This window comes from Oncorhynchus gorbuscha, linkage group LG02, assembly GCF_021184085.1.
Source record: "Oncorhynchus gorbuscha isolate QuinsamMale2020 ecotype Even-year linkage group LG02, OgorEven_v1.0, whole genome shotgun sequence".
Classification (NCBI taxonomy): Eukaryota; Metazoa; Chordata; class Actinopteri; order Salmoniformes; family Salmonidae; genus Oncorhynchus; species Oncorhynchus gorbuscha.
Window position 1 is genome coordinate 63,905,803 of NC_060174.1, and position 123,458 is coordinate 64,029,260.

The 123,458-nt window shown below is 44.3% G+C and overlaps 3 protein-coding genes across 4 annotated transcripts; 1 reads left to right on the forward strand and 2 right to left on the reverse strand.

The window, feature by feature from the left end:
• Positions 1-29,642: 29,642 nt before the first annotated feature.
• Positions 29,643-47,840, reverse strand: LOC123993681. Its single transcript, XM_046296080.1, has 7 exons — positions 47,398-47,840; positions 44,970-45,281; positions 44,368-44,634; positions 31,887-32,225; positions 31,625-31,756; positions 31,350-31,412; positions 29,643-29,969 (listed from the first exon to the last, which is right to left on the reverse strand). Exons 1-7 carry the CDS (start codon positions 47,474-47,476, stop codon positions 29,899-29,901), a joined length of 1,263 nt encoding a protein of 420 aa, XP_046152036.1. The 5' UTR covers positions 47,477-47,840; the 3' UTR covers positions 29,643-29,898.
• Positions 47,841-57,259: 9,419 nt separating this feature from the next.
• LOC124006920 (gamma-aminobutyric acid receptor subunit rho-3-like) lies at positions 57,260-70,657 on the forward strand. Its single transcript, XM_046317112.1, has 9 exons — positions 57,260-57,824; positions 59,085-59,197; positions 61,159-61,226; positions 62,101-62,324; positions 62,561-62,643; positions 63,244-63,381; positions 63,795-63,947; positions 68,421-68,614; positions 68,841-70,657. The coding sequence occupies exons 1-9, from the start codon at positions 57,682-57,684 to the stop codon at positions 69,150-69,152; spliced, it is 1,428 nt and encodes a 475-aa protein (XP_046173068.1). The 5' UTR covers positions 57,260-57,681; the 3' UTR covers positions 69,153-70,657.
• Positions 70,658-70,905: 248 nt separating this feature from the next.
• On the reverse strand, positions 70,906-119,111 carry LOC124006931 (adhesion G-protein coupled receptor G2-like). 2 transcript variants are annotated; one of them, XM_046317129.1, is made up of 34 exons: positions 118,759-119,111; positions 98,421-98,521; positions 93,626-94,225; positions 93,438-93,512; positions 91,057-91,104; positions 89,917-89,990; positions 89,401-89,807; positions 89,161-89,206; positions 89,007-89,044; positions 88,797-88,921; positions 88,576-88,702; positions 88,390-88,469; positions 88,216-88,260; positions 88,038-88,105; positions 85,442-85,491; positions 85,230-85,269; positions 85,040-85,074; positions 84,784-84,911; positions 84,550-84,673; positions 83,705-84,354; positions 83,267-83,620; positions 82,925-83,150; positions 82,348-82,501; positions 81,937-82,104; positions 81,681-81,803; positions 81,480-81,525; positions 80,526-80,629; positions 80,294-80,418; positions 79,896-80,167; positions 79,668-79,770; positions 79,157-79,440; positions 78,919-79,020; positions 78,686-78,841; positions 70,906-71,835 (listed from the first exon to the last, which is right to left on the reverse strand). In XM_046317129.1, exons 1-34 carry the CDS (start codon positions 118,875-118,877, stop codon positions 71,726-71,728), a joined length of 5,307 nt encoding a protein of 1,768 aa, XP_046173085.1. In that variant the 5' UTR covers positions 118,878-119,111; the 3' UTR covers positions 70,906-71,725. The 2 variants fall into 2 exon arrangements, with proteins under 2 accessions (XP_046173085.1, XP_046173079.1); XM_046317123.1 differs by having other exon boundaries at positions 83,267-84,354.
• Between the last annotated feature and the right edge of the window lie 4,347 nt (positions 119,112-123,458).

The window sequence follows — 123,458 nt, forward strand, 5'->3', positions numbered from 1 at the left end:
CCTAGCCAAGCCAAAAAAGAGTTGACCTGAAAGTCTATCTGCAAATCGGTGGGTCAAAACAACCAGATATATGCCCATTTTAAAGTCAATGTTATTAAAAAAAATGATTTTAAAAAGCACCATAAAGAAACAGAAACAAAAGTATAAATGCAACATGTAAAGTGTTGGTCCCATGTTTCCCAAAATTGCAGAAATGTTCCATACGTACAAAAAGCTTTTTCTCTCAAATTTTGTGCACAAATTTGTTTACATCCCCTCAAAAGGCTGATTAAACAGCATTGCTGAGGAGTATTTTTTGTCTGTAATAAAGCCCCTTTGTTTGAAAAAACTCACTCTGATTAGCTGGGCCTGGCTCCCAAGTGGGCGTGCTTGGCTGCCATGTGAGTGGGCCAATGCCCTCCCAGGCCCACCCATGGCTGCCCCCCTGCCCTGTCATGTGAAATCCATAGATTAGAGCATAAGGAATTTATTTCAATTGACTGATTTACTTATCTGAACTGTAACTCAGTAAACTCTTCGAAATTGTTGAACGCTGAGTTGATATTTTTGTTCAGTATATTTACAGGAGCTCTCTGTTTAGGCAACTATCAGTTTATAAACTGAAACTTTGCTATATCAGTTTCAACCTTTCAATGTCACCGACTAGCTAGCTAGCTAGTGGCAGATGCTTAACTAGCTAGATAGCTAACTTTAGCTATCATGTTTTTGCATATTTAATGTGATCGCTATCACACCCTGATCTGTTTCACCTGTCATTGTGCTCGTCTCCACCCCCCTCCAGGTGTCGCCTATCTTCTCCCAGTGTATTTATACCTGTGTTGTCTGTTTGGTCTGTTGCCAGTTAGTTTTGTTCATCAAGCCTACCAGCGTTTTTCCCCTTGCTCCTGTTTGTCACCATTCTGCCAGCCCTGACCCTGACCCTGAGCCTGCCTGATGTTCTGTACCTTGTCACACCATCCTTGATTATTGACCCCTGCCTACCCTGACCCCGAGACTGCCTGCCGTTCTGTACCTTTTGAACTCTGATCTGGATTACTGATCTCTGCCTGCCCCCCGTTCTAGTAATAAACCTTTGCTACTTCGACACTGTCTGCAACTGGGTTTTCTCCTGAACCGTGATAATAGCTAATGATTTGCTGGATATTTTAATCACATCATTTTGAATGATGATATTGCTGTCTTTTAATTCCATGCATGTCAATATGCTAGCGTCACTGTTGAGTTGCACGTGTAAGTTAATACGCACAATAGCTAAGGTAGCAACAATATGACTTGACATCAAAGCAAAACATCACTTTTGCAGATGAATACAATTTCCTTACCGGTGGTGTTGGAAGAGGCTTCATTGGGAAGATGCAGCAACATCCTGGAAAGATGTTTGTGGTGCACTCACTCATAACACTTTTTTTCAGTGATACATGAGCGTATCGTCTTTGTTTCCCCCCTCATCAATCTACACACAATACCCCATAATGACAAAGAAAAAAACAGGTTTTTAGAAGTTAAGTATTCAGACCCTTTACTCAGTAATTTCTTGAAGCACCCTTGGCATCAAGTACAGCCTTGAGTCTTCTTTGGATATGACGCTACAAGCTTGGCACACCTGTATTTGGGGAGTTTCTCCCATGCTTCTCTGCAGATCCTCTCAAGCTTTGTCAGGTTGGATGGGGAGGGTCACTGCACAGCTATTTTCAGGTCTCTCCATAGATGTTTTATCGGGTTCAAGTCCAGGCCCTGGCTGGGCCACTCAAGGACATGCAGAGACTTGTCGCAAAGACAGTCCTGCGTTGTCTTGAATGTGTCCTTAGGGTCGTTGTCCTGTTGGAAGGTGAACCTTCGCCCCAGTCTGAGGTCCTGAGGTCTCTGGAGCAGGTTTTCATCAAGGATCTCTCTATACTTTGCTCCATTCATCTTCCCCTCAAACCTGACTAGTCTCTCAGTTCCTGCCACTGAAAAACATACCCAGAGCATGATGCTGCCACCACCATGCTTCACTGTAGGGATGGTGCCTGGTTTCCTCCAGATGTGACACTTGGCATTTAGGCCAAAGTGTTCAATCTTGGTTTCATCAGACCAGAGAATCTTGTTTCTCATGGTCTGAGAGTCCTTTAGGTGCCTTTTGGCAAACTCCAAGCGGGCTGTCATGTGTGTTTTACTGAGGAGTGATTTTTTTAATACATTTTCATAAATGTCTAAATGTCTGTTTTCACTTTGTCATTGTAAGGTATTGTGTGTAGATTGATGAGGAAAAAATGTTATTTAATCAATTTTAGAATAAGGCTGTAATGTAACAAAATGTGGAAAAGGGGAAGGGGTCTGAATACTTTCCGAATGCACTGTATATGTCATTGGATGTATAGACAATATGAACAGTATATGGATAGAATATGTAGTATGTCTGAAGAATAGTGTATGTACAGCAATAGTTAAATAGGATAGCCCTGGACTATAATACAGTATATACAAATGAAGTGGGTAAAACAGTATGTAAACATTATTAAAGTGACCAGTGTTCCATGACTATGTACATAGGGCAGCAGCTTCTAAGGTGTATGATAGAGTAACCGGGTGGTAGCCGGCTAGTGACAGTGACTAAAGTTCAGTGCATGGTACTGGGATGAGGCAGGCTATTGGTGACTTTAACAGTCCGATGGCCTTGAGATAGAAGCTGTTTTTCAGTGTCTTGGTCCCAGTTTTGATGCACCTGTACTGACCTCGCCTTCTGGATGATAGTGGAGTGAACAGGCCGTGGCTCGGGTGGCTGAGGTCGTTGATGATCATTTTGGCCATCCTGTGAAACTGGATGCTGTAGGTATTGTCGTGTCTTTGGCTATGCCGGATTAAGTGATATGACATGCTATTCTATGAAATCCTTTCTCTGTAATTAATATTACCTGATTGAGCTAATCATGTAAATGTAATTAACTAGAAAGTTGTGGCATCATGAAAGAGTGTTTATAGAGCTGTTATCTTCCGAATAAACTCTTAAAGACCTAGTAATATTTGACATCAATAGCAGTCAATATTAGTCACCTTATTTCAGTCTCATCTGAAAGTTGTAAATTCTTGGTTACCTTCACGAACCCCGGCTACAAGTTGAATCAGCAATACAAAATTTGGGTTTAATTATTTATTTACTAAATACCTAACTAATCACACAGAATTACATATACACAGAATGCAAATTATGTCATACAGAAAACATCCCTGGTGGACGGAGCCGACATGACTGCTGGTTACACAAAGGAAAGGGGGTTGGGTTTGAGTGAAGGAGTGGGAAGACTGAGGAACAAAGGGAAAAGCCATGCTATCATAACTACAGTATCTCATGCATTCTAAATGACCGCCCATTTGGAAAAGGAAAATGCAATACATATTTACTCTGAGCTGCGCTTCGGTAGGTTCGTCGTAGATGCTGGCCATGTTGGCCAACAGAGATCTTCCTGGCCTCGGAAGAATGTCTCTGATGGTAAATTGGATACATTGCAGTATCGTCGTTGTGTGTTAGACTGGTTACGTCATCTGTCCTTTCCTAGCCCACGTTTACAGGGGCCGCTGCTAACTCAACGGCTAGGAGGTATCACTTCTGTAGTGAATAAGAGTTCAAAGTTCATACCATTCGCAATCAAAGCTCACGCTGAGGTTGGCTTCGTTCTGTAGTTATTATCTGAATCCTTCTGACATTGGACCTTAACCTGAACAGGAGTTTACATTTTCGTCAAGGGCTTATATAGTGGAGGGAGAGAATGGTGTGTTTCATAGTTTATAACCCATGTCTCTTCACAGGGGCGGGCCAGTGATTGAGCAGAGCTCTAACCTTATGAAACACAATTCTCTCATTTGGAAGCTAAAATTACATGTAATCTTTTCACAAATAGTTTCATAATTAAACATTTAAATTGCACAACAATTCCATGTGAATCTGATAACTAGAATGTGTAGACTTTCCCAGATACAGTTTATGTTGTCCTGTCATCAGTCATAATGTCTCAGATGACAACCGAACTGACATCATATTCATTAAGTACCATTAAGTACCAACACATTTTATAGGGGGGTCATAAACCTTACCCACAGGCCAACGTCATGACAGTATCCTGGAGGGCAGGCAGTGTGGCCCTGGTAATGCATAGGGCAGTCCGTACCACCCTCCGGACAGCCTTGGATGGTGAAGTTTCTGTACCAGGCAGTCATACAGCCTGACAGGTTGCTCTCAATGGTGAGGGTCTTAGGGGCCAAGCCAATTTTCATCAGCCTCCTGAGGTTGAAGAGGCGATGTTGTGCCTTCTTCACCACACTGTCTGTGTGGGTGGACCATTTCAGATGGTCAGTTATGTGTACGCAGAGGAACGTGAAGCTTTTCACCTTCTCCACTGTGGCTTTGTCAATGTGGATGGGGGCATGCTCCCTCTGCTGTCTCCTGAAGTCCATGATCAGCTCCTTCATTTCGTTGACGTTGATAGATAGGTCATTTTCCTGACACCACTCCACCAGGGCCCTCACCTCCTCCCTGTAGGCTGTCTCGTCATTGTTGGTAATCAGGCCTACCACTGTTGTATCGTCTGCAAACTTGATGATTGAGTTGAAGACATGCGTGGCCACGCAGTCATGGGTGAGTACAGGAAGGAGCTGAGCGTAGTGGAGATGTTGTTGCCTAACTTCCCCACCTGGGGGGTCAATCCATCAGGAAGTCCCAGTTGCACAGGGCGGGGTTCAGGCCCAGGGCCCAGAGATTATTGATGAGCTTAGAGGGTACTATGGAGTTGAAGGCTGAGCTGAAGTCAATGAACAGCATTCTTACATAGGTATTCCTCTTGTCCAGATAGGTTAGGGCAGTGTACAGTGCGATGGCAATCGCATCATCCGTGGATCTATTGGGGCAGTATGCAAATTGCAGCCTAGGGTGTCGCGTAAGGTGAAGGTGCTATGATATTTAACTAGCCTCTTGAAGCTCTTCGTGGTGAAAGAAGGGCAATAGTCATTTAGCTCAGTTACCTTCACTTTCCTGGGTACAGGAACAATGGTGAACATTGTGAAGCAAGTGGGGACAATACACTGGGATATGGAGAGATTGAATATGTCCGTAAACACTCCAGACAGCTAGTCTGTGCATGCTCTGAGGGGGTGGCAGGTAGCCTAGTGGTTAGAGCGTTGGGCCAGTAACCGAAAGTTTGCTGGATTGAATCCCCGAGCTGAGAAGCTAAAAATCTGTCATTCTGCACCTGAGAAAGGCAGTTAACCCACCAGGCACCATGGATGTCGATTATGGCAACCCCTCACACCTCTCTGATTCAGTGGGCTGATTTCAGTTTAATGCATTCAGTCATAAAACTGACTAGGTATCTTTCCCCCCTTAATACGCTTAAATGTCTCGTAGAGAACAAGAGCTCATAGTCCACGGGAGCGGTGATGGCCTACATCAGCGGCACTGTGTGTTTTCCTCGAAGCGGGCAAAGAAGCTGTTTAGCTTATACGGGGAGCAAGATGTCGGGTTCTGTCTCGGGAGGAAATGCGGTCTGCATTTGGTTGTGATGGTCGGGTGAATAAAAGGATTTGAGTTCCTGTACGTTAATCACGAACACTTACACCTCTGCATTTCTTTTTCCTGGAGAGTACTTTATTCCTGTCTGCGCAGCGTACTGAGAACCCAGCTGAGAGAGCCATGATGTCCGACACAGTTTTTGTGTAATTCTATGATTTCATGTCTATTGGCTGGAAATTTCGTCTCTGCAACGTTTTCAAGTCAGGTTCCTTTCCAAATAGCCTATATTTTCGTATTGCATTACTTGTTATCTTCATACATTTTATTAGTTACAATATACCTCCAGTGTTGTTGAATGGTTGCTTGGACAGTTGCTGAGGCTGTGTTTTTTGTCTGTTATCGTTGAAAACACTTAGTGGTTAGAGCGTTGGACTAATAACCGGAAGGTTGCATGTTCAAATCCCCGAGCTGACAAGGTACAAATCTGTCGTTTTGCCCCTGAACAGGCAGTTAACCTAGGCCGTCAGTGAAAATAAGAATTTGTTCTTAACTGACTTGCCTAGTTAAATAAAGGTCAAATAAAATGTCCGATGCAGCAGTCTTAGCTACTTAGCCAACTAGCATTGCTAGTGTTAGCACCAATGATACAGGCAGAGAGACAGAGGATTCTGTAATGATTTGCCTGTACATTTCATAATAAATATTTTGCTCTTCTAACATGCCTACATATTGTTTGGACTGTTGTTTAAGATGATAACATGAAACTTGGCTATTATTGTTGCAAGCACTATTATTTCTGATGTAGCAATCAGGCTAGCTAGCATGCTAACTAGATACAGTAACTCTGTTATAGCATTTCTAGTTAGCGTCTAATTATTTGTTTGTGTACTGCAGGTGATTGGTGACAAACATATATGAACATATATTCAGCATGACACTCTTGCAAGCATTATAATATATTTACAACCCAAAATGAATGTGAAATGGATTTATAACTTACGACACAAGCAATATATTTAGGCTAAGATTAATCTGGGCTTGATAGCCAGCTAGCTAAACTAACTGAGAAATGCACCCTGGAAATTGTAATATGTTGTAGACGAGGGCAATACAGAAGCTTTCAAATGTCAAAAGCGAGGAATCGTGCAGTATGATTAACAAAACCGATAAAACATCAAAATGTTTTTCAAATCTTACAGCAGTGCATATACTCAGCATAATAACTGGTTATGAAGTGGCGGATGTGTTCTTTCATTTAAGAGTTCTCCCTGTGGAACTGTCTGAAGCTGTGCAGTAGACAGGAGAAGCTAGATAATCCCGACAAGGAGTTCTGCAGTCACTGCAAAGCTCGCAGAGATGCCATGAGGAAATTGGAGATCTGAAAAGTTCCAACCATAGCGGTGTACTTAATAGAATGATCCTACATTGGCGGACAAGGGTAGAAGCTCCAGACTAATGTTGACTTTCCTCAGGAGAACTCGGACCTGACCCAGTATGTCATCGGCCCAAAACAGAGGCTCAAGATGTACAACCTCTAATCACAATGAGGGTCTGGATGGTGGTCACGACATAGCCTTCAGTAAGAACGCCATCAAACAGGGCTGGTACAAGTTTGGCAAAAAGGAGGTGTCAGACATCTCCACCTCCTCTGTCCTCTGCCGCCTGCATCTTATTCTACTCCTCTCTGTGAGGAGTGGCAGGACTCAAGAGGAAATGTGTGTGTGAGCTTCCCAAAAATATATTTGTCTACAGATTTGTATTTTAGATTTTGTTTGAAATGTCTACAGCCTATAAATTATCCACGAGTTGCAAGCTCATATTTAACCTACTTTCCCTTTTGTAATTCTGTTTCATTAAGTCAGATATAAATTAAGCTAGTATAAAGAACATGATTTAACCACTTAAATGTGTTGCCATCCTAGATTGTATTAGTGTTACCCTATAAACAGTGACCTCAACTGTTTCCATGTACAGTACCAGTCAACATTTTGGACACCCTTACTCATTTCAAGGGTTTTTCTTTATTTTTACTATTTTCTACTTTGTAGAATAATAGTGAAGACATCAAAACTATGAAACAACACATATGGAATCATGTAAAAACAAAAAAGTGCTAAAAAAAATCAAAATATATTTTATATTTGAGATTCTTCAAAGTAGCCACCCTTTTTCTTGATGACAACTTTGCACACTCTTGGCATTCTCTCAACCAGCTTCATGAGTAAATGGAATAAATTTCAATTAACAGGTGTGCCTTGTTAAAAGTGAATTTGTGGAATTTCTTTCCTTCTTAATGCGTTTGAGCCAATCATTTGTGTTGTGACAATGTAGGGGTGGTGAACAGAAGATAGACCAAGTCCATATTATGGCAAGAACAGCTCAAATAAGCAAAGAGAAACAATAGTCCATCATTAAATCAAATCAAATCTAATTCTATTTGTAACATGCTCCTAATACAACAGGTTAAATGCTTACTTACAAGCCAACAATGCAGTTTTAAGAAAAATACAAATAAATAAATAAAAGAGCAGCAGTAAAATAACAATAGCGAGGCTATATACAGGGGGTACCGGTACAGAGTCAATGTGCGGGGGGTAATTAGTCAGCGAGTCTTATGGCTTGAGGGTAGAAGCTGTTTAGAAGCCTCTTGGACCTAGACTTGTCACTCCTGTACTGCTTACCGTGCAGAAGCAGAGAGAACAGTCTATGACTAGGGTGGCTGGAGTCTTTGACCATTTTTAGGGCCTTCCTCTAGAGGTCCTGGATGGCAGGATGCTTGGCCCCAATGATGTACTGGGCTGTACAAACTATCCTCTGTATGGCGTTGCAGTCAGAGGCCGAGCAGTTGCCATACCAGGCAGTGATGCAAAGAGTAAGGATGTTCTCGATGGTGCAGCTGAACCTTTTGAGGATCTGAGGACCCATGACAAATATTTTCAGTCTCCTGAGGGGAAATAGGTTTTGTCGTGCCCTCTTCACGACTGTCTTGGTGTGCTTGGACCTTGTTAGCTTGTTGATGATGTGGACACCAAGGAACTTGAAGCTCTCAACCCCTTCAATGAGAATGGCCCCTTCAATGAGAATGGGGGCCGTGCCTGGTCCTCTTTTTCCTGTAGTCCACAAACATCTCATTTGTCTTGACCACAAAGAGGGAGAGGTTGTTGTTCTGGCACCACACGGCCAGGTCTCTGACCTCCTCCCTATAAGCTGTCTCATCGTTGTCGGTGTTCAGGCCTACCACTGTTGTGTCATCGGCAAACTTAATGATGGTGTTGGAGTTGTGCCTGGCCATGCAGTCATGAGTGAAAAGAGAGTACAGGAGGGGACTGAGCATGCACGCCTGAGGGGCCCCCGTGTTGAGGATCAGCGTGACTGATGTGTTGTTACCCACCCTTACCCCCTGGGAGCGGCCTGTCAGGAAGTACAGGATCCAGTTGCAGAGGGAGGTGTTTAGTCCCAGGGTCCTTAGCTTAGTGATAAGCTTTGAGGGCAGTATGGTGTTGGAGGCTGAGATGTAGTCAATGAATAGCATTCTCACATAGGTGTTCCTTATGTCCAGGTGTGAAATGGCAGTGTGGAGTGCAATAGAGATTGCATCATCTGTGGATCTTTTGGGGCGGTATGCAAATTGGAGTGACCAGCCTTTCAAACACTTCATGGCTACAGACATGAGTGCTATGGGTCAGTAGTCATTTATAATAATAATAATATATGCCATTTAGCAGACGCTTTTATCCAAAGCGACTTACAGTCATGTGTGCATACATTCTACGTATGGGTGGTCCCGGGAATCGAACCCACTACCCTGGCGTTACAAGCGCCATGCTCTACCAACTGAGCTACAGAAGGACCACGCACCCATTTAGGCAGGTTACCTTCGTGTTCTTGGTCACAGGGACTATGGTGGTCTGCTTGACACATGTTGGTATTACAGACTCAGACAGGGAGAGGTTGAAAATGTCAGTGAAGACAGTTGCCAATTGGCCAGCGCATGCTTGGAGTACACGTCCTGGTAATCCGTCTGGCCCTGCGGCCTTGTGAATGTTGACGTGTTTAAAGATGTTACTCACATCGGCAAGTATAGAAGTAATTTAGCTCATCTAGTAGGCTTGTGTCACTGAGCAGCTCATGGCTGTGCTTCCCTTTGTAGTCTGTAATAGTTTGCAAGCCCTACCACATCCAACGAGCATTGGAGCCGGTGTAGTGCAATTCAATTGTAGTCCTGTATTGACGCTTTGCCTGTTTGATGGTTCATCGGAGGGCATAGCAGGATTTATTACAAGCTTCCGGGTTAGAGTCCCTCTTCTTGAATACGGCAACTCTACTCATTTCCTGCTTTAGTTTTTGCGTGTAAGCAGGAATCAGGAGAATAGAATTATGGTCAGATTTGCTAAATGGAGAACGAGGGAGAGCTTTGTACGTATCTCCGTGTGTGGAGTGAAGGGGGTCTATAGTTTTTTTCCCCTCTGGATGAGCATTTCTCTCTTTGCTTATGGCCGTATACAGCTCATTCATTGAGTGCGGTCTTAGTGCCAGCATTGGTTTGTGGTGGTAAATAGACAGCTATGAAGAATATAGATGAAAACTCTCTAGGTAGATAGAGTGGTCTACAGCTTATCATGAGATACTCTACCTCAGGCGAGACTTCCTTAGATATCATGCACCAGCTGTTGTTTACCAATATACATAGACTGCCACCCCTTGTCTTACCAGAGGCTGCTGTTCTATCCTACTGATACAGTGTATAACAGCTGTATGTTATTCATGTCGTCGTTCAGGCACTTCTCGGTGAAATATAAGATATTACAGTTTTTAATGTCCCGTTGGTAGAATATACGTGCTTGTAGTTCGAACACTTTATTATCCAGTGATTGTATGTATGTATGCGAAAAAACAAACAAAATAGTGTTATTAATTAAAAACCCATACAATGGCAGGCATCCACTCCGGCACCATCTTCATTACTTTAATTAAGATATGAAGGTCAGTCAATACGGATAATTTAAAGAAGCCATCAAGCGCTATGATGAAACTGGTGCTAGTGAGGACCGCCACAGGAAAGGAAGACCCAGAGTTACCTCTGCTGCAGAGAATATGGTCATTAGTTACCAGCTTCAGAAATTGCAGCCCAAATAAATGTTTCACAGAGTTCAAGTAACAAACACATCTCAACATCAACTGTTCAGAGGAGACTATGTGAATCAGACCTTCATGTGCAAATTGCTGCAAAGAAACCACTATACAAAAGGACACATATTAATAAGAAAGACTTGCTTGGGCCAAGAAACACAAGCAATGGACATTAGACCGGTAGGAATCTGTCCTTTAGTCTGATGATTCCAAATTTGAGATTTTTGGTTCCAACCTCTGTGTCTTTGTGAGGCGAAGAGTAGGTGAACGGATTAATACAAACTTTGAGAAATAACGAGGAGCAACCACAATGTGTTTTGTGCGGGGAAGTACTTAGTAATGAGTCTCTCAAAATGGAACCAATTAAAATGACATGTCCTGACCAAACATCCACAGTATGATGGTAAATCCAGAGAGTTATTTCAGAACAGGGCAGAATGCTTCAGGAAACATTGCTTCGACAGTGGAAGAGTAAGTCAGCTAGCAAGGCATTGTCGTCATTTTATAACATAAGCAGAAATAAGGGAGTACTATTCAATTCAAGGGGATTTATTGGCATGGGAAACATATGTTTACATTGCCAAAGCAAGTGAAATAGATAATAAACATAAGTGAAATAAACAAAAAATGTACAGTAAACATTACACACAAAAGTTCCAAAAGAATAAAGACATTTGAAATGTCATGTTATGTCTATATACAGTGTTGTAACGATGTGCAAATAGTTCAACTACAAAAGGGAAAATAAATAAACATAAATATGGGTTGTATTTACAATTGTTTGTTCTTCACTGGTTGCACTTTTCTTGTGGCAACAGGTCACAAATATTGATGCTGTGATTGCACAATGTGGTATTTCACCCAAAACATATGGGAGTTGATAAAAAAATTGATTTTCTTTTCAAATTCTTTGTGGATCTGTGTAATCTGAGGGAAATATGTGTCTCTAATATGGTCATACATTTGGGCAGGAGGTTAGGAAGTGCAGCTCAGTTTCCACCTCATTTTGTGGGCAGTGTGCACATAGCCTGTCCTCTCTTGAGAGCCAGGTCTGCCTTCGGCGGCCTTTCTCAACAGCAAGGCTATGCTCACTGAGTCTGTACATAGTCGAGGCTTTTCTTATTTTTTCGTCAGTCATAGTGGTCAGGTATTTTGCCACTGTGAACTCTCTGCTTAAGGCCAAACACCATTCTAGTTGGCTCTGTTTAGTGTTAATTCTTACTATCTCTTGTAGTAGTCGATGTGAGTTTCTCTTTCAAACAATCCCCTTGTACACAGCTAATAGCCAGCTAGCTAACGTTAGCCAAAGCAAGCTAGCTAGCTACTGATAGTGCAACCATAAGTAACAGTACATATGAAGATGAAACATGATCAGCTCTACTGTGCATCTTGCTGTAGAAATTATTGTTGAACTGTTGCTGTTAAAATACAAGTAATATGTTTTATTCTGAACTGGAATAAACTGATTGAAGCGAGATGCTTTTTGAGGCTAACACTCACACAGTTCTGGGTTGCTCATCTACAGCAGGAAGCGGTCTCCTGTCTGACTGAGAAAGCAGTAGATGTTCTGATCCAGTTTGGCACCACATACCTATGTGAGTCAGGGTTCTCAACTCTGACATACTTTTAAAAAACAAGTACAGACACAAACTCAATGCTGAGCATGACTTCAGGGTTGCACTGTCAAAAACCCAGAATAGAGCCCAGAATAGCCCTGCTTGTTGAAGATTTCAACCGGTCACACACCTCTCATTAGGACTGTGTGCATGTGTGTGTTTTCTGGTATACATCTGTGTTAGATGATCAATCAGTTTATTCCAGTTCAGAAATGTTTTAACAGCAACAGTTCCAACCTAGACAGATATGTGTGTTTTTAATGGGGAAAAATAAATATGAATAGGGTATTTCATTGTCTATATTGCATTTGTTTGAGGTATAAGGGCAATGAAATGTACCCAGGAAAACACAGAATTTCTAATTCGGGTCCCAGGATGAAAAGGTTTAAGAACCCCTGGTCTACAATATAAAATATATTTTGATTTGTTGAACACTTTTTTGGTTACTACATGATTCCATATGTGTTATTTCATAGTTTTGATGTCTTCATTATTATTCTACAATGTAGAAAATAGTAAAAATGTGTGATGGGGTGGACGTTCTGTTTTTGTTTTTCTATGATTTTGTATTTCTATGTTTTGGCCGGGTATGGTTCTCAATCAGGGACAGCTGTCTATCGTTGTCTCTGATTGGGAACCATACTTAGGTAGCCCTTTTCCCTCCTTTCTGTGTGGGAGGTTGTCTTTGTTTGTAGCACTATGGTCGTTTTGTATGGTTTATTGGGTTTTTTTTTGTTGGCGGCATCTGAAATAGGAATATGTATGCTCACCACGCTGCGCTTTGGTCCTCTTCATTCAACGGCCGTGACAAAAAAATAAAGAAAAACCCTTGAATGAGTAGGTGTGTCGACACTTCCTGTGTATACACAGGGATAACCCACTGGGCACAGATGCCATTTTGATGTCTAGTTTTAATTTACATTTGGTTTAGTTGTCAACTAATGTGAATGTCAATGTGAAATCAACAAAAAAATTGCACCATGTCATTAGATTTAGGTCCAAAGTTGATTCAACATCATCACATTGAAGAAAAATATGACTTGCAAAACAATTCAACCTGTTTTTGCCCAGTGGGAAGGGTTGTCCTGGCACAATTTAGCCTGACCATCCTTTTGGAATCATGGCCACAATGTCCAGAAAGGCCAGTTTACTCACTTTAATTGCAGAAGTCTTTCTGTGAAAACCCAGTAGGGTCAAAAGGACAACAGAGTCACTTGATTTGAAGCTAAAAAAAGTCACCGCTGCATTCAAAACCCCCACAAAGGATCAATTGGGCTGTGCTCTGTTGGAGAGCACATAACTACGTAGTGTCGCAAGGATGAGTTTGTGTCTGTTTTGCTTGAGGGTGCATGTGATTAGGTGCCTTTAAGGAAAAATGGATGTGGCTGTGTGTGTTGTGAAGATATAAGTAAGAAGTGAAACTGATAATTCAACTCATGTGATTTCGATCACAATTTCCTGTATCTTCTGTGCGCTAATGTCCTGATGCTTTCAAGCAATTCTCTCCGACTCCTTCATGTGTTGTTTCTGTTCATGGTCACAGAGTACATGTGATCACTATACCCCTGAGCCACACACACACAGTGCTTATTCCTTACTGCCCAGTGCAGTTAGAACAAAAGCAGGAGATTGTATGTTCTGTAGGGAGATCAAATGTCCCCTTTCTGCTGACCCAAGGGTCACACACGCATCTTTCATTACTTCTTCCTCCAGACGGCTTGTCATCTCCTTACATTAACTTTGGGGTTTCAGTTATCAATAGATATGACAGGGTCAATGCAAGATACGTGTTTTGTGGGTCAAGTTGCAACCAATGGGATGTGTTACCTCCACAGTGTGAGGCCAGGATAAACATGCACACCTTGACCTCATTTAACACAGGGCAGCCTGCAGTCTCATTTCCTGTGACTCTGCCCAAGCAATGAACAAGGAGTCTGGAAAATACACAACTTGACCCAGATATCTTTAATAAATGTATTAAAATGTTAGTCAGAATATGTCTGTAGGTTACCGTAACTCAAGGCAAATATCAAACGGGGCAAGGAATTTGTGCTACTTTCCAACATTATTCCAACCCATCCCAAACTTTTCTCAGGCAACTATAGTAGCTTTGTTCATGGGTCTGGACACATTGGTCTGCATTAGACATGGACTCTGTGAGGATATTGATGTAGCCATGTATCCAGACCTGCTCCATTTTGTTGGTGTATGTGAAGGCTACAAAGGCTGCTGTTCCCCACAATGACCTCTCACTGTCGTACTCATCCTCCACTGTGAAACAGATTGTGTTTTTTCATTAACTATCTGTTTGTCTTTGTTTGTTTGTAGCGATGTACATGAATAATTGTAGAAAACCTATACATTTAACGAGTATGCTACCTACCTATTGGAGTAACTGTAATGTTGACCTGGGTCTGGACCACGTATCTGCTCTGAAAGCCTGAGAATATACAGTTATAGGTTCCTGATTCTCTGGGTTGCGAAGAAGGAGGGATCCGTTGCCCATCAGAACCTGGTCCTGCTCCAGTCTAGCCCGGTCCTCCAGAGGTTGGAAGTCCGTCTGGTTCTGCTGTCGTAGTTTAGGATGACTGTGGGCTCATTAGTCCTGGTGAAGGTCCATGTGAGGGAGAAGTTCTGGAGGTTCTGTGGAGCCATGCAAGGAATGGACAGCTCTTGACTGTCCAATCAATTTCTCTGCAAGTTTAAACATCACAAATCCTGTGTCAATGATACCTTTCTCCTTTGTCAACAACCTTCATGACCCCTAAAAAGCACAATATTTAACCATAAGTATCACACTTTTATGAGGCACATATTTAAAGTGCCTTTCAATGTCACTATATCTCTGGACAGGTTGAAGGTTTTCTCTAAAGACACTAAATAGACTGACCAATAATTCCTAGTTCCTGTTCCAAGGAGCATATCAAATACAAGCTTCGTCAGTTCTTGGTCAAATGCCTTTTCAGGCTAAATCTAGGAGAGAACAACTTGCTCACTGAATTTTCGTGAGACTTGGTTTTATAAACGTAACACTGCATTCCAAGGATGTTGATCCATACCTTGCTGCCTCATAGAGACTGTCCACACCTGGGCCTTGTCTGTAGAGATGGCAGAGCAGAAGTAGGTGTGGTCAGAGACATGACCCACGATCCTTACTGTGCTCTCCACTGTGTACAGACCTTTGGAGTCTGGGGTTTTGCTGGTGGAGTTCTGTGTTTCTGGGGCAGACACTGGGTCTGTTGTCCATGCCACCTGAGGGACAGGATAGACGTTCTGAGATTAACAGGAGATGACCTCCCAAGTCATCTCTATTCTCACTGACTGAATGAGAGCTGCAAAATAGAAATAAAGTGTTATTGATAGTGTTGAATAAAGTATGAACCATGAGTGTTTTTTTAATTAGTTCACTAGCCCTCTAGAGTTTCCATGGCCAATCATGGCATATTATTGTAAATCAGTCATGTTTTTTGTTTTATCGAGTGGATGCTTGCATTGTTAGTCTGACAACTTCGGCTTTCATGGAAATATGACCACGGTCCCTATGGAAACATTGTGTGCCCTGTAAACTACTGCCGGCAGGGCCCAGTTAAGTGTTACAGTGGAAAAAGAGTGTTTTATTCCACTCTGCAGTCACGACCATGAGGGTAGACTAATTCATTATGGAACACTAACAAACACTGTCCCAATTTTCAATACTAGGCTCAAGCTTTTATTAAACCCTATAGATCATCACACTCCGCTTGGCTCTCCTAAAGAGGTTTGAAGAACAAATATTACAAAACAAATAAACAGACAAATTTAACAGAGGGATATTGGAACAGATGTAGACATGGCTTACAAAGCCTGTCCACTGTGAAATAACAGGTTGAATCAACGTTGTTTCCACGTCATTTCAACCCCAAAATTGTCATGTGATATTGAAAAAAGTAATCAACTTTGAACCTAAATCCAATGACAAGGTGATATTTTTTGTTGATTTCACGTTGAAATTGTGTTAGTTGTCAACTCAACCAAATGTAAATCAAAACGGTGTCCAGTGGGTGCCAGCTTTTTAATGCTTTACACGTCTGGAGAGAATTTGAAATGTGGAATCATACCGAAGGCAGAAAGAAGGTGGTGAACTGTCTATTGAGAAATGCTGCATGAAGGAGGAATAAACTAGTAGTAGTTATAGACAGGGATCTGCTGTTTGTACCAGTGGATAACTACAGCACCGGTGGGTTTAAACAGGGCAGCATGCAGTCCTTATGGAATAGACAGGTCACAAAGGCCTCTGAAAAGCAATGTTTGAAAATTCGAGCCTGCAATTGTCCAATCACTGTGTGTACGCATCTGATCAAGGGGAATAAATGCCATCTACTGGCCTTTTTTTGTAAAACCACAGCATTTGTCATTTGTGTTTTAACTTGATGAACAAGTGCATTCAGAAAGTAATGAGACCCCTTGACTTTTTTCAAATGTTGTTACATTACAGCCTTATTCTGAAATTAATTCAATAAAAAATGTTCCTCAATAGTATACACACAATACCACATAATGACGAAGTGAATGCAAATGTATTAAAAATAAAAATAAAAGTATTCAGACCCTTTGCTATGAAACTTAAAATTGAGCTCATCCTGTTTCCATCTGTGGGAAAATAAATTGATTGGACATGATTTGGAAAGGCATACACATGTCTCGATATGGTCCCACAGTTGACAGTGCATGTCAAGGCAAAAGCCAAGCAATGAGGTCAATGGAATTGTACTGCGAGCTCCGAGACAGGATTGTGTCGGGGCACAGAACTGGTAAAGGGTAACAAAAAATGTATGTAGTGTTGAAGGTCCCCAAGAACACAGTGGCCTCCAACATTCTTAAATGGAAGAAGTTTGGAACCACCAAGACTCTTCCTAGAGCTGGCCGCCTAACCAAACTCAGCAATCGGGGGAGAAGGGCCTTGGTCAGGGAGGTGACCAAGAACCCGATGGCTCCAGAATTCATCTGTGGAGATTGGAGATCCTTCGAGAAGGACAACCATCTCTGCAGCACTCCACCAATCAGGCCTTTATGGTAGAGTGGCCAGGCGGAAACAACTCCTCAGAAAAAGGCACATGACAGCCTGCTTGGAGTTTGCCAAAAGGTACCTAAAGGACTCTCAGACCATGAGAAACAAGTTTCTCTTGTCTGATGAAACCAATATTGAATTCTTTGGCCTGAATGCCAAGCATCATGTCTGGAGGAAACCTGGCACCATCCCTACAGTGAGGCATGGTGTTGGCAGCATCATGCTGTGGGGAGGCTTTTCAGTGGCAGGGACTGGGAGACTAGTCAGGATCGAGGGAAAGATGGACGGAGGAAAGTACAGAGAGATCTTTGATGAAAGCGCTTCAGAGCGCTCGGGACCTCAGACTGGGGCGAAGGTTCACCTTCCAACAGGACAACGACCCAAAGCAAACAGCCAAGAAAATGCAGGAGTGGCTTCGGGACAAGTCTCTGAATGTCATTGAGTGGCCCAGCCAGAACCCAGACTTGAACACAGTCAAAAATCTCTGGAGAGACCTGTAAATAGCTGTGCAGTGACGCTCCTAAGCCAACCTGACAGAGCCTGAGAGGATCTGCAGAGAAAATGGAAGAAACTCCCCAAATACAAGTGTGCCAAGCTTGTAGCATCATATCCAAAAAGACTCAAGGCTGTAATCGCTGCCAAAGGTGCTTCAACCAAGTACTGAGTAAAGGGTCTCAATACTTACAGCACCAGTCAAAAGTTTGGACACACCTTCTCATTCAAGGGGTTTTCTTTATTATTTTTACATTGTAGAATAATAGTGAAGACATCAAAACTATGAAATAACACATATGGAATAATGTAGTAGCCGAAAAAGTGTTATACAAATCCAAATATATTTTAGATTTTAGATTCTTCAATGTTGCCACCCTTTGCCTTGATGACAGCTTTGCATACTCTTGGCATTCTCTCAACCAGCTTCATGAGGAATGCTTTTCCAACAGTCTTGAAGGAGTTCCCACATATGCTGAACAGTTGTTGACTGCAACTCATCCCAAACCATCACAATTGGGTTGAGGTTGGGTGATTGTGGAGGCCAGGTCATCTGATGTAGCACTCCATCACTCTCCTTCTTGGTCAACTAGCCCTTACACAGCCTGGAGGTGTGTTGGGTCATTGTCCTGTTGAAAAACAAATGATAGTCCCACTAAGCACAAACCAGATGGGATGGCGTATCACTGCAGAGTGTGCCTTGAATTCTAAATAAATCACCGACAGGGTCACCAGCAAAGCACCCCCACACCATCACACCTCGTCCTCCATGCTTCATGGTGGAAACCATACATGCAGAGATCATCCGTTCACCTACTCTGCGTCTCACAAAGACGCTGTGTCTTTGGACCAAAAATGTCCCATTTGGACTCATCAGACCAAAAGTGAGATTTCAACCGGTAAGTCTCTTCTTCTTATTGGTGTCCTTTGGTAGTGGTTTCTTTTCAGCAATTCCACCATGAAGGCCTAATTCACACAGTCTCCTCTGAGCAGTTGATGTTGAGATGTGTATGTTACTTTACCTCTGTGAAGCATTTATTTGGGTTGCAATCTGGGGTGCAGTTAACTCTATTGAACTTAGCCTTTGCAGCAGCAGGTGTAACTCTGGGTCTTCCTTTCCTGTGACGGTCCTCAATGAGAGCCAGTTTCATCATAGCGCATTGCGACTGCAAAGTTCTTGAAATTTTCCGTATTGACTTATCTTCATGTCTTAAAGTAATGATGGACTGTTGTTTTTCTTTGCTTATTTGAGCTGTTCTTGCCATAGCCTAATTTGGTAAAAGACCAAGTCCATACTATCTTCTGTATACCAGCCCTACCTTGTCACAACACAACTGATTGGCTCAAACGCATTGAGGAAAGAAATTCCACAAATGAACTTTTAACAAGGCACACCTGTTAATTGGATTGCATTCCAGGTGACTACCTCATGAAGCTGGTTGAGAGAATGTCAAGAGTGTGCAAAGCTGTCAAGGCAAATGGTGGCTGCATTGAGGAATTTAAAATATAAAATAGATTTTTATTTATTCACTACTTTTTTTGGTTGCTACATGATTACACATGTTATTTCATAGTTGTGATGTCTTCAATATTATTCTACAATGTAGAAAGTAGTAAAAATAAAGAAAACATTATGAGTAGGTGTGTCCAAACTTTTGACTGGTACTGTATATACATCTAATATTTCAGCTTTTTATTTGTAATGCATTTGCAAAAAATGTCTAAAAACATGTTTTTGCTTTGTGGTATTATGTGGTATTGTGTGTAGACTGAAGACGGAAAAAAACTATTTAATCCATTTTAGAATAAGCTGTAACGTAATAAAATGGCAAAAAAGTCAAGGGGTCTGAAAACTTTCCGCATGTACTGTGTTACATCTTCAGTTGATCTCTTTTTCCTTATTGAAATCAATGGCCAACAGCAAATCCCCATAGAGGTTTTCCTCCCACACAAAAATAAGACTGTTGTGCACTAATATAATGAAAAAAAAGTAAACATTTTCGATGTCATCTGATTGAGACTATGTACATATACAATCAAATGTAAAATAAAAGTACGAGCCAACATATTGGCATTGATATGTAATCTGCTGATGTTCAATGAAACGATTGAATAAATTTGTTGAATAAGTTGAATAAATGCAGTTCCTTTCCTGCCATTACCTGAGACATTATTCCCAAAGAAATGTCTCTTATCTTCGCTTTGGAAAGTTTCACTGCAGTTCTATCCACTCAACACTATGTACTGGACACTAAATTAAGACACCAATACACAGATACTTGTACATAAATTATTTTATGGGCATTCAAACTTTTTCCTAATAGAGATGTCGCCTATAATGTCCCAATAGAATACAATGAATCATGATTTGAACTGCTATTATAGCATTTTGTGTCGATATGGATCATTAAAATGTTTTACGTCAGGAGATTCACAGGGCCCCAGTAAGATACCTACTGTGATAAGGTGCATCTAGGTGGTAGGTGTAGGAGTCAGGCTCAGGAGAGCAGGGATGTCTGAGAAGCATGTTTTAATCCGACAGTCCACCAACACAGGAATGGCATAATCGAAACGGAGGAACAAACAAAGTTCCGACACTCGTACACTTTACGTAACTGTGAAAACAAATAACTGTAAATCCAACCGAACAAACTTAGGCAGGCAACAGGTTACAATTATACACACAGAAAATAACGCAAATGAAACCAGGTGTGAAAAAGAACCAAAGACAAAACAAACAGAAAAGGAAAAAGGGATCGGTGATGGCGAGTAAACCGGCGACGCCGACCGCCGAGCGCCGCCCGAACAGGGAGAGGAGCCACCTTCGGTAGAAGTCGTGACACCCACTTATTTTATTTGATTGTATGTAACCTCTATTTAACTAGGCAACTCATTTAAGAACAAATTCTTATTTACAATGACGGCCTACCGAAAGGCAGGGGACAGCTTAGCAATGGCTCTTCCCTGAAATATATCCATAGAGTTTGTTCCGCATACAAACAGAGAGATAGAGAGAGAGAGAAGCGGTTTAGTCATACTGTACCTTTAGAGTCAGTCATAGACAATATCCTCAGATAGATCAGGTACACAGTGGCAGGTCCGTGTGTCTTAGAGAGTCTGTTTCCAGATCTTGAATCCATGTCTCATTGGCTCTTGCTTTGATAAAACAAGGTCTTATTAACCAAGCGAGTAAAACTTTAACCCGCCTACCCATGATTGGACATGACGTGTACACCACAGTGGTTGCACACATAATTACATGAAATAAAACTGTTTTTCAAGAGAGATAGCAGAACATGCCATCTCAAATTGTGTAAAATATAAAGGACAACGTGCCTTTGAGAGTGTGTGTGCATGTGTGCGCGCATGCTTGTGTGTGTGTTATGTTTGAGAGCGCTCCTGAGTATGCACTTTGTTCAACCAATCAAGCTGTTGTTCCATTAACCTGTGCACACTGTAAAAAGTGGGACTGCACTGTTGTTAATATCAAGTGTTTTTAATGATTGGAATGACCAAAAATTACATTTTGGTTCGTCCAGCCAATTCTAATCAATTTGTCTGAAATCAAATAACAAAAAAATCGTCATACAGTATCAATGTAATTTTTTCCGTTGAATGAAAGCTTCTCAATTTCTTTCAGCACCTCATGCTCATGCGCATTGAATAGTGGTGAGGACAATGTAGCAGTGGCAGCTTATCAGAAGAGTTGGAGGCGTGGCTTATTGGGGGCATGGATTTTTGCCCAGCAGTGAGTGTAAATGTCATTCCAGTTATTGTGGTCTACTCTATTTATTAGCAAAACATAAGCACTGCCAGCAGCTGTAATGACAAGTGGTGACCTGTCATTCAGGGCAGCTGTTGAGCTCACCTGTTTAGCAAAATATACAGTTGTTGTTTCCTGTTTTGCATGTTATTTTGGCATTAATACGTGTCACATATCAGTTTTCTAACAATGTAAAACAAATCATTGAGTTAATAAAGCCACATACAAACATGGTCTCTGCTTTGCTTTCTTGAGTAAGTCAACTCCAAAATGCAGGTGTTTCAGCCTTGCTCAGTGCTTTCTATGGTGATGGGGCAGCCTTCAGAAAAAACAGAGCGTAGGGATTGGTAATGTTCTCTTGATGTGCCGTGATTGGCTCAGTGTTCTGTCACTCATGGAGACACTAAGTCGCCTCAAAATCTACAGGGAGAGCCAGAAAGTGCAAGCCCCTTTGGGCTTGCACTTTCTGCCATAGATTTATATTGGAAATGTCCTTCCAAGAAGGCTCAAGGTCATTGGCCACATGTAAAATGACGTAAAATCACATTATATCACAAAACTTTGATTGGACTGTTCATGTCAACATCATACTTTCAAAATCTTAGTTATGAATACATTTTTTATTAGATCTTTTATTTAACCTTTATTTAACTAGGCAGGTCAGTTAAGAACAAATCCTTATTTAATCAAGTCAACAACCTATTGGCAAATTATTTTCAAACCTTGTCATATGAAGAGAAATTATAGATAAAACGTATCGGTGCTCTTTGGACATAAACATTACAAAACAAGTTGGAAATCACAAATTCAACAACGAGTGGTTTGGAAGGAATCAGTGGCTAACTGCAAGCATTGCAAAGCAATCACTACCCTGCTACAGTTTTTGTTGGAGAGGGTGTGTGGTCCAAGTCTGGGTTTAAAAGTATTTTTTACAAGCTTAAAGGATAAACATTCGCTTGTAAACACAATGGGCCAGAAAACGTTGAATACATTGGCCATGCTGTCAATCCAGCATGACTTCTGCTAAGTTCAAAACAACTGGAAACTCCAAACTGGGAAATCTCAGACTTCAGTAAAGTCAAGGCAACTGGTCATCTGTCGGGCCTCTTTCTAGAGCTCCGACCTGAAGATCACTGATGTCATGATTCAACTTTGTTTTTTTTCGAGTTCCCAGTTGTCTTGAAAGCACCATAAATCCAGAGAATGCCAAACTTTGATGACAAAGTTTGATGACAACATTTGCCTGCAAGAAGGACTGCTGTGCCATCTTCCTGTTCAAGTGAGCACAAAATGTGTTATTGCGTGCTGCTGCATAAATGATGTAATATGCCAGGAAGATATGCATACTGTAGCTAAGAAAGTATTACTAAGTGTGTATTGTGTAGTAAGCTGTTAGTAGCCCATTTGCCTCACTCTAATAATTTGGTCCCTTTCTCTCTCATAACTTAGCCTACTGTTCTGTCTTGGTGGTGCACATGTAGTCTATAGCCTGTTTTAGAGAAATGTCATCATTGAATATTGTAAGAGCTTTCAATTTCTGCTTTTAGTGTCCCCTTTATTTATCCTACGGTTCTGACTTGGTGTACAGGGAGAATACTATAAGAATGGCTCATGTTCTGAATTTTGTCACTGTACATTTCAAAAGAGCTGAACAAATAGTTATATTGACTACGTCCATCTTAGCTCGATGTTTAATGTCTTTATCGAAATTACGGATTGCCTCTTATCCGCTCATCTTTCCCTTATGCCATATTTTGTACAACTCAATTGTCAGTAGAAACCACATTTGTTTATGTAAATCAATCATATCAGCTATGTTTTTTTGGCTGAATTTTTGGCTGAATTAACTGTTTCACTGCCAGACAAGGCTCTGCTGACAGCCAGGTGTAGCAGTGGTAAGGATTCACTACATGGTGCTGGAAAAAAAGCTCTGCTGTTGGGACAGTTTATTTAGCGCTAACAGTTTGTGGGCACCGTTTGTGACCGTTATAGTGTAATTCATGTTTTGTATAGGGTTGCTTTATGTTGTGGCTTTGCTGGCATACAATAAATAAATAAATAATGCATTTGCCCCACAAAGATTTACATGCTAAAATCACCACTGGTAATGCATGTGACATTAGAGAGTCAGATAAGGTTTCTGTAATAAGGTAGCAATGCTTAGTTATTATGTTGTGATTACTACATTGGAAAGTCTTCTATAAAGAATATGTTTGAAAACATAATTTTAAGATATTGAAAAAAATGTTATTTCTTCATTTACAAGGAATTGATTCAATTGCTTGTAACCCAGTTGAAGAAATCTGGATCGGTAATTCCTAAGTAAAAAGTGACTTGGAACAAGATTAAAGAAGGAGTTGTATTTACATGAAATATTTGTTTGTATTTGTTATTCATTAATTAAATAGGTTACAATTTGAAATATATGTTTATTAATAATCAAATATAACAGTTGACATTGAATCATATATTTGTTTTCAACAAATGTCGTTTTTGTTTTATAGAGAAAATCTAACTCATTTACTTGTAACCAGTTTAGCCATTTTATTTTTTAGGTTGACCTAAGGTGTCCTTTGTTACAGTGCACCTCCCAAACCACTGTCTGCTTCAGTACACATTACACACTACTTCATTAAACCAGGCTACAGTAATTGAGTTCACAGACCTATCAACCATGCAGCGTGTGCCATAAAAACTGCTGGCATTTAACCTCTTTGCCAAATTGTGAATTCCTCCATGTGAAATCACACCACATAAGGAAAAGTACAAAAATATATGATTTATTTACATTAATATATATGGTACCATAAGCACTGCCACAGAAGTGCTGACACTGCAGGAATCATTCACAGCATGTTACACCAGTAATTGGAAATATCATGGTAATTTTACTTTTAATATACATCCTATATTACCTGCAGTGGCTCATCTGGCTGTGAACCATGTGTCTGTTCTGGAAGCCTGTGGATGTACAGGTGTAGGCTCCTGTGTGTTCCTGACTCTCTGGGTTGTTAAGAAGGAGGGCTCCATTTCACATCAGAACCTGGTCTTGCTCCAGTCCACCCCTCCCAGGAGTTAGAGGTTAGTCTGGTTCTGCTGTGGTAGGTTCATTGGTTCTGGTGAAGGTCCACGTGAGGGAGAAGTTCTGGAGGTTATGTGGAGTAATGCAGGGGATGGACAGCACTTAGTCTGCCACTCCAATACATTCCTCTGAAATAGAGACACATTCACCCAAAGTGTCACAGGCTGGTTTTGTCCAACTTTTGGGGCCTTAATATTGTTATGGTGGAAAAATGGGTGAAGGATCGGAATACCTGTCTGCTTTATGGAGGTGCTCCACATCTGGGCCTTGTCTGCAAAGATGACCAAACAGAAGTAGGGGTAGTCAGAGACATTACCCAGGATCCTCACTCTGCTCTCCAATGTGTACAGACCTTTGGAGTCGAGGGTTTTGATGGTGTTTTTGTTCTGTAGTGTTTTTGGGGCAGATTAAACGTTTGGGGTCACTTAGAAATATCCTTGTTTTCCATGCAAACATACATGAAAAAAGTTGCAAAATTAATAGGAAATTTAGTCAAGACGTTGACAAGGTTAAAAATAATGATTTTTAATTGAAATAAAAATTGTGTCCTTCAAACTTTTCTTTCGTCATAGAATCCTCCATTTGCAGAAATTACAGCCTATTCTAGTTGTCAGTTTGTTGAGGTAATCTGGAGAGATTTCACCCCATGCTTCCTGAAGCACCTCCCACAAGTTGGATTGGTTTGATGAGCACTTCTTACGTACCATACGGTCAAGCTGCTCCCACAACAGCTCAAAGGGGTGAGATCCGGTGACTGTGTCATGTTTTGTCATTGATTATCATGCCTTGTCCTTGTTCTTCTCCTTCTATTCGTTTCCCTCTGCTGGTCTTATTAGGTTCTTTCCCTCTTTCTATCCCTCTCTCTCCCCCTCCCTCTCTCACTCTCCCGCTCTCTCTTCTCTCTATCGTTCCGTTCCTGCTCCCAGCTGTTCCTATTCCCCTAATCAATCATTTAGTCTTCCCACACCTGTTCCCGATCCTTTTCCCTGATTAGAGTCCCTATTTCTCTCCTTGTTATTCGTTTCTGCCCTGTCGGTTCCTTGTCTAGAATTCACCGTGCTGTGTTTGTGTATCGCCCCGTCGTGTCGTGTTTTCCTCAGATGCTGCGTGGTGAGCAGGTGTCTGAGTCGGTTTGGTTCAAGTGCCTTCCCGAGGCAACCTGCTGTTCACCTGCTGTTCAAGATCGAGTCTCCAGTTTGTCCTCGTCATTTCGAGTGAAAGTTGTGTTTTTTGATTGTATTTACTTTACTGGATTAAAGACTCTGTTTTCGCTCGCTTTTGGGTCCTCTTTCACCTGCATGACAGACTGTGCTGGCCACTCCATTATAGACAGAATACCAGCTGACTGCTTCTTCCATAAATACATAGTTTGGAGCTGCGCTTTGGGTCATTGTCCTGTTGTAGGAAGAAATTGGCTTCAATTAAGCGCCGGCCACAGGGTATGGAATGGCATTGCAAAATGGAGTGATAGTCTTCCTTCTTCAAGATCCCTTTTACCCTGTACAAATGTCCCACTTTACCACCACCAAAGCACCCCCCAGACCACCACATTGCCTCCACCATGCTTGACAGAGGTCGTCAAGCACTCCTCCAGCGTCATTTAATTTTTTTCTGCGTCTCACGAATGTTCTTCTTTGTGATCCGAACACCTCAAACTTAGATTAACCTGTCCAGTGTCTGTTTTCTTTTGCCCATGTTAATCTTTTTATTTTTATTGGCCAGTCTGAGATATCGTTTTTTCTTTGCAACTCTGCCTAGAAGGCCAGCATCCCGGAGTCGCCTCTTCACTGTTGACGTTGAGACTGGTGTTTTGCGGGTACTACACTCAGCCAAAAAAAGAAATGTCCCTTTTTCAAAGATAATTCTTAAAAATCCAAATAACTTCACAGATCTTCACTGTAAAGGGTTTAAACACTGTTTCCCATGCTTGTTCAATGAACCATAAACAATGAATGTACATGCACCTGTGGAACGGATGTTAAGACACTAACAGCTTACAGACTGTAGGCAATTAAGGTCAGTTATGAAAACTAAGGCCTTTCTACTGACATTGAAAACTTTGAAAACACCAAAAGAAAGATGCCCAGTGTCCCTGCTCATCTGCGTGAACGTGCCTTAGGCATGCTTCAAGGAGGCATGAGGACTGCAAATGTGGCCAGGGCAATAAATTACAATGCCCGTACTGTGAGACGCCGAAGACAGGGAGACAGGACGGACAGCTTATCGTCCTTGCACTGGTAGACCACGTGTAACACCTGCACAGGATCGGTACATCCGAACATCACACCTGCGGGACAGGTACAGGATGGCAACAACAACTGCCCGAGTTACACCAGGAATGCACAATCCCTCCATCAGTGCTCAAACTGTCCGTAATAGGCTGAGAGAGGCTGGACTGAGGGCTTGTAGGCCTGTTAGGCAGATCCTCACCAGGCATCACCGGCAACAACGTCCCCTATGGGCACAAACCCACCATCTCTGGACCAGACAGGGCTGGCATAAAGTGCTCTTCACTGACGAGTCACGGTTTTGTCTCACCAGGGGTGATGGTCAGATTCGCGTTTATCGTCAAAGGAATGAGTGTTCCACCGATGCCTGTATGTACACTGGAGCGGGAACGATTTGGAGGTGGAGGGTCCATCATGGCCTGGGGCGGTGTGTCACAGCATCATCAGACTGAGCTTGTTGTCATTGCAGGCAATCTCGACGCTGTGCATTACAAGGAAGACATCCTCCTCCCTCATGTGTTACCCTTCCTGCAAGCTCATCCTGACATGACCCTCCAGCATGACAATGCCACCAGCTATACTGCTCGTTCTGAGCGTGATTTCCTGCAAGACAGGAATGTCAGTGTTCTGCCATGGCCAGCGAAGAGCCCGGACCTCAATCCCATTGAGCACATCTGGGACCTGTTGGATCAGAGGATGAAGGCTAGAGCCATTCCCCCCAGAAACTTGCAGGTGCCATGGTGGAAGAGTGTGGTAACATCTCACAGCAAGAATTGGCAAATCTTGTGCAGTCCATGAGGAGGAGATGCACTGCAGTAATTAATGCAGCTGGTGGCCACACCAGATACTGACTGAAACTTTTGATTTTGACATCCCCTTTGTTCAGGGACACATTATTCCATTTCTGTTAGTCACATGTCTGTGGAACTTGTTAAGTTTAAGATGAAAATAAATGCAGTTGACAGTGAGAGAACATTTCTTTTTTTGTTTATTTAATGAAGCTGCCAGTTGAGGACTTGTGAGGTGTCTGTTTCTCAAACTAGACACTCTAATGTACTTGTCCTCTTGCTCAGTTGTGCACAGGGGCCTCCCACCCCTCTTTCTATTCTAGTTAGAGCCAGTTTGCGCTGTTCTGTGAAGGTAGTAGTACACAGCGTTGTACGAGATCTTCAGTTTCTTGGCAATTTCTCGCATGGAATAGCCTTCATTTCTCAGAACAAGAATAGACTGATGAGCTTCAGAAGAGTTCTTTTTCTTTGTTGTTGGCCATTTTGAGCCTGTAATCGAACCCACAAATGCTGATGTTCCAGATACTCAACTAGTCTAAAGAATGCCAGTTTTATTGCTTCTTTAATCAGCACAACAGTTTTCAGCTATGCTAACATAATTGCAAAAGGGTTTTCTAATGATCAATTAGCCTTTTAAAATTATAAACTTGGATTGGCTAACACAACTTTCCATTGGAACACAGGAGTGATGGTTGCTGATAATGGGCCTATGTAGATATTCCATTTTACAAATCTGCCGTTTCCAGCTACATTAGTCAGTTATAACATTAACCATGTCTACACTGCATTTCTGATCAATTGTATGATATTTCAATGAACAGAAAATGTGCTTTTCTTTAAAAAACAAGGGAATTTCTAAGTGACCCCAAACTTTGGAACAGTAGTGTTAGATATTCCATTAAATATCTGCCGTTTCCAACTACAATAGGCATTTACCACTTTAACAATGTCTACACTGCATTTCTGATTTATTTTTATTTTTTTTAATGGGCAAAATAATTAGCTTTTCTTTCAAAAACAAGGACATTTCTAAGTGACCCCAAACTTTTGAACGGTAGTGTACATACCCTCATCTGAAACATCTACACTCCTGAGTAGGACTGATTTATTTACATGAAAAGGCTGGTCTTTAAACAAAGATGTATTTCCACTGAAATGTTCAGTCTGAAATTGTAACTAGTTAATGTCATCGTAGTAGCTATGGACGGGTGTTTGCTGTCTGTACCAATGAATCACCTTGTCTTCATTTCGTTTGAAGCTACATGGCAGCACACAGTCCTCAGAGTAGAGACAGGTCACCAGAGAGACAAGACATGGCCTTTTTAAAAATAATGCCTACATATTCTTTAATAGAAGTTTAGATTCCAGAGGATAATGTTATATAATTGCAATCAAACATTTCTGATAATCAAAATTTGTAGTATTCTTACCTACTAGTATACTTCTACTCACACATCTCGGTGTACACTCTTAGAAAAATCTATGCTATGTTCTATGCTATGTTCTATGCTATCTAGAACCTAAAGGGGTTCTTCGGCTGTTCCCATAGAATAACCCTTTGAATAACTATTTTTGCTTCCAGGTAGAACCCTTTAGGATTCCAGGTTAGAACCCTTTTGGTTCCATGTAGAACCCTTTCCACAGAGGGTTCTACATGGAACCCAAAAATAGGGTTCTACCAGGAACCAAAAAGTGTTCTCCTATGGGGACAGCTGAAGAACCCTTTTGGAACCCTTTTTTCTAAGAGGGAATGACTACAACATTTTCTTAAATCTTAAATATCAAAATATGCCTGCAACACGCATTTTGTCCTATATAGAATTCCAAAGTTGTGTGGTCATGTTGTTAAAACGAAAGCTCAAATTCAGGACGAAAATGTTACGTTCCATTACGAACAGCATGGCAATGTCTATTTCTGTCTCGGTAGCCTGCTGTAGCTAGCTAGATACCTTAGAAGGGTAAGGTATCTCAGAGTTGACAACTGTTCAGACACTCACAGATGACTGCTACAATGAATACTTAATTCAAAACTTTAATGTAAATTATGAAGACGGTACAGTTATTCAATTGTTTAGAACACAGATGTGCTCCACTGTAGAACAGTACTCTCCAATGATATAATTTCCCCCCTTGAGCAAAACATGTGGGTTGTTGTCCATGGGCACATTTTCTAACTATCAGTCAAGCTACAAATACATGGTTGATTGATGATGTCAGGTCTGTGATTAGGAACAGTATGACTGTCATCTAGTACGTCTTGTCAGTCAGAGCTATGTATGGCCGTTGTTTTGTCCTGCTCTCAGCTGGCAGTTATCCATTGGCAAATCATCAGATGTTTTAACTGTGAGGGAGAAATGGAAAGGCCAATTAGTAAGGCAGGGCAATAGGTATGAGCCAATTAAAAAATAACTAAAGCCTTTTAGTATAACAGATACATTTATTCAAATGATAGAACAGTTTAAGTTTTATGAATGTTGTTAAGGCTAAAGGTATCTGGGCTGAAGGCTACACAAGTCACTTTTGTTTTGGCCTTGCAGAATGGGATAAAATCAGATACACTACATGGCCATAAGTATGTGGACACCTGCTCTTCTGTTCTGGGAAGGCTGTTCTGTTCTGGGAAGGCTCCACTGTTCTGGGAAGGCTTTTCCCTAGATGTTGGAACATTGCTCTGGGGACTTGCTTCCATTCAGCCACAAGAGCATTAGTGAGGTCAGGCGATTAGGCCTGACTCGGAGTCGGCTTTACAATTCATCCCAAATGTGTTCGATGGAGTTGAAGTCAGTGCTCTGTGCAGGCCAGTCAAGTTCTTCCACATCGATCTCGACAAACCATTTCTGTATGGACCTCGCTTAGTGCACTGTCATGGGGAAACAGGAAAGGGCCTTCTCCAAACTATTACCACAAAGTTGGAAACACAAAATCGTCTAGCATATCATTATATGCTGTAGCATTAATATTTCCCTTCACTGGAACTAAGGCCCGAACCATGAAAACAGCCACTGCCCATTATTCCTCCTCCACCAAACTTTACAGTTGCCACTAGGCATTGGGACAGGTAGCATTCTCCTGGCATCTGCCAAACCAAGTTTTGTCCGTTGGACTGCCAGATGGTGAAGCGTGATTAATAACTCCAGAGAACACATTTCCACTGCTCCAGAGTCCAATGGCGGCAAGCTGTACAGCACTCCTGACGAACAGTTATTTCCAGAGGCAGTTTGGAACTCCGTAGTGAATGTTACAACCGAGGAGAGGTGATTTTTATGCACTACACACTTCCGCACTTGGCGGTCCCGTTCTGTGAGCATGTGTGGCCTACCACTTCGCGGCTGAACTGTTGTTGCACCTAGGTGTTTCCACTTCACAATAACAGCACTTACAATTGACTGGGGCAGTTCTAGCAGGGCAGAAATTTGACAAACTGACTTGCTGGAAATGTGACATCCTATTCAGGTGCCACGTTGAAAGTCACTGAGCTCTTCAGTACGGGCCATTCCACTGCCAATATTTGTCTATGGAGATTGCATGGATTTGTGCTTGATTTTATAAACACCTGTCAGCAACGGTTGTGGCTGAAATAGCCGAATCCACTCATTTGAAGGGGTGTCCACATACTTTTGTATATATAGTGTAAGATTTCTGGATTGGATTATAATAGGACAAAGGCCATACTGTATAATGATGAGTCCCGACAACTACTAAAATAGACATTTACACTTACTAGTTTTCATTGGCTGCATCTCTGTGTCCTCCAGAGTGGTCCTATCAGCCTTCCCTTGGTTGGCTAGGGAGTTCATAAATCATATGAGTCATTACTTCCTTCATTGCCATGTGAGTATGAGTACAGAATGCATGGTGTTCAGAAGTGATGAATTTACTCTCAGGTATTCCATCACATTAGTTATAGTAGATTGAACAGTAGGATAGCAGACATCTCTTTGATACGCTAATATACTCCCACTGCAGGCCCGGGTCAAGACCTGTCTTTATACTTACCTCTTTGTTTTCTATACAGTAGTATAGCTGTTGTTACTAGTGCAACCACTGCAACTATTACAGCAATAACCCACATCTTGGAGTGACTTTCCCCTGTACGCCCAACCTGGTCTTCAGCATTTGGCATATTGTCTAGACGTTTGGACAATGTAAATGTGTTAAGAATTCAGCATTATTGAAAGATGTGAACACTTAGCATCAATAACCTTGCATGCATAATAAGCACATAGGGTGTAAATCATTTAAAGGTATAATTGTGTACCTGTCAACGACCGCCGTGATGTTGACCTGATGGTGACCTGGGTTTGAACTATGTGTCTGCTCTGGAAGCCTGAGAATGTACAGGTGTAGGTTCCTGTGTGTTCCTGACTCTCTGGGTTGTGAAGAAGGAGGGATCCATCTCCCATCAAAACTCGGTCCTGCTCCAGTTCAACCCGGCCCTCCCAAAGGTTGGAGGTCCGTCTGGTTTGGCTGACATAGCTGAGGATGACCTTGGAGTTCTCATTGGTTCTAGTGAAGGTCCAGGTGAGGGAAAAGTTCTGGAAGTTCTGTGGAGCCATGCAAGGGATGGACAGCTCTCGCCCTGCCTCTCCAATCAACTCTGTTGATGAAATAAGTTTATGAATTGTGAGCCAGGGAAAGCATGTTATTTGTGGCTCAGTTGGTAGAGCATGGCACTTTCAATGCCAGGTTTGTGGGTTTCGATTCCCACGGGGGACCAGTTTACAAAAAAATACAAAAATGAATGCACTGACTTCTGTAAGCTGCTCTTGATAAGAGTGTCTGCTAAATGTAAAAGGTATATATCACTGTCCCTTAGCAGACTTCCAGCTGTAGTCACTCTCTTACACTAGAGGGCGTTGTTACGTAGAGGGCGTTGTTTCATAAACCCTCAAAGTTCCAGAACGGTGGGAAAATGGCAGCCATATTGGTCAGGGCGAAATGCAAACCACTCTAATTGGAACGAATGGCAATAGAGACATATAATCCAGATTTGACTCAAAACACACCTGCAGGAAAATTAAAGTAAGACATGGGATATATCAGAAATGGTGTAATATAATTATTGCCAACATAAAATATTGTCAAATAATTGTAAATACAGTTTATACAGGTTTTACACCAATTGTCTGTATAAATAGCCTCTAAAATATACAGTACCAGTCAAAATTATCATTATTATTATTTATTATTAAAAGTTTGGACACACCTACTCATTTAAGGGTTTTTCTTTATTTTTAAAACTATTTTCTACATTGTTGGTCATCAAAACTATTAAACAAATCAAAATATATTTTAGACTCTTCAAAGTAGCCACCCTTTGGCCTCCCGGGTGGCGCAGTGGTCTAAGGCACTGCATTGCAGTGCTAGCTGTGCCACCAGAAATTCTGGGTTTGAGCCCAGGCTCTGTTGCAGCTGGCTGTGACCGTGAGTTCCATGAAGCGATGTACAATTGGCCTAGTGTCATCCGGGTTTGGGTAGGGATATCATGTCTCATCATGCACTAGTGACTCCTGTGCCGGGCTCAGTGCATGCTAACCAGGTCGCCAGGTGCACAGTGGTTCCTCCGACACATTGGTGCGGCTAGCTTCCGGGTTGGATGTGTGCTGTGTTAAGAAGCAGTGCGGCTTGGTTGGGTTGTGTTTCAGAGGACGCATGGCTTTCGACCTTTGTCTCTCCTGAGCCCGTACGGGAGTTGTAGTGATGAGACAAGATAGTAACTACTAAAACAATTGGATTTGAAAAGGGGGAAAAAATGTAATGACAAAATGACTTGTTGACAGCTTTGCACACTCTTGGCATTCTCTCAAACAGCTTCATGAGGAATGCTTTTCCAACAGTCTTGAAAGAGTTCCCACATATGCTGATTACTTTGTTGCCTGCTTTTCCTACACTCTGCGGTCCAACTCATCCCAAACCATCTCAATTGGGTTGAGGTCTGGTGATTGTGGAGGCCAGGTCATCTGATGCAGCCCTTCATCACTCTCCTTGGTCAAATAGCCCTTACACAGCCTGGAGGTGTGTTTTGGGTCATTGTCCTGTTGAAAAATAAATTATAGTCTTATTTAGCACAAACCAGATGGGATGGCATATCGCTGCAGAATGCTGTGGTAGCCATGCTGGTTAAATAAATCACAGACAGTGTCACCAGCAAAGCAACCCACACCATCACACCTCCTCCTCCATGCTTCACGGTGGGAACCACAAATGCGGAAATCATCCGTTCACCTACTCTGCATCTCACAAAGACACGGCAGTTGGAATTAAAAGGCTCAAATTTGGACGCATCATACCAAAGGAAAATTTCCATCGGTCTAATGTCCACTGCTCGTATTTCTTGGCCCAAGCAAGTCTCTTCTTATTTTTGGTATCCTTTAGTAGTGGTTTCTTTGCAGGATTTCGACCACGAAGGCCTGATTCACACAGTCTCTTCTGAACAGTTGAAGTTGAGATGTTGAGATATTTGAACTCTGTAAAGCATTATGTGGGTTGCAATCTGAGGTGCAGTTAACTCAAATAAACTTATCCTCTGCAGCAGCGGTAACTCTGGGTCTTCCTTTCCTGTGGCGGTCCTCATGAGAGCCAGTTTCATCATAGTGCTTGATGGTTTTTGCAACTGCAAGTGGAAGAAACTTTCTAAGTTATTGTCATTTTCCGGATTGACTGACGTTCATGTCTTAAAGTAATGATGGACTGTCATTTCTCTTTGCTTATGACTATCTCTTTGCTTAAGGCTATCTTCTGTATACCACCCCTACCTTGTCACAACACAACTGATTGGCTCAAAAGCATTAAGAAGGAAAGAAATTCCACAAATGAACTTTTAACAAGGCACACCTGTTAATTGAAATGCATTCCAGGTGACTACATCATGAAGCTGGTTGAGAGAATGCCAAGAGTGTGCAAAGCTGTCATTGTCACACCCTGATCTGCTTGCCTCCACCCCCTCCAGGTGTCACCCATTTCCCCCATTATCCCCTGTGCACTTATACCTGTGTTTTCTGTTTGTCTGTTGCCAGTTCGTCTTGTCTCGTCAAGCCTACTGGCATTTTTCCTGTACTCTTGTTTTTCTCTCTTGTCCTCGTTTTCTAGCTTTCCCAGTTTTGACCATTCTGCCTGCCCCGACCCTGAGCCTGCCTGCTATTCCATACCCTGTGACACTGCCCTGGATTACTGACCTCTGCCTGCCCTGACCCTGAGGCTGCTGTTCTGTACCTTCAGACTCTGCTCTGGATTACTGACCTCTGCCTGCCTGTCGTTTGCCTGCCACCTGTTTTTGTAATAAACTTTGTTGCTTCGAACTGTCTGCATCTGGGTCTTCTCCTGAGGTCCGATTGTACGACCTGGCCATGACTGATGCAGTAGACTTGGACCAACTCCGCAACACCATCTCCTCCCAAGGAGCCACCATTGGGAGACACAAGGAGTTACTCCCAGGTCTTATGGACGGATTCCAGACCTTGGCAGAACGCCATGACTGTGCCTTGAATACATTGCTGGAACAATTCCGCAGATTATCTGTGAGTCCACCGGCCACGACAGTAGCCTCCCAGCCCCCCAGTAACACCTCTGTCAGCAGTGCGTCTCTCCAGGCCACCCTGGCTTCCCAATAACCTTGCTTACCTCCCCCGGAACACTTCGCTGGACGGTCAGGAACCTGTCGGGTGTTTCTCTCCCAGTGTTCCCTCATCTTTGAGCTGCTGCCCTCGTCCTTCCCCCGCTAATGTCCGGGAGGGATCTTGCCTGGGCAACTGCGGTGTGGGAACAACAATCTACTGAGTGTTTCAGCCTGAAGGAGTTTGTGGATGAGGTGAAAAAGGTTTCAATTCTCCATTTTCTGGGAGAGATGCTGCCCAGAAGTTACTCCAGCTTCGCCAAGACTTCCGCATTTCGGTGGACTATGCGGTTGATTTCTGCACATTGGCTGCCGAGAGTGCCTGGAACTCAGAATCCCCGTTTGACACATTCCTTCATGGATTATCAGAGGACGTTAAGGATGAGCTTGCAGCCCGGGAACTGCCTACGGATCTCGATTCTCTGTTCGCCTTGACCATCCGGATCGATGGGCGGCTACAGGAACATAGGAGAGAGAGGAGGTCTGATTCCGGTCCCAATCTCTTGCCCTAAGGATCCCAACTTTCCTCCGAGGAACTCCAGAAGATTCCGGTGTCTATGTCCCCGAGAGAATCCAAGCTTACGAGAGTTCCCCCGAGAGCCTCTGAGGTCTGCCGACTCCCCTTTTCCGTAGCCGATGCAACTTGGCAGAGCTAGGCTGAACACTTATGCAGACTTAACACCCAGAGTTGTCTATATTGCGGAACTGCCGGTCATTATGTGTCAACCTGTCTTTTAAGAAGACCAGGCTCATCAGTAGGTACGAGTACTCTGGTGGGCCATACAGAGAGTTTTTATTCTCCCCTTACTCACACCCCTCTCAATGCCATCCTGCTGTGGGGTGACCAATCTAAATCTCCCTGGTTTCTCATTGACCCTGGGGCCGATGAGAGTTTCATGGACGCCACCCTGGTGTCTGAGCTGGGCATCCCCACTCAGCCCCTCTCCAGTCACGTGGATGTTAGAGCACTGGATGGGCACTCTATAGGCAGGGTTACCCACAATACTTCGCTTCCTCTGCATTGACCCTATGACTGCGGAAATGACATTCTCACGGGCACTACCACCCCGGGGATGGCTGTATTCACTGTCGGGTCCCTGGCTGCAGGGGGTATCTGTCCTTCTAACTCCCCCGCCAGCGCAGGGTTCTTCTTTGTGGAGAAGAAGGACGAAACTCTGCGCCCGTACATCGACTACCGGGGCCTCAATGACATCACGGTTAAGAACCGCTACCCACTACCACTCATCGCCTTGGTTTTGAGCCGCTCCAAGGGGCTACTATGTTCTCTAAGTTAGGGGAACGTTTACCACCTGGTACGGATATGGGAAGGTGACGAGTGGAAGACAGCCTTCAACACTGCTAGTGGACACTATAAATACCTGGTGATGCCATTCGGTTTGACCAATGCTCTTGCTGTGTTCCAGGCCCTGGTTAATGACGTTCTCCGAGATATGTTGAACCAGTTCACTTTCGTCTACCTCGATGACATCCTCGTCTTTTCCCGCTTAGCTCAAGAACACATTCTCCACATCCAACAAGTCCTCCAGCATCTCCTGGAGAACCAGCTGTTTGTCAAATGCGAGTTCCATCGCTCCATCATCTCCTTCCTTGGATACATCACTTCTGGGAATGTGCAGATGGATCTGGGTAAGGTGAGAGCGGTAGTAGATTGCAATGTTTCTTAGGATTCGCCAATTCCTATCACGGTTTAATCCACCCTGGCCTCTCCCTTGTCAGCACTCACATCTCCGAAGGTCCCGTTCATGTGGTCCCCAGCTGTTGACAGGGCATTCCTGGACCTTAACCTCTTCAGTCGACCCTCTACTTTTTTTAACATTCTGTTGAAAATCGCGCAACATTTCAGCGCCCTGCTACTCATGCCAGGAATATAGTATATGCATATGATTAGTATGTGTGGATAGAAAACACTCAGACGTTTATAAAACTGGTTAAATCACGGCTGTGACTTTTACAGAATGTGCGTTTCATTGAAAAGTGCAGGAAAATCTGATCACTGAAAGTGGAAAAATATATCCATCCGCCGCTTCAACCCATTGTTATGGGCGAAAGACATTAAATATGGCTGAGGTTGCAGTACCTACAGCTTCCACACGATGTCAACAGTCTTGTCATTTGCCAATTGTTTGTTTCTTGGTCAAACAAACAAGAGACAGGCTTTTTCTTCAGGTCTCCGACCGGATATTTTGGTTGAGAAATACACGGACAGTATTTCAAGACGGACCCCTATAGAAAACACTTCGTCTCGTGATTAATTTGATCGCTTATTAACGTTTACTAATACCTAAAGTTGCATTACAAAAGTATTTCGAAGTGTTTTGTGAAAGTTTATCGTCGACTTTTTGAATTTAAAAAAAATGACGTTACGTTATGAAACGCTATTTTTTTCCGTTTATCACACAGTCTTCATAGATCGATATCTAGGACCGATTTAATCGGAAAAAAAGACCCACTAGTGATTATGGGACATCTAGGAGTGCCAACAAAGAAGATGGTCAAAGGTAATGAATGTTTTATATTTTATTTGTGCGGTTTGTGTAGCGCCGACTATGCTAATTATTTTGTTTACGTCCCCTGCGGGTCTTTTGGGGTGTTACATGCTATCAGATAATAGCTTCTCATGCTTTCGCCGAAAAGCATTTTAAAAATCTGACTTGTTGCCTGGATTCACAACGAGTGTAGCTTTAATTCAATACCCTGCATGTGTATTTTAATGAACGTTTGAGTTTTAACTAATACTATTAGCATTTAGCGTAGCGCATTTGCATTTCCAGAGCTTTAGATGGGACGCCTGCGTGCCAGGTAGGAGCAAGTGGTTAAGCACCGCTTCACCACAGCTCCCATATGGATCCATCCGGACCCATCCCGTCAGTTCATGGTGGAGGTAGACGCTTCGGATGTCAGAGTGGGGGCTGTCCTGTCCCAGCGTTCTGCCCTGGAACTTAAGCTGCATCCCTGCGCCTTCTTCTCCTATCGTCTTAACGCCACAGAGAGGAATTATGATGTGGGGAATCGAGAACTACTCACGGTGAAGATGGCCTTGGAGGAGTGGAGACAATGGTTAGATGGCGGCGGAACTTCTATTCATAGTGTGGACGGATCACAAGAACCTGGAATATCTCCGCACCACCAAGTATCTCAACTCCAGGCAAGCTCGATGGGCACTGTTGTTCACCCGGTTCAACTTCACCATCTCCTACCACCCGGGGTCTAAGAATGTTAAGCCAGACGCGCTTTCACGCCGTTATTGCCCCCATTGGAGCCAGGGTGGCAGGTAGCCCACCATAGTTCCGGACATCTCCGCGTTCGTCGCTGCCTGCACTGTCTGTGCTCAGAACAAGACTCCTCGGTAAGCTCTGGCTGGCCTCCTTCAACCTCTTCCTGTCCTTCACCGTCCCTGGTCACATATTTCCCTGGACTTCGTCACTGGTCCCACTCCGTCTGGCAACACCACTATCCTCAAGGTGGTGGGCAGGTTTTCCAAAGCTGCCCATTTCATTACCCTCCCCAAGCTACGTCAGCCAAGGAGCCGGCCCAGCTCATGGTGCAGCACTTCTTCCGGATCCATGGACTTCTAGTGGACATGGTTTTCGACCGTGGTCCTCAATTCTCGTCCCGGTTCTGGAAGGCGTTCTGCACACTCATTGGGTCGTCGGCCAGCCTGTCCTCCGGTTTTCATCCCCAATCCAAAGGGCAGTCGGAGCGTGCCAATCAGGACCTGGATACAACTTTTCGGTGCATCGTCTCGGCCAACCCCACCACCTGGAGCCAGAAACTTGTGTGGCTGGAGTACGCCTGGAACACCCTTCCCTGCTCGGCCACTGGGCTCTCGCCCTTCGAATGCTCCATGGGTTATCAGCCCAAGCTCTTCCCTGAGCAAGAGGAAGAGGTCATCATACCCTCTGCCCAGATGTTCGTCTGCACCTGGAAGAGAGCTTGGTCTGCTCTTCTCACGACTACCTCCAGGTACCGTCGACAGGCGGACTGCCACCGGACCCTGGTTTCCCGCTATCTTCTTGGAGAGAAGGTATGGCTGTCTACTCGGAATCTGCCCCTCCGGGTAGAGTCCCGCAAACTTTCCCCCCGTTTTATCGGCCCTTTTTCCAAGATCCTTAGCCACTCTGCTGTTCATCTTCTTTTGCCCCACACTCCGTACACATCCCACGTTTCATGTATCAAGGATTAATCCTCTGTCTTACAGCCCTCTGTCTCCTTTTTCCGGTTTTGACCATTCTGCCTGCCCTTTCCCTGAGCCTGTCTGCGGTTCTGTATCCTGAGGTCTGATAGTCAACAAGGCAAAGGGTGGCTACTTTGAAGAATCTAAAATAAAAAATACATGTATTTATTTGTTTAACACTTTTTTGCCTCCTAAATGATTCCATATGTGTTATTTCATAGTTTGATGACTTCTCTATTATTCTACAATGTAGAAAATAGTAAAAATATGGAAAAACCCTTGAATGAGTAGGTGTGTCCAAACTTTGGACTGGTACTGTATGTAAACAGATCAGAAATGTCTCAAATGTTTTTCTTGGAAAGCTGTGAGTACTATTATGATCCATTTACAACTTGTCTAAGTCCGTTTGTCATGTTTCTGTTGATATTATGGAGCTAATTTGGAATATTTTTCGGCGTTTTCATGACTGCAATTCCCCGGGCGATTTCTCAACCAAACGTGAAGAACAAACCGGAGCTATTTCGCCTACAAAAATAATATTTTTGGAAAAAATGAACATTTGCTATCTAACTGGGAGTCTCGTGAGTGAAAACATCCGAAGCTCATCAAAGGTAAACGATTTAATTTGATTGCTTTTCTGATTTCCGTGACCAAGTTACCTGCTGCTAGCTGGACAAAATGCTATGATAGGCTATCGATAAACTTACACAAATGCTTGTCTAGCTTTGGCTGTAAAGCATATTTTGAAAATCTGAGATGACAAGGTGATTAACAAAAGGCTAAGCTGTGTCTCAATACATTTCACTTGTGATTTTCATGAATAGGAATATTTTCTAGGAATATTTATGTCCGTTGCGTTATGCTAATTAGTGTCAGTCGATGATTACGCTCCCGGACCCGGGATGGGGAGTTACTATTAACTACCTCTCTCAAAGAGTGCGGTGTATAAAGTCAGAACATCTGCTGTCTTAGCCATTTCCTGTCACCAAGGATGTACCCAGGGCTTAATCCTTGGCCTCACGCTCTTCTCAATTTACATCAACAACATAGCTCAGGCAGTAGGAAGCTCTCGCATCCATTTATATGCAGATGATACAGTCTTATACTCAGCTGGCCCCTCCCCAGATTTTCTGTTAAACGCTCGACAACAAAGTTTTCTTAGTGTCCAACAAGCTTTCTCTACCCTTAACCTTGTTCTGAACACCTCCAAAACAAAGGTCATGTGGTTTCGTAAGAAGAATGTCCCTCTCCCTACTGGTGTGATTACTACCTCTTCGGGTTTAGAGCTTGAGGTAGTCACCTCATACAAGTACTTGAGAGTATGGCTAGACGGTGCACTGTCCTTCTCTCAGCACATATCAAAGCTGCAGGCTAAAGTTAAATCTAGACTTGGTTTCCTCTATCGTAATCGCTCCTCTTTCACCCCAGCTGCCAAACTAACCCTGATTCAAATTACTAGATGTTAGATGTTCTTACCATTCGGCTAGATGTTCTTTACCATTCGGCCATCAGATTTGCCACCAATGCCACCAATGTCCTTATAGGACACATCACCGCACTCTATACTCCTCTGTAAACTGGTCATCTCTGTATACCCGTCGCTAGACCCACTGGTTGATGCTTATTAATAAAACCCTCTTAGGCCTCACTCCCCCATTTGAGATATCTACTGCAGCCATCATCCTTCACATAAAACACCCGTTCTGCCAGTCACATTCTGTTAAAGGTCCCCAAAGCACAAACATCCTTGGGTCGCTCGTCTTTTCAGTTCACAGCAGCTCTTAATTCAAAGACTCAATCAGACTCAATCATGGACACTCACACTGACAAATCAAATTTTATTTGTCACATACACATGGTTAGAAGATGTTCATGTGAGTGTAGCGAAATGCTTGTGCTTCTGGTTCCGACAGTGCAAGTGACTAGTGATCTATTTGTTAAAGAGGCCAGTGTTTGGCTCTCCATGTTGGCAGCAGCCTTTCTGAGTTTGTGATTGCTGTTTACCAGTCTGATGGCCTTGAAATAGAGACTGAAGAACAGCTTCTCAGTCCCCGCTTTGATGCACCTGTACTGACCTCGCCTTCTGGATGGTAGTGGTGTGAACAGGCAGTGGCTCGGGTGGTTGTTGTCTTTGATGATCTTCTTTTGCCTTCCTGTGACACCGGGTGCTATAGGTAATTTCCCCAGGGATACATTGTGCAGACCGCAGCACCCTCTGGAGAGCTTTGCGGTTGAGGGCAGAGCAGTTGCCATACTAGGCTGTGATACAGCCCGACATGATGCTCTCGATTGTGGATCTGTAAAAGTTAGTCAGGGTTTTGGGTGACAAGCCAAATTTCTTCAGCCTCCTGAGATTGTCTCGTTGTTGTTGGTAATTAAGCCCACTACTGTTGTGTCGTCTGCAAACATGATGATTGAGTTGGAGGCATGTATGGCCACACAGTCATGGGTGAACAGGGAGTACAGGAGGGGGCTGAGCACGCACCCCGAGCACGCACCCTCCACCTCGCTGTTGAGGGCCAGCGAGGTGGAGATGTTGTTTCCTACCTTCACTTCCTGGGGGCGGTCCATCAGAAAGTCCAGGACCCAATTGAACAGGGTGGGATTGAGGTCCAGGGCCTCCAGCTTGATGATGAGCTTGGAGTGTACTATGGTGTTGAATGCTGAGCTGAAGACAATGAATGGCATTCTTACATAGGTATTCCTCTGCTCCAGATAGGATAGGGCAGTGTGCAGTATGATGGCGATTGCATCGTCTGTGGACCTGTTAGGGCTGTATGCAAACTGAAGAGGGTCTAGGGTGGCTGGTGTCGTGTCTTTACTATCATTAAATGTGAAGACTGTTATTTTATCAAATCAGTTCTCTATTTGTAACTATTATTACCTGATTAAACCAATCGTGTAATCTTTAATCAACTAGGAAGTCGGGGCACCACGGGAAAATGCTATAGTCTCTATTTCCCGAATCGACTCTTCAGATATTTTCATATCTTATCTAGTCTTCTATTAATGATTATTAATCTTTACCTTCCGTCAGTCTCATTCGAAACATCGTAAAAGTCTTGGTTCTCTGCACAATCCCTATCGTAAATTATGAATCAGCGATATACAAATTGGCTTGGGTATTTATTTACTAACTAACTAATCATAGAAATAAATGAAAACACACACAATTAGTTCATACATTGGGTTGCTACATAATACAAAGAAAAGGTCTCTAGCGGACGAAACCGATATGACGGCTTGGTAGACAAAGAAAAGGGGTGTGGCAGTTCAAGAGCGGGAAACTCATAGAGGATTACTACACTCATATAAATTGCTAATACTTTACGTGAACGACCACTCATCCGAAAAGAAATTGCAATTTACATATTTCCGGGTGTATTTCTTGCTGTCTCTCTCTGTGGTCGCAGGTCCATCTGCTGGAGAGAGTCAACAGAAAAGTCTCTGGTTGTGTTTCCCGGAAGATCAAAGTCGTAGGTGGTTGTAGGTGGTTAGAATGGAAACTTCATAGTACCATTCAGAAATCTTCTCATAGAATAGATGCTTCAGCAGTTCTCTTTATTCACGTTCAAGGTTTACGTCATTTTTAGCTGCAGACTAGTAATTAGTGTTGTCTAGAATTTGCTCCTTCTGTAGTGAATCGATAGTCCCAGAGTTGAACCATTTTCAGAGTTGAATCATTTCCAGCCGTGTAGCCAATGCTCCACGTTGGTATAGTCTTGTCCTTTGATAGAGTTGTAGTTTAAACCACTTCCAGCGTCACCTGGCATGATATGATCATGTGTGAATTTCTTCAGGAGCAGGTTTAATCCTTTGTCGATGCCTAATGTGATGTCTGGGCTCACGGGGGTGTGGTCAATGACTAGTTAATCTTCATATGAAAATCCAAACTCTCATTTAGAATGTTTATATCACATTACATCTTTTCACAAATAGGTTAATGTTTAATCACATACCTTTCACAATATTTAGATGTAAACCTGACAGCTGGGAAATGTACACTTAAGAGATACCGTTATGTGTGTTTCCTGTCATTCATGAGATCACCAAATGAAACACACTTGTCATAACTGTCCCTTAAGTGTCCACGGACCATTTACACATTCTCAAAAGTAGAAATATTGTTTAATTCTCCCATTTTGGGGATTTAGGAGTTTTGCCAAGTGAAGTCCTTTGTTCTCTCCCTATGCTCTCTCCCTCTCTTTCGGCATGACCAGGGGGAGAGAGTCTCTGCCAGGAATTTATGACCTGAGATAACAAAACCTGGGTTTAGGAGAGAGAGGGAGAGCGAGGGGGGAGCCACGATCTACACCCAGAAAGGGCCACGTCATGACACTGGTAAGGTGGAGGTGATATGATCCTTGACTAGTCTCTCAAAGCGCTTCATGATGACAGAAGTGAGTGCTACGGAGCGGTAGTCATTTAGTTCTGTTATCTTTACCTTCTTGGTTATAGGAACAATGGTGGCCATCTTGACAGGTGTGGCTGCTTTGCGGGATGTATTGTTGTCCCTACTTTCTTACCCTTTGTGCTGTTGTCTGTGCCCAATAATGTTTGTACCCTGTTTTGTGAGGCTACCAAGTTTTGCTGCTGCCATGTTGTGTTGCTACCATGTTGTTGTCATGTTGTGTTGCTCCCATGCTGTGTTGTTGTCTTAGGTCTCTCTTTATGTAGTGTTTCATTTTAATCCCAGCCCCCGTCCCCGCAGGAGGCCTGTAGCCTTTTGGTAGACCGTCATTGTAAATAAGAATTTGTTCTTAACTGACTTGCCTAGTTAAATAAAGGTTAAATAATCGTTTTATTGTTGTAATAACAGTCACTCCCAGCAGTGTATTACTGTTTGAATGATAATTTATCAACCATAAACTATGCATCTGCAAAATGAGAGAGAAAGAGAGAAAGAGAAAGACAATGCTGATTATGCCGTACCTCCTTTTTGTAGTGAGCTCTTCCATGACTGTGATCCATATGTGGAATTAACGGTGCAGACGTAAGTGGGGGTATTTCCAAACATTCTCAGTTTGCTCTGAACAGAGTAGAGGCCCTCAGTGTTGGGCGCCATATGTGTGGTGGATCTCAGGTTGGCTTTAGGTGGCAGAGTGGACCATTGCACACGGGGAGCAGGGAAGATATCCTTAGACAGGCACTGAATCTCTGTGTTCTTACTTATCTCCATAGTAACCATCTTGATGGGAGCTGGAATAACAGTGACAGAGAGCCAAGGTTAGAGAGTAATAGCCTTGAGTGGTTTCACTACAAACAGCGAATTTGAGAGCAAAAACCATTCAAAAGGTTTTTGTACAGCAAGGTTACAAAACCAATAACAAAAGCAAATACTCGACTCTTGGCTTGGCATCAGTTTAGCAATTTGGCTCTAGCTCCAATACAGCGGTAGCTGGTGGACAAACAATGATTCATGTCTCTTAACAGAGGGTATTTTACCACAAGCTATGCTGAAAGAATTTGATATGTGAAGTGGATACTTAGCAGCATACTCTAGCCTCGATAGTAGCGCCAGCGGTACTACTAACCCTCCACTTTCATGATGATAAAGGACTCCTGTTGTCCCAGAGTGCTGTTGACCAGACACCTGTAGCGACCTCGGTCCTTGATGCCACACTGGCTGAGGTGGAGCGAGGCGTTGCCCCGGGAGAGCTGGTCCTGAAGCAGGTACATCCTGGTACGGTGGCCCTTGGGAGGCTGGTCCGACTGGTCTCCACCCTGATGGGAGTGGCTGAGGAGGAGTAACTCCTGGCGGTACCAGCTGATGATCTCATTTCCGCTGGGTTTGAAGCTGCAGGGTAGCACACAGTCTTCTGAGAACAGGCATGTCAAATGGGCATCTAAGGGAGAAGTAGAGAGAGAACAGTTTGGGAAAATGTGACCTTCATTTAATAATTAATTAACATCCTTTTTTTTAACGCAAAAAATCCGGTTTTGTTATATTTTATATTTCAGTCTTCTGTGACGTATATAAAGTGCAATATTTCGATGCAAACTCAAAATGTAATACATTTCAACTCCATATCTGATATGGTACAGGTGTATTCTTTTTTAAAGCCCATAACTATGTGTTTAAGGTATATAATTTTGTTTCAAAGTAGATTTAAGACCACCAAGAAACACTGTGTGTGACCCCCTATTTAGCCTACTGCAGTAGAAGGCGGAATGAACTAAATGTTCTCTCCATTCCTATCTTTTTCTTTCAGCCCACAACACCTACTCACAGTGTGTCCTTTCCATACCGGTATATCACGTATGACGTGTACTGAATCCTCATGGTAACGAGTGAACTTTTCTCCCCCTCTTACCATCTTGCTATAGGTTGTGTTACTCTCACGGTTCTGAAACATTCACTATGTTTCGTCTTACCCAACTGTAACATGCAGTCCCAGCATTTCAGCCACCACACAACTCACAGTGAGCGCCGGCACCTATGGTTATGGTGGCACTTCTAAAGCCAAACATTACATACATACATTACAATTTTTGAGTTAAATGCAGAGACTGGATAACACTGGATAAGTACTAGATAATAACCTTGAAACTGGTAATCACACAGTCTATTCTCAACATCCGTTCTTTTCAGTCGTTTGTTTTGCACTAAATGTGGTTGCGACAAGACATTGCACTGTGAATGAGTACATGTAACATCCATGTTCACAGGTGAATGTATGGGCTTTTTACTGCCAAAATAACAGTGGTAACACCAGTGAAGTCCTTCACAGACAGGGCACCCACTCAGAGTCAAATAGAGTGCATGACTATATAGAATTAGCATGTGTGCAAATGTGTGAAGAGTCAAGGGCGTCCCTGTGAGACTGTGAGCTTCTCCTCAGAATAGATGTCTTTCATCTCCTCAGCAACATTCCAAACCGAAGAGACAGCTGACCTGGGTCCCAGCGTGGTCTGGCCAGTCTAAATACTGAACAGGGCAGTGGGGCCCGGCCTCCCTAGTCTCCCAACCAGAACAAACAGAGGCATGCCGAGGGCCAGAGGGCCAGCTATCCCAGACGCCATGGGCGACTGGATTCCTCAGAGAGAACACATCTCGACTCCTGCTCACTGCCCACTGACTGACCACCTCTCAAGGATTTACAGGGATGTGGACAACGTATTTCCACATGCACAGCAATAGAGGCTCAGCATGGCCTTGAAGGATGTTTTTCCTTCATACATTCTCAGATTTGCTGAGGATGGATAGAGACTTCATCGACAAGTTACAGGAACAGTGCAGTGAATGGTTGTTTTGTATTCATAAAACTCCTGGTCAAAACATCATCTTTAAACTAATACCTTACACTGGATTTGTCTTATGGAAAATCCCTCTCCTTCTAGGACCACATGTTAAAGTAGTTCTTGTTCTTTTTTTCAGATGTCTGTCTCGTTTTAGTTTTGCCCAGAAGAACTGTGATTTCTTGTGCAGTGAAAGGGACACAATGCAAAAAGCATCTGTTCCATGAACAAGAGATGTAGAGAGAAAAACACTCTTCAGCCCCGCTTGAACAAAAAGGGAAACATTCCTTAACCCAGGACACTTCAAACTGGTGACTATGATTCCTTACCCCAGGACACTTCAAACTGGTGACTATCCAGGAAAATAAAGAAAATGGAGTACATTGTTTCTGCATAGATCTGATGATTTATTGACGGGACACATCATGCAAGCAGGTTTATATTTTGGCGTAATCACCTCCATCAGAACCAGGTAAGTCAAGTTTGCTTGTCTTTATTTTCCTGGACACTCACCCATTGAAGTGTCCTGGGGTAAGAAATGTTTTTAGATATAGATGTATTTTAAGATTAGATCAAATGTAAGTGTTTAAAGGCACACAGTAGTCAGATTATTTGTTTCCTTACACTAAAGACATCCCGTGCCTTTAACCTTGACCCATGAGCCTATCCTGACAATTCTTGCACTACTACCTTTAAAAGAGGATAGAGAGGTCTTATCCTTACCTGGGATCTTACACTTTGCCAAGGTGAGAATCCACAGCAACCTCAAAAAAGCTTGAGCAAGTGCCTTTACCATTCTCATTCATTCACAAAGACACAAAGTTGCTGTTGACTCCCGTCCTGATTCCAATCAGTAGTAATCTTAAAGCAATTAGGAGCTCTGAATCACAATTAGTGTCTTGGTCTCTCTTAGATCTCACATTTCAGCCTCTGGGATGGTGTAGATCAAAAGCACTTGCTGTCACTTTAAAGGTTAACGGATCCAGATGGAAAATATCCTTGTAAACACAAATGAGAGCCAATGAGTCTGAAACTCACTGCCACAGACATACGAAAGGGCCCACCTGGAACCACTTGTGTCAGAGAAGAAAAGCAGTTTCCCTGTCAGAGAAACTAGCTCCTCTCACAGTGAGAAGAGAGGGACTGTAAGAGGAAGGGAGAGCGAGAAGGAGGGAGCGGCAGGGCAGACAGGCTGGTTTGAAATACACCCCCTTCTACAGAGGCAGAGGCACGGTGGAATCATTGGTTACAATGTGTTACTTGGAAACGCCTCTTTGCTTCTTACCTGCCTGTCACTTTGCTTTGCTGTCACTTTAAAGGATCCAGATGGGAAATATCCTTGTTAACACAAATGAGAGCCAATGCGTCTGAAACCCACTGCCACAGACATACGAAAGGGCCCACCTGGAACCACTTGTGTCAGAGCAGAAAAGCAGTTTCCCTGTCAGAGAAACTAGCTCCTCTCACAGTGAGAAAAGAGGGTGTGTAACAGGAAGAGAGAGCGAGAAGGAGGGAGCGGCAGGGCAGACAGGCTTTTCTGAAATACAAACCCATGGAGACCCACGGAGACATCGAGGCACGGTGGAATCAATGGTTACACTGTGTTACTTGGAAATGTCTCTTTCCCTCTTATCTCCCTGTCAAACCTCCCCACCCCTTCTCCACCCCTCACACTCAGTGCCTCATAGAACCTCTTGTCATCTGATTGATTTCTTTCCATGTCACTCTGTATGTCACCATTTTACATCTCACACCTTCTCTGAGTAATAACTGTGCACACAGTAGACTAGGTATACTGTTCTTTTCATATTGTAGTTTCCACTGAAACAGTATATTTTCTTGTATCTTCTAGTTCCATGAAAGGCATGTTCTTTACCTCTCAAGCCTTCAATACCTTCATTAATCATGGAGAACTGGTTTGGACAAGAAAAGTGGGATGTCAAAGTGCCCTGCCACTAGCAGCCAGGCATGAGGTTAACCACAAGGCCAATTATAGTTCATTGTGGAACGTATTCAGTCATTGTTTCTGTCTGCCTCCCACTGGGCACTGCTGCCACTGTGTTATACACACACGATCACAGACCACACTAAACCTGAATCCTAATCTATTTATTGCTGTGGCTGAAGGCACCTAACGTTCAGGAACCTTTCAGGAAGTTTGCCCTCACGTTGGATGACGCAACGTGTTTTCTCACGTTAGTTCCTTGTGTTCAGTGTCATTGGCCTCCAAGGGGTGAAATAAAACCATAACAATGCCACACTATGATGAGTCACTAATGATAAGTGTCATATTTATCCCATAGTAGCTGATAAACAGAGATGAGCACAGAAAAGAAACACAATCATTTCAAAGCAGAATTGTGTGTCAATAATGAGTGGTTGGGGTTTTAATGCACCATCATAGCAAACATGTTTTAGTGTGGAGGCCTCACTCTGTTGCCATGATTAACCAACAGCGAGTGATTGAGAGATGATCATGTATTTACTCCGTGATGTGTAGCTACACCTCTCCTTTGCGGTCCTTAGGAGGCGCGTGTGAGGGGAAACCCCAGCTCCACGTCAATGCCTCTTAAAGATGGCGGCACTCATCTCTGCCCTCAATCAACGCTAATCCCAGATTAAAGGAGCATGCCACTGGACTGGGATTATGCTGTGGGCGCTTTCATTTGATCATTGATTCTCTACCAGTCTCTTCCTGACTCACTTTTATACTTCCTCTGGTGTATTCCTTTTTACATTTTCCAATAATGTGTGTTTAGTCATCACTATAATGTATTTTCTTTTCTCTCTGTGTAATGTGGTTTAATTCTGGTTATATTCCAGTGACTAAACCTCGTTTCCACCCATTCCCAGGCAATTATACCTATGCATATTACCAGCAGTAATCCGAAACCCCTTGTGGTGACATTAGTAGACTCTCTGGTTGATAAGAGCCAACATTTAACTGGCCTGACATTCATGACTGGCCTACATTAGTCAGTAAATGAAATCATTGTTGTAAATAACTGGAAAACATGCACTGATAGCCTTGAACTATAGACTTCGCATAGCCAAATATCTAATCATATAAAAGCAGCTATGAGACCACTATTTTAGTTCAACTTTATAATCCACACAACCAGCACAGAAACATGGAGAGTACATGTACATTTCTGTTCCCTTCGTGGATATATTCACGGGTGTATTCTATGAATGATCATGATCATGGAAGAGTACTATTACTATACTATTCAGTGGCATGGGCAGAAATTTATTGATGGCAGGGCCAGCAGGGCCATCATTTAATTAGGCTACCCTATACCACAAGCCCTCGTCTGGAAGTCGGAGAATTGTGCATTTTTCAAAAGCAAAGCTTTCCCCTGCAATTTAGTGCCATTATCATTATGCTTAATTAAAAATAAATGTATAATATATACTACCTTTCAAAAGTTTGGGGTCACTTAGAAATGTCCTTGTAAGGCCTCCCGGGTGGCGCAGTGGTTAAGGGCGCTGCAGTACAGCGCCCAGGCTCTGTCGTAACCGGCTGCGACCGGGAGGTCCGTGGGGCGACGCACAATTGGCCTAGCGTCGTGCAGGTTAGGGAGGGTTTGCCCGGTAGGGAAATCCTTGTCTCATCGCGCACCAGCGACTCCTGTGGCAGACTGAGCACAGTGCGTGCTAACCAAGGTTGCCAGGTGCACAGTGTTTCCTCTGACACATTGGTGCGGCTGGCTTCCGGGTTGAATGGCGTTGTGATAAGAAGGACGCATGACTTTCAACCTTCGTCTCTCCCGAGCCTGTACGGGAGTTGTAGCTACTAAATGATAACATGGATAGGGGTCCATTAAAATAACATCAAATTGATCAGAAGTATAGTGTCGACATTGTTAATGTTGGAAATGACTATTGTAGCTGGAAACGGCACATTTTTTATGGAATATCAACATAGGCGTTTGGAGGCCAGTTATCCGCAACCATGTTCCAATGGCAATTTGTGTTAGTTAATCCAAGTTATCATTTTAAAAGGCTGATTGATTTGTGGGTACTATTTAATGAAGCTGCCAGTTGAGGATTGACAAGTTTCAGAAGAACGGTCTTTGTTTGTGGCCATTTTTAGCCTGTCGAACCCACAAATGCTGATGATCCAGATACTCAACTGGTCTAAAGAATGCCAGTTTTATTGCTTCTTTAATCAGCACAACTGTTTTCAGCTGTGCTAACATAATTGCAAAAGGGTTTTCTAATGATCAATTAGCCTTTTAAAATGATAACTAACACAACGTGCCATTGGAATATAGGAGTGATGGTTGCTGATAATGGGCCTCCGAACGCCTATGTTGATATTCCATTAAAAAAACCTGCCGTTTCCAGCTACAGTAGTCATTTATAAATGTCTGCACTGTATTTCTGATCAATTTGATGTTATTGTAATGGACATAAAATGTGATTTTCTTTCAAAAACAAGCACATTTCTAAGTGACTCCAAACTTTTGAGCGGTAGTGTATATACAGTGCATTCGGAAAGTATTCAGACCCCTTGATTTGTCACATCTGCTCCTGCTTCGCCCTCTTGTGTTCATCCGGTGTCTTCTTGACCTGCAGTTACTCCCCCAGTACACACTCTCTCTCCCTCTCTGTGTGATTGTGTGGTTGGAGACAGGTGTGCTGGAGTCAGAGTAGATCGCTACCAGCTGCAACACGTTCCATAATCAAGACCTCTACAAATACTCAGTCCTACCACTTCCACTCTGCCAGATCGTAATCTCTGCTCAGTCAGTTCGTGCTTCTAGCTATTTATGATTATTCAAGATCCTGTTACTCTGCTGTGCCTGTTTCCCTGCCTGACACTGTTTATCCTCTCATTGCAGTTTACTGCTCTGTCTCTGGCTCCTGTCTCCCGTTCCACATCTCACCACCCTTCTACCCTGTTCTGGATTTAGCTCACCACCACTACCTTGGATTCCCCTCCGTACCTGGTTACCCGGTTCTACCCAGCTCATTTCAACCTCAGTCTCCACATCTGTTTTTTTACAACTCATCCGAGCTTCCCTGGATCTGCACTCCATAACTCCCTGTGTTACAATAAATATCTTGGTTCATTCATCCCTGTTTCCTCATCTGAGTCTGCTCTTGGGTTCCCCTGTGTCACTCCGCCTAACATGACTTTTTCAACATTTTCTTACATTACAGCCGTATTCATAACTTGGGTGCATCCTGTTTCCATTAGTCATCCTTGAGATGTTTCTACAACTTGATTGGAGTCCACCTGTGGTAAATTCAATCGATTGGACATGATTTCAAAAGGCACACACCTATCTATATAAGGTCCCACAGTTGACAGTGCATGTCAGAGCAAAAACCAAGCCATGATGTCGAAGGAATTGTCTGTAGAGCTTCGAGACAGGATTGTGTTGAGGCACAGATCAGGGGAAGGGCACCAAAAAATGTCTTCAGAATTGAAGGTCCCCAAGAACACAGTGGCCTCCATCATTCTTAAATGAAGAAGTTTGGAACCACCAAGACTACTCCTAGAGCTGGCCGCCAAACTGAGCAATCGAGGAAGAAGGGCCTTCGTCAGGGAGGTGACCAAGACCCAGATGGTCACTCTGACAGAGCTCCAGAGTTCCTCTGTGGAGATGGGAGAACCTTCCAGAAGGACAACCATCACTGCAGCACTCCACCAATCAGGCCTTTATGGTAGAGTGGCCAGACGGAAGCCACTCCTCAGTAAAAGGCACATGACAGCCTGCTGGAGTTTGCCAAAAAGAACCTAAAGGACTCCCAGACCATGAGAAACAAGATTCTCTGGTCTGATAAAACCAATATTGAACTCTTTGACCTGAATGCAAAGCATCACATCTGGAGGAAACCTGGCACCATCCCTACGGTAAAGCATGGTGGTGGCAGCATCAAATCAAAAAAATATCTAATCGCATCTAATGTATTTGTCAAATGCGCCGAATATAACAGGTGTAGTAGACCTTACAGTGAAATGCTTACATACAAGCCCTTAACCAACAATGCTTTAAGTTTTAAGTAAAAAATAGATAAGCAAAAAATTAAATTAACAAATAATTAAACAGCAGCAGTAAAATAACAATAACGATGCTATATACAGGGGCTACCAGTTTGTCGAGGTAATTGAGGTAATATGTATATGTAGGTAGAGTTAAAGTGACTATGCATAGATAGTAAACAGAGAGTAACAGCAGTGTAAAAGAGGGGTCAGGGTAACCCTATGATTAGCTGTTCAGGAGTCTTATGGCTTGAGGTAGAATCTGTTAAGAAGCATTTTGGACCAAGACATGGCGCGCCGGTACCGTTTGCCGTAAAGTAGTAGAGAGAACAGTCCATGGACTAGGGTGGCTGGAGTCTTTGACAATTTCTAGGGCCTTTCTCTGACACTGCATGGTATATTTATTTACCTTTATTTTACTAGGCAAGTCAGTTAAGAACAAATTCTTATTTTCAATGACGGCCTAGCAACAGTGGGTTAACTGCCTGTTCAGGGGCAGAACGACAGATTTGTACCTTGTCAGCTAGGGGTTCCGGTTACTAGTATAACGCTCTAACCACTAGGCTACCCTGCCGCCCCATAAAAGGTCCTGGTTGGCAGGAAGCTGGGCCCCAGTGATGTACTTGGCCGTACACACTACCCTCTGTAGTGACTTGTGGTCAGCGGCCGAGCAGTCAGGATGCTCTCGATGGTGCAGCTGTATAAACTGAGGACCTATGCCAAATCATTTCAGTCTCCTGGGGGGGAATTGGCTTTGTCGTGCCCTCTTCACGACTGTCTTAGTTTGTGTCACGAACATCGTCTTGAAAATGACGACCCCGGACTGGGGACCCTCGCCGCAGGCTCCAGACTGGGGACACTCGTTGCAGGCCCCGGACTGGGGACCGTCGCTAGAGGCTCCGGACCACGCATCAACGCTGGAGACTTCGTGCCATGGATCCTCACTGCAGGCTCCGTGCCATGGATCATCACCGGAGGCTTCGTGCCATGGATCATCACCGGAGGCTTCGTGCCTTGGATCATCACTAGAGGCTTCATGACATGGATCATCACTGGAGGTTTCGTGCCATGGATCATCACTGGAGGCTTTGTGCCATGGATCATCACTGGAGGCTTCGAACGTGGAGCTGGAACAGGTCTCACTGGACTGAGGAGACATCTTGGAAGCCTGGTGCGTGGAGCTGCCACAGGGCGTACCAAGCTGGGGAGACATACTGGAGGCCTGGTACGTGGAACATGAACAGGTCTCACCGGACTGGGGAGATGCACTGGAAGCCTGGTGCGTGGAGCAGGCACCGGATACACTGGGCCGTAGAGACACACTGGAGGTCTCAAGCGTAGAGCTGGCACAACCCGTCCTGGCTGGATGGTTACTTTCGACCGGCAAATGCGGGGCGCTAGCACAGGACGCACTGGGCTGTGCAGACGCACCTGAGAGACAGTGCGCAGAGCCAGCGCAGGATATCCTGGGCCGAAGAGACGCACTGGAGGCCAGGAGCGCTGAGCCGGCACCATCCGTCCTGGCTGGATGCCCACTCTAGCCCGGCCAATGCGAGGAGCTGGAATATAGCGAGCTGTGAACACACACTGGAGACACTGTGCGCTTCACCACATAACACGGTGCTTAACCAGTACCACGCTCCCTACCGTGAGCACGGGGCGTTAGTTCCGCCAACCTCCCCGTGTGGCCACCCAAATTCCTTTTTTGGAGTGGCCTCCCGGTCTTCCTTGCCAGCCGTGACCCTGTGTAACGCTGGGCCCCTTTACTAGCTGCCTCCGCCTTCCTCGCTGCTTCCACCTGCTTCCACGGCAGGTGATCCTTTCCAGCCAGGATCTCCTCCCACGTCCAGGATCCCTTTCCTTCCAGAATGTCTTCCCATGTCCACTCTTTCTGCTCCTCCCGACCACGCCGCTTTGTCCGTTTGTGGTGGGTTGTTCTGTCACGAACGTCGTCTTGAAAATGACCGGACCAAGGTGCAGCGATAGACCGTTGTCCCTGATTGAGAATCATACCGGGCCGAAAACAAAGAACCAGAAAGCATAGACTCTCCCACCCGAGTCACACCCTGACCAAACAAACACAGAGAATAAAAGTATCTCTATGGTCAGGGCATGACAGTGTGTTTGGACCATGCTAGTTTGTTTGTGATGTGGACACCAAGGAACTTGAAGCTCTCAACCTGCTCCATTGCAGCCCCATCGATGAGAATGGGGGCGTGCTCCTTTTCCTGTAGTCCACAATCATCTCCTTTTTCTTGATCACATTAAGGCAGATGTTTTTGTCCTGGCACCACACGGCCAGGTATCTGACCTCCTCCCTATATAGGCTGTCTCATCGTTGTTGATGATCAGGCCTACCACCCTTGTGTCATCGGCAAACTTGATGATGGTGTTGGAGTCGTGCCTGGCCATGCAATCATGACTGAACAGGGAGTACAGGAGGGGACTGAGCACTCACCCCTGAGAGGTGAGGGGCCCCCGTGTTGAAGATCAGCGTGGCAGATGTGTTGTTACCTACCCTTACCACCTGGGGGGTGGCCCGTCAGGAAGTCTATGATCCAGTTGCAGAGGGAGGTGTTTAGCCCCAGGGTCCTTAGCTTAGTGATGAGCTTTGAGGGCACTATGGTGTTGAACGCTGAGCTGTAGTCAATGAACAACATTCTCACGTAGGTGGAGTGAGGTTGACATTGTGTCATCTGTGGATCTGTTTGGGCAGTTTGTGAATTTTAGTGGATCTAGGGTTTCCAGAATGATGGTGTTGATTTTAGCCATGACCAGCCTTTCAAAGCACTTCATGGCTACAGACGTGAGTGCTCCGGGACAGTAGTCATTTAGGCAGGTTACCTTGGCGTTCTTGGGCACAGGGACTCCTCAATACCTTTGAGCTAGTATTCTAAAGGAGGTGCAGGAACTCAAGCAGAAGTATATTTTAGGTGCTGGTAATCAGCTCCAGTGAGCTCCTGCCCAAGTAAAGTACTGTGTTTAAGTAAAAATACTAATTATGTCCCATTTGGAACACTGTCAAGTAGAGAAAAAAAATCTGATTGGGTGGGCCTGGCACCCCAGTGGGCCCAGGCCCACCCGTGCCTATGCCCCTGTAAACACTATTACTTATTACTATTAATATTCCTGTAATAATCCACCAATTTAGAGGTCTCTGTTCCTCTTTCATTATCCGTGCTCATTATCTCAAAAATAGCTCCTCTATCTCTCCCTCACCTCATTTTGGCTCACAGATGCTCAACATTCGATGGTTGGCATTTGGCAATCTATCCCCATTCTTCCAGATTAGCTGGATGTTGATGCTTTGCAGATGTTAAGAGGAGGATCTAGGAGGATGAAGTGATATGATGTAAATATTTGGAGTTAGCAGATTGCATGACAGTGAGGTTAAAACCACTGGCATTTGGGAGACACTGGAAAATAGGATAGGTTTACAGGAGTACAATAAATAGTTTTGTTGTGCAGACAGGAAAGCAACTGAAAATATTGGCATATTTTAACCTCTTTTATGATCAATGGTTTAAATAAATCCATAGAAGCTATCCAAAAAAGCATAGCAGCTTCTATAGAAATCAGTTCAGAATAAGCATGTGGAACAGACATACAGTGAACTCCAAAAGTATTGGGACAGTGACACATTTTGTGTTGTTTTCTCGCTTTATTCCAGCACTTTGGACTATGGGGTTAAAGTGCAGACTGTGAGTTTTAATTTGAGGGTATTTGTATCCATATCGGGTGAACCGTTTATAAATTACAGCACTTTTTATACATCGTCCACCCATTTTTAGGAGCAAAAGTATTGGGACAAATTCACTTCTAGGTGTATTTAAGTAGTCAAAAGTGTAGTATTTGGTCCCATATTCCTAGCACGTAATGATTACATCAAGATTGTGACTCTACACACTTGTTGGATGCATTTGCTGTTTGTTTTGGTTGTGTTACAGATGTTTTTCTATTGTGCCCAATAGAAATGTATGGTAAATAATGTATTGTGTCATTTTGGAATCACCTTTATTGTAAATAACAAAATAATATATTTCTAAACATGGTATGATATTTGTGCGTCTGCAACTTTCTCACTCATCGTTATTCATAATTAATTCAGGACTATCAGTAATCATTGTAGAGTCAACATTTAACATAGAAACGTTTAGAAACAAGTTTGTAGAGTCACAAGCTTGATGTAATCATTACATGCTAGGAATATGGGACCAAATGCTAAACTTTTGGCTAGTTTAATACACTTATAAGTGAATTTGTCCCAATACTTTTGGTATCAGTTAAAATCCAAACTGCTGGAGTACAGAGCCAAAACAACAACACAACTGTGTCGCTGTCCCAATACTTCTGAAGATCACTGCGTGTTGAAATCTATTCCTGTTGCCGTCACAATCTCTGTGCAATTCCATGGAAACACTTGATGCATACACTGAATGTGGGCTACAAGCTTTTTATTTTTATCTGGGAGGGGGGGGGAATCATGTTTAGAAACTGTTGGTTTTATTATCCACACCCCGCCCTCCCCTGGCTCCAGTTTGTAGGTTACTGAAAGATTTCAGCGACCACAGATAAGAAGATTACAGAGGAATTAACGTCATTCCTTTGTCATTATATGAATATATTGATATTTGATTTTAATCAGAGGGAGTGGAGAGAGGAGGGCAGGAACAACAGGATGTGCCCTGAGTAGCATAGAAACACGAGTCAGGGGAACTGTCACTAGGGCACGGGCAGGCGAAAACACAAGCTGGGGGAACAGTTTGTGGCACTGGAGCCGATCATTGGATGCTTGGATCAACGTGCAGCATGTAACAGACGGTTGGATAACACCGATCTTTCAGAGCTCTGCATGTGTTTTTGGTGAGGTGTATGTGGTTGATGCTGGGATATGGATGGGCCGCCGGATGGGGACAGTAGTGGTGTCCCACTGACCTGGAGGATTTCTGTGAGATAGACTCAAGACGCAGTGGGAGCACCTCCTGGTTGCTTCTGCTCTTCCAGCCTCAGACATGAACCTGGTGCTCCTGGCCTTCAGGCTGATGTGCCTGGCCTGGCTGTGGCCTGTCACTCTGCACAACGGCAGCCACCAACCCAACAAGAGGAGGCATAAGGACGTGTACCTTGGGGAGAACAGCAAGAACCAACACGGAGGGTGAGCCAGAGTTTAGGGGTGCGGTCCCACTGGAGTTGTGTTATGTTCTTGTCAAGGGTTCAGTTTGCTTGTCTGTTCTGTTTGGTTTGAAACCGGATTGTGTTTAGTTCTGGTAGAAAGTTACATTTGGTAATACACACACCACAGGATGTTACTGTTCTGTTGATCTGTTTTCTGATTGATATGGTTAAAAGGTTCTTTTGGGGAGATGTATTGTTCATCACATAGTGCTATTCGTGGATTGTTGGTATTAATCTAATCTTTATGAATTCAAGAAAAAAATAGAATATTGATGGTGAATTTACCATGGTGGCATGCGCGATCTCCAATGTGTGCTGGGACGGATGACATTACAGCAGTGCATTGTGGATAAAGGGCAGGTGAGGTGACCACAGGGGCTTAGAGGTAATGTCAGGGAAGCTGTGTTTTGGTGGGGGCACCACGTAAGAGAAAAGCAGTAGTTTGTGTGTAATGATAGGGGGGAGTTGTGTTAATAAGGGGTTGGACTGTACACTTGAGTATCATTTGAAATAATAGGGGAGATGATTGTGTTTGGGTGGTATGGGAATGATTTGTTGGAGCAGATATGTTTATGTATTATGAAAATGAAAGTATCAGTTTACGGAAGTTTATCGTATGATGCTATTTAGAAACTTTGCGAGTGATGAGTGTGTTGTCAACCAAATTGGAGATATTCATTATGTCCTTTGACCCAGACTAACTGTTCTATGAGAGCTTTGGGAAGTCTATATAATCTCCCAGGACCAATTATTGTGCCGTCATAACACTGACTCAGTGTGCTGCTAAATCATTAGTGAAGAGCGTCACGTATACTCTTACTTTTGGTTTTAATCAGATGGTTAATTAAAGTTCAGTTAATTATTCTCAACAGCAAAAAAACCAGAGCAGATGTTGCTTCCTTTAGTGTGTGTGTGTGTGTGCTTGTGTGTGTGTGTGTGTGTGTGTGTGTGTGTGTGTGTGTGTGTGTGTGTGTGTGTGTGTGTGTGTGTGTGTGTGTGTGTGTGTGTGTGTGTGTGTGTGTGTGTGTGTGTGTGTGTGTGTGTGTGTGTGTGTGTGTGTGTGTGTGTGTGTGTGTGTGTGTGTGTGTGTGTGTGTGTGTGTGTGTGTGTGTGTGTGTGTGTGTGTGTGTGTGTGTGTGTGTGTGTGTGTGTGTACATGCGCTTGCCATTTGGTGTGAGTGTGTATTTCTTAGGAAATAAAGCATCTGATATGCTGATCTGTGTCCTCTTTGCTCCGCAGACGAATAGACTTTAAGATGAAAAAGTCTGACAGCACCAAGTCCCTGCTAATTAAATCTGAACAGCTGCTCCGTATCGAGGACCATGACTTTGCAATGCGGCCTGGCTTTGGAGGTAATAGAGCTCTACCTACCGTCATTTGTTACAGATATAAAATTATAGATAGTCCATAACGTGCCACAGAGTTTAGGTTCTGTAATAGGCAGCATTTGACGCTAGCTTGTATTCTCTCTCCTGGAACAGAATGTAGGTTATAGTGTCATCTTCGATAATACCCCATCCCCCAAAAAAGTCACTGACCCAAATTGTCTGCAGAGCCTAGCAGACAATGACAGCCTGCGGCCGAGTACACAGATGTTTTTAGAACTAGAGTAATCTGGATTATAAGCCACGCTTTCTGAAACAATACCAAATGCTGCATCTTATTGGAAAGTCCAGGACAGCAAAGAGTTCCATGCATACAGTACTACAGCAGTGTGTTCATTGTGTGATGATAAGACAATGTTAGATTTAAGCAATAAGGCCAATATAACACGGCTAAGGGCTGTTCTTTGCTCGATGCAACCTGGAGTGCCTGGATTTTGTATTTGTATTTATTAAGGATCCCCATTAGGTGTTGCCAAGGCATCTACTCTTCGTGGTGTCCAGCAACATTAAGGCAGTTATATACAAATCAAAATATTACGTGACATTTCCATTTCATAACACTTTTCACAAAAAAACACTTTCACATTAAGTGTGTCCCCTCAGGCCACTACTCTACTGGATATAGCCCTTAGCCGTGGTATTTTGGCAATATACCACAGACCCCGAGGTGCCTTATCGCTATTATAAACTGGTTACCAACGTAATTAGAGCCGTAAAAATGAATGTTTCGTCATACCCGTGGTATACAGTCTGACATACCATGGCTTTCAGCCAATCAGCGTTCAGGGCTCAAACCACCCAGTTTATAATGAACTATTGATCACGTTTCTGAATGCTTGCATGTGTGTCAGTGTGTGGGGTCCCACTGTAAATCAACTGTCATTGAAACATGTATTTACATAACATTCTATGTCGTAGGCAGTACTAATGACTGTTTAGGTACATATTTGTATATCTAGTGTGTTATGGATTTCTGTCCATTTGTGTTTCCATTTGGACATTTTCTATTCCGAACTATCCCTGTGCGTTGTCTGTGTTTGTGTGTGTGTGGTCTAAGCGACGTGGGGTAAATTTGTCTGGAATTGAAATTAAGGACAGCCGAAGAACCCGTTTTTTAGCCATTTCTGGACTGGTCACATGATCAGGAAAACCTCCTGAACAAGGCTGTGATTATAGATGGCTGTGACTTGATTGTCGATTAATGCAACAGGTATTATACGGTTAGGATTTATGAAGGAAAGGAGATAAGGAGAGAAAAGGCATTCATGAGATTGGTGACACGGCGTCTCTTGCATCCCTGAGTGAGGAGAAGGCTGTGTCTTTCTGGAGGGGAGGCGTGGGACTACTGGTGTGTCTTTGACATTGTGTGGGACCCCATTAGCCTGCAGCTGTGTTTAGCGTGAAGAGTGATGTCATGACCCTGCATGTACACGGAAATGGACAGGATAATCACAACATAGGGCTTAGCTGATGTAGTCCTTCAACACCACAGCCTCCAGTGTGACCACAGGGTTTCAGGATGTCCTTTGAGGCCCAGCATAGCGCCAAGATCCTCTGTGAAACCATTATTTGGGGGATTTCTCTTACTGACTATCTGTTTGCCTTAACTTTATAGTGTTTGGGTGGATTTACAAATATTTAGTCTTAAAGAGGATATTTAAATAAAAATAAATGTAAAAACTGGTGTAAGTAAGACCACATGCAGACAGATGAGATGATATATGGATGATAGGTCTTGGGCTAATCAAAACCAGTGAGACTGGGTCATAAAAGATCGTTCCCGGCTGAGTCAGACATTCTAAGGCCTTGCATCATGACTACCATATGACTATGACACGGCCAAAAGCCTAACATTCAATGTGCTTGCCCTGTCAGGGTATGATATCTCAAGCTGTTTACTGATTTGGGCTGTTTATTCACCCCTGTAGGGGCAGCTATTCCTGTGGGCATCGACGTGCAGGTGGAAAGCATTGACAGTATATCTGAAGTCAACATGGTAAGTGTCTATAACCATCGTAAACGATGTGTGTGTGTGTGTGTGTGACTAACACACTGCCATTCACTCTCTTTCTCGCTCACAGTGAGACAACTTCTCATGCTCTCTCTCATACTGGAAACCCGCTCCACTCTATTGCCCCCAATTTAATGTCGGGGCATAACAGTCAAAACATGTATTGATTTTGAAGCTAGAATACTTAGTTGCTACATATATTTTTGTTTATACCTGTTAATTCTTGAAGATTATAACTTATAAATGCCTCATAAGCTTAGTCATACTGTCATACACCGTCAGAACCCAGAATAATGCATGTTTTTACTCCAATGTTTGTAAACAATGTACATGTAAACAAACACTACGTAGCCTCCAAACACGTTTAAAACTATAATTTTGATATCACGGATGGTCAGTCCTTGCGTCCATTTAAGAGTGGTCACATTTCTCCACGCCCCTCCCTCGGCTTTTTACCAAAACAGAGGCAGGACGACCACTTTGCTGTTGTGTTATTGTTTCCACTGTGTTATTGTTTCCACTATGTTATTGTTTCCACTATGTTATTGTTTCCACTATGTTATTGTTTCCACTGTGTTATTGTTTCCACTGTGTTATTGTTTCCACTATGTTATTGTTTCCACTGTGTTATTGTTTCCACTATGTTATTGTTTCCACTATGTTATTGTTTCCACTGTGTTATTGTTTCCACTGTGTTATTGTTTCCACTGTGTTATTGTTTCCACTATGTTATTGTTTCCACTGTGTTATTGTTTCCACTGTGTTATTGTTTCCACTGTGTTATTGTTTCCACAATTGCCCACGTTTTGATTATGTGACAGTTTGTCCATTGGACCTGAGCTTTGGTGTGTTTGTGCAGGACTTCACCATGACTCTGTACCTGAGACACTACTGGCAGGACGACCGGCTGGCCTTTCCTTCCAGCAGCAAAAAGAGCCGGACATTTGACGCTCGGCTGGTGAAGAAGATCTGGGTGCCGGACGTGTTCTTTGTCCACTCCAAACGTTCCTTCATCCATGACACGACCATGGAGAACATCATGCTGAGGGTGTACCCTGACGGCAACATTCTCTACAGTGTCAGGTACACGGAGAATGTCCCTCCTTTAACACAGGGACCATAAGGCCTTTAGCGTGTACTATTCTATAGTATTGGTGCTTTGTACACATAAGAAACATGGGGAGGAGTAAACCGTCTTGTGTCTTTCAGCCTACAATATCAACAAGAAAAGAGAGTTCTGATCTCTCTGCAGACCACGTTATGTTGCCACGGTATGTTTTCTGCAACTGCTGTATCATTAACTAGGCCCTGTGTTTCAGGATCACTGTGACTGCTCTTTGCGCCATGGACTTCAGTAGTTTTCCTTTGGACACACAGAAATGCTCTCTGGAACTGGAGAGCTGTGAGTATAAAACAATAAGGCTATGTGGTTGCCCTGGGTGTAATGCCATGTACGTCCTCACATATACCTAACATATGTCTACGTGCAACACAATAAGCACGCAATATGGTACCATTGACCCTCCTCTTTTTATATAGGTGAAATAACATTCAAAAGTCGGGGACAGGTCAGTTTGTGTCTGTAATGCATGTCTTTTTGATGCAGGATTTACCTGTCCTGATTTATCCGTATAAGGAGCAGCAGCTACAGTTGAATTGAAGTCGGTCATTTCTCATCAGAGACATTCTGTCACACTGATGTTGCAATTGTCATGATTGTGTTAAACTTCAGGAGGCAGTGCACCTTACCCAGATTAGAACACAGACACACAGACAAACAGACAGACAGACACACGCACGGACACACACAAATTATCGGCAAACGAACACGCACGCGCGCACATGCACAGATAGCATGGGTCTGGTCTCAGACAAGAGGTGGTAGTAGTGGTAGTAGTGAATTTCAGTGTCTCCTCTCCTCTGAGGGACATAGCCCATGATTCTTCTAAGAGAGGCCACATGAAGGAGTCACCTTCTCCCCCTGTTCTCTCCTCTCTTGAAGATGCGTACAATGAGAACGACCTCATGCTCTACTGGAAGAACGGGAACGATTCATTAAGGACTGATGAGATCGTTCTCTCGCAGTTTTTTATTGAAGAATTCCACCCTTCCTACGGGCTTGCCTTCTACAGCAGCACGGGTATGTGTGCTTGTTTTGTAGCCTGGTGCATTGGGGCCTACGGTGCTGTTTCTCTGTCCTTCTCCGCTGTCCAACTCCTCCTTATTATTACGTAAAACGGCTCTGTAAGATCCAAAGCCAACACCCCAAACCCTCCTGCTTCTGATTCCACTCTGACAGTCTGAGGACAGGGAGAGGTTAGGAGATTTTCCTCCACAGAGTGTCAGTGTGGAATCCTGCCCAACTCTCAGTAGTTCCAGTGTCCATTACATCATAGCCATGTGATGTCCCATGTGACTATAATTTTGACTAGATACCCTCCTGTGTCTCATAATGACCTCTGATTACCCAGAAGGATGGTGAGTAAACTGTTCCTCCAAAAATGAGATATCAGAGCCCTTCCCTCTCTCTCTCGCTCTCTCTCTCTTTCTCAGGTTGGTATAACAGGCTCTACATAAACTTCATCCTCCGAAGGCACATCTTCTTCTTCATGCTGCAGACCTATTTCCCCACCATGCTGATGGTGATGCTCTCCTGGGTGTCCTTCTGGATTGACAGGAGGGCTGTGCCTGCCAGAGTGTCACTGGGTACTGTACTGATACTCTCAAAATAATCAAAGCTTATAAACTGAGCAGACGGATCACAAACCCATCATTTTCTGCACAACATACTTGATTCATCTCCAGAAAGTAAAGTGGGTGGTGGGGGCTTTACCTTCCTCAGCCATGTCACATCTCTGTGATTACTGTAAGGTGAAAAGGGGGGAGGGTTGTGCAACAATTTCCTGTTGTGTTCCTTTTATGTAGACGAGTGAATGTGAGCCTGCTGCTTTGAGCCTGCTGCAGAACTACTCAGAGACTCATTAACCCAGAGAGAGGACAACTGAAACTGAGCACAGTGACAAAGCATTTCAGTTCTGCGCATGACTCAAGGCACCTGCACCAGGCGAGGTCCCTGTGTGTGCATGTGTGCCAGAGCTTGTTTGTGCAATTGTGTCGGAAAGAAAGAGAAAAGGGGGAGGGCGAGGGAAGAGCAAGAGAGAGCGAGATAAAAGGACAGAGTAAATGCTGCACTTAGATTTGTGAATAGATGTTGACTTTGCTAATGCAGCAGGGTGTGTGTGTGTGAGGGGGGTGGGGTGGGGGTGGGGGAGTGTGCTCGGAGTACGGCAGGTTGCTGGAGGATCAGGATGCCGTAACAAAGGCTGGCCTTATTTCACTCTGCAACACTCAGTACTACAGTACTTACTGTAGAATGATGTAGTAAACTGTAGTATACTATAAAATACTAGTAGTATCCTTCGATCATGTTTAGTACTTACTATATAATGTTGTAGTGGAATACTATTGTAAATACTAAAGTATTATCCCCCTAAAAACACTGTACTAAATACTACGGTAATGTCCTCAAAAACACTACACTTCTTTAACTAAAGTAAATACCACAATATTGAATTTGCATATACCCTGCCTATTCCCCTCCGCCATATCACAATGTGTGGCACCCATAAGTACATGCCAAGTATAGACCATAGATTGTGTTCCATACACGTTGTAGAAAAGAGCAGAGGCACTGAACTATTCGTTCAGACTCCAATCCTACCGACAGGTTATGGAAAATGTGCTCTTTCACTGTTTCTCCAGTAGGTTTCCTCAAGGAGAAAGTCCACACTTCTATGGCAAAGATAATAACACAAAAACATTACAGTTAATACTACAGTATACGACAGTCCACAAAAACATTACAGTTAATACTACAGTATACGACAGTCCACAAAAACATTACAGTTAATACTACAGTATACGACAGTCCACAAAAACATTACAGTTAATACTACAGTATACGACAGTCCACAAAAACATTACAGTTAATACTACAGTATACGACAGTCCACAAAAACATTACAGTTAATACTACAGTATACGACAGTCCACAAAAACATTACAGTTAATACTACAGTATACGACAGTCCACAAAAACATTACAGTTAATACTACAGTATACGACAGTCCACAAAAACATTACAGTTAATACTACAGTATACGACAGTCCACAAAAACATTACAGTTAATACTACAGTATACGACAGTCCACAAAAACATTACAGTTAATACTACAGTATACGACAGTCCACAAAAACATTACAGTTAATACTACAGTATACGACAGTCCACAAAAACATTACAGTTAATACTACAGTATACGACAGTCCACAAAAACATTACAGTTAATACTACAGTATACGACAGTCCACAAAAACATTACAGTTAATACTACAGTATACGACAGTCCACAAAAACATTACAGTTAATACTACAGTATACGACAGTCCACAAAAACATTACAGTTAATACTACAGTATACGACAGTCCACAAAAACATTACAGTTAATACTACAGTATACGACAGTCCACAAAAACATTACAGTTAATACTACAGTATACGACAGTCCACAAAAACATTACAGTTAATACTACAGTATACGACAGTCCACAAAAACATTACAGTTAATACTACAGTATACGACAGTCCACAAAAACATTACAGTTAATACTACAGTATACGACAGTCCACAAAAACATTACAGTTAATACTACAGTATACGACAGTCCACAAAAACATTACAGTTAATACTACAGTATACGACAGTCCACAAAAACATTACAGTTAATACTACAGTATACGACAGTCCACAAAAACATTACAGTTAATACTACAGTATACGACAGTCCACAAAAACATTACAGTTAATACTACAGTATACGACAGTCCACAAAAACATTACAGTTAATACTACAGTATACGACAGTCCACAAAAACATTACAGTTAATACTACAGTATACGACAGTCCACAAAAACATTACAGTTAATACTTACAGTTAATACTAGTATACGACAGTCCACAAAAACATTACAGTTAATACTACAGTATACGACAGTCCACAAAAACATTACAGTTAATACTACAGTATACGACAGTCCACAAAAACATTACAGTTAATACTACAGTATACGACAGTCCACAAAAACATTACAGTTAATACTACAGTATACGACAGTCCACAAAAACATTACAGTTAATACTACAGTATACGACAGTCCACAAAAACATTACAGTTAATACTACAGTATACGACAGTCCACAAAAACATTACAGTTAATACTACAGTATACGACAGTCCACAAAAACATTACAGTTAATACTACAGTATACGACAGTCCACAAAAACATTACAGTTAATACTACAGTATACGACAGTCCACAAAAACATTACAGTTAATACTACAGTATACGACAGTCCACAAAAACATTACAGTTAATACTACAGTATACGACAGTCCACAAAAACATTACAGTTAATACTACAGTATACGACAGTCCACAAAAACATTACAGTTAATACTACAGTATACGACAGTCCACAAAAACATTACAGTTAATACTACAGTATACGACAGTCCACAAAAACATTACAGTTAATACTACAGTATACGACAGTCCACAAAAACATTACAGTTAATACTACAGTATACGACAGTCCACAAAAACATTACAGTTAATACTACAGTATACGACAGTCCACAAAAACATTACAGTTAATACTACAGTATACGACAGTCCACAAAAACATTACAGTTAATACTACAGTATACGACAGTCCACAAAAACATTACAGTTAATACTACAGTATACGACAGTCCACAAAAACATTACAGTTAATACTACAGTATACGACAGTCCACAAAAACATTACAGTTAATACTACAGTATACGACAGTCCACAAAAACATTACAGTTAATACTACAGTATACGACAGTCTACAAAAACATTACAGTTAATACTACAGTATACGACAGTCCACAAAAACATTACAGTTAATACTACAGTATAACGACAGTCCACAAAAACATTACAGTTAATACTACAGTATACGACAGTCCACAAAAACATTACAGTTAATACTACAGTATACGACAGTCCACAAAAACATATTGTAAGGTTGAATGTCACATTAGTTTTGTTCTTAATTGACTTGCCTGGTTAAATAAAGGTTAAATAAATAAAAGTAATTGCTTGTAAGATAGCCTTAACTTTAGGCTATTTACTTTATTAGAAAAGTAATATTGAATTGTCTTTGGTTGACACCACAACCAAATATCAACATTTTAAATGTGTCTACTACTTGGATAGTTCCATCTGAGCCAGCCGTGACCAGGAGACCCATGATTAGCCCGGCGTCGTCTGGGTTAGGGGAGGGTTTGGCCAGCCGGGATGTCCTTGTCCCATTAAGCTCTAGCGACTCCTTGTGGTGGGCCAGCAAGCTGACTTCGGTCGCCAGTTGCACGGTGTTTCCTCCAACACTTTGGTGCGCCTGGCGTCCAGGTTAAGATAGCAGTGTCAAGAAACAGTGCAGCTTGGCAGGGTCGTGTTTCGGAGGACGCATGGTTCTCGACCTTCGCCTCTCCCAAGTCCGTATGGGAGTTGCCGCGATGGGCCAAGACGTTAACTACCAATTGGATATCACAAAATTGCGGAGGAAAAGATTGCTGTAGATATAGATCAATTCTCCCAGTTTATGTATTTTTTTTTATAGTGGATTTAACATTAAAGGTCTGACGTTATTTCAAAGATACAAATTCAACCTATTTTATACAAGGTTTGTCTATGTTGACATAATCCTGTATTTTTAAATATCAGCTTCAAAACAAAAGTTGATGCCTTTTTTTCCAATCCAATGTATATTTAACGTCGATTCCACGTCACGATACATTTACAAATGACGTTGGAACAGCGTTTATTCAACCAGTTTGTGCCCAGTGGGATGTAGCTGCTACACGGTTTTCTCTAGCCCTTGTTTGACTTTCCATCCATCTATGCTAAACCCCCACACAGCTAATTCTTTTCCACGCATTTGCCCCACCCTCTTTTCATCATCAAAGGCCGAAAGGTTGTGGTGGTAAAATAAGGCTTTAAAAAAAAGAAACGGATTGATCAAGATGTATACCTTATCAACATAATAATCAACTAATCTCCCTTTTTTTTCTCCCCCCCTCCAGGTATCACAACAGTTCTGACCATGTCCACCATCATCACAGGCGTGTCAGCCTCCATGCCTCAGGTGTCTTATGTAAAAGCTGTGGACATCTACCTGTGGGCCAGCTTTCTGTTCGTCTTCCTGTCCGTCATTGAGTACGCCGCTGTCAACTACTTCACCACTGTGGAGGAGATGAAGAAGCTCAAGGGGGGAAAGGTCACTGAAACTTATAGAGTGTGGGGTCAAATAAGTCACAGTTGGGTTCTTGTAAATTGGTGTGTTATAAAACATGGAATATACCCATGCTACCACAATGTCAGAGCCACAATAATGGCACCACATTAGGCTGTGACACTAACCATGTCTGTATCTCCCCCTACTGGTCTTAATGTGTTCCACTGTCAGAAAATCATATACCGTAAACTCCCTCCTCTCTCCACAGATCCCTGCAGATTTCAATGCCACTCAAACTATGGCTTTTGACGGATGTTACCATGACAATGACATTGACCTGACACCCTTCCCAGAGCTCCCCAGCACCCCCAACACAGAGCGGAGTCGGACGGCCACGTCGAGGAACTCTGCTGCAGAGCCCCCACCCACAGAGGGCACCAGGCTACGACGCAAAAAATCCATCAAACACAACCTCAGCTTCATCATGAGTAACAGCTACATGATTGACTCCTACTCCAGAGTCATCTTCCCCATGACCTACCTGATGTTCAACATCATCTACTGGAGCATGTACTCATGAGTGTGTACTCTACTAATGAATATGGATAGAACTACACTGCAGAACTACACTGCAGAACTACACTGCAGAACTACACTAGAGAACTATACTGCAGAACTACACTAGAGAACTATACTGCAGAACTACACTGCAGAACTACTCTGAAAAACCATACTAGAGAACCATACCAGAGAACCATACTGCAGAACCATACTACATAACCATACTAGAGAACCATACTAGAGAACTATATTCCATAACTATACTAGATAACTACACCACAGAACTATACTACATAACTACACTGCATAACTATACTAGAAATCTATACTACATAACTATACTACAGAACTACACTACATAACTGCACTACATAGCTATACTACAGAACTGTATTGCAGAATTATACTACCATACATGATCTAATAGGTTATTCACACTGACAACAGCATCATCATCAAGCCGTTGTATTCTGCCACCCATTGGATTATGACCTTAACCACTGGTGTCTACCAGAGTGCATTGTGGGAGTTTTGGACTGTCAAGCCGAACTGAAGAAAAGAGACTATTGAGTAAACCTGCTTTTTATTAGACATCTGCATTCAGATGGGAAGTTGGTGGTAGTGTTCATTGGAGTGTTTCTATTGTAATTAGGGTTGTATACTGGTAATTCACCAGAAATGCCACATTCATTAACAGGTAATCTATGGCAATGGTAACTTTGGTCATTTATACTTGAATAACTTTTGAAAAAATGTAGCCATATGTAGTAATCATTGTTTTATATATGTGTCCATATTGTCCATGAATTTCTAGTGGATAGACTATGGTTCAAGAGAAAATCGCCCAATTTAATTTTTAAAAGCATCTAATTGACCAATGACATTCATTTCAATTAACTCTGAAACTCTGCAACTCTTCCAACGATTGACTTTTTTCACAACTGCCACCAGTTTGGTGCCAAAAAAAATCTACAAATACATATTGAAATAGTAAAATAAATAAAAGTGTGTAAAGAAAATATAATGGATATTTGATGCTGAAACTCTCATATTAAACACCAATGGTATTCATTAAATTGCTGGTTTATATTTAGGATAATGTTTTACAGATTTGTATAATTTTAGAATCATCTTATTTGAGTATTTCACATGTTTTACATGTGGTAAGGCCACACAGATGGCCAGAGATAATGACAGACACATGTGGTAATCTGAAGTACCCAAAAAGGGCCACGAGATGTCTTGTGATAAATTACATTTAATCCTTTAAAAAGTTACAAAAAAAATGGTGGTAGTTTACTGGTCAACTTTGAAAGTTTCCAGTAATATACTCTCCGTTTGCAACCCGAACTGTAATGGACAGTTGTTTTTTGTTCACTGGTTTATAAATTTAGTTAATGTGAGTAATATGAATTTAAATGTGCATGAAAATGAATGTATACATGCATGTGTCTGTCAAATCAGTGAATATAAGTAAAAATACTATATCATATTAGCTTAAAATAAAACGTTTATTTTCATTTATACGTTATTGGTGAAATGACATTTAATTATACATCCTACCTTGTCACAACAAAACTGATTGGTTCAAACGAATTAAGAAGGAAAGAAATTCCACAAATGAGCTTTTAACAAGGCACACCTGTTAACTGAAATGCATTCCAGGTGACTACCATATGAAGCTGGTTGAGAGAATGCCAAGGCTACTTTGAAGAATCTGAAATATAAAATATATTTTGATTTGTTTAACACTTTTTTGGTTATTACATGATTCCATATGTGTTATTTCATAGTGTAGATGTCTTCACTATTATTCTACAGTGTAGAAAGTAGTAAAAATAAAGAAAAACCCTGAAATGGGTAGGTGTGTCCAAACTTTGACTGGTACTGTACATCTCATGAAAATATCTTGATTCTGAATAGAGTATAAAAGAGCTACATCTTAAATATGAAAACAGATAGTGACACAGTGTTGGTATGAACTTATTTTTGTCAATTTTTTTAATTGAACCTTCATTTAACTTACGGGTCTGAAGAATGCAGAGAAAAAAAGGAAGTATGTAGAATGCGGTCAAAGGATGCACCTCATGAGGATCTTTGAGTGGGGTTTTTCTCTGTGCTAGATACCCTTTCAGTACATGCATTATTCACAATCATAGGTGCCAGCCCAGGCGAGTTCATGATAGTATTGCCAGGTCAACCAGATGGAATCCATGAGCATGCAAGCTCTTTGGTGATGTCCCATCTCTTCAGGGTGATCTGTCACACCTTTCTGTTAAACTACAAAATGTAACACTAACATGCAACTATTTCATATATTCTTCAAACCTATTATGAAACACACCGTGTCACACCGCGTCCCTTCCCCACCAGCCTACCCGGAGGCCTCTATTCAATCCGTATCGCAGAAGTTGAGCGTTACAGCGTGATTGAAATTTAAAGGCAACGTTCCCACGTTAACCAAGACGGCATTCACGGTAAACGCTGCATATGTCGGCGCAATCGGAAATGACCTTGATATTTCTATTGCGCAATCTGTAAAGTGACCTTCAGTGATAAAGATTGAATAGAGCCCCTAGTTTTTCACAGGTGTCAGGGTGCTCTCGAAATCGGGCTCCTAAACTGTCTGTTTATCTCGTTGAGGACCACGTCTGAGTTGGGCTCTTCCAGGGCAGTGATGGATCTGTCATCAAATGGACTACCTGCAATAGGACACATCAGAGTTACAGCTTATCCTGCACACAAGTTACTGTATCTGTCATGTTTTGTCTTATATCATCTTGTCATTTTGCTTTTCCTTCTGTTCGTTTCCCCCTGCTGGTCTTATTAGGTTCGTTCCCTTTTTATCCCTCTCTTCCCCCTCCTGTTCCGTTCCTGCTCCCAGCTGTTCCTATTCCCCTAATCATCATTTAGTCTTCCCACACCTGTTCCCGATCCTTTCCCCTGATTAGAGTCCCTATTTATTCCTTTGTGTTCCGTTCCTGTCCCGTCGGTTCCTTGTTTTGTATTCACCATGCTGTGATTGTGTTTCGCCCTGTCCTGTCGTGTTTTTGCCTTCATCAGATGCTGCGTGTGAGCAGGTGTCTCTGTCTACTACGGCCTGCGCCTACCCGGCGACCTGCAGTCTGTGGCCGCTTCTCTTGTCATTCCCCTCTACAGACTAGAGGATTTCTGTTATTCCCTGTTTGGACTTGAATAAACTCTGTTTCTGTTAAGTCGCTTTTGGGTCCTCTATCATCTGCATGACAGAAGGAACCGACCAAGGAATGGACCCAGCGACTTCAGACGCTCGTTACACTGCCGTCAAGATCCAAGGAGCTATGCTCGGCAGACACGAGCAGGAATTGTCTGCTGCTCGCCATGCCGTGGAGAACCTGGCCGCTCAGGTTTCCGACCTCTCTGGACAGTTCCAGAGTCTACGTCTCGTGCCACCTGTTACTTCCTGGCCTGCCGAGTCTCCAGAACCTAGGGTTAATAACCCACCTTGCTACTCCGGGCAGCCCACTGAGTGCCGCTCCTTTCTCACGCAGTGTGAGATTGTGTTCTCTCTCCAACCCAACACATACTCTAGAGAGAGAGCTCGGGTTGCTTACGTCATTTCACTCCTTACTGGCCGGGCTCGAGAATGGGGCACAGCTATCTGGGAGGCAAGGGCTGATTGCTCTAACAAGTTCCAGAACTTTAAAGAGGAGATGATTCGGGTTTTTGACCGTTCAGTTTTTGGTAGGGAGGCTTCTAGGGCCCTGGCTTCATTATGCCAAGGTGAACGGTCCATAACGGATTATTCTATTGAGTTTCGCACTCTTGCTGCCTCTAGTGAGTGGAACGAGCCGGCGCTGCTCGCTCGTTTTCTGGAGGGACTCCACGCAGTGGTTAAGGATGAGATTCTCTCCCGGGAGGTTCCTTCAGATGTGGACTCTTTGATTGCTCTCGCCATCCGCATAGAACGACGGGTAGATCTTCGTCACCGGGCTCGTGGAAGAGAGCTCGCATCAACGGTGTTTCCCTGCTCCGCATCACAACCATCTCCCTCCTCTGGCTTTGAGACTGAGCCCATGCAGCTGGGAGGGATTCGCATCTCGACTAAGGAGAGGGAACGGAGGATCACCAACCGCCTGTGCCTCTATTGCGGAGTTGCTGGACATTTTGTTAATTCATGTCCAGTAAGAGGCCAGAGCCCATCAGTAAGCGGAGGGCTACTGGTGAGCGCTACTACTCAGGTCTCTTCATCTAGATCTTGTACTACTATGTCGGTCCATCTACGCTGGACCGGTTCGGGTGCTACATGCAGTGCCTTGATTGACTCTGGGGCTGAGGGTTGTTTCATGGACGAAGCATGGGTTCGGAAACATAACATTCCTTTCAGACCGTTAGACAAGCCTACGCCCATGTTTGCCTTAGATGGTAGTCATCTTCCCAGTATCAAATTTGAGACACTACCTTTAACCCTCACAGTATCTGGTAACCACAGTGAGACTATTTCTTTTTGATTTTCCGTTCACCGTTTACACCTGTTGTTTTGGGTCATCCCTGGCTAGTATGTCATAATCCTTCTATTAATTGGTCTAGTAATTCTATCCTATCCTGGAACGTTTCTTGTCATGTGAAGTGTTTAATGTCTGCCATCCCTCCCGTTTCTTCTGTCCCTACTTCTCAGGAGGAACCTGGCGATTTGACAGGAGTGCCGGAGGAATATCATGATCTGCGCACGGTCTTCAGTCGGTCCCGAGCCAACTCCCTTCCTCCTCACCGGTCGTATGATTGTAGTATTGATCTCCTTCCGGGGACCACTCCTCCTCGAGGTAGACTATACTCTCTGTCGGCTCCCGAACGTAAGGCTCTCGAGGATTATTTGTCTGTGTCTCTTGACGCCGGTACCATAGTGCCTTCTTCTTCTCCGGCCGGGGCGGGGTTCTTTTTGTTAAGAAGAAGGACGGTACTCTGCGCCCCTGCGTGGATTATCGAGGGCTGAATGACATAACGGTTAAGAATCGTTATCCGCTTCCCCTTATGTCATCAGCCTTCGAGATTCTGCAGGGAGCCAGGTGCTTTACTAAGTTGGACCTTCGTAACGCTTACCATCTCGTGCGCATCAGAGAGGGGGACGAGTGGAAAACGGCGTTTAACACTCCGTTAGGGCATTTTGAGTACCGGGTTCTGCCGTTCGGTCTCGCCAATGCGCCAGCTGTTTTTCAGGCATTAGTTAATGATGTTCTGAGAGACATGCTGAACATTTTTGTTTTTGTCTATCTTGACGATATCCTGATTTTTTCTCCGTCACTCGAGATTCATGTTCAGCACGTTCGACGTGTTCTACAGCGCCTTTTAGAGAATTGTCTCTACGTAAAGGCTGAGAAGTGCTCTTTTCATGTCTCCTCCGTTACTTTTCTCGGTTCCGTTATTTCCGCTGAAGGCATTCAGATGGATTCCGCTAAGGTCCAAGCTGTCAGTGATTGGCCCGTTCCAAGGTCACGTGTCGAGTTGCAGCGCTTTTTAGGTTTCGCTAATTTCTATCGGCGTTTCATTCGTAATTTCGGTCAAGTTGCTGCCCCTCTCACAGCTCTTACTTCTGTCAAGACGTGTTTTAAGTGGTCCGGTTCCGCCCAGGGAGCTTTTGATCTTCTAAAAGAACGTTTTACGTCCGCTCCTATCCTCGTTACTCCTGACGTCACTAGACAATTCATTGTCGAGGTTGACGCTTCAGAGGTAGGCGTGGGAGCCATTCTATCCCAGCGCTTCCAGTCTGACGATAAGGTTCATCCTTGCGCTTATTTTTCTCATCGCCTGTCGCCATCTGAGCGCAACTATGATGTGGGTAACCGTGAACTGCTCGCCATCCGCTTAGCCCTAGGCGAATGGCGACAGTGGTTGGAGGGGGCGACCGTTCCTTTGTCGTTTGGACAGACCATAAGAACCTTGAGTACATCCGTTCTGCCAAACGACTTAATGCCCGTCAAGCTCGTTGGGCGTTGTTTTTCGCTCGTTTCGAGTTTGTGATTTCTTACCGTCCGGGTAGCAAGAACACCAAGCCTGATGCCTTATCCCGTCTGTTTAGTTCTTCTGTGGCTTCTACTGATCTCGAGGGGATTCTTCCTTATGGGCGTGTTGTCGGGTTGACAGTCTGGGGAATTGAAAGACAGGTTAAGCAAGCACTCACGCACACTGCGTCGCCGCGCGCTTGTCCTAGTAACCTCCTTTTCGTTCCTGTTTCCACTCGTCTGGCTGTTCTTCAGTGGGCTCACTCTGCCAAGTTAGCTGGTCATCCCGGTGTTCGAGGCACTCTTGCGTCTATTCGCCAGCGCTTTTGGTGGCCGACTCAGGAGCGTGACACGCGCCGTTTCGTGGCTGCGTGTTCAGACTGCGCGCAGAAGAAGTCTGGTAATTTTTTTCTGCTTCTGCTCCTGGTCTTGCTGGGTCTCAGTCTGTTCCCTGCCATCGCATCTCTCCTGTTCTTGTCCCTGCCCTTGCTGTGTCTCAGTCTGTCCCTAGTTCTCATTTTTTTTTTTAGAGTAGTACCCTAGTTTCCCTTTTTATCGTTTTTCGTTACGGTCCTGAGGAGAGGAGTTGGGTTCTTTCTCGGGACGTGCTGGACCGTTTGATCTATGATTTCCTCCGTTGCCGCCAGTGTTCCTCCTCGAGAGCGCCAGGAGGCGCTCGGTGAGTGGGGGGTACTGTCATGTTTTGTCTTATATCATCTTGTCATTTTGCTTTTCCTTCTGTTCGTTTCCCCTGCTGGTCTTATTAGGTTCGTTCCCTTTTTCTATCCCTCTCTCTCCCCCTCCCTCTCTCTCTCTCTCTCTATCGTTCCGTTCCTGCTCCCAGCTGTTCCTATTCCCTAATCATCATTTAGTCTTCCCACACCTGTTCCCGATCCTTTCCCCTGATTAGAGTCCCTATTTATTCCTTTGTGTTCCGTTCCTGTCCCGTCGGTTCCTTGTTTTGTATTCACCATGCTGTGATTGTGTTTCGCCCTGTCCTGTCGTGTTTTTTGCCTTCATCAGATGCTGCGTGTGAGCAGGTGTCTCTGTCTACTACGGCCTGCGCCTACCCGAAGCGACCTGCAGTCTGTGGCCGCTTCTCTTGTCATTCCCCTCTACAGACTAGAGGATTTCTGTTATTCCCTGTTTGGACTTGAATAAACTCTGTTTCTGTTAAGTCGCTTTTGGGTCCTCTATCATCTGCATGACAGTATCCAAATCATTAGAGAGGGACACTATATATATATATATACAAAAGCATGTGGACACCCCTTCAAATTCATGGAGTCGGCTATTTCAGCCGCACCTGTTGCTGACAGGTGTATAAAATTGAGCACACCGCCATGCAATCTCCATAGACAAACATTGGCAGTAGAATGAAAGTCACTGAGCTCTTCAGTAAGGCCAATGTGGCACGGTCAAAGGATGCCACCATTACAGCAAGTCAGTTTGTAAGAGTTCTGCCCTGCTAGAGCTGCCCCGGTCAACTGTAAGTGCTGTTACTGTGAAGCGTAAATGTCTACAAGCAACAACGGCTCGGCTGCAAAGTGGTCGCAAAGTAGTTCTTGTGCACACACCAGCTCATAGAATGGACTGCCGAGTGCTGAAGTGCATAAAAATCGTCTGTCCTCGGTTACAACACTCACTATCGAGTTCTAAACTGCCTCTGGAAGCAATGTCAGCACAAGAAGTGTTAGTCGGGAGCTTCATGAAATGGGTTTCCATGGCCAAGCAACTGCACACAAGCCTAAGCTCACCATGTGCAATGCCAAGCGTTGATTGGAGTGGTTTAAAGGTCGCCACCATTGGACTTTGGAGCAGTGGAAACGCATTCTCTGGAGTGTTAAATCACGCTTCACCATCTGGCTGTCCGATGGACGAATATGGGTTTGGCGGATGCCAGGAGAACACTACCTGCCCGAATTCATGGTGCCAACTGTAAAGTTTGGTGGATGAGGAATAATGGTCTGGGGCTGTTTTTTTATGGTTCGGGCTAGGCCCCTTAGTTCCAGTGAAGGGACATCTTAACACTACAGCATACAATGACATTCCAGACAATTCTGTGCTTCCAACTATTTAGCAATAGTTTAGGGAGGGCCCTTTCCTGTTTCAGCATGACAAAGCGAGGTCCATACAGAAATGGTTTGTCGAGATCGGTGTGGAATAACTTGACTGGCCTGCACAGAGCCCTGACCTCAACCCCATCAAACACCTTTGGGATAAATTGGAATACCGAGTGGGAGCCAGGCCTAATCACCCAACATCAGTGCCCGACCGAATGCTCTTGTGGCTGAATGGTGGCAAGTCCCCGCAGCAATGTTCGAGCGGAATGCCTTCCCAGAAGAGTGGAGGCTGTTATAGCAGCAAAGGGGGGACTAACTCCATATTAATGCCCATGATTTTGGAATGAGATTTCGACGAGCAGGTGTCCACATAGGACATGTAGTGTATTTCTGAGATGAACTCCTCTGCGTTGAAGGACCACATATAAAGTCAGCTGGTTATGGTGATTAGACTTCCAGTGTCCTATATTCAAGGGCCAAATTATTCTGGTGATTCACTGTTTATAACAAAATGTATGACATTCTTTCCAATGTCTGGCAGCAGAACCGATGAAAGGCCTGTTTCATGAAGAAAAGAAAACAAGCAACAAGGGAGCAGTGTCACTTATGATTGATGGAATCAGGGAAGCAGCAACTAAACCAGAGGTATTGGTGGGGGTGCAGTTAGATGCAGTAACCATTTGATTGGCTTGGCTAAACTGACTAAATCCTACTGTAGAGCAGAGGTGGGAAAGTACTCAATTGTCATAATTGAGTAAAAGTAAAGATACCTCAAGTAAAATTGAAAGTCACCCAGTAAAATACTATATGAGCAAAAGTCTAAAAGTATCTGGTTTTAAACATACTTAAGTATAGTGCTAGAAAAAGTAGTCAATTGTCATAAGTACATTCCTTATATTAAGCAAATGAGACGGCACTATTTCCTTATACAGCCAGGGGCACACTCCAACACTCAGATATAATTTACAAACTAAGTATTTGTGTTTAGTGAATCTGCCAGATCAGAAGCAATAGGGATGACCATGGGCGCTCTCTTGACAAGTGTGTGAATTGGACCATTGTCCTGTACTCCTAAGCATTCAAATTGTAACGAGTACTTTTGGGTGTTAAGGAAAATGAATGGAGTAAAAAGTACATTATTTTCATAGGAATGAAGTGAATTCAAAGTAAAACTTGTCAATATATAAATAGTAAAGTACAAATACTCAAAAAACGACTTAAGTAGTACTTTAAAGTATTTTTACCTAGGTACTTTACACCACTGCTGTAGAGTAAAGGTCATCTCAGAGCCCGTCACAGAGTTCAGAGGTTACATAGGTAATTAGTGAGATGGAGATGGAGATGAAGGCTTGCTAAGCCATCCCCAGCTCTGCATACAATGGTTTTAATATGATGACATGACACAAGAGTAGACCAGCATGTAAAAAAATATATATATTTCTTTACTGTTTTCTGACTTATACGGGTTGTTAACAACCCCTGATTCCCCCTCCCTGGTTCCCAATGCCTACCTATTCCTCCACTGGGTCGCTCTGAGGAGTCATTGGACAAGAAGGAGAAGATGGAGGAATTGTTGAACTGGAAGGAGTTGTCGGAGTGGAGGGACGTGGCTCTGGTCACTGGCAATGACTTCTTCCCTGTCTTCTGTGTTGCGGTGCGGCTCCACTCTGTGATGAGAAAAGAAGTATGAGATGAAACGTGTAGGTCACTGTTTCATTGCAAGGTGTAGGTCAACAGGTCTTACCTGAGTTCTCCGCCAGTCTCAGTCTACCACAGCAGAGATAAGTCCTCCACTGCTTCCTCACGTTCTCCTTCACAGCGCAGTGGAACACAAAGATGAAGAACCCTGCAAAAGAACACAAGCTCCAGGTTAAGTACCAACTGGTTACACGCTTCCCCATGAAACCCCACACGCGCCGCGCCGTCTGTCCTCTCTGAGAATACAGCATTTAGGGCAGATCTGAAGGAGCTCGAAATCTCACCTTGAAAGGAGTTGAAGATGCAAAAGAGGTACATGAAGGGCAGGTTGACGGGCCCCCAGGCGAAGAAGGCAAAGCCCCAGGTGAGACCCAGGAGTACTGTGACTCCAACCACACTGCGCAGGTCCTGCAGCCCGTTACGGTGCCTCTTGTTGTCGGGGTTCTGCCTCTTTATCCGACACAGCTGAACCATCACTACCGCAAACATGACGAGATTCATCAGGAAGATGACACAGAAATAAGCCACAACGGTTACGTAGAAGGCAACGTCGTTCTTCAGCCAGCAGCTGTGGGAGAAGAACGGAGAGAAGATATATGGCTTACAATACAGTATAACATATATATAACATATATAAATAATATATATATATATGGATAATAAGGTGTAGACCTATCAGCTGTCCTATTACGCAAATGTGAGTATGCATTTCATGATGCACATACACGCGCTTCATACAAAGACTCCTACTGTAAATCGGCATGTTGAATAGTGAACAAAATGCAAGGGACTCACAAGTCATCTGTGCGGGAGCCATCTACGTACTTTCCGTAGCCAACTAGTCCGTAGTTGTCCTCGTCAACAGCAATGACGACAATGACCACAAGGAGTGGAGTTCCTAGGTTGAGAGACAACAGACGGCATTGAAACCGTAAGAAACGGTTATGTTTACTTGCACACGGTGGCTGTTCTTCACTATAATGAGAAGAAGAAGAAAACAGACAGAATCCTTTCTTCACCTACCCCAGCCAAGGAGCGAGAACTTGAGCATGTAACGTGGTATGTATGTGTTGAAGACCTTGACGAGGGCCAGGTACATGTGGACGGCCTCCAGGCCCATCCAGGTGAAGGAAGCCAGCAGGAAGTAGTGCAGGAACCAGGCGGTAGAGATGCAGAGGCCCACAGCGTCAGGGTAGAGGGCCAGCCAACCATCCACCAGGAACACCAGGTTCAAAAACAACAGAGCCACACACAGCTGGATCAGGATCTTAGATGGGATGTCCTTACGCAGTTTCCTACAGGAACACATTGAAACGCATTAAGATTGATGTTGCACTGATTCGAGCTTGTTTATATGTCTTTGTATTTAGAGCAGCCCTCCAGGTGGGGTGTCATCATGGATATCCTGCACTCAGACTCACCCAAATGCCAGGTAGGTGAGCAGAGTGATGGAGAGGAAGATGGCGGAGATACCACAGCCAATGTAGGTGATGTAGGTGAGGATTGTGGCCTGGAGACAACTGGTTATGCCCGTTCTGGACATGTCCTGTGAGAAGAAACACCAAAAACATGTAATACACATTGAATCATTCTGTTGACAAAGACTGAATGGGAGAGATCCCATTACAACCCTCTATCTCAGAATGGACTCACCAGTAGAACACCAAAGCAGGTGAGATGGTTGCAGACACAGACAGTCTCATTATCTGTGCTGTTCCTGACAGAGCAGCCATCTCGGTTCCAGCCTCCTGAGCCATCTATCAGATTTTTAAAAAACAATTCCATTCATTTTAAGTGGTAGCCTTCGTTTCATGCATCACTGGGATCGAGCTCCCTGCCATCCAGGACCTCTATACCAGGCGGTGTCAGAGGAAGGCCAAACCTTTTTTTCAAAGACTCCAGTCACCCAAGTCATACTGTTCTCTCTGCTACCACAAGACAAGCAGTACTAGTGCACAGAGTTTGGAACCAACAGGACCCTGAATAGCTTCTACCCCCAAGCCATAAGACTGCTAAACAAGGCCGCTAAATAGCTAATCAAATGGCAACCAGAACAACCTGCATTGACCCTTTTTATAACTAACTCTCTTGAACTGACCCTATGCACCAACACTGGCCTCTACCCACACGCTCACACATACTTACACTAACATCCCAACACACACATACACACACCAACACACACATACATCCGCACATCCATAACATGCGCGCACATGCATACTGATGCCACACACACACTCACACGCATAGACTTTCACACTCACGACATATGCGGCTGCTACAGCTCAGTCTATTATCTAATCCTATTGCCCAGTCACTTTACCCCTACCTATATGTACATAGCTAGCTCAATCACCTTGTACCCCTGCACATTGACTCGGTACCAACTGGTACTCCCTGTACATAGCCATGTCATTTGAAATCTTTATTGGGATTCGTTATTCACCGTGTATTTGTTTCACGTCTCACTATTTCTCATTTCTATTTTGTACCTTTAACTCTGCGTTGGTGGAAAAGGACCCGCAAGTTAGCGTTTCACTGTTAGTCTCCAGCTGCTGTTCACCACAACAGTTGATGTTGATTTGACACAAGCGGAACGCTTACCATTCATGCCAAAGTCCCAGAAAACACATGCCACCACGAAATGTGCCTGCGTGGACAAATGATCAATATACGACAGTGTGTCAAGGATTCATTGGGATGACAAGGTGACAGACATGAAATGCTTTCTCAAAGATGTCACATCCAGGACGCAGGGCATGCGGTTTTGACTCAAATGTACAGTGTGGTGTTTGCTTGACTCACTAAGACAGGTTCAGTGTTTCTCAGGGTGATGACCACATCCTCCTGCAGAGACTTGATTGACAGGTTGGCCACACTGGCCCCCAGGATTCCACTATTCAGCTTGCTGTCTCCCAGGGCTCGGTCCTGAGAAACAGCATGGAAATCATCTGACAATTACTACACTAGTCCACTAGGGTGTAGGGGTTTTTCAACTATGTCAGGCTTCAATTCTACTCTAGCAGATCGTACAGTGGAATAGGGTACGGTTTTGGGGTACCTGGAACACAGTGCTCTTCTGGTAGAAGTTGAACTGGAGTCTGGAGGCCTGTAGCTGCTGCTCAGGGGAGAGGTTCGCTGTGAGGGAAGAGGGGAACGTGACGGACCCCTGAGGGAGGGAGGAAGCCTCTGCTCTCACACTCCTCCTGGCTCTGTTGTCTCCACGGATCTACAAGGGGACACATTTCTCTATGGTTAAAACATAGCAATAAACAGGGGTTATGAGTTGACATACCAGCAGGGCCTCACACTGTACAGGGAGTACCATACCAGATCATACTGTGCTGTGCAAAGATAATACATGCAGAGTGAAGGATGTCTTACATTAGATTTGCATGCATTTTGAGGGCAACCAAGGTTACAGTATTTCCTATTCAGTGTTTCCTTACTAGAAGGTTTAGGTCATACCTACCTGCACACTGTTGGGGTCTCGGATGGAGAAAGATGTTCGCTGGAAATCAGTGCCGTCCACCGTTTTGACGGCGAGAGCGACCGATTCGGTTAAAATCGTAGCCTCTTCCTGAACAACCAGCTTCAGGCCCACAGTATCAACAATCCCAATGATCCTGGTAGAAAAATGAACTGTTACTGATGTGCAGCCTAGCGTAGCCATTGCTAAGTTTTCTTTCAGTTTCGAGAAAATGTAGCCACAGTCTCTTTACAGGCTTTGTATAAGTAATCATTTCAGGTACACCTCAACAGGCAGCACAACAGGCAGCTCAACAGGCAGCTCAACAGGCAGCACTACTGGCAGCACAACAGGCAGCTCAACAGGCAGCTCAACGGGCAGCACTACTGGCAGCACAACAGGCAGCTCAACAGGCAGCTCAACGGGCAGCACTACTGGCAGCACAACAGGCAGCTCAACGGGCAGCTCAACGGGCAGCACTACTGGCAGCACAACAGGCAGCTCAACAGGCAGCTCAACAGGCAGCACAACAGGCAAAACAACTGAACAACTGTACATTGTTTAGCTCCAGTCAGCTCACTTGGTGGAGGAGGAGGCCAGGGTGTCAGAGGAGACACCCAGCAGGTTGCTAACGATCGTGACAGAGGTTTTCCCCAGAGCCAGGCTGACATTGGGCCCAGCAAGCAGGGCCTCTAGCTGGGAAACCAGCTGGTCCACTTGGGAGGAGTTGAGCTTGGACACGTCGCTTGTCAGATCCAGCAACTGGTTGGCCTGCTCTTCATTACTGGCTTCTGTGGTGTTTTGTGCTGTGGGAAAAGGGATCCATTAAAAAACAAGTATGTTCAATGGAAATTAATGTAACAGCAGCAGCTATGACAAGTATAGATCAAAGGTCAGAGTGGGTTAGGATCCCAGTGGTTACCTGCGGTGGTTGTTATCACGGCTGTCGTGGTGGTCTTTGGGGAGGCTGTTGCGGTGTTTACTGGTGGAAGGACGGGTGTTGATGAGTTTGCAGTGGTATTACCCAGGGGAGTTGTGGCAATGGTCCTGGTTGTGGAGGTGTTTACTGGTGGAAGGACGGGTGTTGATGAGTTTGCAGTGGTATTACCCAGGGGAGTTGTGGCAATGGTCCTGGTTGTGGAGGTGTTTACTGGTGGAAGGACGGGTGTTGATGAGTTTGCAGTGGTATTACCCAGGGGAGTTGTGGCAATGGTCCTGGTTGTGGAGGTGTTTACTGGTGGAAGGACGGGTGTTGATGAGTTTGCAGTGGTAATACCCAGGGGAGTTGTGGCAATGGTCCTGGTTGTGGAGGTGTTTACTGGTGGAAGGACGGGTGTTGATGAGTTTGCAGTGGTATTACCCAGGGGAGTTGTGGCAATGGTCCTGGTTGTGGAGGTGTTTAGTGATGGATGAATGGGGTGGATGGTTGTCATTGTGTTGGTTTGTGTTGTGACAATGGTGCTAGGAGCTGATGTTGTAGTATTTGGAGCTGATGTTGTAGTATTAGGAGCTGATGTTGTTGTATTAGGAGCTGATGTTGTAGTATTAGGAGCTGATGTTGTTGTATTAGGAGCTGATGTTGTAGTATTTGGAGCTGATGTTGTTGTATTAGGAGCTGATGTTGTAGTATTTGGAGCTGATGTTGTTGTATTTGGAGCTGATGTTGTTGTATTAGGAGCTGATGTTGTTGTATTAGGAGCTGATGTTGTTGTATTAGGAGCTGATGTTGTTGTATTAGGAGCTGATGTTGTTGTATTAGGAGCTGATGTTGTAGTATTTGGAGCTGCTGATGTAGTATTTGGCGCTGTAGAGGTGCTGTTGGGTGGAGGTAATGTTGTGTTCAATGGGAGGGAGGTGGTGTTTTGTTGTAGAGTGGTGTTGGGTGGAGGAGACCGTGTTGTTGTTGCAGGCAAAGTAGTGCTGGCTATTGGGCTGGGTGAAGTGAGAGGAGGTGTGGGGTATCTGTCACACATTTCATTCGGGAGCACGCACACAACTTCTCCTTGTTTGCTAAAAAGAGAAAAGAACCGATAAATGTACATCTTTAGTCCATATCCAGTAATTGATGAAGTGTTACAACTGAAATGTACATATAACAATGTGCAACGTGCTTACTCTCCGTCATTTACAGTGTTTAACATGATTACAAAATGTAAAACAAGGGTTTTGCCGTCTTTGAAGCACACAACGCCAGATTGGACTGACCAGACAAATTTGCCATGGCTCTCCTCTACAGTCGTCCAGAACTCCGAGTGGTTGAGGCAGCTCTCCGCCGAGCTGAAGGTCGAATTCAATAGATCTCCACTGGATCCTGGCCAGCTACAAATTCCTGTGTGAGATATATGGACACATACAAGGAGCCAGACACATATTGTATAACGTACATGAACAACTACACGGATGCTCTCTGCCTCCACTTTCCATGGTGGGGCTACTCACCTGCTCGTGTCACCTTTCCGTCATAGTCAATGCCACGCTCATCACTGAAAATAGTCATCAATGCAGTGCTGACTGCACATATAGGCACTGAATGTCCAAGGCCCACGATAACCCTGCAGCTTTGGAGGCTGGTAAGGAAACAGTAACCGTGTAGTTATTAATAAATATTAAGACCGCCATCACTGCACATCGAGGGCAGCTTGTCTTGAATGTACTGTAAAGGTTTATGGGCCTGCAAGGATTTATGGGAACTCACTTTGTCTCCGTGCTAAAGCATTTCACGTAAGCACACTGTGTGAAAAGAACACAGAGCAGGTCTTAAGGTCACACACGACGTCACACCAGGAGTGTGTGACAATAAGTTAGCATATGGTTTATTTACGGAGCAACTTAACACAATGAGAGTTCATCGTGGTGTTGGGTTGTTATCCCCAATGCAAAATTACCTGAAAGATGGTCGATATGATGAGCAGAGGACTAGGGGGACTGTAACAGAGAACTATGTCAGGAAAATATCAAACGTGGTGTGGGAGGTATGGTGCTATAGGTACTGTTGGGGTTCATTAAGGCTGTAATGATCGAATTAGAAAGTGTGAGAATATTTGACGTTAAGCAGAGAGAAAACTGTATTAAAACGAATGAAGAAATTAGGACATACCCTGTCGCTGAGGTGTTGTGACAGGGTGGTGGATGTCTTAGCTGTTTAACCTGGGGAAGGTATGAATGAAGAAGTCATTAATACAGGCTGGTAGGTTTTAAACACACACACATATACACTGAGTGGACAAAACATTAGGGACAGCTGCTCTTTCCATGATAAAAGGTGACCAGGTGAATCCAGGTTAAAGCTATGAGCCCTTATCGATGTCACTTGTTAAATCCACTATGAACATTTGAGCATCTTGGCCATGTTCTGTTATAATCTCCACCCGGCACAGCCAGAAGAGGACTGGCTACCCCTCATAGCTTGGTTCCTCTCTAGGTTTCTTCCTAAATTTTGACCTTTCTAGGGAGTTTTTCCTAACCACCGTGCTTCTACACCTGCATTGCTTGCTGTTTGAGGTTTTAGGTTGGGTTTCTGTACAGCACTTTGATATTTCAGCTGATGTAGGGCTATATAAACAAATATGATTTGGCTTGATGTGTAGGTGTGCCATTCAGAGGGTAAATGGATAAGACAAAGTGCCGTTGAAGGGGGTATGGTAGCAGGTGCCAGGCGCACCAGTTTGAGTGTGGCAAGAACTGCAACGCTGCTGGGTTTTTCACTCAAAAATAGTTTCCCGTGTGTGTTTCGTAAGAATGGTCCACAACCTAAAGAATATCCTGTCATGTTTTGTCATAGATTGTCATGTCTTGTCCCTGTGCTTCCTCTTCTATTCGTTTCCCCCTGCTGGTCTTATTAGGTTCTTTCCCTCTCTCTATCCCTCTCTCTCCCCCTCCCTCTCTCTCTCTCTCTCTCTCTATCGTTCCGTTCCTGCTCCCAGCTGTTCCTCATTCTCCTAACTACCTCATTTACTCTTTCACACCTGTCCCCTATTTTGCCCTCTGATTAAGTCCCTATTTCTCTCTCTGTTTTCGCTTCTGTCCTTGTCGGATCCTTGTTTGCTGTACTGTGTCCTTGTTCCGTCCTGTCGTGTTTTTGCCTTCTTCAGATGCTGCGTGTGAGCAGGTGTCTCTATCAGCTACGGCCTGCGCCAACCCGAAGCGACCTGCAGTCTGTGGTCGCATCTCCTGTTGTTCCCCTCTACTGACTAGAGGATTTCAGTTATTCCTGTTTGGACATTACCAGTGAAAGAATTCAGGATTAATCGTTTTTTGTTAAGACTGGAATAAACTCTGTTTCTGTTAAGTCGCTTTTGGGTCCTCATTCACCTGCATAACATATCCAGCCAACTTGACACAACTGTGGGAAGCATTGGAGTCAACCTGAGTCAGCTTCCCTGTGGAACGCTTTCAACATCTTGTAGAATCCATGCCCCAACAAATTGAGGCTGTTCTTGAGGGCAAAATCAGGTGCAACTCAATATTAGGAAAGTGTTCCTAATGTTTTGTACACTCAGTGTATATGCATGCACACAGACAGTGCGCAAGCATGCATACACATACACACACACACACACATATATACATACACATACAGGTAACTGCTAAAATAAAGGAAATAGCATCATAGTGTGTTAATAGGGCGTTGGGCCACCACGAGCCAGCACAGCTTCAATGTACCTTGGTATAGATTCCACAAGTGTCTGGAACTATATTGGACGGATGTGACCCCATTCTTCCAACAAGAAATTCTATAATTTGGTGTTTTGTTGATGGTGATGGAAAACACTGTCTCAGGCACTGCTCCAGAATCTCCCATGAGTGTTCAATTGGGTTGAGATCTGGTGACAGATGGCTATGGCATATGGTTTACATCATTTTCATGCTCGACAAAGTTTCAGTGACCACTCGTGCCCTGTGAATGGTGACAACGTCATCCTATGGGGGCATAGCCATGGTAGACAAAATAATGGCCTGCCCAGCATTTTTATACATCACCCTAAGCATGATGGGTTGTTGATTCCTTAATTAACTCAAGAACCACACCTGTGTGGCAGCACCCACTTTCAATAGACTTTGTATCCCTCATTTACTCAGGCGTTTCCATTATTTGGGCAGTTACCTGTATATGTCATGTTTTGTCATATATTGTCTTGTCCTTGTGCTTTCCCTTCTGTTCGTTTCCCCCTGCTGGTCTTATTAGGTTCGTTCCCTTTTTCTATCCCTCTCTCTCCCCCTCCCTCTCTCTCTTCTCTCTATCGTTCCGTTCCTGCTCCCAGCTGTTCCTCATTCTCCTAACTCACTCATTTAGTCTTTTCACACCTGTCCCCTATTTTGTCCTCTGATTAGAGTCCCTATTTCTCCCCTTGTTTTCCACTTCTGTCCTTGTCGGATCCTTGTATGATGTTCGCTGTGCTGTGTCTTTGTCTCGCCCTGTCGTGTCTTGTCTCCTTCAGATGCTGCGTGTGAGCAGGTGTCTTAGTCTGCTACGGTCGGTGCCTTCCCGAAGCAACCTGCAGTCAATGGTCGAGTCTCCAGTCTGTCCTCGTTACTACGAGTGGATTTAAGTTTTTTCCTGTTTTGTTTTCTTCTTTAGTGTTCCAGGATTATTACTTTTGCCATTTACTGGAATAAAGACTCTGTTTTCGCTAAGTCGCTTTTGGGTCCTCATTCATCAGCATAACAGTATATGCATATCTGCACTAGCTCACCAGAGAGAAGATGTTTGAAATGTGCAGAGCAGAATCTGTGATCTGTACGTCCAAGGTGTAGCGTGCAGCTAAAGAGAGAGGGAGGGAGAGAGAGTTATCATATGGTGCGTGATGAAAACGTGGGTCCATCGCAGTAGCAGCGAACTCATCAGTTGATTTTCTTTTCTATTTCACTTACCTGTACCATCGCAATAAGCGAAGCAGTTGCAGAAAATCTTCACCTCTGAAAAGCAGGAATACGGTGCTTATCAAGATACAGACACTTGTGTGTTTTAAAAACCTACTGAAGGTTGAAACGTAAGGGAATGTGGATAATGAGTATTATCACATGGGTAAGTAAAGCCGTTTATACCGATGGGGGGTTTAGGGGGCTTGCCGTCGTCCATTTGGGTTTGATTCCCAAGAGGAACATAAACAGTCCCGCAATGTCCACTGTAAGATAAAAACATGTCCGTATGAGTAGATGGACACCCTATTTATTCTATAGAAATTCTGCAAACACAGAAACAACAGCATTGCATGTACTTGTCCAGCTTACCATGAGATATTAACAGGCCCTGGAAATTGACAAGTGTTTGGGAGAGGGAGGGTCCCATTGAGGGAGCCATTGCACTTCGCAGGACCGCCTGGAGGCAGTTGGCCTGCGCAATGAGACATACCCTTACCTACAATCAACAAGCAACAGACGAGAGGCTCCGATAAGCACATTTACATTTCTGTGAGAGATTTCAGATTTACATTCAGGTCAGTGTCACTCACCCACTCTGTTTCCCACAATATTGGCTCGTATGGGGCTGTTCTCCGCAGCCAACCAAATGGCCCGTTGAACACAGCAGGGAAATGTGGGCATCCTCAGCTTCAGCAGCACAGTACAGTTAGTCCTCCTGGAGGAATAGGGGGTCAGTATTAAGACGTGGAGCGAGACAGAGGATGCTGACCCGAGGTATTGAAATTAGTATTTCAACTAACCTGATCCTCGTTTTATTGACACACGTCACTTCAATGTCCTGTAAAGATACGAGTTTTGATTCAACTCACATGCTTTCACAGAAAAAGAAAAAGTACACCCTTAGGTTCACATGCACATTAAGGCAGGTTGGTCTGGCGAGAGATGGAGTCTTACTTGAAACAGGCTGGCGGCAGTCATATTTCCACCTTCGTGCTCTTTACTGCAGAACAGACAATTAATGAACAGAGTTAGCTTAGAACAGAGATGTTAGTTCATATTCTGCACATCTACTGTACATACGTACATACTGTACAAACTGTACATCTACTGTATATATATATATATATATCTACTTTACATTTACATTTATATTGATATTAATGAACAATAATGACATGTGACTGAGTACTTTACCTAGTGGTGGCAGACATGGTACAGCTGGGAGAATGAGTTGTCGTGCTGTAGTTGTGTGATGGTGTAGTCATGCTATGGTTGTAGAGTGTGGTAGTCATGCCATGGTTGTGTGAAGGAGTAGTAATACTGTGATTGTAAAGCATGGTCGTCATGTTTGTTGTCAAGGCCGTCATGCTGAAGTCGCGCGAGGGGGTCGAGCTGTAGTTCAGCGTTTGTGCTGTCTTGGTGAAGTTCGGGGATGGTGTTGCTGCGGTGAAGTTGTATGGCCGTGTGGTCATGTTGTAGGGGGTGGGATATGCTGGACTGACTGAGGTGGTTCGCAGTGTGCCTGTCGAGTTTGTGCCATTTGATTGTTCCGGTTGGTAGGGCTCGCAGGTGTCCAAGTGCGTATGAAATAGATCCCACAACTGAAGAAGGAAAACGGTGCTGTCACTTTAGACGTATTACAAAGCCAAATGTACAGTTTCAACACAATTCATCACACATCAGTCAGTCAAGAATCATTCACAAGCCTACCCAGTCACTGATGTCCGTTTCACTCTTCAGGTCTCCAGTCACGTCCACAGCAAGGACCATCCAGTAGTAAACAGCTGTAAGACACACACATTCAATTAGATTGTAGCACATGTCAAATTGATATTATACACTGAATATCAATGCAACATGCCACAATTTCAAAGATTTTGGTGAGTAACAGTTCATGTAAGGAAATCAGTCAATTGAAAGGAATGAATTAGGCCCTAATCTATGGATTTACAGATATGCATCTGTTAGTCACAGATACCTTAAAAAAGTAGGGGTGAGGATCAGAAAATCAGTATCTGGTGTGACCACCATTTGCCTCATGCAGCGTGACACATCTCCTTCGCATAGGAGTTGATCAGGCTGTTGAATGTGGCCTGTGGAATGTTGTCCCACTCCTCTTCAATGGCTGTGCGAAGTTGCTGGAACTGGAACACGCTGTCGTACACGTTGATGCAGAGCATCCCAAACATGCTCAATGGGTGACATGTCTGGTGAGTATGCAGGCCATGGAAGAACTGGGACATTTTCAGCTTCCAGGAACTGTGTACAGATCCTTGCGACATGGGGCTGTGCATTATCATGCTGAAACATGAGGTGATGGTGGTGGATGAATGGCACGACAATGGGCCTCACGATATTGTCACGGTATCTCTGTGAGTTAAAATTGCCATCGATAAAATGCAACTGTGTTCGTTGTCTGTAGCTTATGTCTGCCCATACCATAACCCCACCGCCACCATAGGACATTCTGTTAACAACGATGACAACCGCTCACCCACACGATGCCATACAAGCTGTCTGCCAGCTACCCATTACAGTTGAAACCAGGACTTATCCGCGAAGAGCACATTTCTCCAGCACAAGGTGCACCTGTGTAATGATCATGCTGTTCAAACAGCTTCATGATATGCCACACCTGTCAGGTGGATGAATTATGTTGGCAAAGGAGAAATGTTCACTAACTGGGATGTAAACAAATTTGTGCAAACAATTGTAGAGAAATAAGCTTTTTGTACGCATGGCACATTTTCGGGATCTTTTATTACAGCTCATGAACTATTGCACAATTGCACAATATCATATTGCACAATATCATATATTCATATTGTAAGTATGATTCATTGAACTTACACTGATTGGCACAGAGCTGTGAGAAGTTGCAATGCACCTTTGCTGGCTCTGAAATAGAGGTGGGAGAGGAGATAGGTGAGGATCAGTGCATAACCATGATGCAACATTTACAGTGCCTTCAAAAAGCATTCACAGCCATTGACTTTTTCCCCCAAAAAATTGTTACGGCCTGAATTTTAAATGGATTAAATTGACATTTGTGTCACTGGCCTACACACAATACTCCATAATGTCAAAGTAAAATGATGTTTTTGTTTTTTTAACGTTTTTACAACTTAATTAAAAATGTAAAGCTGAAATGTCTTGAGTCAATAAGTATTCAACCCCTTTGTTATGGCAAGACCAAATAAGTTCAGAAGTAAAAATGTGCTTAACCAGTCACATAATAAGTTGCATGGACTCTCTCTGTGTGTAATAATAGTGTTAACAATTATTTTTTTAATGAATACCTTATCTCTGTACCCTACACATACAATTATATGTAAGGTCCATCAGTCAAGCGGTGAATTTCAAACACAAATTCAACCACAAAGACCAGGGAGGTTTTCCAATGCAAGTAGCCTACAATCTATGGCGGTGAAACGGTCAGCACTCTCCAAGGTGCTGATTCGTTCAAAGCATTTTAGACGTCACTGCAGTATGCCCACATACTTCAGTATATTGCTCCCAGACAGACTAAACAACTTCTTTGCTCACTTTGAGGACAATACAGTGCCACTGACACGGCCTGCTACAAAAACCTGCGGACTCTCCTTCACTGCAGTCGACGTGAGTAAAACATTTAAACGTGTTAACCCTCGCAAGGCTGCAGGCCCAGATGGCATCCCCAGCCGTGTTCTCAGAGCATGCGCAGACCAGCTGGCTGACGTGTTTACGGACATATTCAATCAAGCCTTATCCCAGTCTGCTGTTCCCACATGCTTCAAGAGGGCCACCATTGTTCCTGTTCCCAAGAAAGCTAAGGTAACTGAGCAAAACCACTACTGCCCTGTAGCACTCACTTCCGTCATCATGAAGTGCTTTGAGAGACTAGTCAAGGATCATATCACCTCTGGACTTCCTGACGGGCCGCCCCCAGGTGGTGAGGGTAGGTAACAACATCTCCACCCCGCTGATCCTCAACACTGGGGCCCCACAAGGGTGCGTTCTGAGCCCTCTCCTGTACTCCCTGTTCACCAACGACTGCGTGGCCATGCACGCCTCCAACTGCATCATCAAGTTTGCAGACAACACTAGAGTGGTAGGCTTGATTACCAACAACAACGAGATGGCCTACAGGGAGGAGGTGAGGGCCCTTGGAGTGTGGTGTCAGGAAAATAACCTAACACTCAACTTCAACAAAACAAAGGAGATGATCGTGGAGTTCAGGAAACAGCAGAGGGAGCCGCCCCCCCCCCTCTTCACTCGCTGTCCAACCACTACCAAGAGCTGTGTCAAGATCTTACCTCCCCATAACCTGTATGTACAAATAAGAGAGCAGGTCTGGAATTGTGCAGGATAGGATGATTACGCAGAAGGATCGCCACGCTTTTACGTGATGGTCTTTTTGGGGATCAGGAGAAACCCTGATCGCTTTTATTAGAATAAACAGCGAAACAATGAATAAATCAAAATAAGGGAAGAGGCGATAGTTTTTATTTATTTAACTAGGTTAAGAACAAATTCTTATTTATGATGACAGCCTACCAGGGAACAGGGGGTTACCTGCCTTGTTCGGGGGCAGAACAGATTTTCACCTTGTCAGCTCAGGGATTCGATCCAGCAACCTCTCGGTTACTGGCCCAACACTCTAACCACTAGGCTACCTGCCGCTCCAAGAGGTACCGGGTCTGGGAAAATAGGTGCCGGAACAAACAAAAGTCAAATCTGAGAGGTGCCGGATCCTGTTATGGCAGGATCCGGCTCAAATTAAGCACAGTCAACAACCAATTTGACAGAGCTTGAATAATTCTGAAAAGAATAATGGGCAAGTGTTGCGCAATCCAGGTGTCTAAAGCTCTTATAGACTTACGCAGAAAGGCTCACAGCTGTAATCACTGCCAAAGGTAGTATTGACTCAGGGGTTTGAATATTTATGTAAATGTGATATTTCTGTATTTCATTTTGAATATATTTTCAAATATGTCTAAAAACATGTTTTCACTGTCATTACAGGCATTGTGTGTAGATATGGGTTAGAAAACCCCCCAAATTGAATCCATTTTGAATTCAGGCTGTAACACAACAACATGTGGAAGAATTCAAAAGGTGTGAATACTTTCTGAAAGCACTGTATAGATCCACACAAACACCTCTGTTATACTAAGACATCATCTGACATAAATCATATGATTACTCATTGTGATTACACCCCTCCACCATTACTCAGGCTGTTGACTTACCTGTAGTGACGTTAGAGGTGACTGTTGTTGGTAAAGGCGTGGAGTGTCCCGGAAATGTGTCATTTTTCGAGGTCACTGAAATGGAGACCCAGGAGCCGATTAGCTTGCCGAGTCTGTACAATACAGCGCGTGGAGCTGAAAGATCCGATTTTAACAGAGGCTACTGTAGTAAGAATGATCTAACTTACTGTTAGCGGTGGACAACATGATGGGTGAGGTTGAGTGCAGCGTAGAGGTAGTGGATGGAGATGGCACAGTGGACGCCATTGGTCCACTAGTCATGTTGGATGAGGCAGTGTGCAGTGGTGATGGGTGAGGGGTTGTATGTGATGTGGGGGGTGGGGTGGTGGATGCATTTGGTGCTGCTGCATTCGACATGGGCACCACGACTGTTGATGTGTTTAGAGTGTTAGATGAAGGAATGTAAGTGGTGGTTAATGTAGCTGTGGATGGTATGGTTGATGGAGCTGCAGGTGTCGTGGTTGTAGCTGATGTGGTTGGATAGGGTGCAGTTGCTGTGTTAGTATGTGACATGGTTGATGCTACAGTACTTTGGGTGGTAGATGTTGTAGTAGATGTGGTTGTTGTAGCTGACACGGTTGTGGTTGGTGTGGATGTAGTTGGTGTAGTTGTTGTGGTTGAAGTAATTGTTGTGGTTGTATTTGGTGTAGAAAGTGCGGTAGTTTTAGTTGATATGGTAGTATTTGGTGTAGGTGGTGTGGTTGTTGTTTTAAGCTGTGCATTTGATGGCGGTGAGGACAAAGATGGCGGGGCAGATAGGGAAGAGGCTGCAGAGAAAGAGAGAGAGAGTGACAGAGAGAGAGAGAGACAGAGAGAGAGAGACAGAAAGAGAGAGAGAGACAGAGAGACAGAGAGAGAGACAGAGAGATAGAGAGATAGATGTAAGGAATGCAGTTTGGAAACCTACCAAAAAACAATTAGGCAACAACAAATTCAATCCCTTTTAGACAATTTCCTGGGTAAAACATTCCACTGTAATAGTGAAGGTGTAAACTTGGCAGTAGAAAATCTTAACAGTATATTTGACCTCTCAGCTTCCCTATCAAATCTAAAAATCTCAAATAGAAAACCGAAGAAAATTAACAATAATGACAAATGGTTTGATGAAGAATGCAAAAATCTAAGAAAGAAATTGAGAAACCTGTCCAACCAAAAACATAGAGACCCGGAAAACCTGAGTCTACGCCTTCACTACGGTGAATCACTAAAACAATACAGAAATACACTACGGAAAAGAAGGAACAGCATGTCAGAAATTAGCTCAATGTAATTGAAGAATCCATAGACTCTAAAAAAAATAATTGGAAAACACTAAACAAAAATTGGAAAACACTAAACAAACAACAACACGAAAAATTATCTATCCAAAATGGAGATGTATGGGTAAACCACTTCCCCATTTTTTTTGGCTCTATAACAAAGAATAAAGAGCAAAAACATATACATGATCAAATACAGATCTTAGAATAAACTATTAAAGACTACCAGAACCCACTGGATTCTCCAATTACATTGAATGAGTTACAGGACAAAATAAAAACCCTCCAACCCAAAAAGGCCTGTGGTGTTGATGGTATCCTCAATGAAATGATCAAATATACAGAAAACAAATTCCAATTGGCTATACTAAAACTCTTTAACATCCTCCTTAGCTCTGGCATCTTCCCCAATATTTGGAAGCAAGGACTGATCAGCCCAATCCACAAAAGTGGAGACAAATTTGACCCCAATAACTACCGTGGAATATGTGTCAACAGTAACCTTGGGAAAATCCTCTGCATTATCATTAACAGCAGACTCGTACATTTCCTCAATGAAAACAATGTACTGAGCAAATGTCAAATTGGCTTTTTACCAAATTACCGTACAACAGACCATGTATTCACCCTGCACACCCTAATTGACAACCAAACAACACAAAAAAAGGCAAAGTCTTCTCATGCTTTGTTGATTTCAAAAAAGCCTTCGACTTTGGCATGAGGGTCTGCTATACAAACTGATGGAAAGTGGTGTTGGGGGTAAGACATACGACATTATAAAATCCATGTACACAAACAACAAGTGTGCGGTTAAAATTGGCAAAAAACACACACATTTCTTCACACAGGGTCGTGGGGTAAGACAGGGATGCAGCTTAAGCCCCACCCTCTTCAACATATATATCAACGAATTGGCGCGGGCACTAGAAAAATCTGCAGCACCCGGCCTCACCCTACTAGAATCCGAAGTCAAATGTCTGCTGTTTGATGATGATCTGGTGCTTCTGTCACCAACCAAGGAGGGCCTACAGCAGCACCTAGATCTTATGCACAGATTCTGTCAGACCTGGGCCCTAACAGTAAATCTCAGTAAGACCAAAATAATGGTGTTCCAAAAAAGGTCCAGTCACCAGGACCACAAATACAAATTCCATCTAGACACTGTTGCCCTAGAGCACACAAAAAACTATACATACCTTGGCCTAAACATCAGCGCCACAGGTAACTTCCACAAAGCTGTGAACGATCTGAGAGACAAGGCAAGAAGGGCATTCTATGCCATCAAAAGGAACATAAATTTCAACATACCAATTAGGATTTGGCTAAAAATACTTGAATCAGTCATAGAGCCCATTGCCCTTTATGGTTGTGAGGTCTGGGGTCCGCTCACCAACCAAGACTTCACAAAATGGGACAAACACCAAATTGAGACTCTGCACGCAGAATTCTGCAAAAATATCCTCAGTGTACAACGTAGAACACCAAATAATGCATGCAGAGCAGAATTAGGCCGATACCCACTAATTATCAAAATCCAGAAAAGAGACGTTACATTCTATAACCACTTAAAAGGAAGCGATTCCCAAACCTTTCACAACAAAGCCATCACCTACAGAGAGATGAATCTTGAGAAGAGTCCCCTAAGCAAGCTGGTCCTGGGGCTCTGTTCACAAACACAAACACACCCTACAGAGCCCCAGGACAGCAGCACAATTAGACCCAACCAAATCATGAGAAAACAAAAAGATAATTACTTGACACATTGGAAAGAATTAACAAAAAAACAGAGCAAACTAGAATGCTATTTGGCCCTACACAGAGAGTAGACAGCGGCAGAATACCTGACCACTGTGACTGACCCAAAATGAAGGAAAGCTTTGACTATGTACAGACTCAGTGAACATAGCCTTGCTATTAAGAAAGGCCGTCGTAGGCAGACATGGCTCTCAAGAGAAGACAAGCTATGTGCTCACTGCCCACAAAATGAGGTGGAAACTGAGCTGCACTTCCTAACCTCCTGCCCAATGTACGACCATATTAGAGAGACATATTTCCCTCAGATTACACAGATCCACAAAGAATTCGAAAACAAATCCAATTTTGATAAACTCCCATATCTACTGGGTGAAATTCCACAGTGTGCCATCACAGCAGCAAGATTTGTGACCTGTTGCCACGAGAAAAGGGCAACCAGTGAAAAACACACACCATTGTAAATACAATCCATATTTATGCTTATTTATTTTATCTTGTGTCCTTTACCATTTGTACATTGTTAAAACACTGTATATATATAATATGACATTTGTAATGTCTTTATTGTTTTGAAACTTCTGTATGTGTAATGTTTACTGTTAATTTTTATTGTTAATTTCACTTTATATACACACTTTATATATTATCTACCTCACTTGCTTTGGCAATGTTAACACATGTTTCCCATGCCAATAAAGCCCTTGAATTGAATTGAGTTGAGTGAAGGATGTGTTAATGATGGTGGAGAGGGTGAAGATGGAAAACTTTGTGTAAACGAATGTCCTGATAACAGAAACAGATCATTCAACATCTCTCAGCATGAAACCTAATGACAACATAAGAAACTACGCCGCTAGGAGAGGGACTTCTTGGACCTGGATGCCAAATCATTCAGGAGATAAAGGTGCTGAAAGTTGACCCATTTTGTATACCCCACCATACCATAAAGACATCCATGTCTTCATCACTGGAAAAGATAAACGGTTGAGATTGATACAATTTAAAAACTAACAAACAGGGTTGTTAAACAATTACAATGTTTGAAAAAAAAACGTTTTTTTAATGTATTTTTTAAAACCTTTAACATAAATTACCTAAAAACTTGTAAACGTAGATTTAAAAAAAATATTGCATAGGTTGTAGCTTAGACCGAACTTGATTTATGTGTTGTGCCAACCATCAGTTGAGCCACAACATGTTCTTGAATACAGGGTGGGTGTCATGTTTTGGCTGATAAATGTACTAAAATGGGAATACAATTGAAATGTAAACCTACAAATGGTACCACAATGATGGTTGGAGGTCCACACATCAGAGAATGTTGACTTGAATGTGAATATCTGTTGTTTTAAATTATACTGTCAATCCTCCATAGGCAACCTATTGAAACCATATAAATATAGCTAATAAAATAGACATGACAATTGAAGTTCAAATTCGACAGTGGGTGGACCGGCGGTCATCTTGGTGTTCGTAATTAGAAGTTAAAATGTCAATTCAATTAAAATGTCAATGGTGTACGAGCTAAATTGCAGTGGTCTGAAGGGATATGAATTCTATTTTTGATTTTTGAAATGACACCCCCATATTCAAGAGCATATTGTGGCTCAACCAATGGCGGGCACAATGGAAAAATCTCAGATTATGTGAAATAGGGTTTAAACTACAACATAAGCAATTTTTTTGCGTTTGCGTAGTTTTTGATCAAATAAATTATAAAATAGTTAAACACTGTTATATCAAACTTAACCGTTGATCTTTTCCAGTGATGGATGTCTCATGGTATGATGGGATATGCAAAATGGGTCAACTTCAGGTCCAAAAAGTCACTTTCTGTCCACTTTTTCAATGGGCAGAGACATATTTGGAAACTTTTGTTTAAATCAAAAGGGACTGCTGTCAAAAAGTGATTGAATTCTAACGGATTTACCCTATAATAAGACCTCACCTATGGGTGCATGAAGAAGAAGGACTAGGAAGGATACCCCGAGGAGCCTTGGATGTGTCCTAGTTCCCATGTGCAGGAGATCTGTGGATCTGGTCATCTTTCTGTAAAACGACAGATCACAGGATCAATGTTAACGACTCATAAATCAAGCGTGTAATACAGAGGCTTCATTGTTAAAGAAACTCTGTGTTAACCTCTGATGAGACGATCCTTTACCACATATGAAAGAAAATACATTGAATTTGATCACACTACTTTGACTGCACTACTGAGATAGTGGTGGTGTGGTGAAACCAAACTGATTGATATGATGTGCTGACAACGAACTGGGGCTGTGGAGCTGAGTGGTGATCTGAGAGCCGAAGACCGAGAGAGGCATTGCACCTTTGTTCCTTTCACCATATTGCCTGCAGTGCCTTCCCAACCTCTTAAGGATCTGCCCTTTTTTTCAATTTTTGCCTAAAATTACATACCCAAATCTAACTGCCTGTAGCTCAGGACCTGAAGCAAGGATATGCATATTCTTGATACCATTTGAAAGGAAACACTTTGACATTTGTGAAAATGTTAAATTATTGTAGGAGAATATAACACATTAGATCTGGTAAAAGATAATACAAAGAAAAAAACATATTTTTTTGTACCATCTTTGAAATGCAAGAGAAAGGCCAAACTGTATTATTCCAGCCCAGGCGCAATTTAGATTTTGGCCACTAGATGGCAGCAGTGTATGTGCAAAGTTTTAGACTGATCCAATGAAACATTGCATTTCTGTTCAAAATTGTGTTGACTGCCCAAATGTGCCTAATTGGTTTATTAATACATGTTCAAGTTTATAACTATGCACTCTCCTCAAACAATAGCATGGTATTCTTTCACTGTAATAGCTACTGTAAATTGGACAGTGCAGGTAGATTGACAAGAATTTAATCTTTCTGACAATATTAGATATGTCTATGTCCTGGGAAATGTTTTTGTTACTTACCTCATGCTAATCAAATTAGCCTACTTTAGCTCAACCTTCCCATGGGGGACCCACCAATCCTATCTTGTTGCAGTGCCGTAGAATAATTCTGTGTGCAGTGGGGTGAGATTTGTAGTGCCTTTTACCATATTGTTGCAGTGCCATATCAGAATATTTCAGTGTGCAGTGTGTTGCAGTGTAACTTCTGCATGCCCACTTACTCAACTGAGGGAGGGTAACCTACCTGAGGGGAGGCTATTGTGTCAACACAGTCTGGGGAAATCGTACAGTCTGCTGTGGGAGGTCAGAAAATGCGATCCAATCCATGTTAACCCCCTGAATTTAAAATAAAACTTACCTTGAGCATACTTAATATCAGTCCTGGTCTTCTGTGTTGGGGTTTTGTGTTGGAGAACATGAAATATTGTGTTGGAGTAAAAAGGGGTTCACACTAAACTGTGACACCTCTTTAAGTGCTGTTGTCATCAGAATTTCTCCAAGCGCACTTCTCTTGCACAGGAGGCTATGGATCAGCTAGGAGATGGAGCACAGGGGGCAGACACCTCTAGTCCTTCAGGGGCAGGCCCACTACCTCAGTTTTCTCCTGTAGCAATGCCTTGGTTCATGTGTTCACCCTGGGTTCCCAAAAGTTCTTCTGAGGGTAATGGAGTTAGATTTTGGGAGTGGGAGGCACAAATCGAAGCCATATTGAGTTCGCAAGGACTGGCAGGATAGCAGCACGTTGATTTCATCATGGGGGCTCTAGGTGGCAGTGCAAAGACAAACCATGTTTCGTCAAGCCCAGAGGATCTCACCTTCTTCATGGGCTGCATTATAGGACCAGTTTGGCAGCCTCACCCCTACAATCACTCTCATGTGCCGCTTCTTTGACTGTAACCAGAGGGGAGATGAGCCTATGGGAGACTACCTCCTGCACACACGGGAGCTGTTTAGCCGATGGCTCCAATCAGAACCGGACGGCTCTGCCAAGGATGAAACAACTCTTTGGAACCAATTCGTTAAAGGTCTAACGGAGGCCCTCTGAAACAGGAGCTCCAAAGGTATGCGCGGCAACAGTAAGGGATGGCATTCACTCAGGTAATCAGGAGTCTGAGTCGCTGGCCAAAGAGATGGCGGAAAAGGACTGCCAGGTTTGCCGTACTGTTCCCCCTACAGGTGGCGCACCTTGCTGCTGTGACCAATGCAGACTAGGAGCAATGGAAGGAGAACATGCGTGCTGACCTACTGCAGAAGATGAAGGAGCAGCTGAGCACCCTGGCAGAGACACTAGTGAGAGAAATCAGACATCAGAAGACTAATTCAGCTGCACCACCACAGCCGAGGGAGGAGCCAAGGGGTCATGTACAGACGGGCAACATGTTCCTTTCTCTAATGGAAGGAGAGCCCCATTCCAGTGGGACCGGCAGGGCAGACCCATCTGTTTGGAGTGTGGACAGCCTGGCCACATCCAATGTTTCTGCTCCACCCAGAGAGATGAACAGGTCCTTTAAAACAGGAATCCCCCGTCCGCTGTAAGGCGAGCGGTCAGTGCTGCAGACACTGTTGGGAAATAAGTCTGCTGGGAAAGAAGTCTGCTGGGAAACTGCCCTCATGTGGAAGTGGAGCTAAGCAGAATAAAAAATACCATATATGTTGGATACAGGGTCCCAAGTAACAATGTTCAGTCTCAGTTTTTTTCAGAAGTGGCTTGGCCATCTCTCCATGCAGGATTTGTCAGACCTCCGCTGGCTCATGTTGAAGGCAGTCAATGGCCTACACATCCCTTATGTCAGCTATGAGGTCAATTATTTTGTTGTGGGAAGAGTGCAAGTTCCAGCCAAGGGGGTTATGATTGTCAAGGATGACTGTCTTGGGGGTAGACTAAGGGATCCTTGGGATGAATGTTATAGCCCAATACTGGAAGGAGTTGTTCCAAGGAGTCTCCCAGGGCGTCACTGGGTTCAACACCACCTTGGGGGCAGTTGCCAGGAAAGAGTGTCAGAATGCTTTTGCTGTCTGCAGACGAGTCATGCATACGAGTCATGCAGACCGTTGAGCCTGAGGGCGGACCATTTACTGAACGCCTGTCCAATGGGGACCCCAATGGGATTCCAGCTATCAGTGAGAAGTTGCTGTGGGCCAGACTTGTTGGAGGGAGTTCCTCCAAAGACTGTCATGCCTTGGTGGAGGAACCTGGTGATGGAGTTGAGAATTGCTCGCACAGTATTGAGTGCAAGGAGGAAGGCTACCCTTGCGACTGCTGAACTTAAAACCTTACCCTCTTGAGATACCAAGGTGACACCCATTGGCCACAGTGACCCTCTTGGAGCCTTCTCAGATCTGTGGAGAGCGAGACCTGGTGCTACACACCCAAACACCAGGTAATATTGAGGTGGATGTGCAGACAGTCCAGCTACAGCCTGATGGCCAGCCCCTTGTAAACATTCCACTGGTAGAGGGACTGGAGCCAAAACTGCAACAAATGCTCAATGCACTCCTAGCCCATTGGTCAAGTGTGTTCTCTGCCCATGAGGCAGATTTCAGTAAGTCTGATTCGGTCCTACATCACATTCCCACAGGTACTGCCATCCATAGCCGAGTGTGACACCGACCAATTCCACCAAGCCTGTACGCGGAGACCCCTAATGGCAAGGATGCTATTCTGGAGTAATCACATAAAGCTCAAGTCTCTGGGCTGCACCAGTGGTACTGGTGAAGAAAAAGGATGGGACCTGAAGTTTCTGTGTAGACTACCACCGACTCAACGCCCTGACCCACAAGGATGCATATCCTCGCCCCTGCATCAAGGAGATCTGAACCATTATGTACCACCCTCAGGGCACTGGGGCATGTGAGGGGTTTAATCAAACATTGTTATCTCTCCTTGGGTCCCTGGGGCAAGATGAGCAGATGCGTTGGCCAGAGCAGTTACCCATGCTTCTGCAGGCATACAACAACATTGAACATAGCAGCACCGGACTTACCCATTCTTTATAATGTGTAGCAGGCATGCCCATCTTCCTGTTGATTTGATTTCAGTGGTGGAGGCCCCAATGCTGTGGATTGACCTAGATGGATGGGTGAGGCACCATCATGACCAGCTATGACGGGCCTACAGTCAGGTCGATGCAAGGACCCGCAGGCGCAAGACAAATACTGGTATAACAAGCGGGCGAAGGACCTTCCATTGATGGCTAGTGTTACTGGGGAACTTCCGACAACGTGATCAGGGTTGCCACCCTATAGCTAGCCACCCGATAGCAACCACAGCCTTTTGTCATTCTAGGACATCTTTGGCCTGGACTGCCTGCCAGTCATTCGTATCCGACCAGAGGAAGGGAGACCAATGCGGACAATTTGTCGGAACCCTGTGTGACCTTGCCCCTACCTGATCTTCAGGCCGCGCCCAGATGCAACTCCACAGACCTGTGGTGGGGCTGGGGGGGATCAGACTCACCTCCTGCAAGTTGGCTAATCAGACAGGTAGCTGGAGATTGGTTGGAATTTCCTTTAAAGCCCTGTGTTTTGTGGCATTTGGGGCTGGGAGTTGAGCAGAGAATTTCTCTCTGTGGGGATCGGTCTCCTACGGAAGTTTCCATGTCTTGTCTGTTTGGTTGTTTGCTGTGATCGCACTAGACCAGTGTCTATGGAACGAAAAGTCTTATTTGCACATTTGACTGAGGAAGAGGGCAGCTGCGCTAACAATGAACTGGGGCTGTGGAGCTGAGTGGTAATCCAAGAGCAGAGGACCGAGAGAGGCATTGGTACAACGCACATCAAGGAGCTTTAGCTCCGCCAAGTAAGGGACATGATTCTTCCTGTTCCCCTTACACCACTCTTTCTTATTCTGGGCCCTTTTGCCACGCCACTGAAAGCCACTATTGTTGGCAGGTTTCCCTGCCGTCTGTCTTCCCCTCATTTTGCAGTGGAGCCGGGTCCATCGTTGGCGTCACCAAGCAGTCTCAGGCGGGGTGAATTCTAGGACAGGGAGCTGTGCGGATCTGGATAACGCCATACAAAGACGTTTATTTTATTTTGAGGGGATATGGTTCTCGTCGGGCCCTAGAAATCGAGAACCTATCCCCACCCTTTCTACTGGATATGTTGTTCTGTCTGTCTTTCCCCCTCCCTATTTTGTCCCATAGCAGTAGAATCCATTAGAGGGGTTGGCAGAGTAGAGTAGAGCCGGGCCAAGGGTGGGTCTCATGTTGTGTGCAGCACCAGAGCGAGATTGTAGTGCATTTAACCATATTGTTTGCAGTGCCTTCTCTTAGAATAACTATCTTGTTGCAGTGCCTTCTCTTAGAATAACTATCTTGTTGCAGTGCCTTCTCTTAGAATAACTATCTTGTTGCAGTGCCTTCTCTTAGAATAACTATCTTGTTGCAGTGCCTTCTCTTAGAATAACTACCTTGTTGCAGTGCCTTCTCTTAGAATAACTACCTTGTTGCAGTGCCTTCCCTTAGAATAACTACCTTGTTGCAGTGCCTTCTCTTAGAATAACTACCTTGTTGCAGTGCCTTCTCTTAGAATAACTATCTTGTGGGTTCGATCCCCGGGACCACCCATACGTAGAATGTATGCACACATGACTGTAAGTCGCTTTGGATAAAAGCGTCTGCTAAATGGCATATATTATATATTATTATTATTATCTTGTTGCAGTGCCATATCCGAATAATACAGTGTCACTTTTGCCCGCTATTTACCTGAGGTAGTCAGGGAGGGTAACCTACCTGAGGGGAGGTTACTTGAGTATACTTACCTGTCCTGGTCTTCTGTGTTGTGTGCTGGAGAACATTAAAACCCTGTGTTGGGTGGAGGTGAAAGGGGTTCACACTAAACTGTGACGTGATCTCTCAGCATGAAACAAATGTTGTTTTTAATACCTGTGATATCTTTGTAGCCATTTCCGTGTCAGTTACAAATGAATATTTAACACAATAGGGGAAGCCTTCATCTGATGTGTTACGTAACACAAGTAAGTCGTAAATAATTCTAAAGCAAACACATTACTGTATGCCTGTTCTGACACACCTGAATTTACACTATCAAGTGTCCAGAAACATTAATACAATTAATCTGGTAACACAATCTCTCACATGCATGCAAGCACACACACATTAAAATCTACAATGCCACAAGCTGTTATTTGTACGATTAGTTCCTGGTAATTGTCGTTCTCTTTCCCTGGCATTGTATATTTTCAGAAATGTTGTTTCGTCACCTATAGACGTGTTGGCTGACAACGTTACAAATGATGCGTTGGTTATGATTCTGAATGGTCAGATGACTAGCAACAATGACAAGCTGCCTTGTGGGTAATCGTAGGTGACTTGTTTCAGATAATTGTATCTTGTTATTGATACCATTTCTTGTTGTTAAGTGTTTTGACTGATGTCATGTCTATGCTAATATGGCAAAACACTAGCTAGCTAACCAACAACTGTAACTGTTATGCTGGTGAATGAGGACCCAAAGGCGATTTAACAGAAACAGAGTCTTTATTCCAGTCTATAACAAAAACGATAATCCTGGATATAATCTCAGGTAAAGTCAAAACAGGAAAACTGAAATCCTCTAGGCAGTAGAGGGGAACAACTGGAGACGCGACCACAGACTGCAGGTCGCTTCGGGAAGGCGCAGGCCGTAGCTGATATAGATACCTGCTCACACGTAGCATCTGAAGAAGGCAAAAACACGACAGGGCGGAACAAGGACACAGAACAGCAAACATCAAACAAGGATCCGACAAGGACAGAAGCGGAAACAGAGGGAGAAATAGGGATTCTAATCAGAGGGCAAAATAGGGGACAGGTGTGAAAGAGTAAATGAGGTAGTTAGGAAAATGAGGAACAGCTGGGAGCAGGAACGGAACGATAAAGAGAGAGAGCGAGAGAGGGAGAGAGGGAGGGGGAGAGAGAGGGATAGAAAGAGGGAAAGAACCTAATAAGACCAGCAGAGGGAAACGAATAGAAGGGGAAGCACAGGGACAAGACATGACAATCAATGACAAAACATGACAGTACCCCCCCCACTCACCGAGCGCCTCCTGGCGCACTCGAGGAGGAACCCTGGCTGCAACGGAGGAAATCATCAATCAACGAACGGTCCAGCACGTCCCGAGATGGAACCCAACTCCTCTCCTCAGGACCGTAACCCTCCCAATCCACTAAGTACTGGTGACCACGTCCCCGAGAATGCATGTCCATGATCTTCCATACCTTGTAAATAGGTGCGCCCTCGACAAGGACGGGGGGGGGGGGGAGACGAACGGGGGCGCGAAGAAAAGGCTTGACACAGGAGACATGGAAGACAGGGTGGACGCGACGAAGATGTCGCGGAAGAAGCAGTCGCACAGCTACAGGATTGACAACCTGAGAGACACGGAACGGACCAATGAACCGCGGAGTCAACTTGCGAGAAGCTGTCGTAAGGGGAAGGTTACGAGTGGAAAGCCACACTCTCTGACCGCGACAATACCTAGGACTCTTAATCCTACGTTTATTGGCGGCTCTCACAGTCTGCGCCCTGTAACGGCAAAGTGCAGACCTGACCCTCCTCCAGGTGCGCTCACAACGTTGGACAAAAGCCTGAGCGGAGGGAACGCTGGACTCGGCGAGCTGGGACGAGAACAGAGGAGGCTGGTACCCAAGACTACTCTGAAACGAAGATAGCCCGGTAGCAGACGAAGGAAGCGAGTTGTGAGCGTATTCTGCCCAGGGGAGCTGTTCTGCCCAAGACGCAGGGTTTCGAAAAGAAAGGCTGCGTAATATGCGACCAATCGTCTGATTGGCCCGTTCTGCTTGACCGTTAGACTGGGGATGAAAACCGGAAGAGAGACTGACGGAAGCACCAATCAAACGACAGAACTCCCTCCAAAACTGTGACGTGAATTGCGGGCCTCTGTCTGAAACGGCGTGTAACGGGAGGCCATGAATTCTGAACACATTCTCAATGATGATTTGTGCCGTCTCCTTAGCGGAAGGAAGCTTAGCGAGGGGAATGAAATGTGCCGCCTTAGAGAACCTATCGACAACCGTAAGAATCACAGTCTTCCCCGCAGACGAAGGCAGACCGGTAATAAAGTCTAAGGCGATGTGAGACCATGGTCGAGAAGGAATGGGAAGCGGTCTGAGACGACCGGCAGGAGGAGAGTTACCTGACTTAGTCTGCGCGCAGTCCGAACAAGCAGCCACGAAACGGTGCGTGTCACGCTCCTGAGTAGGCCACCAAAACCGCTGGCGAATAGAAGCAAGCGTACCCCGAACGCCGGGGTGGCCAGCTAACTTGGCAGAGTGAGCCCACTGAAGAACAGCCAGACGAGTAGAGACAGGAACGAAAAGAAGGTTACTAGGACAAGCGCGCGGCGACGCAGTGTGAGTGAGTGCTTGCTTTACCTGTCTCTCAATTCCCCAGACAGTCAACCCGACAACACGCCCTTCAGGGAGAATCCCCTCGGGGTCGGTAGAAGCTACAGAAGAACTAAAGAGACGGGATAAGGCATCAGGCTTGGTGTTCTTATTTCCCGGGCGATAAGAAATAACGAACTCGAAACGAGCGAAAAACAACGCCCAACGAGCTTGACGTGCATTGAGTCGTTTGGCAGAACGGATGTACTCAAGGTTCTTATGGTCAGTCCAAACGACAAAAGGGACGGTCGCCCCCTCCAACCACTGTCGCCATTCGCCTAGGGCTAAGCGGATGGCGAGCAGTTCGCGGTTACCCACATCATAGTTGCGTTCCGATGGCGACAGGCGATGAGAAAAATACGCGCAAGGATGAACCTTATCATCAGAATGGAAGCGCTGGGACAGAATGGCTCCCACGCCCACCTCTGAAGCGTCAACCTCGACAATGAATTGTTTAGTGACGTCAGGAGTAACAAGGATAGGAGCGGATGTAAAACGCTTCTTGAGGAGATCAAAAGCTCCCTGGGTGGAACCGGACCACTTAAAGCACGTCTTGACAGAAGTAAGGGCTGTGAGAGGGGCAGCCACTTGACCGAAATTACGAATGAAACGCCGATAGAAATTCGCGAAACCGAGAAAGCGCTGCAACTCGACACGTGACTTAGGGACGGGCCAATCGCTGACTGCCTGGACCTTAGCGGGATCCATCTGAATGCCTTCAGCGGAAATAACAGAACCGAGAAATGTGACAGAGGAGACATGAAAGGCGCACTTCTCAGCCTTCACGTAGAGACAATTCTCTAAAAGGCGCTGGAGTACACGTCGAACGTGCTGAACATGAATCTCGAGTGACGGTGAAAAAATCAGGATATCGTCAAGGTAAACGAAAACAAAGATGTTCAGCATGTCTCTCAGTACATCATTAACTAATGCCTGAAAGACAGCTGGAGCATTAGCGAGACCGAACGGCAGAACCCGGTATTCAAAATGCCCTAACGGAGTGTTAAACGCCGTTTTCCACTCATCCCCCTCTCTGATGCGCACGAGATGGTAAGCGTTACGAAGGTCCAACTTAGTAAAGAACCTGGCTCCCTGCAGAATCTCGAAGGCTGACGACATAAGGGGAAGCGGATAACGATTCTTAACCGTTATGTCATTCAGCCCTCGATAATCCACGCAGGGGGCGCAGGGTACCGTCCTTCTTCTTAACAAAAAAACCCCCCGCTCCGGCGGGAGAGGAAGAAGGCACCACGGTACCGGCGTCGAGCGAAACAGACAGATAATCCTCGAGAGCCTTACGTTCGGGAGCCGACAGAGAGTATAGTCTACCCCGAGGGGGAGTGGTCCCCGGAAGGAGATCAATACAACAATCATACGACCGGTGAGGAGGAAGGGAGTTGGCTCTGGACCGACTGAAGACCGTGCGCAGATCATGATATTCCTCCGGCACTCCTGTCAAATCACCAGGTTCCTCCTGAGAAGAGGGGACAGAAGAAACAGGAGGGATAGCAGACATTAAACACTCCACATGACAAGAAACGTTCCAGGATAGGATAGAATTACTAGACCAATTAATAGAAGGATTATGACATACTAGCCAGGGATGACCCAAAACAACAGGTGTAAAAGGTGAACGAAAAATCAAAAAGGAAATGGTCTCACTGTGGTTACCAGACACTGTGAGGGTTAAAGGTAGTGTCTCACATCTGATACTGGGGAGAAGACTACCATCTAAGGCGAACATGGGCGTGGGCTCCCTTAACTGTCTGAGAGGAATGTCATGTTTCCGAGCCCATGCTTCGTCCATAAAACAACCCTCAGCCCCAGAGTCTATCAAGGCACTGCAGGAAGCTGCCGAACCGGTCCAGCGTAGATGGACCGACAAGGTAGTACAGGATCTTGATGGAGAGACCTGAGTAGTAGCGCTCACCAGTAGCCCTCCGCTTACTGATGAGCTCTGGCTTTACTGGACATGAAATGACAAAATGTCCAGCAGAACCGCAATAGAGGCAAAGGCGGTTGGTGATTCTCCGTTCCCTCTCCTTAGTCGAGATGCGAATACCTCCCAGCTGCATGGGCTCAGTCTCTGAGCCGGTGGGAGGAGATGGATGAGATGCGGAGAGGGGGAACACCGTTAACGCGAGCTCTCTTCCACGAGCTCGGTGACGAAGATCTACCCGTCGTTCTATGCGGATGGCGAGTGCAATCAAAGAATCCACGCTGGAAGGAACCTCCCGGGAGAGAATCTCATCTTTAACCTCAGCGTGGAGTCCCTCCAGAAAACGAGCGAGCAACACCGGCTCGTTCCAGTCACTGGAGGCAGCAAGAGTGCGAAACTCTATAGAGTAATCCGTTATGGATCGATCACCTTGACATAGGGAAGCCAGGACCCTGGAAGCCTCCTTCCCAAAAACTGAACGATCAAAAACCCGTATCATCTCCTCTTTAAAGTTCTGATACTCGTTAGTACACTCAGCCCTTGCCTCCCAGATAGCTGTGCCCCACTCCCGAGCCCGTCCAGTAAGGAGTGATATGACGTAGGCGATCCGAGCTCTCTCTCTTGAGTATGTGTTGGGCTGGAGAGAGAACACAATATCACACTGGGTGAGAAAGGAGCGGCACTCAGTGGGCTGCCCAAAGTAACATGGTGGGTTATTAACCCTAGGTTCCGGAGACTCGGAAGACCAGGAAGTAGCTGGTGGCACGAGACGAAGACTCTGAAACTGTCCTGAGAGGTCGGAGACCTGAGCGGCCAGGGTCTCAACGGCATGACGAGCAGCAGACAATTCCTGCTCGTGTCTGCCGAGCATCGCTCCCTGGATCTCGACGGCAGTGTTGCGAGAATCCGTAGTCGCTGGGTCCATTCTTGGTCGGATCCTTCTGTTATGCTGGTGAATGAGGACCCAAAGGTGACTTAACAGAAACAGAGTCTTTATTCCAGTCTATAACAAAAACGATAATCCTGGATATAATCTCAGGTAAAGTCAAAACAGGAAAACTGAAATCCTCTAGGCAGTAGAGGGGAACAACTGGAGACGCGACCACAGACTGCAGGTCGCTTCGGGAAGGCGCAGGCCGTAGCTGATATAGATACCTGCTCACACGCAGCATCTGAAGAAGGCAAAAACACGACAGGGCGGAACAAGGACACAGAACAGCAAACATCAAATAAGGATCCGACAAGGACAGAAGCGGAAACAGAGGGAGAAATAGGGACTCTAATCAGAGGGCAAAATAGGGGACAGGTGTGAAAGAGTAAATGAGGTAGTTAGGAAAATGAGGAACAGCTGGGAGCAGGAACGGAACGATAGAGAGAGAGAGCGAGAGAGGGAGAGAGGGAGGGGGAGAGAGAGGGATAGAAAGAGGGAAAGAACCTAATAAGACCAGCAGAGGGAAACGAATAGAAGGGGAAGCACAGGGACAAGACATGACAATCAATGACAAAACATGACAGTAACTATGTGTTTGAGAGACACGTGCTCATTGTGCAAATGTATTTATGTTTTCAATAAACATTAGGAGACTAACAACATTTTACATGTCAAGTCTAAGCCAACTCAGTCTGTATTGCCCCATAGTTGTGCACGCGTCGGTTTTGTTGCTAAATAATAAGCTCACCATTTAGTCATTTTAACTACCATGTAATGCAATAGCATAAAAATACAAGATACACATTACATTTTACATTTACATTTAAGTCATTTAGCAGACGCTCTTATCCAGAGCGACTTACAAATTGGTGCATTCACCTTATGACATCCAGTGGAACTGTTATGCAGGTGAATGAGGACCCAAAAGCGACTTGGCGAAAACAGAGTCTTTAATCCAGTTTAAGGAAATAGCAATACTCCTAGACAAATCGGAGCGGTAAATAAAGCATAAAAACAATTTCACTCGTAATCACGAGAACTGACTGGAGACTCGATAATAAACTGCAGGTTGCCTCGGGAAGGCACTTGACCGTAGCAGACTCAGACACCTGCTCACCACGCAGCATCTGAGGGAAACACGACACGACAGGGCGATACAAAGACACAGCACGGTGAACAATATACAAGGATCCGACAGGACAGAAACGGAAAACAAGGGGAGAAATAGGGACTCTAATCAGGGGAAAAGATAGGGAACAGGTGTGGGAAGACTAAATGATTGATTAGGGGAATAGGAACAGCTGGGAGCAGGAACGGAACGATAGAGAGAAGAGAGAGAGGAAGGGAGAGAGAAAAAGGGGAACGAACCTAAAAAGACCAGCAGGGGAAAACGAACAGAAGGAAAAGCAAAATGACAAGACAATATAAGACAAAACATGACAGTACCCCCACTCACCGAGCGCCTCCTGGCGCACTCGAGGAGGAATCCTGGCGGCAACGGAGGAAATCATCAATCAGCGAACGGTCCAGCACGTCCCGAGACGGAACCCAACTCCTCTCCTCAGGACCGTAACCCTCCCAATCCACTAAGTATTGGTGACCCCGTCCCCGAGAACGCATGTCCATGATCCTACGTACCTTGTAAATAGGTGCGCTCTCGACAAGGACGGGAGGGGGAGGGAAGACGAACGGGGGTGCGAAGAAAGGGCTTGACACAGGAGACATGGAAGACAGGATGGACGCGACGAAGATGTCGCGGAAGAAGCAGTCGCACAGCGACAGGATTGACGACCTGGGAGACACGGAACGGACCAATGAACCGCGGAGTCAACTTACGAGAAGCTGTCGTAAGAGGAAGGTTGCGAGTGGAAAGCCACACTCTCTGGCCGCAACAATACCTTGGACTCTTAATCCTACGTTTATTGGCGGCTCTCACAGTCTGTGCCCTGTAACGGCAAAGTGCAGACCTCACCCTCCTCCAGGTGCGCTCACAACGTTGGACAAACGCTTGAGCGGAGGGAACGCTGGACTCGGCAAGCTGGGATGAGAACAGAGGAGGCTGGTAACCCAGACTACTCTGAAACGGAGATAACCCGGTAGCAGACGAAGGAAGCGAGTTGTGAGCGTATTCTGCCCAGGGGAGCTGTTCTGCCCAAGACGCAGGGTTTCTGAAAGAAAGGCTGCGTAGTATGCGACCAATCGTCTGATTGGCCCTCTCTGCTTGACCGTTAGACTGGGGATGAAACCCGGAAGAGAGACTGACGGACGCACCAATCAAACGACAGAACTCCCTCCAAAACTGTGACGTGAATTGCGGACCCCTGTCTGAAACGGCGTCTAACGGGAGGCCATGAATTCTGAACACATTCTCGATGATGATTTGTGCCGTCTCCTTAGCGGAAGGAAGTTTAGCGAGAGGAATGAAATGTGCCGCCTTAGAGAACCTATCGACAACCGTAAGAATCACAGTCTTCCCCGCAGACAAAGGCAGACCGGTAATGAAGTCTAGGGCGATGTGAGACCATGGTCGAGAAGGAATGGGGAGCGGTCTGAGACGACCGGCAGGAGGAGAGTTACCTGACTTAGTCTGCGCGCAGTCCGAACAAGCAGCCACGAAACGGCGCGTGTCACGCTCCTGAGTCGGCCACCAAAAGCGCTGGCGAATAGAAGCAAGAGTGCCTCGAACACCGGGATGACCAGCTAACTTGGCAGAGTGAGCCCACTGAAGAACAGCCAGACGAGTGGAAACAGGAACGAAAAGAAGGTTACTAGGACAAGCGCGCGGCGACGCAGTGTGCGTGAGTGCTTGCTTAACCTGTCTTTCAATTCCCCAGACTGTCAACCCGACAACACGCCCATAAGGAAGAATCCCCTCGGGATCAGTAGAAGCCACAGAAGAACTAAAAAGACGGGATAAGGCATCAGGCTTGGTGTTCTTGCTACCCGGACGGTAAGGAATCACAAACTCGAAACGAGCGAAAAATAATGCCCAACGAGCTTGACGAGCATTAAGTCGTTTGGCAGAACGGATGTACTCATGGTTCTTATGGTCTGTCCAAACGACAAAAGGAACGGTCGCCCCCTCCAACCACTGTCGCCATTTGCCTAGGGCTAAGCGGATGGCGAGCAGTTCGCGGTTACCCACATCATAGTTGCGTTCAGATGGCGACAGGCGATGAGAAAAATAAGCGCAAGGATGAACCTTATCGTCAGACTGGAAGCGCTGGGATAGAATGGCTCCCACGCCTACCTCTGAAGCGTCAACCTCGACAATGAATTGTCTAGTGACGTCAGGAGTAACGAGGATAGGAGCGGACGTAAAACGTTCTTTTAGAAGATCAAAAGCTCCCTGGGCGGAACCGGACCACTTAAAACACGTCTTGACAGAAGTAAGAGCTGTGAGAGGGGCAGCAACTTGACCGAAATTACGAATGAAACGCCGATAGAAATTAGCGAAACCTAGAAAGCGCTGCAACTCGACACGTGACCTTGGAACGGGCCACTCACTGACAGCTTGGACCTTAGCGGAATCCATCTGAATGCCTTCAGCGGAAATAACGGAACCGAGAAAAGTAACGGAGGAGACATGAAAAGAGCACTTCTCAGCCTTCACGTAGAGACAATTCTCTAAAAGGCGCTGGAGAACACGTCGAACGTGCTGAACATGAATCTCGAGTGACGGTGAAAAAATCAGGATATCGTCAAGGTAGACAAAAACAAAGATGTTCAGGATGTCTCTCAGAACATCATTAACTAATGCCTGAAAAACAGCTGGCGCATTGGCGAGACCAAACGGCAGAACCCGGTACTCAAAATGCCCTAACGGAGTGTTAAACGCCGTTTTCCACTCGTCCCCCTCTCTGATGCGCACAAGATGGTAAGCGTTACGAAGGTCCAACTTAGTAAAGCACCTGGCTCCCTGCAGAATCTCGAAGGCTGATGACATAAGGGGAAGCGGATAACGATTCTTAACCGTTATGTCATTCAGCCCTCGATAATCCACGCAGGGGCGCAGAGTACCGTCCTTTTTCTTAACAAAAAAAAACCCCGCCCCGGCCGGAGAGGAAGAAGGCACTATGGTACCGGCGTCAAGAGACACAGACAAATAATCCTCGAGAGCCTTACGTTCGGGAGCCGACAGAGAGTATAGTCTACCCCGAGGAGGAGTGGTCCCCGGAAGGAGATCAATACTACAATCATACGACCGGTGAGGAGGAAGGGAGTTGGCTCGGGACCGACTGAAGACCGTGCGCAGATCATGATATTCCTCCGGCACTCCTGTCAAATCGCCAGGTTCCTCCTGAGAAGTGGGGACAGAAGAAATGGGAGGGATGGCAGACATTAAACACTTCACATGACAAGAAACGTTCCAGGATAGGATAGAATTACTAGACCAATTAATAGAAGGATTATGACATACTAGCCAGGGATGACCCAAAACAACAGGTGTAAAAGGTGAACGAAAAATCAAAAAAGAAATAGTCTCACTGTGGTTACCAGATACTGTGAGGGTTAAAGGTAGTGTCTCAAATCTGATACTGGGAAGATGACTACCATCTAAGGCGAACATGGGCGTAGGCTTGTCTAACTGTCTGAAAGGAATGTCATGTTTCCGAGCCCATGCTTCGTCCATGAAACAACCCTCAGCCCCAGAGTCTATCAAGGCACTGCATGTAGCACCCGAACCGGTCCAGCGTAGATGGACCGACATAGTAGTACAGGATCTAGATGGAGAGACCTGAGTAGTAGCGCTCACCAGTAGCCCTCCGCTTACTGATGAGCTCTGGCTTTTACTGGACATGAATTGACAAAATGTCCATCAAATCCGCAATAGAGGCACAGGCGGTTGGTGATCCTCCGTTCCCTCTCCTTAGTCGAGATGCGAATACCTCCCAGCTGCATGGGCTCAGTCTCTGAGCCAGAGGAGGGAGATGGTTGCGATGCGGAGCAGGGAAACACCGTTGACGCGAGCTCTCTTCCACGAGCTTGGTGACGAAGATCTACCCGTCGTTCTATGCGGATGGCGAGAGCAATCAAAGAGTCCACACTGGAAGGAACCTCCCGGGAGAGAATCTCATCTTTGACCACTGCGTGGAGTCCCTCCAGAAAACGAGCGAGCAGCGCCGGCTCGTTCCAGTCACTAGAGGCAGCAAGAGTGCGAAACTCTATAGAGTAATCCGTTATGGATCGATCACCTTGGCATAGGGAAGCCAGGGCCCTAGAAGCCTCCCTACCAAAAACTGAACGGTCAAAAACCCGAATCATCTCCTCTTTAAAGTTCTGGTAATTGTTTGAACAATCAGCCCTTGCCTCCCAGATAGCTGTGCCCCACTCTCGAGCCCGGCCAGTAAGGAGTGAAATGACGTAAGCAACCTGAGCTCTCTCTCTAGAGTATGTGTTGGGTTGGAGAGAGAACACAATATCACACTGGGTGAGAAAGGAGCGGCACTCCTTGGGCTGCCCGGAGTAGCAAGGTGGGTTATTAACCCTAGGTTCCGGAGGCTCGACAGACCAGGAAGTAACAGGTGGCACGAGACGAAGACTCTGGAACTGTCCAGAGAGGTCGGAAACCTGAGCGGCCAGGTTCTCCATGGCATGACGAGCAGCAGACAATTCCTGCTCGTGTCTGCCGAGCATGGCTCCTTGGATCTCGACGGCAGTGTTACGAGCGTCTGTAGTCGCTGGGTCCATTCTTTGGTCGGATCCTTCTGTTATGCAGGTGAATGAGGACCCAAAAGCGACTTGGCGAAAACAGAGTCTTTAATCCAGTTTAAGGAAATAGCAATACTACTAGACAAATCGGAGCGGTAAATAAAGCATAAAAAAAATTTCACTCGTAATCACGAGAACTGACTGGAGACTCGATAATAAACTGCAGGTTGCCTCGGGAAGGCACTTGACCGTAGCAGACTCAGACACCTGCTCACCACGCAGCATCTGAGGGAAACACGACACGACAGGGCGATACAAAGACACAGCACGGTGAACAATATACAAGGATCCGACAGGACAGAAACGGAAAACAAGGGGAGAAATAGGGACTCTAATCAGGGGAAAAGATAGGGAACAGGTGTGGGAAGACTAAATGATTGATTAGGGGAATAGGAACAGCTGGGAGCAGGAACGGAACGATAGAGAGAAGAGAGAGAGGAAGGGAGAGAGAAAAAGGGGAACGAACCTAAAAAGACCAGCAGGGGGAAAACGAACAGAAGGAAAAGCAAAATGACAAGACAATATAAGACAAAACATGACAGGAACAGCCACTTTACAATAGTGCATCTAAATATTTTAAGGGGGGGGGGTGAGAAGGATTACTTTATCCTATCCTAGGTATTCCTTAAAGAGGTGGGGTTTCAGGTGTCTCCGGAAGGTGGTGATTGACTCCGCTGTCCTGGCGTCGTGAGGGAGTTTGTTCCACCATTGGGGAGCCAGAGCAGCGAACAGTTTTGACTGGGCTGAGCGGGAACTGTACTTCCTCAGTGGTATGGTGGCGAGCAGGCCAGAGGTGGATGAACGCAGTGCCCTTATTTGGGTGTAGGGCCTGATCAGAGCCTGGAGGTACTGAGGTGCCGTTCCCCTCACAGCTCCGTAGGCAAGCACCATGGTCTTGTAGCGGATGCGAGCTTCAACTGGAAGCCAGTGGAGAGAGCGGAGGAGCAGGGTGACGTGAGAGAACTTGGGAAGGTTGAACACTAGACGGGCTGCGGCGTTCTGGATGAGTTGTAGGGGTTTAATGGCACAGGCAGGGAGCCCAGCCAACAGCGAGTTGCAGTAATCCAGACGGGAGATGACAAGTGCCTGGATTAGGACCTGCGCCGCTTCCTGTGTGAGGCAGGGTCGTACTCTGCGGATGTTGTAGAGCATGAACCTACAGGAACGGGCCACCGCCTTGATGTTAGTTGAGAACGACAGGGTATTGTCCAGGATCACGCCAAGGTTCTTAGCGCTCTGGGAGGAGGACACAATGGAGTTGTCAACCGTGATGGCGAGATCATGGAACGGGCAGTCCTTCCCCGGGAGGAAGAGCAGCTCCGTCTTGCCGAAGTTCAGCTTGAGGTGGTGATCCGTCATCCACACTGATATGTCTGCCAGACATGCAGAGATGCGATTCGCCACCTGGTCATCAGAAGGGAAAGGAGAAGATTAATTGTGTGTCGTCTGCATAGCAATGATAGGAGAGACCATGTGAGGTTATGACAGAGCCAAGTGACTTGGTGTATAGTGAGAATAGGAGAGGGCCTAGAACAGAGCCCTGGGGGACACCAGTGGTGAGAGCACGTGGTGAGGAGACAGATTCTCGCCACGCCACCTGGTAGGAGCGACCTGTCAGGTAGGACGCAATCCAAGCGTGGGCCGCGCCGGAGATGCTCAACTCGGAGAGTGTGGAGAGGAGGATCTGATGGTTCACAGTATCGAAGGCAGCCGATAGGTCTAGAAGGATGAGAGCAGAGGAGAGAGAGTTAGCTTTAGCGGTGCGGAGCGCCTCCGTGATACAGAGAAGAGCAGTCTCAGTTGAATGACTAGTCTTGAAACCTGACTGATTTGGATCAAGAAGGTCATTCTGAGAGAGATAGCGGGAGAGCTGACCAAGGACTGCACGTTCAAGAGTTTTGGAGAGAAAAGAAAGAAGGGATACTGGTCTGTAGTTGTTGACATCGGAGGGATCGAGTGTAGGTTTTTTCAGAAGGGGTGAAACTCTCGCTCTCTTGAAGACGGAAGGGACGTAGCCAGCGGTCAGGGATAAGTTGATGAGCGAGGTGAGGTAAGGGAGAACACATTTCAACACGGTTCTTTTTGAATTGCTGAACATCATCTTCCATAAAGTGTTTGACTATAACTTGACATGCAACATTTATTTTATTTGAGAAATATGTCAGTCTTACAGTTTCGTTATCTTTATACAGTACAGTTTCAAATCAAATCAAATGTATTGATATAGCCCTTCTCACATCAGCTGATGTCACAAAGTGCTGTACAGAAACCCAGCCTAAAACACCTAAAAAAGCAAGCAATGCAGGTGTAGAAGAACAGTGGCAAGGAAAGAAACTCCTAGCCTTTCATTATCTTTATACAGTACATAAGACAAATAATCAGAAATATGGGTATTTTAAAGCAGATGGCTACTGTAAAAGGATCGCACGATGTTGTATGCCCTTTCTGCCCCATGAAACGTTGTACAAGGTCACCTTTTCTACGTGACTTGTCAACTGATGCAGTATCGCCTGTGTCTGTGATTGAAATTCTTCAGCTTACAGTGTATCAATGAAATACAAATAATGAGGGGGAATATGTTTTTAAATTACAACCCAGGTATTTCAGCAGTGCATTGTAGACTATACTATAATTCCAAATGGTGGCATATAGAGTGGATTTTACCACATTCTCCAATTGAATCACACTGGCTGAAGGAGAATGATGTAGTATTTACAGCCACATCCATACATGATTTGGTTTAACCTTCCAACATAAATTTGTCAAAAGGATACATTTATGAGGTATAAATGTAGAAATGTAATGTTTTGAGCAGTTAACTAGGCACTACATCATTTTGGTTCAGTAGTTATCAGTTTTGAGCAGTTTGAATAAGTGATATTTAATTGTATTGTTAACAAATGACAAGGAAATCATATCAAAAGTAAAGTGAATATTGCATTTTGAAAAGCATATTGAATGTGTATCCAAATTGAAAGAGCGATTTAGTGCAGTAAACAAGTTACTTAGTGATTTGGTTTGTTGCACTCAGTCAATTGAAAATGTGCTTTGAGTTTTTAAACCATTTTGATGATCTGTTTTGATTGTTGTGCTTACAGTTGTGAAAATGCCCCATACAGTTGTGGAAATTGCACCAAAGTGATAGAAAAAACGAACAACACTGTAGCCTCATCCTGGCTACCTCAACCTAACATAATTTTGATATCCACGTTTAATTATCCTTGTAAAAAAACTGCCCTAAAGGACAACAAGAAATGCTATTCACCCTCAGTGCTAATTGAACAGTCAATATCAAGTCAATGACCCCTGGACTTATAGGTAGCCTACTGTAGGTCTATGTTCTGTCTAGAGAGAAAGATTCTGTGAGGAATAGATTTTACCTGGTAAAGCACCGCATACGGACACAGCGTACTCCACCACACCGCATACGGACACTGCGTACTCCACCACACCGCATAGCTGGAACCTCGTCGGGATTGTCCTCATCTCCATAAAACATTTGTTTCTCATCGGCAATTCAACAATCCAGATTGAAGCTACTTTCAGCACTGACCCCCCCTGAGAGAATAATTCAATAAAGCAAGTTTATGATTGTCCTTCCCCTTTACAGACCAATAGAATATCAACAACGGTCCTTAAATAAGCATATACAGCACAAATGAAATCACAAATGTTTCCCAACTGTTATTGAGAAAAAATGTACAGGCTGTTGAGCCAACGTGAAGTTTCTGTGACTTTCTCACCATCGTTAGGTGGCAGGTGGGACACGCCCCTAAAACGCCAAAGCCTGTTCTGAAATATGTGCCTGTGTCTTAACACAAACAAAACTTTTAAGAAAGAAAAGTTTGCCTACAAATTGTCAATATGCTAAATTTTGTCCAAATTATTATGATAGTGTTTTAACTTATATGTATAATTCTTTCTGGAATATAACAGGTGTTAAAGTTTGCAGGATGTAACTGCTTAGTGAATCTGTCCCTTAACGTCCCTTCAGTTCTCATATTACTAACTAGCCTGTTAAACTTTAATATTATATGGTATTCAATTTTATTTCTATATTAATGGAGTTGAAAGTAAGTACAGGATCTAAGTAATGTCGAGTTAGAGCCAACTCACTGGGCACACTATGTCATTTCAGCATGGATAATTGGGTAATATTTGGTTGAGGCATTGATCAATGAGATTATGACCTATAATCGCCCACTCAAAAAGGCAGCCAAAAGTTTGTTGAATTTTCAACCATTTAAAAGCACAGTAAAGTTCAAAAAGGAATACAAGGTCGGCTGTTTTGTTTGATGTATACAACCGATTAATGACGATTTACCACTGTGCTTCATCTAATAGCAGAATCAAATGACCTGGATTGTAGTGGAGATTACATTAAAAAGTGCATTGTGCAAGTGATCAATGCCATTTGAGATTCTGTACAGATTACTACAGCAATTGTGAAGATCTCCACACACCTGCGACAACCTAGGCATGTCATCTTAAACATGCATTCTTTATGTGATTAAATAATAATGATTATATAGTTAGAGTAAAATCAAAATGTGTTCGTGGATCTGGTACTCGTTTTAAAGTTTAACGTTACATACGTTTGTAAGATAGACCTAACTTTAGGCAATTTACTGTATATTACAAAAGGAATATTGAATTGTGTTTGGTTGACAACACAACCAAATATCAACATTTAAAAGACGCATCTACTGCTTGGATAGTTCCGCCTGTGCCATTGACTTAGTCTGGCTTTGATTCCGGTTTGTCTACAAATTAATCATTGATATGTTGGATTCACGTCTCCATCTCAACCACAAATATAATTTTAAGAATAGGACTAAATCCAATCAAACTTGAAATGCACTTTAAATAAAGTTGAGGATGATGTTGAACATATGTGTGTCAGAGGAGGCTGGTAGGGGGAGTTATAGGAGGACAGGTTCATTGCAATGGAATGGAAAACGGGACCGGAGTCAAACGTGATTTCCATATGTTTGTATTTTCTTTTATTTCACCTTTATATAACCAGGTAGGCTAGTTGAGAACAAGTTCTCATTTGCAACTGCGATCTGGCCAAGATAAAGAGCAGCAATTCGACACATACAACAACACAGAGTGACACACGGAATTAACAAAACATACAGTCAATAATACAGTAGAACAAAATAAAACAAAAAGTCTATAGTATTATATGTTTGATATCGTTCCATTTATTCCAGTCATTACACTGAGCCCGTCCCCCTATAGCTCCTCCCACCAGCCTCTGACGTGTGAGCTGTTGCTACGTCAGAGGGGGATACGTTCAGAGTTGGACATGCATCATTCCTGTCACGCTATGCATCTGCTTGACAGTGTATTGAGAGGGAACCCACCTCTGACTCACCTAGTCTTTCTCTGCTCACATACCACACCTGTGTTCCCTGTCCTGACTTTTGTCTTGTTGGTCTCTGACCACCTGTTCTCAGCTCACATGTCTTTATGTTCATACCTCAACTGCAGCACCTGTGTCTGGTCACGATTTGCCTGGTTGTATTTTTCATTTTGAATTAATTGGCACAATTCTCTGATATTACAGTAATGCGCTTATTATTCTACTGTATACACACTTTTTTATAGCTGTCCAAAATATGATCCATCTAATACTCAGGTCAACAAAGCTGTAAGTAATAACCCAATGAGGGCCGATCTGGGGCCGACCCCAAGTGGTGAAGGTAGGCAACAACACCTCCTCTACGCTGATCGACATGAGGGCCACACGGGTTGCGCGCTCAGCACTCTCCTGTACTCCGTGTTCGTCCATGACTGCATGGCCATGCATGTCTCACACTCAATCATCGAGTTTCCAACGACAGCTTACAGGGAGGAGGTGAGGGCCCTGGCAGAGTGGTGCCGGGAAAATAACCTCTCCCTCAACGTCAACAAAACGAAGGAGCTGATCGTGGACCTCAGGAGACAGCAGATAGAACACGCCCCCATCCACATCGACGGTCCTCATTGGCTGTGATAAAGTTTCCAGTGTCCATTGCACAACGTTTACTCACCTGTGAGGTAGGGAGAGGCTGCACTGCTTTCACCTCAATCAAGGGCTCAGCCAGCATGAGAGATTACAGTATTTATGACATTTTATTTTTATTTTTTTATTTCACCTTTATTTAACCAGGTAGGCTAGTTGAGAACAAGTTCTCATTTGCAACTGCGACCTGGCCAAGATAAAGCATAGCAGTGTGAACAGACAACACAGAGTTACACATGGAGTAAACAATTAACAAGTCAATAACACAGTAGAAAAAAAATGGGCAGTCTATATACAATGTGTGCAAAAGGCATGAGGAGGTAGGCGAATAATACAATTTTGCAGATTAACACTGGAGTGATAAATGATCAGATGGTCATGTACAGGTAGAGATATTGGTGTGCAAAAGAGCAGAAAAGTACATAAATAAAAAACAGTATAAAGACAGTATGGGAATGAGGTAGGTGAAAATGGGTGGGCTATTTACCAATAGACTATGTACAGCTGCAGCGATCGGTTAGCTGCTTGGATAGCTGATGTTTGAAGTTGGTGAGGGAGATAAAAGTCTCCAACTTCAGCGATTTTTGCAGTTCGTTCCAGTCACAGGCAGCAGAGTACTGGAACGAAAGGCGGCCAAATGAGGTGTTGGCTTTAGGGATGATCAGTGAGATACACCTGCTGGAGCGCGTGCTACGGATGGGTGTTGCCATCGTGACCAGTGAACTGAGATAAGGCGGAGCTTTACCTAGCATGGACTTGTAGATGACCTGGAGCCAGTGGGTCTGGCGACGAATATGTAGTGAGGGCCAGCCGACTAGAGCAGGCAGCGATCGGTTGAAAAGCATGCATTTGGTTTTACTCGCGTTTAAGAGCAGTTGGAGGGCATGGAAGGAGTGCTGTATGGCATTAAAGCTCGTTTGGAGGTTAGATAGCACAGTGTCCAATGATGGACCGAAAGTATATAGAATGGTGTCGTCTGCGTAGAGGTGGATCAGGGAATCGCCCGCAGCAAGAGCAACATCATTGATATATACAGAGAAAAGAGTCGGCCCGAGAATTGAACCCTGTGGCACCCCCATAGAGACTGCCAGAGGACCGGACAGCATGCCCTCCGATTTGACACACTGAACTCTGTCTGCAAAGTAATTGGTGAACCAGGCAAGGCAGTCATCCGAAAAACCGAGGCTATTGAGTCTGCCGATAAGAATATGGTGATTGACAGAGTCGAAAGCCTTGGCGAGGTCGATGAAGACGGCTGCACAGTACTGTCTTTTATCGATGGCGGTTATGATATCGTTTAGTACCTTGAGTGTGGCTGAGGTGCACCCGTGACCGGCTCGGAAACCAGATTGCACAGCGGAGAAGGTATGGTGGGATTCGAGATGGTCAGTGACCTGTTTGTTGACTTGGCTTTCGAAGACCTTAGATAGGCAGGGCAGGATGGATATAGGTCTATAACAGTTTGGGTCCAGGGTGTCTCACCCTTTGAAGAGGGGGGATGACTGCGGCAGCTTTCCAGTCCTTGGGGATCTCAAACGATATGAAAGAGAGGTTGAACAGGCTGGTAATAGGGGTTGCAACAATGGCGGCAGATAGTTTCAGAAATAGAGGGTCCAGATTGTCAAGCCCAGCTGATTTGTACGGGTCCAGGTTTTGCAGCTCTTTCAGAACATCTGCTATCTGGATTTGGGTAAAGGAGAACCTGGAGAGGCTTGGGCGTGGAGCTGCGGGGGGGGGGGGGGCGGAGCTGTTGGCCGAGGTTGGAGTAGGCAGGCGGAAGGCATGGCCAGCCGTTGAGAAGTGCTTATTGAAGTTTTCGATAATCATGGATTTATCGGTGGAGACTGTGTTACCTAGCCTTAGTGCAGTGGGCAGCTGGGAGGAGGTGCTCTTGTTCTCCATGGACTTCACAGTGTCCCAGAACCTTTTGGAGTTGGAGCTACAGGATGCAAACTTCTGCCTGAAGAAAGACATGTTAAGAACTTCAGAGTTACAGCTGTGAAAGAAGCAGCAGCATGCAGGGAATAGCATTCTGACATTAATTGTTGGTTTTCCTGAAAATCCTCGAAA

Coding starts and splice junctions, on each gene's coding strand:
- LOC123993681 (XM_046296080.1), bottom strand. CDS start 47,476: ATGAGAATGGTAAAGGCACTTGCTCAAGCTTTTTTGAGGTTGCTGTGG. Junction 45,282..47,397: donor GGCAAAGTGTAAGATCCCAG/GTAAGGATAAGA, acceptor CTTCTCCCTTAG/ATGCCCATTTGACATGCCTG. Junction 32,226..44,367: donor GAGCTCACTACAAAAAGGAG/GTACGGCATAAT, acceptor TTTCATCAACAG/AGTTGATTGGAGAGGCAGGG.
- LOC124006920 (XM_046317112.1), top strand. CDS start 57,682: ATGAACCTGGTGCTCCTGGCCTTCAGGCTGATGTGCCTGGCCTGGCTG. Junction 62,325..62,560: donor AACATTCTCTACAGTGTCAG/GTACACGGAGAA, acceptor CCTGTGTTTCAG/GATCACTGTGACTGCTCTTT. Junction 62,644..63,243: donor CTCTCTGGAACTGGAGAGCT/GTGAGTATAAAA, acceptor CCTCTCTTGAAG/ATGCGTACAATGAGAACGAC.
- LOC124006931 (XM_046317123.1), bottom strand. CDS start 118,877: ATGTTTTATGGAGATGAGGACAATCCCGACGAGGTTCCAGCTATGCGG. Junction 81,804..81,936: donor AGAAGAGCACTGTGTTCCAG/GTACCCCAAAAC, acceptor GCTGTTTCTCAG/GACCGAGCCCTGGGAGACAG. Junction 78,842..78,918: donor GAGACTGGCGGAGAACTCAG/GTAAGACCTGTT, acceptor TTCTCATCACAG/AGTGGAGCCGCACCGCAACA.